The 141758-nt window shown below is 50.0% G+C and overlaps 3 protein-coding genes, 1 long non-coding RNA gene and 1 pseudogene across 10 annotated transcripts; 2 read left to right on the top strand and 3 right to left on the bottom strand.

Moving 5' to 3' along the window:
* Window positions 1-31032: 31032 nt before the first annotated feature.
* LOC113605047 (uncharacterized protein C20orf203) lies at window positions 31033-31396 on the bottom strand. The gene is given in 4 exon segments (XM_027078052.1): window positions 31033-31143; window positions 31146-31274; window positions 31276-31317; window positions 31319-31396. Coding segments are annotated over 4 exon segments (360 nt in total).
* A 10323-nt stretch (window positions 31397-41719) lies between these two features.
* LOC113605046 (ubiquitin-fold modifier 1 pseudogene) lies at window positions 41720-43119 on the top strand (annotated as a pseudogene).
* A 22803-nt stretch (window positions 43120-65922) lies between these two features.
* COMMD7 (COMM domain containing 7) lies at window positions 65923-85880 on the bottom strand. Its single transcript, XM_027078604.1, has 9 exons — window positions 85524-85880; window positions 78086-78139; window positions 77884-77986; window positions 68712-68768; window positions 68593-68630; window positions 68039-68129; window positions 67673-67722; window positions 67253-67301; window positions 65923-66684 (listed from the first exon to the last, which is right to left on the bottom strand). The coding sequence occupies exons 1-9, from the start codon at window positions 85605-85607 to the stop codon at window positions 66608-66610; spliced, it is 603 nt and encodes a 200-aa protein (XP_026934405.1). The 5' UTR covers window positions 85608-85880; the 3' UTR covers window positions 65923-66607.
* Window positions 85881-99391: 13511 nt separating this feature from the next.
* On the bottom strand, window positions 99392-103273 carry LOC113605330 (uncharacterized). The gene is made up of 3 exons (XR_003427164.1): window positions 102020-103273; window positions 101758-101941; window positions 99392-100370 (listed from the first exon to the last, which is right to left on the bottom strand). It is a non-coding gene; the product is annotated as an uncharacterized LOC113605330 (long non-coding RNA).
* Window positions 103274-103462: 189 nt separating this feature from the next.
* On the top strand, window positions 103463-141082 carry DNMT3B (DNA methyltransferase 3 beta). 7 transcript variants are annotated; one of them, XM_027078598.1, is made up of 22 exons: window positions 103464-103712; window positions 116971-117133; window positions 118062-118123; window positions 119610-119717; window positions 120851-120976; window positions 121624-121833; window positions 123170-123328; window positions 125619-125726; window positions 126626-126770; window positions 128644-128769; window positions 128905-128949; window positions 130143-130222; window positions 130523-130635; window positions 130995-131178; window positions 131719-131803; window positions 132727-132872; window positions 133202-133292; window positions 133613-133761; window positions 134598-134683; window positions 137229-137298; window positions 138039-138157; window positions 139520-141082. In XM_027078598.1, the coding sequence occupies exons 2-22, from the start codon at window positions 116977-116979 to the stop codon at window positions 139659-139661; spliced, it is 2511 nt and encodes an 836-aa protein (XP_026934399.1). In that variant the 5' UTR covers window positions 103464-103712; window positions 116971-116976; the 3' UTR covers window positions 139662-141082. The 7 variants fall into 7 exon arrangements, with proteins under 7 accessions (XP_026934400.1, XP_026934399.1, XP_026934398.1 ...); XM_027078597.1 differs by having other exon boundaries at window positions 116971-117142; XM_027078596.1 differs by having other exon boundaries at window positions 116971-117151.
* The last annotated feature ends 676 nt before the right edge of the window (window positions 141083-141758 follow it).

Here is a 141758-nt window from a genome sequence, read left to right as displayed (position 1 = left end):
ACATCGGCCTGTCTAGAGGTCCCTGAGGGTATCTGAGCCCAGTGCACAGAGGTTGATTCAAATGAAGGCTCAGAGTCACTCTGGCAATCTGGATGCTCCCATTGGCCTGAGGTGGGCAGGGCAGTGGCCCTGCCCTCAGGTTACAGAAGTTCACGGAGATTAGGGGCCCTGCCCGAGGAGACACAGCTATGCCTCAAGAGGGGCAGCCCCTGGGACCCAGGAACGTCACACCCTAGGGAGCTGTCAGGATGGGGATGGCTTTGATCTTGGAGTGCATACAGGAGAGCTACCAACTGGTCCTGGTTTGCCTTCCTCAGACCCAGGCAACCTGGACGATTGGTGACCCTCCCTCAGGACCTCCACACACCCTGGCTCAGGTGCCACAGATCCAGGCTTTAAGTCCGGCTGCCTGGTCTGGGATCCAGGCTCCTTCCCTTCCTGGGGGTGTGGTCCTGGAAAGGGGAGAGCCCCTCTGTGCTGGTTCCTCCCTGCCCTGCCCAGGAACCTGCAGCCCCGCCCCAGGCTGCCTTAACAGGTTGGAGTCACTAGTTCTGCACCAGACCTGCCCAGTTCCTGTTCCTCTGGGAACGCTGGCTGGGTAGGGAGGCCCAAGCCTGCCTTAAAGAGACAGGCGCAGGCCACAGCCACGCTCTTATTTAACAGGCAGCTCCTGTGAGCTATGAATCAGCATCCCAGGGGCCCTCTGGGCAGCACCAGACGCATTTTCCCAGCCAGGCCCGTCCTGCAGCCACGGGGGTGGATGCGCGGTGGGCCAAGCAGGTCTGCAAGGAGGGGCCTGTGGGCCCCAGAAGGCTGCTCCCCTCCCAGCTGCAGGGCCTCCTTGGGGCTTGACAGGTCCCAGGCAGGGCTTCCAGGAGACCTGCAAACAGGGTTGCAGTGGGAGGCATGGGGGCGGGAGGGACTCTGGTACCAAGAGTGACCTTCCTGCTTCCTGGCCATGTAAACTTGCATGGGGACCTGAGCTTCTCTGGGCCTCAGCGTACCTAGAACAATAGCATCTGGCCTCTGTGACCTCTCTGGCCCCTTCCAGCCTTCCTAAGGTCCTCAAACCGAAACCGGACTTCTGGGTACCCAGTGACACTGGCTGAATCCTGGGCCTTCCGGTCCCTGGGTCTCAGTACTCAGTCCGATACACAGTAGGTGCTGAGAACGGCAGAATAGAAAGATGGCTGGCTGGATGGCTGGATGATGGGAGATTGGTTGGGAAGCTGGATCTATGGATGGATGGATGGATTGAGAAGGGGACCTCTGGGCCAGGGGACCCCTAGTGCTCAGTGAGGGCACTGCCTGGCTCCGCTTGGGTAAGGGACGACTGGGGGGGCAGGTAGTGAGTCCTTAACTCCTCCCTTGCTCTTAGCCTCACATCCACTCCACCCTCAGGGCCACCTATCCTACCTCTGACTTCCTCTCCATCCCCCCTGCTACCTTCTGGCTGAGGCCACTACCCTCTTAAGCCTGGACACCATAGCACTCTTCTCACTGGGCTCCGCGCTGCCTCCCCACCCCCCTTCAGATCGTTCTCCAAGAGCAGAAGGAGTGAGCATGTAAATTAGCCCCCACTGCCTCCTGCCTCACATCGCCCCCCACCCCGCTGCCGCCCTCCTTACCCTCGTCCACAGGCCTCACATAGTCACGCCCCCAGTTACCACTGGGCCTCACCTCCTGCCCCTCACGGCCCCACCCCACCCTGATCTCTCCATGCTCCTTCACACGGACTGCTCTCCTCACGTGCACCCTTCTCCCGCCCACCTCACGGGCTGGGGATACTCTTCCTCCACCCCCCCCCCCCCCGTACCCGGTGCCCCCCCCCGTACCCACTTACCTCCGCTCTCCCTCAGATCTCAGTTCAGTGGCCGCCTCCTCAAGGAAGCCCGCCCTGATCCCCAGCCTGTACCAGGCACTCCCAGACCTCTATTTTATAGTTCTTCTTGCCGTCGCAAGCTCGTGCTTGTCTGACTAACAGCATCTGTTCTCCCAGCGACGTGGACCTGTACAGGCCAGAGCCCCACCTGTCTCATTCCCTGCTGGCTCACCTGCACCCAGGACAGGGCCTGGCACATAGTTGGGGCTCACTGAGTGTTTGTTCAATGAGTGAATGAACAGATGGAAGGATGGATGAATGGGAAGGTGATGGTTAGACAGATGGAAGCCGAGTAGAAGGTAAAGGATGAGTTGATGGCTGTTTAGACAGGGTGGTTGGGGGCCGAAAGCCTCAGTTAGGAGGTGACATTTGGGAAGAATCATGAAGGTGGTAGGGGGCAGGTTATGGGCATCCAGGTGGAGGAAAGAGCATTGCAAAGACCCGACGGGAGGCCAGCACGCATGTCCAAAGGACACGGGAGAGTGGAGCCAGAGAAGCAGGCGTGTGAACCCTGAAGCTTGTCCCAAGGGAGGTGGGAGGAGCCTTTCGAGAGCTCTGAGCAGAGGCGTGGCTTCGTCCCTTTCTCCCCCTGGAGTGGAATATTCGCTCAGTGAGGGCAAGCCCTGCTCTGCCCGGTTGGCTCACAGTAGTAAGTACGGGTTTGGGAGGCAGCCGAGTGGTCCTTGAACAGGCATCTGAGGGGCGTCTGCCATCCCTCTCCCTGGGGTGGCCCGTTTTCCATCCAGTCAGGCCACTGTCTTCCCTCTGCTTACAACCCTCCTGTGGCTTCCGGATCACTTGGAGTAAAAGCCAGAGGCTTCGTGACAGCCCTCAGCCCCTAGAGCAGGTCTTCCCCGCCACCGCACTAATGACATTCAGGGCTGTGATTCTCTGCTGCGGGGCTGTCCTGTGCCCTGCAGGGTGGCGGCAGCAGCAGCTCTGGGACCTGCCTGATGGATGCCAGCAGCACCCCATCCCCAGTTATGACAAACAAAACTCTCCAGACACTGTCTCCGGGGGGCAAAATCTTCCCTGGCAGGGGCAGGGGGACAAAAACCACTGCCCTACCAGATCTGTACTGTCTCCCCATCCCACCTCTGTCCTGGACATTCTGCTGAAAATAGCCCACCTCCATTTCCCAGCCCAGCCCCAGCTTAATCTTGCTCATAGATCTTACCAACATCTGACACTTCTTTAGTTCCTTTGTGTGTTTAGCTGGTCTGACTCCCCACTTGCAATGAATTCTATGAAGGTGGGCACCAGCTTGGATCCCCAGTGCCCAGCACAGGGCACCCTATGCATTTGATGAGAGGATGCCTGAGTTTGGATCATCACTCCCTGTTTTATGGATGAGAAAACTGGATCAGGAAGGGAAAAAACTGGATCAGAGAGGTTTGGTGAGTTACCCAAGGTCACTCAGCTATGTCTGTGGCACCAGCAAGACTAGAACTAGGGCCTCTGACTCTAAATCTGGGTTCATTTAACTCCATCTGTGCCCTCGACAGCCAAGGCCTGGGACAGGGTGGGCAATGCAGAGGGAGACCCGAGTAGCTGGATCCCAGGAAACAGGATTCCAGTGGGGCTCAAATCCATGACCACCTGGATGTGAAGCAGGTATGTCACCAGGTGTCACAGTGTGGGGCTGAGGGAGAGGGGCATTGCTGGGGGATGCGAGCAAAAATCTTCCAATGATTAATTCATCTTAATTGACAGTGTTTTACTGAATTCTCAACAAGCCCTGGGCTGGGCATTTTGGAAAACACAGTTGCAGTGTCTCCCCGGGAAATGTCCTCCAATATCAGGCAAGCAAGCAGACGCTCCTTAAGATAAAAGTTTGGTGAATTTACCCAGTAGACATTCCATCTGGGGTCGGGGGAGGCAGTGCTCAGGAGAAAGGGGTGTGATTTCCTGAAGAAGAGAATACGCTTTTCATAAATTACCGGGAGGAAAATTGTATGTGTTGCAATAAACTCTGTCAAGAAATATTGCAGGGCTGCCAGATAGTTAATAATTCAGAGCTGTTCCCCAGCACCATGTGGGATTTAAAAAACATTTCCTTGGGACTGTTGTTTAAAAATACTGTTAATGGCGGACACCCTCTCAACGCATTAGATGGCCAGAGTGGGCCAGCCGGGTGGGGCCTCTGGTGGAAGGCAAAGGGCAGTGACACAGTGACCCACTGTGGTGTGTGAGTGAAGCTCTGTTCCCAAGGAAAGCACCATGACGCCCATCCATCCTCCTTACAGTCCCCAGGATGGGAGGTGAGGCCCTTGGGGCTCAGAGAGGGCAAGAGCACAGCCCCAGACCACACAGCTAGGAAATGGAGGACCGGGTTCGGATGAGAACCCAGGTTGCAGTGGTTGAATTGCAATGACCCCACCCTGACTTTGGGCAAGGGATTCCCCTCCTCTGTGCTTCAGTTTCCTCATCTGTAAACTGGGGGTCTGTTTATTTGCTTCAACAACAAGTATTTATGGAGTACTTGTTAAAATCCAGGTATTGGAATGGAGTGTGACCAAGGCAGACCCAGTGCTCGCTTCCATGGAGCTCCGTCTGTTGGAAGAGTCATACTGTCAAGAAAAATAAAGAAGGGACTTCCCTGGTGGTCCAGTGGTTAAGACTTCACCTTCCAGTGCAGGGGGTGTGGGTTCGATCCCTGGTCGGGGAGCTAAGATCCCACATGCCTCGGGGCCAAAACAAACCCCCCAAAAAACATTAAAACGAAAAAACCCAGAAGCAATATTGTAACAAATTCAATAAAGACTTTAGAAATGGTCCACATTAAAAAAAAATCTTAAAAAAAAAAAGAGAATAAACGTGCTGGGTGGGAGGGTGGATACTTGAGTTAGGAGAATCAGGGAGATCCTCTCTGGGCAGGTGATAGTTGAGTGGAGACCTGAAAAAGAGGGAGCTGAGAGGATTTCTGGAAGAACAAGGCAGAGGGAACAGCAAGTGCAAAGGCCCTGGGGTGGGGGCTTTGCTGCTGTACTAGAGGAGCATGGAGGAGGCCATCGCAGCTGGAGTGGAGGGAGCTGGGTGGAGAGAGGTGGGAGGTGAGGTCAGAGATGCCGGCAGGGGCCAGATCATGGAGGACCCTGTAGAAGTTTGGGTTTTATTCTGGGGACCCACCAGAGGGCTGGTTTGCAAGGGAAGGACCAGCTATAGTGCATGTTTTAGAAAGACCCCCTGAAAATTCTTCAGACTAGACTGTCAAGTGAAAAAAGCACGGGCAGAACCACGTGCATGGTATGCTACCGTCTGCTTTAAAAAAAGGAGATAAAGGTATGCATTGGCTTGTATATGCATAAAATTATCTCTGGCATGATAGATGAAAATAGGAGGAAACAGTGCTTGCCTCTGGGGAGGAGTTCTGCCAGGCTGGGACTGGGTGGGAGGGATACTTTTTTCTTTATTTATTTTCTCTCGCACCTTTTGAATTTTGAGTCGTGTAAATTTGTTACCTATTCAAAAAATAGGTAAATACATTTTTGGAAGCAAAAGTAAAAGAAGGAAAAAGGCCCCTCTGGCTACTGTGTGGATAACGGATTACAGTGCACCAGGGTGGCAGTGGGGAGGGAGAGGCGGAGGACGCTGAGGCCCCTTGGTCGGTACATTTAGCACCACTTTACAGATGAGGACTGTGGGGCTCAGAGAGGGCTAGTGCTGAGCCCCAAACCACACAGCTAGGAAATGAAGGATGGACTCAGGGGGGAATCGAGGTCTGCTGGGTTCCTCGCTGTCTCCCTTCCACTCTCCGCTACGTGTCCTTGGATCACCTGCCTGGTGATGTCCTCCTCAAGGCCTGGGTGTGAGGGGTTTGGTTCCCAGGCCCTGTACCAACAGCAGATCTTGCCTACGGTAAGTGCTCGTAAATGTTTGCTGAATAATGAATTCGTTCACTCGTTCATTCATTGAACGATGGTATCGGGTGCCTTCTCTGGGCCGGGTCCCCAGCCCCAGGATTCAGCCAGGAACAAGACGAAGCCCCCTCCTTCGTGGAGCTCACGTTCTCGAGGCAGGGTGGGGGGAGGGTGTGGGGAGGCAGATGATTAGACATGACCTGAAATATGTCTACCATATGGGCCGGGAAGAAAAGTAAAGCGAAGTTGGGGCGTAACAAGTGAGAAGGGAGGTGCCTTTAGACGATCAGCAATGGCTCATCCGAGGAAGGGGGCATTAGAGCAGAGGCTTCAGGGAGGTGCAGGAGTTTGCCCCATGGGGATCTGGGGGAGAGCATCATCGGCAGAGAGAACAGTAAGTGTGTAAGATGGAGCAGAGCACTCAAGGGGGGAGTCGGCCAGGCGGGAAATCCCAGAGTGGTGAGGCCAGAAGGGACTGTCCCATCTTTTGAGGCTCCTGGGGTGTGCTGGAGAGGACTTGGCCGTGTAGACAGAAGCTGGTGTCCGTTCCCAGGCCTCAGCTGTCTGCTTTGTCATAGAGGGACAAGGTCACGGATGGAGAAGCGCTCCCAAAGGCTGGCAACACTGAACACCAAGATCAGCGGTGCACCCGCCACCGGTAGAGACTGACCCGGGCAGCTGAGGCCCACCGTGAGGAAGGGAGGGTCTGGAGGCCGATGGAGCCCCTGCCGCCGCCATCGCCTGTCCTACCACAGACTGGGCTCTGGCTCTGGAGACCTGGGTTTGGCCTCCTGTGCTTTCACCATCTGTGATCCACGTCTGGCCAGGCGTGCCCGGCTCCGGGGCGCCCATCTGGACGTCAAGCTCCTGGTACATCCGGCTCATGCAGAGCATCTTACAAGCAATCATTCACAGATTCATCAGGCTTCTCGCGATTTTATTTTGGTTTTTTGGCCCATCTCCTCTCCCAGTTGCACTGACAGGGAAAGGGAGGGGAGATAGGAGCTCACACTGCCTGTCTACTCTATGCAGGAGCCGGGCTGGCCTCGACACCCATTACCTCATTCTGTCCTATAACCTCCCCCGCAATTTGCAGGTGTGTAAACTGAGGCTCAGAGAAAATGGTGGCCAGCTGTGTTAAGAAGCAAAGCCAGGATTAAACCTGGGAATGTCAGATTCCAAACCACCACTTTCCACCAAATCCCAATTCTGCTGGCAGCTCATGCCTGGAAGGGGCTTGGCGGGGCGGGGGTGGGGGGTGGGGTGGGAGGGGCGGGAGTGCAGTCAGGGGTTGACAAAGCCACACCTTCATCCCAGGTTCAGGGAAGCCCACGGTTCCTCCGGTTCCTCCGTGGTAGTGAGGAGGTGAGCTGGCCAGCCAGTTGTGTGAACACAGCTCCCTCCTCCCCCTGGGGCAGCCATGACCTGGGCTCAGGTGACACAGCACCTGCAGCTCGAGCCACCGCCTGCCTGGCCTGCCAGCTACAATGTCCCCAGAGCAACGGGTAGGCAGACTGGGGGCCTCAGTCCACTGGCCCGGCCTTGGGAAGCCCAAGAAGGGAGGTCAGGAACACCACTGCCAGGCTTCCAGAAGCTTCTCCAATTTCTGCAGCCCCAGCAACTTCTGGAATGGATCCAGGGCAGCCTGACCCCCCAGCCCAGCCCAGGCATCCTCACAAGTGCCACCTCCTACACGCACACACACACTGCCAGCAAGAGTGATGCCTTCTGCCCTTGGCTCGTCAGGGCCTTTGAAGATTCTGGGGAAAACTCACAGAGGTGCCACCATGCCTGAAATCCACCATTTTGTCAGCTGCCGTTTTTAAAAATATGCCTATAGGGCTTCCCTGGTGGCGCAGTGGTTGAGAGTCTGCCTGCCGATGCAGGGGACACGGGTTCGTGCCCCAGTCCGGGAAGATCCCACATGCCGCGGAGCGGCTGGGCCCGTGAGCCATGGCCGCTGAGCCTGCGCGTCCGGAGCCTGTGCTCCGCAACGGGAGAGGCCACAACAGTGAGGGGCCCGCGTACCGCAAAAAAAAAAAAAAAAAAATGCCTATAATCTCATGAGGGAGAAAATGACAAGTCTTTAACATATCAGTGAAATAGGGAATTCCCTGGTGGTCCAGTGGTTAGAACTCTGAACTTCCACTGCCCAGGGCCAGGGTTTGATCCCTGTTCGGGGAACTAAGATCCCATAAGCCGCATGGCGCAGCCAAGAAAAAAATAAATTTAAAGTAATAAATAAATAAATAAAAATAACTGGCTGTGGGGGGAGCAAAGAGCATTCGCTTCCTGTCAGACTCATCAGACTTGAACTCAAATCGTGACCCGAGCTTCCACGCCAGTGGCGTCTCTCTGCTCCCCCAGCCTCACATCTGTCTTTCGGTCCCCCTCAAAGGCATTTCTTCCTCTCCTTCCCCAGGCACTGCCGTGGAGTCAAGCCCTCCTTATCCTTCACGTGGACTGTTGCAGTATCCTTGCAACTGGTCACGACCACTCCATTTACACTCCGTAGAAGCCACGGGATCTTCTCTCTCAAACATAGTCCTGACCCTTCCCCTCTCCCACTCAAAACCCTACTAGGGCTCTCCAGAAGCCCCATGAGTGGGTCCTGTCACCTTAGCTTGGACTTCAGGACCTTAGTGGCCCAACTCGAACTGTCTATCCAACTCCACCCCTGGGTGTTTGAGAGCACGGGCTCTGTGGTTGCTGTGTGACCTTGGGCAAGTGATTTAACTTATCTGAATCTCAATTCCTCATTCATGAAAGTGAAATACGCCTTTGCTGCAAAGGGAGCAGTGTTTAAATTGTGTGATTCCAATGAGCTCCTGCCTGTAGCACTGAGCTGGGCATACAGTCAGTGCTCAATACAGCTAGCTATCCTTATTTATCACTGGCCCTAAGAAACAATGAAAAAACAATCCCCCACCATACTATACTGTTTCCTATCTCTGAGCCTGTGCAAGTGCTATGTCCTCTGCCTTGACAGTCTGGTGAACTCCTATTGATGCTTCAATGACCCTCTCAGGCAGTGCCCTGACCTGTGTCAGCTCTCCTTCCTCAGAACACTCTTCTGTACTGGCCAAACAGCTGATCTGGAATTTTTCTATTTACTTGTTGATCCTCCACCATATGACTGTGGGCTCCCAGGGCAGCAGCTGACAAATGACTAAAATGAACCAGTCAGGGAGGGATGGTGTGATGGGGGAGGGGGTGGAGAGAGGAAGGAGGGAAAGGTCGGGGGAGAGGGGCTCTGTGGCTGGGCACTGCAGAATAAAACTTCCATTCATTCATTCACTCATTCATCCAACAAATGTCTTTTGACCTCCTTTTCTACCTAAAGCCACTTGCTAACTTTCCACAGCTTTTAGAATCACATCCAGAAACTCTCCTCCATGGCCCACGAAGCCCTGAGATCCAACCCCAGGCCACCTCAGTCTCCCTGTCCCTCTGTGCTCCAGAGGGAACTGGTTCCCTTTGGCTCAAGCAAGGCCACATTCTAGAACGTCCTTCTCCTGACCTTCCCAGGCTGGCCCCCTGGAGAGGCCCTCCCTGATCACTCTGTGTAACCGGGATCTCAGCCCACCCGGCACCGGCTCCATCTCAGCCCGGGTTTGTCTCCTTCCTCACAACCCACACCCCAGACACACTTGTGGGATTAGGCGATTAACACCACCTCCTTGCTGGGCTGTGAGCTCCCCATGTCCCAGCTCGCTGTCCCGACTGGCGCCTTCCAGAGAGGCCACGCCTTCAGAAAGCCACCTGGAGAGCCCAGGGAGGCTGGAGCCAACAGGGGCCTCGGTGAGCATCTAGGTCCGCCTCCTTAGGTTGTAACGACAATAATAAAAATAATCACATTTCCAACTATAACAACAGCTAATGCTGCCCACGTGCCAGACCGTGCACTTTCCACTCACTGTTTTCTTTAATCTGAACAACAGCCCCATAAGGGGATGTTCAATTATACCCCCATTTTACAGAGGAGAAAATGGAGGCTAGGAGAGGTGGACTCACATCTCACCCCAGGCCACAGAGCCTGTACTCTTAGCTAACCTCTGGGCAACACTGCCAGATGACAGGGAGACAGAGAATAGCTACAATGAACACCACAGCAATGGCAGGGCAGTTGCAAGACTGAAGTGGGTTGAGGCTCCACATTTTTAGTTGTGTGACCTTAGACAGATCACATAACCTCTCTGGCCTCAGTTTCCCCATCTATAGAATGGAAATAAACACAGTCCCTTTCATCAGATTGAACGTTCACAGGAGGGAGAACGACAGAGCCTCCACTACAGAGTGGAGGGGAACGGGTGCCATGAGGGCAGGGTTCTGGGAGTCCCCAGACAGGGCCCCAGGTTCAAGGCCTTTCCCGCAGCAAACTCCCCACAAAGCCAGTCTTGCCCAAGGCTGCTCGGGGCCTTGCTCCACCAGGACCCCAGCAGGGCAAGTGAATGGGTCACAAACCCCCTTCCCTAAGAGTGCCCAGGGATCCCACTGTGGGTGGCGAGACCCAGGGGTCCTGGGGTGTGCCGTGGGCACCCAGGTGGCAGCACCTGAGCCACGGGGACCCCGAGCACCCCCAGCCCTCCTGAGACCTGCTCCCCTCGCCCCAAGGGCCCCGGCAGCAGAATGGGCGTCTGGGGGAGCCTCCCCTGGGCCGTGCCAGCCTCCCGGTGCCCAGACAAAGCCCCCTCCCCCTGGCCTCCGGGGAGGGGGGCGGGTGGGCGAGGGAGCTGACAAAGGGAGCCAGTGGGGCTGCACCCGGGGCTCGTGCCACCCCCTCCCCGACCTGCCCAGAGCGCCAGCACCCCCTCCTGCCACTCGGCCGCTTGGCTGGGGCGCCCGGCACCGTTGCTATGGCGGCAGCTCTGGGGAAGCTGCAGCTGGGTAATTATTGCGAACATCCATCCTGCCTCCTGCCCGCCCCGGAGAGCAGGGTAGCGAGCAGCCGGGGCCAGGGCAGCCCCTCCTCACTGGCTGCCGGGTGGCCGCACCCAGGCCTGGCACGGCGCCCGCCCGAGGTGTGGAGCGGAGGAGAGCCACGCAGGGAGCGCGGGCAGCGGGCAGTCGGGCTCCCACGGGGCCGGCCAACTCCGCTTCCGCCCCGGCCCCCCACCCCAGCCCCATGCTGGAGCTGGCCAGCCAGCCCCGAACTTATTTTTTCTAGATATCAACGTACACGCCGCACACAAAACCCGCCAGAGAGGCTCTTTTGTTCAAACGGAGTCTTTCCTCGGCCTTTTTGGGGCAGTGGGAGGCCACAGTGCCTGGTCTGGGCTCGGGCCTGTCACACAGGGACTGTCGCCCTGGAGGAGGAGGTTCCCCCTGGGGCCCCACCGTGGGCCCCACCACCTCCTCAGACCCAGAAGCTCGCCCTGGCCCTGGTGTCTAAATATAGCTCAGCCTGGCTGAGCTTGAGGTCACACGCGCTCCCAACTGCCCCGGGATGGCCACGCGGGGGGCGGCGGGCGACGTCCATTTGTCTGGGCGTCTGACAAGCATCTCAGGAGCCTTTGTCCGTGCCGGGCACCATATGGGGCCCAGAGCCCCAGCCACGAAGCAGGCCTGCCTCTGCCTTGCAGGGCTCATGACCCCCTTAGAGAGACGCACAGCTGTGACACTAGGAGCTCACTCCGCGGGGGGACATGAGAAAGGGGCCCCTCACGTGGACTGAAGTGAGTGAGGAGATGGCAGGACTGAGGGAAGGGGTGGGTCCAGCCGAGGGGAGAGGGAGCGGGCGGGCCGGGCCTGGGACAGCCTCTTGCAGGGTAGGAGTGTGGGGTGCGCCCCAGGCAGGACGTGGGGCCAGGAGCAGTGGGAGGTCGCTCCTGCAGGCCAGGGGTCAGCAGGCCGCAGGGCACAGGGCCAGCCTTTTCTCTCCTCTGGCCCTCGCCGCCCCTTGGGGCTCTGCACAGCCCGCACCTTGGTGGAGGGCATCTGAAGGGCACTCAGCAGGAGGTACCTGCTAGGAACCTTGATTTCTAAAGGTCCCTGGGGGCCAAGGTGGAAATGGAGGGGGCGTGAGGGAGGTGGGGAAGCTGGCGGGGCAAGGGCCGTGGGTGAGGCAAGGCTTCCTGGGACAGCAGGTTAGAGGGGAAAGGGAAGAACAGACAGGACGTGGGGCTGAGAAGGAGGGAGGGCATGCCTCTCCCACTACCTGTGTCCCCTCCCCAGACCTCAGTCATCTAGGCGCTGACCAGGGCCCTGCATGGGACGAACATGCAAAAATAAAAGGGAAAATGCTGAAAGAGAGCCCAGCCCCAGCATGCCCCCAGACGTCAGGGCCTCGGGGAGAAGGCTGTCTTCTCTTCCATCGGTGATAGAGGGAGAGTGGCCTGGGCTTCAGCATAGCCTTCTGGGTAGGGACCATCTGGTCCTGACGGCCTTCGGACCTCACACTTACAGTCACAGCAATAAATCTTCCCAATGGGCCAAGGTTTTCCAACTGCAAAGCTCTTTCCCATCCAGCATCTTACACTATCTTCAAACAGTCCTGGTGCTTGACTCCAGGGAGAAACAGCATCGCAGACGTGAGGAGACTGAGGCTCAGAGAAGTGAGCTGACTTGCGCCGGCAGGGACTGGGGGGAGAGGGGTCATGATGTCAAGTACCCACTAAGTGGCGGGAACCTTGCACACATCACTCGGGGCTGCAGCTAGAAAGTGTCCAGGAGCAGAACTTGAACTCACAGCTGATCCCCTGGTCCAGGGGTCCCCTCGCCCGCCTCCTGAGACAGAGGCTGGCAGGAAGCAGAGGCCAGGCCAGGCCAGGCTCCACTCCCTCTAACAGCATGTTTTCTGAGACTAGAAACCAGAAGGCCGGGGGGCCAAGGCAAACAGAAATGCCCTTAGAAATCACCCAATCTGACTGTGACCATTTCTATCTTACAGATGGGGAAACTGAGGCTCTGGCCAGGCCCGGATCCAAAGAACCTGCTGTTTTCCAGATTTTGGAGTAGCTCAGACTGGGTGGGTGGGTAAGTCCCATTATCCCCAGAGTCCTATTGGGTCCAGCTGTTCACGTAGTATGTGGGGTTTTCACCTGGAATGTGGGAGAAAGAACTCCAGATGCAACTTCAGGAGAGAGGGTTCCGGGCCAGCCCTGCAGCTAATGTCAGCCCTGGGGACTCGCAGGTCACCGGGTTAAAGCGACTTGGAGCAGGAAGAATGAGGAGGGGCAAGCCCCAGCCACCTGCAGGAATCTCAATAGTGCAAGCGACAGTGACGGTGCACGTCCGGTGCCATGTGTGAGAAAATGAAGCCAAGGCCCTTGAAGGAGCGCCTGGCACGTGATGAGGCTGCAAGACACACTCACCACGATTGTTATTATTGTTCTTATCCCTCTGCACCAGGTCTCTGCCCGGCTTTTCTCACTTCATCCTCAGCGTGACTCTGTGAGTGAGGCGCTAGTATTATCTCCATTTTAGAGACTAAGAAATGGAGGCTCAAAGATATCCATCCATCCATCCATCATCCACTGTCCATCCATCCATCCATCCATTATCCATCCATCCATCCATCCAACTTCCTTCCTTCTTTCTTTCCTCCCATCCATTCCTCCTATAGCCGAGACCCAGTGCTGGGTACGGGCCTACAGGGGTGAGTCAGTGGTCCTTACCCTGCCCTCATGGGGCTTCCAGGCTAGACAGTTTCCTAATCTGTAAAACAGACATCATGGTGTCCATCTCCTGGAGCTGTTGGGAGAGTATGCTGGCGTGTTTGGAAGGCCACAGCGCCAGCAGCTGTATTAGTAACGCAGATGTCATTGGCTGCAGTGGATAATGAGGGTGGTGATGAGTTGCAAGCCAGTCCCCAGCCTGGCATCCACAGCCCACAGGGCAGTCCTGGTCTCCCATAGCTGCCAGCTCTGCACGTGGCACCATGACCCAGACCAGGCTTTTCCACCATCAACATGCCAGGTTGGGAATTCCGTGGCGGTGCAGGGGTTAGGACTCAGCGCTCTCACTGCCGGGAGCTGGGATTCGATCCCTGGTTGGGGAACTAAGATCCCGCAAGCCTCGTGGTGTGGTCAAAATAAAAATTAAAAACTTTTACAAAATAGAAAAATAAAAACAACAAACAAACAAACAAACAAAAATGCCAGGTTCACTCCCACCTGGGGCTTTTGTTCAGGTCCTTCCAGCCACCTGGAAGGCCCTTCCCTTCCTCCCCAACCCCACCCGTCTCTCCAGATGCTCCCTCCTCACACACACACACGCACACACGCACACACACCTTCTCAGTCCTTCGTCCTTCATTGATCTCAGACTCTCTGGGGAGTCAGCACCACCTCCTTACACACATTTTAGCTCCTTGTGGGTTCAGGGCCTGGGCTCTGGGGCTGTAGAGGCCTGAGTTCAAATCCTGCCTCCTCCACCCTCCAGGCCTCCGCTTCCTCGTCACTTGCAGGGTGGGGACAGTGATAGGACCGCAGGGTGTGTGCCTCAGGCTGGGGGTGGCCCCAGGCTGCAGGAGGTATTTTATGAGGAACAGGCCCTTAGGAGGGTTCTGTTTCTTTGGTGCCCCTGTGCTTTCCACCTCCCGTGCCCGCCCTTCTTTGCCCCATGCTGTCCATGTAGCGGGAAGCCTCAGGTAAAAGGACTCCCAAAGGGGGCAGGGCCTTCATCAAACCTCCGCCTTCATGGAGGAATTTCAGGAGGGGTGGACTTTAGAAGGCGGAGAAATCTGGGGATGTGGGGCTCCCCCAATTCTCCCTGTAATCATCCCAGGTAGCAGGCTACTCACCAACAGGGTAAGCCAAGATGGCTCAAGAGTTCTCTGTGGCCCAGGTTTCAACGCCAACCCAGGGGAGTGATTGGAGGCTTGGGGAGGAAGGATTATGCCAGGAGAGGTGGCCTGATGCAAAAACGTGACCCACTAGACAGCGCGGTGCCGGTGATGAGCATGGATGGACACAGGCGGTCTACACCCTTGGGTGGGAGTGGGGCTCAGCTCAGACTTCCCAGAGCACAGTTTGTGAGTAGCTGGCCCACATTCTACCCAGCCCTTCAGTGGTGCCAGGGGCTAGCCAGGTACCTATCCCCGAGAAATCGCTCGAGTGCACAACGAGGCCAGGGCTGTTTGTGGAAGCAAAACGATTTCAATGTCCATCAGCAGGGGACCGGACAAAGAAATGATGGGCCAGCTCACATCGTGGAATACTGTGTGTGCAGCTGTTAGAAAGAGGGAGGTGGCTGTACACGTATTGGCACAAACAATGTCCATAACACGTTCAGTGAAAATAAGGCAACTTGCAGAAGAAAACATACAGAATGTTACCATTTATGTGAGAAGCACACAAACACTAAGGACACATCTAAGTCAATAGTTACAGATGATACAGATATGGATATAGATATAGGTACAGGAGCTATAGGTATAGATATAAATCAGGATATAGATACAGGGCTTTCCTGGTGGTGCGGTGGTTAAGAATCCGCCTGCCAACGCAGGGCACACGGGTTCAAGCCCTGGTCCTGAAAGATCCCACTTGCCGCGGAGCAACTAAGCTGGTGCCCCACAACTACTGAGCCTGCGCTCTACAGCCCATGAGCCACAACTACTAAGCCCACGTGCCACAACTACTGAAGCCTGTGCACCTAGAGCCCGTGCTCCGCAACACGAGAAGCCACTGCAATGAGAAGCCTGCGCACCACAACGAAGAGTAGCGCCCGCTCGCCACAACTAGAGAAAGCCTGTGCACAGCAACAAAGACCCAACACAGCCAAAAAAAAAAATATATAGATCCAGTTAGAGGTATAGATATATATACAGGAGAGTAAAACTTTCGAAAGGATGCCTACCAATTGACAGTAATGTTTCAGGAAAATGGGACTTGGGAAGTGCAGGGAAATTACTTGGGTTTTATTGGCTACATTTGATTAATGTTTGAGATATTACAATGAGAATATTTTCCTAAAATATGTATGTGATGCTAAAAATTCAGAAGGAGCCTGGCCACGTGGCTGAGAGCTCGAGGCAGGGCTGGGCCGGGGGCTTGTGGGAGGCAGGTCTGTGGGGGTCAGGTCTGCTGGGTCGTCTCAGGCTGCACCTGGAGCCTCTTCCTAAACCAGCTGTGGCTCCTTCTCCCCGAGGCCAGAGGCAGAGAGAACTGGCTTTGGCAGCGGCAGCGGCACACGCAGGCCCCCTGGTCTGGAGGTAAAGGAAACTGCAACCACTTACTCTGTGAGATGGGCCCACCTCCGCCCCTCGAGGCTGGGCAGCCCCCAGAACCCGGCAGAGGGCGACCTCAGACATGAGGGCAGAGAAGTGGGCGAGGGACCCCAGGAGCCCGCAGACCTGCAGGCGGGATGCCGTGCAGAGCCTGAAGCTGTCTGCCCAGGCTGTGCTTGCACCTGAACCTGACGAACACTGCATTAGAGAAGGCAGCAGCCCACCTGTGCCCCCTGAACACCCAGCCCACGGGTTGATGAGGTCATGGGTGGGAGCGGGGAGAAGGCCATTCTTGGAGCAGCTCTGGTGCTGGCGCCTGAACTAGGCGCTTTTCTTAACTCTCTGTAACTTGGGCCGTTTACTTTTGTTCAGGGTGCGTTTTTTTGTTCTTTGGTTTTTGACACACAGAGCTGGGGAGTTGTTTTGGCCAGATAATGAAAACAAAGAGTTAAAATAATTCCAACAATGCAAAAGGATACATAGTGACAAGCGTTTCCCCATCCTTTCTCCCAGCTCCCCGGTTCCCTCCCGGGAGAATCCGCGGATGCAGGAGTAGATGCGTCTATTCAGACCGCCCACCCCCCCAACTACTAACAGAAGCGCACCGCACAAAGCATTCTGTACCTTGCCTTGTTCACCAAAAATATGTATCTTAGAGCTTCTTCATGGCAGGTCCTGCGAGCCGGCTTGTGCTTTTTCATGCCTGGATTTCCATGGCAGACAGAGCTCTTTCTATGTAACGAGTCTACAATTCTGGCCTCATGGTTTCGTGCCTTCCCCCTGTGCTTACTTCTGTTCTGCACCACAGCCCTAGGAGGCATACAGTTCCCTTTGTTACAGATGAAGAAACGAGGGTGACCACCCATCCCTGCTTGCCTGGGGACTGTCCCAGTTTTAGATCTGAGAGTCCCGCATCCCGGGAAAACCCTCATTCCCAGCCCAGCCGGGGTGGTTGGTTGCCCTAAGGGAAAGTGAGGCTGGGAAGGGCAGGGACATTCTCCATGACCTTGTGGGTGGTCAGCGTACACCTGACACTGCAACTAGAGTCCACTTAGCAATGACGACACCATAGGAGGACCATGATAGCAGCGCCTGCTTAGTAAGTGCTTCTCCGCGCCAGCACCTCACCCGGTCCTCACAGTAGCCCCGAGGGGTAGACTGCAGGGCACCATGCACAGAATCTGTGGCCGACAAACCTGGGTTTGATCCCAGCTGCAGGGCTTCCTGCACGTGTGACCGTGGTGGTCAGCTCCCTCTCAGCCTCCAGTCCTGGGCCCAGAACAGGCACTCAACAGTGTTTGTTAAGTGAAAAAAAAAAAAAAGCCAATGAATGAATGAAGTACTAACATTTATTATTCTCATTTTATAGTCGGAAAAACTGAGGCACGGAGAAGTTAAGTCACTGGCTTGAAGTCACACAGCTCATAAGCAAAAGGGTCAGGATTTGAACCCAGGTGGGCTCCAGAGCCCATGAAACTTTGCCCTCTTCTGGAATTTTCTTGCCCTCATGACCCATTGGTGCCCCCTGCTTCTGACTACTCAGAATGGTCCCCCCAGCTAGCCCCTCTCTCCCTACACTGCACTGCCCGGCCCCCTGGTCCCAGCCTCCTTTCGCAGGAGTCTTGCCTCCAGCTCCCCACTCTGGGCTCGGGGGCCCTGCTCTGCACCTCCCTCTGTCCCCCTGGACTGGATGCTCGTCCGAGCCCAGTGAGCTTCAGCCTTCCCCTGCAGACTTTGTTTCATTTGTTCATTCCTGTATCTGACTCTTCATTCCTTTGCTCAACAAACATTTAGTGAAACTGAAATGAGCCAGCTCAACCCCTGGTGCTGGAAATTCAAAGATGAAACCAGCCTGGGCCTTGTCCTCAGGGGACAAAGAAAACCAGACAAAGAAACGGCACTCGTAACCCAGTGAGATAGCAGCTCTGATGGAGGTAGCCCAGGCACAGCTGCAGAGCGGGTGGGCATGGGAGCTCCCCGCCCAGGCTCTGGAAGAGCTTCCTGGAGAAGGTTATGCCGGCGTCTGGAAAGATGAAGAGTTAGCAAGACAGGGAAGCGGGGAGAGAGAGTTGGGGGTTGGGGGGCTGTAACAGCTTGGACAAAGTGGCGGGGAGGTAGGAGAGAGCATAAGGCATTCATAAAGTGCAAGGTGTTCCTTCCAGCTGGGCCCCAGGCTGTCCTCTGGTGGGGACAAGTGGCGCTGGGAAACCCACCCCCTCTCCTGGTTACCCAGCCAGCTCTGCTCCCAGCGGGGCTTCCAAGAATCTCATGTCTAAGAATTAATCAGGAAAAAACAAAATAATCAGCGATGTGGACACGGAATTATGTACGTATGGAGGCTGTTTATCACGGTGTTCTTTCTTACAGCGAACAAGTGGAAACAGCCTCAGTACCCAGCCCTGAGAAATCGCCTCCTAGCCAGAGTCCACCACTGGCTGGAGTCCTCCGAAGGGCTTAGAAGTCAGGTTTTCAGAGATTATTTAATGGCACTGGAAAATGAGTCCGATGTAATTTAAAGCAAAAAACAGCAAGCTGGGGCTTCCCTGGTGGCTCAGTGGTTAAGAATCCGCCTGCCAATGCAGGGGACACAGGTTCAATTCCCGGTCCGGGAAGATCCCACACATGCCACAGAGCAAATAAGCCTGTGCGCCACAACTACTGAGCCTGCGCTCTAGAGCCCGCGAGCCACAACTACTGAGCCCGCGTGCCACAGCAACTGAAGCCCACACGCCTAGAGCCCATGCTCCGCAACAGGAGAAGTCACCGCAGTGAGAAGCCCGCACACCGCAACAAAGAGTAGCCCCCGCTCACCGCAACTAGAGAAAGCCCTCGCGCAACAACGAAGACCCAACGCAGCCAAAAATAAATGAATAAAATAAATTTATAAAAAAACAAAACAACCACAAAAAAACCAGCAAGCTGCAAACTATTTTATTACTCTAAGTTAGGATGTATATATATATACATATATATATACACACACACACACACACACACACACACACATATATACACACACACATACATGTGGGAAGATATTAGCAAGAAACGTATCAAATGCTTCACAGTGGTTATCTCTGGTGATGGGCTAACCTAGGGGTTGTATTTCCTTTGCAAAAATAATTTCCTGTGCTCTCTGATTTTGCAACAGAGGGCCAGACTCACTTTTATTTTCGGAGACTGATTCTAGGAGACAAGCTCTCTGAGGCCACGACTTCCCTTTCCAGCCTCCTCTGAACCGTACCTCCCGGCCCACCAAGAACCCTTCACTGAGCCGCACAGACCACTGTTCCCCAACATCCCTGTACATCAGCCTCCGTGCTTCTGCCTCTGCTGTTCCTCTGCCTGCCTTCCCTTTCCATCTCCCTCTGGTGAAACATCCCCAGCCTCCCAAGCCTGCCTCCCAGGCTCCTTCCTCTGAGGAGCTGGCAAACACGGAGCGCCCACGCCATTGAAGGCTGGGTTTGCACACCCAGATCCCTCAGTGGACCCTGAGCTGCTGGAGGTAAGGACCTGCTTCATCTCCACCCCCACAGATGCTTCATTTGGGGGCCAGATTTATTTGTATTTATTCCCCCAACACTTTATTTTGAAAGTGTCTAAACCTACAAGAAACAATAAGATGAACAGCCATATGCCCTTCACTTAGATTCTTCACTATTTGCTTCTTCCCTCCCTTGCCTGGTCTTGCTGATCCAGTGCAGACATCTCAGCTGGGGATGGGAAGTTGCTCAGTGGCCATTGGAATGAAGGAAAGAAGGAACGCGGACACGGCATTGCTCCCCTCTCTATCCTCTGCCCCAGCGCAGAACCTTGCACAGCAAAGCATCGCTCTTTCTAAAAGGCTGAAGTCGAGTTGCCCACCTGTTTGGAGGCCGGCTGCCCGCAGTCAGTGCAGCCCCTTCGCGGACACCCGAGGCCTCACCGTCCCTTCCGGCCTCATCATCACTGACGCCCGGGAGGCAGCCTTGTCGCCACGCCAGCCTGCACCCCGCACTCTGCGGTATTTGGCACTTGGAGCCTCTGCCCTCCTCGCTTACCTGGCATGGACACGTGGCCTCTCCTTCCACATCTTCAGAGAAGCAGAAGCCTTTGCTGGCCTTTCCTCAGCCTCTCGGGACGAGGGCAGCCTCTGTGAGGGCGATTGCTTGTGCTGTTTGCCCAGGACTTTCCGGTTTAGCCCTGAAAGTCCAGTGTCCTGAGGATCCCTTAGTCCCTGGCAGACCACGATGGCTCTTACAGGGCGGGTCGGACCCCACTGCTAGGAGACAACGTCTGTAAGCTGCTCGGGGTGAGCCCACGTCCCCACGCCCACCACCAAACAGGGCCAAGGCAACGTTTGCTGATGCTGGCTGACTGCCTGGAAGAACGAACGAACAAACGAATGAATGAATACGAATGAGTGGACGGATGAACAAACGATAATGTCACCTCCTTTGAATCTTTGCTCAAATGTCACCTTCTCTGTGGGGCCTTCCCTGGTTGCGCTGTCTCACATGACAACCCCCCGTGCCCCCCTCCCCCTACCTGTTGTATGAGTTTCCTCAGAGTCTATATCACCAAGTGACATTCTCCATATGGCACTGTTCATTTTCTCTGGGGTCTGTCTCTCCCACTAGAGCGTCAGCTCTACCAGGACAGGAGTTTCGTCTGTCTTGTTGGCTGCCGTATCCCCAGAGCCTAGAATAGTAGGTGTTCAGCAGGTATTAGTTGAATGAATGAATGAATGAATGAGTGAGTGAATTGGCGTTTTCCTGCAAAAGGTGGAGCCTTGTGGCCTTCTTACACATTTGCTCTTCTGTGCAACTTGTTCGACAGACATCAGCACGCACTGCGTCAGCAGGTGGGCAGGGGGTGTGCAAAGCAGGACGCCCAGGCTGATGGCCTCATGGACGAGGGGCAGAACCAAAGAACCATCACGCCTGGCTGTATGTGAGGCCAGAGACCCGGCATTTGGGGATGGGGTCTCTGGGGCAGGACCCCCTGCACTTTGCGACAGCCCTAAAAGGCCAGGATCACGGTAACCGTGGCCAACATACGTTAAACACTTGCTATGGCCCAAGCATGGTTCTGGGCTCTTCATGTGTTTTTTCTCAGTTAATTCTCAAGTCTCTGAGGGGCTGTTGTCATCCCCACTTTGCAGATAAGGAGACTGAGGCTGGGGAAGCCGAGTAACTTCCTCAGGGGACCACAGTGAGTAAGTGGGGAGTCAGAATCACACTCCAGAGCCCACCGCTGACCCCAGTGCCCTCGAGAAGGAATAAGGCTCAGAGAGGTGGAGTCCCACTTGGTGGCCGGCCTGGGGTGGTGCAGAGGGTGACCACAGGGAGGGGGACAGGAATCAGGGGAGGAGTACAGAGACCCCACACCAGGTGGGTTGGGATCCACGTTCCAGAGGTGCAGAGCAGCTCCCCAGGACTGGGGGACAAGAGGGACCAGGCCTGGCTGGGGAGGTGCGGGCAGACTTCTCGGTGGAGGTGTCCCCGCTTCCTCTCCTCTCCTGGGAAATGAATACAGAAGCAGTGGGCAACTGTCTCCCACCCTTCGTGTGGGCCTGAGAGCAGTGTGAAAAGGCTGGGCCGGGCAGCAGCCCCTCTCCCAGCCGCTCCTCCTGGGCTCCCAGCATCCATCCACCTGACCCACCTGGTGGTACCAAAGCTCGTTCCATGTCAGGAGGTGGCCGAGTGACTCAAGGTTCTCTGACATATCTAATCCTTCCACCCGCCTAATACAGACAGGGAAACAAGTTCACACAGCGAGGAAGCCGCCCAAGTCACCAGCGGAGGGGGGATTCCAACCTCAGCTGTCTGGCTCCAAAGCCTGTGCCCCAAACCCCTACCCAGACCTGGGGCCCCAGCCCACCCTGGATCCCGCCCTGCCACCCACCCTGCCAGCCTGCACAGCCCAGCAGACACTGCATTCGAGGCCCCACCGCGTCCCCACGGCCCAGCGGAGGCCTCAGCGCACAGTAGGCCCACGCCAGCACATCCTCGTGATTTACACCTTGCAGCAGTGGCTTCCCCATTTGCACGCTACCCTCCAGGTCTGGGGAGTAATAACACTCCCTCATTCAAACAACTCAGCCTTTTCAAAGACATCCCTTCATCAGAGGGCAGAGAAGCTGCAAGAACACAGGCTTCCAACCAGCCAGCCTGGAAATGACCCCCAGATCCACCCTCAGCCGTTTGGAAAGGTTAAGTGGCTGCCCCTCCCCAAGCCTTGATTTCCCCCTCCGTCATACGGGGTGGACAACAGTCATGGCGAGGGTTAAAGGAGACACCATGAGCCAGGGCCAAGCACACGGTAGGTGCTCCGAAGGGTGATTTTCTCCATTGAGGGTCACGACAACTTCCAGGGCTCTCCCAGGGTCTGACCCTGACCTGCCCCCGCTACTTTTAAAGTATGGATTTCTTTTTGTTTTCTTGTTTTTGGCTGAGTCAGATCTTAGTTGTGGCACGTGACATCTTCGTTGCGGCACTTGCGGCACGCAGACTTCTTAGTTGCAGCATGCGGACTCCTTAGTTGCAGCACGCAGACTTCTTAGTTGCAGCATGCGGACTCCTTAGTTGCGGCACGCAGACTTCTTGGTTGCGGCATGTGGGATCTAGTTCCCTGACCAGGGATTGAACCCAGGCCCCCTGCATTGGGAGCGTGGAGTCTTACCCACTGGACCACCAGGGGAGTCCCAAAGTATGGATGTTTTGAATCATGGTATGTGTGAAAAGTTACAGAACACACAGAAATGAGCTGCCCCCTGGTTGGAGCGCTCCAGGCTGGCACAAATGTAATCATGACAGGGCTTCCGCTTCCAGAGTGTCTTCCTCGGGCCGGGGGCTATACCAGGTGCCAGAGGCGTGCAGTCTCCTTCCTTCCTCCTCACAGCTTCCTCCACAGAGGGTCCTTAGTTACCCCACCTTACAGATGGAGAGACCAAGGGTCCAAGCGGTGAGGTTGCTTCCCCAAGGCGCACAGCCAGTGAGTGGTGGAAGTAGGATTTGTTTTCGTGTAGAGGTATATTTATTGACATGGAAAGATGTTTACAATATATTATTAAATGAAAAAGCAGCATATAGGACAACAGAGTATAATTTGGGAGAGTATCATTAAAACGTAACAGTGGTTGTCTCTAGGTGATAGGATTATGGACCTTAACAATATTTTTCTTTTTTCTTCTGCTTATGTGTATTTCCTAATTTTTTTATAGCAGCTTTATGGAGCTATAATTCACATAGCATACAATTCACCCATTTAGTGTCCAATTCAATGGCTTTTAGTGTATTCAGAGTCACGCAACCATCAGCACTGTTTTCTAGTATTACCATAGTCCCTTCCCAGAAAACCCCTACCCATTAGCTGTCACTCCCCACTTCCCCAAACCTCCTCTATAGATTTGCCTGTTCTGGACAACTCATACAACAGGATTCATCCACGCGGTCTTCGCGACTGGCTTCTTTCACTCAGTATGATGTCTTCAAGTTTCACCCATGTTGTAGCATCATTCATTTTTAGGGCTAAATAATAGTCCACATTATATTTATTAATTCATCAGTCAAAAGGCATTTAGATTATTTCTACCTTTTGGCTATTATGAATAATGCTTGCTATTAATATTTGTGTAATTTTAAAAAATTAATTTATTTTTGGCTGCGTTGGGGCTTACGTTGTTGTGCGTGGGCTTTCTCTAGTTGCGGTGAGCGGGGGCTACTCTTTGTTGCGATGCGTGGGCTTCTCATTGCGGTGGCTTCTCTAGTTGTGGAGCACGGGCTCTAGGTGCACAGGCTTCAGTAGTTGTGGCGCATGGGCTTAGTTGCTCTGCGGCATGTGAGATCTTCCCGGACCAGGGCTTGAACCCATGTCCCCTGCATTGGCAGACGGATTCTTAACCACTGCGCCACCAGGGAAGCCCCTTTGTGTAATTTTTTGTGTGGACATGTGTTTTTAATTCTCTTGGGTAGATACCTCAGAGTGCAATTGCTGGGTCATAGGGTAACTCCATGTTAACCTTTTGAGGAACTGCCAGACTGTTCTCCAATATAACTGCATCATTTTACATCCCCGCCAGCAGCAGATAAGGGCACGGTTTCTTTACATCCTCACCAGCACGTATTATTATCTGTCTTTCTGATTCTAGCCATCCCAGTGGGTGTAAGGTGGCGCCCCATGTGGTTTGAATTTGCATGTCTCTGATGGCTAATGGTGTTGAGGGTCTTTCGTATGCTTGTTGGCTGTTTAAATGTCTTCCCTGGAGAAATATCTATTCAGATCCTTTGCCCATTTTAAAAATTGGGTTACTTGTGTCATTATTTTAAGTTTTTGGAAGGAGGATTTGAACCCAGGTCCTGCTTGACCAATAGATCCTGCACTTGCAGGCGTGTACCCCTGCCTCCAAGGAGCTCTGGACGCACCCTGGAAGCCTGCCCATCCTCAGGGCAGGTGAGGGCCAGCACAGCCCTCGAGCCTGGCGGGGGCCCAGCACATGACAGGTGCCCAGGTAAACAGATGGACAGACAGACAAACAACTCTATCTCCAGGAACTGGTGAGCTAAAGGGGGAGAAAAAAGCACCCAGAACAAAAAGTCTGCACCCCAGAAGGAGGAAGCTACTGAGGCCCTGCTCCAAGAGGTGGAGATAAAGCCCTGAGCGCTGAGCGGCCACCATGGCAACTGCTTCTCGTGTCCTCGGTGGTGGTGACCTATCTGCCAGTTTTTATGCTACTGACTGTTGGCCCACGTGAGGCTGGGAAGAGGAGGCCCAGGGAGATTATCAGGGAATCCAAGATCATATCTGTCCAGAAGGGGGCTGTAGTGGGTGTGGAGGGGCGGCAGCTAGACAGGAGAGTGGGGCCTGATGGGGTGTGGCCCCATACCTGTGCCACTGCCCTGGCCACAGGGACCCGCTGCCTTGTCACCAAGGGCACCCTTATCTTGAACACCCAGCTCTGGAGTCCAGCTCCCTGGGTTTAAGGGCCAGTCTCACCATCTCCTTGCTGTGTGACTGGACAAGTTACTTCCCCTCTCTGAGCCTTGGTTCCCTTCTGAGGCTCTCCTGCGGAATGAAGCTAATCAGGTTGAGAATGAAATGACAGTATAACATGGCCTTAACGTGGCCTCTGGTGGGGCCAGGCTGCTAGACAGCATGGCTTACCCATGGGGCATCCCTGCCCACCCTGGACTCAGAGCCAGAAGACTGTCACCCTGGGAAACAGAAGCCACAGAGTCTCCTGAGAACACTTGAGACCAGCCACTTGCAGGAAGCTTCACCCTCAGACAGGAGCTTAAGTGCATGGCTGCAGAACAGGGCAGCTTTTGGGGGCTTCGTGGTAAAGGTGGACCGTGCAGTGGTTACGAGAGCAGCGCCTCACTCAGGCAGCCTGGGTTCAAATCCCAGCACCACCACTTGCCAGCTGTGAACCTGGACCAGGACTTGTCTCTCTGTGCCTTGGTTTACCTTTGGAAAATGAAGATGACAACAGTCCTTACTTTATAGGTTGGTTGTGAAGATTAAATGTATTAATATAGGGAAAATAGGGATAAAGTCTTAGCTTTAAAATAAAGGCTAGAGCATCTTCCAAATCCTTTTCTTTGGACCCCGTGCTCCCCAAGATTCTTCCAGAGTCCCCAAGATTCCTCCAGCTCTTAGATGTGGAGGAGGGAGAGGTTTTTTTACTATGTTGGCATTTCCCAAAGTGGGACTCATAGCCCTCTAAGCTCACCAGATGGTCCAGGACACCATCGTCAGAGGTCTGCCTGCTGCGTAGACAGAGCTGCTGCCTCTAGAATTTCACAAATGCACATGAAAGGCTCTGAGAAACACTGCAGAGAAGAAACCGCATTGGATGGTTAAGTTGGTGTTTCCCAGATTTATTTCACCATGAACACCCTTTTCTTTCTTTACTGTTTTTTTAATTTTTAAAAATTAATTAATTTATTTATTTTAGGCCGTGTTGGGTCTCCGTTGCTGTGCGCGGGCTTCCTCTATTTGCGGCGAGCGGGGGCCACTCTTCATTGCCGTGCGCGGGCTTCTCATTGCAGTGGCTTCTCTTTTTGCAGAGCACAGGCTCTAGGCTCGCAAGCTCTAGGGCGCAGGCTCAGTAGTTGTAGTGCATGGGCTTAGCTGCTCCACGGCATGTGGGATCTTCCCGGACCAGGGCTCAAACCCATGTCCCTGCATTGGCAGGTGGATCTTTAACCACTGTGCCACCAGGGAAGTCCCGAACACCCTTTTCTGCTCAATATCAATTTAACATCCTCCTGGAAAAACATTGATGGTCCAGGCCATTTCTAGCTTGTAATTTCTGCCTCACAGAAGAAACAGAAGGTTTTCTAAAGATTATCATCCCCGCATTGGAGAAGCCCCTTTCAGTTTTTCTAGCACTTTGACACTTGCCCACAGGAAAGGGCTGCACCCCTGTGGCACGCCCTCAGCCTTGCTCCCAGGGGCAGAGAGGACCGGGTAGAGAAAGCCCCCTCACGGACGCCCCCAGGACTGGCTCAGCTCCCTTCCACACCCTGCAGTCACCTCCAGCTCCAGACCAGACTGAAGGCCCAGAACATTGTCAGGACAGGAGGCGGTGTCTTCTGGGAGACTTCTAGAAAAGTAGTTGCCAAAAAGAAGCTGTTGTGGGTTGAGCCAGCCCAGCCTCAGGCAGGGGACATGTGCTGCCGGATCAGCAGTCTCCTGGCGCTTGCAGAGGAGGCCCTGTGGCCACCGGGCCCCATCAGTAGGGACAGCACCACTTTCAAATGCAGTAGTCTCCCCCATGTCTCTGTTAATGTTTCAGCAATTCTAACAATTGGAGACCAAAGTGCATCTCCCAGCCGGCTGCGTGAACACAGGACAAGCGCCAAAATTTGTCTCCAGGCCTGTAGGGTTTGGAAAATGAGCTTAATCAGCTAGTCAGTGGAGGAGAGTAACATTTATTGAGCACCTACTACGTATCGTGCTTTGTGTAAGAAGCTCTACCATTATGATGAGATCTCGATTCTGATAACAACCCCATTTTACACATGGGGAAACCGAGGCTTATGGTGGTAAGTTAACATGACCAGGGACAAAGCAGAGCTGGGATTCAAACCCAAGCCGGGTTTCACATCCCCAGTCCCGGCGCCCCCGCTCCCCAATCCCCACCCCGCCGTGGTGTTCTGGGCGGCCTGGCTGAGGTCACTGACAAATGCTTTGACACCGCGTTTCATACCTCAATCCCCAGGCCCCTCTCATTATTAACCCAGGCTCCCCAGGCCTGGGGTAAGAGGAAGGGAATCGGACGGGAGACTAATGCAGTCTGGCCCTTAATGGTGTGGTCCACGTCGTCCATGAAGAAACTGGCTTTGGGTTTTTTGGTCCATGTCCTGGAGAATTGGGCTGTCTTGACCCCAATCCTCTGATCATCTCTGGGGCACGGCAGGGGAGAGGTAGAAAAATCAGTTTTCTGAGCCTGCTAAGCTGAAGGCCAGCCCACCAGCCTGGGGCAACCCTGCTGAGGTGAGGACCACACCCCTGGGAACCCAGCCTGAGCCGGCACCTGGGCTGGGCCCCTTTTCTCTTGGTCATTCCCGTGGCTCCTGGCTGCAGCCTCCTTCCCTGCATCCTGCCCCGCCCACCTTGCAGGGTCCTGGCACACAGCCTGGGTTGGGGTGTTGGGCCCACTGCACAAACCTCTGGAAACCCCTTTTCCCTCCCCTGACTCCCCAGAATTCCTCAGTCAGCAGTGCAGCTGTGGGGTGGGTAGAGGGTGGATGCAGGGGAGAGGGCACCACCCATCCCGCTCCCGGGGGGCGGGGGGGGGGGCTCTCATCTGCTTTGTCTGCACAGTTGCAGAGAAAGGACACCCCACCTTAAGCTCCCGGCCCCCTGAAACACCTATCTGGCCACATCCTTCCTCTTGCCCTTCACAGGAAGCGCCCATCGCACGTGGGGAGAGCAACCTCCCAGGCGCCACAGAGGCCTCTCCCTCCACCTCCCTCAGCCCTGAGCCATCTGATTGGCAGGCTTCCTTTTCTCCATCCTGAGCGGGGAGCCAGATCACAGAGAAGACAGTGACTTTCCCAAGGCAAGGCAGCCAAGCAGTGGTGGGCATCACTCCTGGATGCGGCTGACTCTGGAGTTGGGGTCCTTTCTCCCAGTACAGTGCGGTGCTCAGGGGTGCAGGTTCAGGATCAAGACTGCCAGACTCGGGCTTCCCTGGTGGCGTGGTGGTTGAGAGTCTGCCTGCCGATGCAGGGGACACGGGTTCGTGCCCCGGTCCGGGAAGATCCCGCATGGCGCAGAGCGGCTGGGCCCGTGAGCCATGACCGCTGAGCCTGCGCGTCCGGAGCCTGTGCTCCGCAACGGGAGAGGCCACAACAGTGAGAGGCCGTGTACCGCAAAAAAAAAAAAAAAAAAAAAAAAGACTGCCAGACTCGAGTCCTGGTTCCTCCACCTCCTTGCTGGGTCACCTGGGGTTGGTTACTCAACCTCTCTGTGCCTCAGTTTCTTCATCTATACAATGTTGTTAGAGAGTCCCTGAGTTCAAACCCTGTGTTAGCTGTGTGGCACTGGGCAAGTGATTTAACTTCTCTGTGCCTCAGTTTACTCCAATTTTAAGTGGAGATATTGATATATATACAGCAAGGGTTGGTATGAGGATTAAAAGTGACAACTGTACGTCTAGGGCTTTCTGGCAGGTGGTGCCAGGCAGGCCCACGGGGACTGCTGGTTGTTTGTGGTCAAGGTGCTGCTGTGGAAAGATGCACAAGAAACAGGTCTCCGAGGGCATCTCTGAGGGAAGGAAACTGGGGGGGGGAACCTTAACTTGTCTCTATATGTTGTTTTGTACCTTCAGAATTCTGTATTACAAACGTGTAGAATTACTATTTCCAAAGTTGATTACAAAACTATTGTACAAAGATGCTCTCTAGTGCTTACACACAGCCTTGTGCTGGCCAGAGACCCCATCTCTCGGGTGCCCCCTTCCTGCTTGGCCTACCCCTCCATAGCCACACCCAGGCCTTGTGCAGGCCCTGCCTTTTAGCCCACTCCATGTCTCCCAGCAAGTCCCCAGCACAGCCTCAAGGGCCATGAGCACTGGCCTTCCAAGCACAGGCCTGTCACTTTTACCGAGAGGGACGTGGGCTGAGTCTCTGTTCCTCCACCGTCTCACCTGTAAGTGAAAATGCTGGTATCTCCCCCACAGGGTGACTGTAGGGACGAAGTGAGGTGCTAATTCGTGGAAAGGGCCAGATACAGTCCCAGCCCAGGGTCTCCCTCCTCCCTCCTGTCCTTTGAAAAGGGTAAAATGATGTTGAAGAAAAGCCGCCAACTTCTCGGAGCTCAGCTCTACCCGCGAAGCCCCCTCCAGCCCTGCAGGTGGACCGCAGACCTCTCAAGCCAATTCCTGCCTCCAGGCCTTTGCACCTACTGTTCCCTCCTCCTGGCCCATCTTCCCCTGATCTTCCACCACCTCAGTTTCTCCCAATGCTCCCTCCCCTAAAAGGATCACCCTCTCTAAAATGGCCCCCCTCCCTTATCTCTCCGCGCCCCCCGCCCCCGTTGATCTTCTTCCTGGTACTTACCATTACCCCAAATTGTATTTTTTGTTTCTTTTTTTTTGGCTGCATCTCCCACGCAGCTTGCAGGATCTTAGTTCCCCAACCAGGAATTGAACCAAGGCCCCCTGCAGTGAAAGCATGGAGTCCTACCCACTGGACTGCCAGGGAATTCCCCTTTTTGTTCTTTTTCTTTTTTTTCCAAATTGTATATTTTGAATAAACTATTTTTAGGGAATAATTTTAAATTCACAGAAAAGTTGCAAAGATAGTACAAAGGGTTCCTGTATATCCTTCACTCAGTCTTCCTAACCTCAGTCCATTACCTAACAGTGGTACATCTGTCAAGACTAAGAAATTAACACTGATATATTACCATTAACTAAACTGCAGGCTTAATTCATGTGAAATTGTACTTTTCCTTTATTTATTACTTGTTTTCAGCTGCTTCCCCCACTGAAAGGAAAACTGAAAGCAGGGAGGTCACCTCACTCACCACCAACTCCCTCATACCTGGCAATAAATATTGATGGATAAAAAGAAGGGAAATAATGGCAAAAACGGCCAATGATGACTGAGGACTCCCTCTGTCCTGCGTGCACTAAACATGGTAAATCATTTAATCCTCACGACAACCCATGAGGTAGCGGCTACTTGTGGGGAAACTGAGGCCAGTGCAGCTTGGTGACCACACAGATGGAGAGCACCAGGGCAGACAGGCTCTGGCCCTTCCCTCAGGAACCGGAATAAATGCCCATCCTTCCGAGTCCTTAGTCCATGTCGGAGCTGGGGGTCGGCACCCTTGTGCGGCCGGCCAGGATGCTGAGGCCCCAGTGTGGCTGATTTGCCTGAAGCCACAGATGGACCAGAGAGCAGGGCTGGGCTGGAACCTGAGCCTCCTGCCTCCAGCTGGCTGCCCCGAGGCGGCAGCTGCCCCCGCTCTGCAGGAAGGGTGTGGGGTGTCGCTCCCAGGGCTCCCAGCCCCGCCCTGCTTCTAGGAAACAGAGTGCCCGGGTTCAGCCACAGCCTGTGGGCTCACTCGTGGGCCCCCGACCCCCAGGGCCCTTGCAGACGCAGAGCGCAGCTGAGACTCCCCCACCACTGCCCTTTGCCCGTGGCCTGGGCCTCCGGGATCTGCGCCTGGGGGAGGTGGGGTTGGAGGATGGACCCTCTCCATCCCGGAAGATGCAGCCTTCTCGGGGGAGCCTGCTGGGCTCTGGGACAGGGAGAAACAGGAAGAAATGGCCGTCCCTTTCCGGATGTGGGGTGGGAGCAACACCTCCCAAAGGGAAAAGCCGGCCCCAGCAGGCGCACAGGACTGAGGCGGCCACCCCCGTCCAGCCTGGGTTCCGCCCAGCGCCAGCCTGGCGCAGGCTCGAGGCCCTAATAATGTTTGCTGGATGCCTTCAATACAAGCCTCGGTGCCCAGAATCTCCTTGAGGTTTCAGCCAGGCGTGCCCGCCCCATCCCCCATTCTGGGGAGCAGAATAAGTATGGGGGGGGGGTGACAGGGGACACCATGAGGTGGTGGCAGCCTCTGTGAGAGAGGCAGGCTGCTCAACCCAGAGCTGGGGGGTAGGGGCGCCTTGTGTGCGGCTAATTAAACAGTGACTGTGATGAATCAGAGAGAGGCTGCTGCTTGCTAATTAAATGTGCCGGCAAGGATGGAAGGCAGAAGCAGCCCTGGAACCATGTCGCAGGGCCGGGCCAGCAAGGACAGCGCTTGGCAAACCCCACGCCCCCACGCTGGCTCTGGGCATCCCTTCCGGCCTCTGGCCCTCCCAGCAGGACCCCCGTGGCCCCCTCCCCACTTCCCTATCTCTCCTACCCACCTTGCCAGAGCCAGCAGCCTCGGACTTCCCCCTCCCCACCAACCCAAATCCCTTTCCTGATAAGGGGCTGGGCCTTGGGGAGAGGGAGCCTGTTGGTGCCCGGCGTCTGGCTGGTGGGTGAGCATCATTCTGAGCCTTTGAGTACTCCCCATCACCCCCCGCCAAGACCCCAAAGTTGGGCAAACGAGTCCAACCACAAGAGGCTGGCTGTTGGGAACGAGGCCCCAGGATAATTTTTAGAATCATAGATTCTGAGACTCATGGGCTTAGGCGTCACCCAGTTTCTGCCAGGGTCCTGCTTTGCCCCCAGATGCCCTGGTGTGTGAGAGAGACTGAGGGAGGCTCTCCTTTCTGGCCTCAGTGCTCCAGTCCCGAAACAGGAAGGTCAGAACAAATGATCTCTGACCCCTGAGGATTCCTATAGAGTGGACAGAAAGACTCCAGGGCTGCCCATCCCTGCCCCGTGTCGGCTTCAGCGAACAGGCTCAGTAGCTAAGAACACGGGCTCCAGAGGCCAGACACCAGGGTCCAAGTCCCAGACCCAGCACTGGCCAAGTGTGTGACCTCAGGCAACGTAGCTAATTGCTGCCTGCCTCAGTTTCCCTGTCTGCAAAGCTGGGGATGGTCACGCTGCCTACTCGAAGGGTCACAGAGGGGATCAAGAGAGAGAATCTGGGTGAGATACTTAGCACAGTGTCTGGCCCATGGAACAGGCCCAGGAAATGTCTGCCATTGTTATTTGAAAACTGGGGCACTCGGGAGGGTGTGGCCTGGCGCCTGCCTCTCATCCATGTGACCTCCGCGTGCAGCCCTGTGCTCTGAGGACAACCGCCTGTGACATGCGGAGAGCATGTCACCCTTCACTCCAGGGCTCTCACACTCTCTCTGACCCTGGCAATCTTCTGAGGGAAGGAGAGCAGCAAAGAAGAAAACAGGGTGGAAGCTCAGAGAGGCTCAGCAAGTGGCCCAAAGCCACACAGCTAAGTGAGGGGCAGAGGCAGCCCCAGTCCTTGAGTGGGAGGACAGGATGGGATAGGGACTCCCGTGGTGACATCTGCTGAGCTCCTACTGGATGTCCAGTCCTGAACCAGCTGCCACAGAGGGAAGTGAGGAGCATGGGAGAGTCACTCTGCCTTCAAGGGGGCCCAGTCTGGAAGGGGAGAGAAAAAACATACACAAGTAATGGAATGCAAGGCAAGTTGCAGGCATCCGGGCGGGCGGGGGCTGCGGCATCCCTCCGGGGAACAGGCTGGGAGATGCTGCTTTGTCTTGGGGCTTGATTTGCAAAGCAAAGGTTCTGCTTCTGTTTGGAGGGTGAAATCAGCATTAGGGGAGTCTCAGAGGGCCTGATAGAGCCCCTCTGGTGCTCCCAGGAGAATCCTTCAGAAAGGAGGTGAGATACTCTGCTCTGGGAAGTGCAGGGTGGTCCCTGAGGTCTGTGGTGCCTATTTCTGTGGTTCTGGGGTCTGTCACGTGAGGTATCTGGGGGTCCTGGATGTTGTGGTTTCCAAGACTACGCAGTCCAGGGCCCCCATCGTGAATCCATCCATATGCAAAATGGGCTGTGACGTGTCCCTTCTAGGCAGCCAGGCACTGTCCAGGATAGGGGCTTTGTACTGCCGGGTAACGTGGTGGGGGAAGGGTGCCTCAGCCGTAAGAGGCCTAGTGACAGTGGAAACCTTTTGAGGCTGAGAAACTCAAGGCTGTTGGCCCTGACACTGGGGCGCCTGGGCCTTATGCAGCCAACCCAAAGCAGACAGGGATGAGTGCAAGGTCACTGGCCTTGGGGGTGATGTCTCCATCCTCCCTTCTCAGAGATCAGTGCTCATAGGAATGGGGAGATGGCTTGAGTAGGTCTAGCCACCAGGAAGTCTGTGTAAGCAAAGCTAGTGGCTCCTGGAAAACACGCCCTGCCTCTCAGCCTCCCTAGGGCCCCCTGCACCAGAGCTGGGCCAAATGCTGGTCTGGGGCGCCCTCTGGTGGTCCTTCCAGGCAGTGGCAGAAGCAGCTGAGGGTTTAAGGGTGAGTGGTCAGAGCTGGAGGACGTTAGAGTGGACCACCTCTCCCACTGCAAAGATGGAAACACTGAGGCCCAGGGAAGGGGGAATGGAGCAACATGCCCAGGATCATTCAGCAATTTAGTGGTCAAGCCAAGAACAGAACCCAGGCCTCCCTCTGTAGCCGTGGCTGCCCTTGGTGGGTCTCGAGGCATCCCTACTAGGGGAGGGAAGGTTGAGTGTCCAGGAGGCTGACTCCCCAGTAACTGTGGACAGCTGGATGGAAGGCGGCTGAGCAGCTGTGTCATGAGGCAGGCAACACTTCCCTTCCCTGGCCTTAGGGTCCTCACCTCTAAACCCGGGGCCATTGTGTTGGCAAGGAGACTGGGGTCCCATTCATACACACTAGGAGTGAGGCTGTAACAAGCCAACCTTCCAGAAAATCCTAAAATGAGCCTTGCTACAGTGAGTATTGCATTTAATGGTGAAAGACTGGGTGCTTTCCCCCTGAGATCAAGAACAAGAGAAGAACGTACACTCTCACCATTTCTGTCCAACATTGTACTGGAGGTTCCAGCCAGGGCACTAAGGCAAGAAAAGAAAGGCATCCAGATTGCAAAGGAAGAAGTAAAACTATTTGTAGATGACTCATGTATATACAAAATTCTGAAGAATCCACCAAAAAATATTAGAACTAATAAACGATTCCTACAAGGTTGTGGGATACAAGCTGAATATACAAAAATCAATTGCATCTCTATGCATTTGCAATGAACACTTCAAAAACGTAATTAAGGGCTTCCCTGGTGGCACAATGGTTAAGAATCCGCCTGCCAATGCAGGGGACATGGGTTCGAGCCCCGGTCCGGGAAGATCCCACATGCTGTGGAGCAACTAAACCCATGCGCCACAACTACTGAGCCTGCACTCTAGAGCCCGTGAGCCACAACTACTGAGCCTACGTGCCACAACTACTGAAGCCCGCACGCCGAGAGCCCGTACTCTGCAACAAGAGAAGCCACTGCAATGAGAAGCCACCGCAATGAGAAGCCCACGCACCACAATGAAGAGTAGCCTCCGCTCGCCGCAACTAGAGAAAAAGCACACACGCAGCAACGAAGACCCAACGCAGCCAAATAAATAAATAAATAAAGCCTCACATTTACAGTTAATTGATTTTCAACAAAAGTTCCAAGATAATTCAATGGGGAAAGGACAGTCTTTTCAACAAATGGTGCTGGGACAACTGGTTACCCACATGCAAAAGAAGGAAGCTGGACACCTTCCTCACACCCCACACAAAAATTCACTCAAAATGAATCTTAGACCCAAATGTAAAAGTTAAAACTATGAAACTGTTAGAAGAAAACACAGGCATAAATATTCACGCCCTAGGATTAGGCAACAGTTCCTTAAATATGACACCAAAAGCACAGCAACAAAAGAAAAAACCTGGACTTCCCTGGTGGCGCAGTGGTTAAGAATCCGCCTGCCAATGCAGGGGACACGGGTTCGAGCCCTGGTCCGGGAAGATCCCACATGCCGCGGAGCAACTAAGTCCATGTGCCACAACTACTAAGCCTGTGCTCTAGAGCTTGTGAGCCACAACTACTGAGTCCACGTGCCACAATTACTGAAGTCCATACACCTAGAGCCCGTGCTCCGCAACAAAAGAAGCCACCACAATGAGAAGCCCGCACACGAAAATGAAGAGTGGCCCCTGCTCGCCACAACTAGAGAAAGCCCACGCGGAACAACGTAGACCCCACGTAGCCAATAAATAAATAAATAAAAATTTACAAAAAAAAACAGATAAATTGGACATCATGAAAATCAAAAACTTTTGTGCTGCAAAGAACATCATTAAGAAAGTAAAAAAAACAACCCATAGAATGGGAGAAAATATTTGCAATTCATATATTTAATAAGGAATTGTAACCAGATTATATAAAGAACTCTCACAACTCAATAATAAAAGACAAATACACTAATTTAAAAATGGGCAAATGATCTAAGTAGACACTGATCCAAAGAAGATATACAAATGGCCCATAAGCTCATGAAAGATGCTGAATATCATTAGCCATCAGGGAAATGCCAATTAAACCCACAAGATACCACTTCGCAACCACTAGGTTTCCTATTAAAAAAACAACAACAACAGATAATAACAAGTGTTGACAAGGATGTGGAGAAATCAGAACCCTCACACACTACTGGTAGGAATTTAAAATGATGCAGCCACTTTGGAAAACCGTCTGGCAGTTCCTCAAAAGGTTAAACAGAATTAGCATATGACCCAGCAATCCCATGCCTAGGAGATATATATCAAAGAGAAATGAAAACATACATTTGCACAAAAACTTACATGAACGTTCACATTCATAAAAGCTAAAAGCAGAAACAACCCAAATGTCCACAGACTGATGAATAGATAAACAAAGTGTGGTTTAATCATGCAATGGAATATTATTCAGCGATAAAAAGGAATAAAGTACTGAGGCATGCTATGACATGGATAAATCTTGAAAACATTAAGCTAATGGAAAGTCAGTCACAAAAGTCACACACTGTTTGACTTCATTTATATGAAATGTCCAGAATAAACAAATCCATAGAGACAGAAAGAAGATAGCCCTTTTTAAAAAAAATAAATATATTTATTTATTTTTTTATGGCTGCGTTGGGTCTTCATTGCTACGCATGGGCTTTCTCTAGTTGCAGCGAGCGGGGTCTACTCTTCGTTGCGGTGTGCAGGCTTCTCATTGCGGTGGCTTCTCTTGCTGCAGGGCACAGGCTCTAGGTGCACGGGCTTCAGTAGTTGTGGCTCGCAGGCTCTAGAGCACAGGCTCAATAGTTGACGCTCACGGGCTTACTTGCTCCATGGTATGTGGGATCTTCCCGGACCAGGGCTTGAACCCATGTCCCCTGCATTGGCAGGTGGATTCTTAACCACTGCTCCACCGAGGAAGTCCCAAGATTGTCTTTTATAGGGAATTCCCTGGCAGTCCAGTGGTTAGGACTCTGTGCTTTCAGTGCTGAGGGCTCGGGTTCAATCCCTGGTCGGGGAATTAAGATCCCACAAACTGCATGGCATGACCAAAACAAACAAAGAAAAAAAAAAAAAAAGGAGAAGAAGACAGTCCTTTATAGCAGTGGTTGCCTAGGGCTGGAAGAGAGGATTGGGGAAAATGGGCTTGGGGTTCTTTATGGGATGATGAAAATATTCTAAAATTGATTGTGGTGATGGTTGCACAACTCAGAATATACGAAAAAACAATGAATTGTATGCTTTAAATGGGTGAATTATATGGTATGTGGATCATTTCTCAAAAAAGAGCCTGTTCTTTGGACCCGAGACTCCACTTCTAGAAATTCCTTCTAGGAATCATTCAAGTACATGAAAACATATGCATAAAGCTTTCCATCACAGTATTGTATGTAATGGCAAAAGTGTGAGAATAACCTAAGTGTCCATCAGTAGGGGAATGAGTCGGTTATATTCATCCCTGGGACGGAACAATGGACTCTTTAAAAATGAGAATCACATGGACAAGGTCCAAGAGACACTGCCAAGTTTTTTTGTTTTTTGGGTTTTTTTTTAAAAGCAAGTTACAAAAATAAACCTGTGGATTAGAGGGACATAAAAGAGAGGTTTTTTAAAAGACAAAATTATAGCATCTAGGGATGCACACTTGAGTGATAACGAGCCAGAAAGTGATTATCTTAAAAATCCAGGTAATGGAAACTTTTGTGGGGAGGTAGGGAGTGTGACTAAGATGGGGCACACTGACGGCTTCTGGGGGGGGCTGGCAGAGTTCTTCACCTGGGCAGTGGGTCCAAGGGTGTTTGCCTTATAATATGTCGAGCTGAGCAATCATTTTACGTGGTCTTTCTGTATGTGTCATATTTTACAATAAAAAGATTTTAAAAATAAAGTATACTCATTCCAATTTTTTAAAAAGCAAGTATCAAAGGATTCCATTCTCCAAAACAGTCTATATCTATGTGTATACACAGAAAAACACTTGGAAGTTTGAAATTTGGGGTGCTCTTAATTTATATTTTTCTAATTTTCTATTTTTTTCTGCAGTGAACAAGAATTACTTTCACAACCAGAAAAAAATAAAGCTCTTTGCTGTGTCTTGGGCATACCCTTGGAGCTCTGGCATCGTGTGAGCAGAAAGGTAGATTGTGATGGCCTTGGAGCAGCTGGGAGATGGCACAGGGATCTGTGCAGGAGAAGACCAGGGTTCATTGCCTGCTCAGTGCCCAGGCCTAGCCAAGACCCCAAGGCCCAGCCGGGAGACTCGGCCCCCTTCGGGCTGCTGGCGGCAGCTGCTGCACAGCCGTCCCGCTGGCCTCGTGCTCCAAAGATGCTGGGAACGCAGTTTGACCTGGCGAGCTCGATGGAGGTCACTCTGCTCCCATCTGTCCAAGTCTCCTATCCTGGGCCGAGAACGAGAAGCCCAGGCGGAGGGCAGGCGAGGCAGGGGTGAGGCGGGGGGCAGCTTCTCACCCTGGCTGGCTTTGCTACCACCAGCAAAAACCGCATAATAATAGCTAAATGAGCACTTTCTACATGCTGGGCACTCACGCTAGGTGGGTTTTGTGGTTCGTTTTATTGAGTCCTCTGAATGACCTGAAGGATGTGGGGGAATCATCATCTTCATATTACAGGTGGGCAAAGTGAGGTCGGGGAGGCCCCTGGAGCAGTCACTATCTCTGAGGCTGGATTCAGACAGACCCCTCGCGTGCAGGGCCTCAGTGACTCCTCGCAGGAACCCTGGGAGGGGGCTGCCCTCATTTGGCAGAGGAGGACGCTGAAGCTGAGGGAGGTGGTCAGCTCCCCACGCCCCACAGCAACTGCAGCAGGGCCAGGCGGCCTCTTCCAGCTTTGAGGGGCGGTGGGCGTGTTCCCACCCCTGCGGACTGGCTCCTAGTCAAGCTAGTGATTGTACTATAACCTCAGGAGTGTACGTGACAGCGGCCAAAGTGCTCTCAGAGACACCCTCTCATTTGCTGCTTTCAGCAGGCCTGTAAATCTTCCGTCCGACTGTATTTTCCCCCATTTTAAAGTCTGGAGGCCCAGAGAGTTGAGTGACAGGCCGAGGGGGCCCGGGGCTTCCATCCTGCCCTGCATGGGGCAGCTGGCGTGGGAGCCCGCGGAGGCAGTATGGCCAGCCCCTTTCCTGCTGCAGGGAGACAAGAGAGCAGCTCTCCAGAGGAGCTGGGCCCCCTCCTGGCCGAGCTCCCCAGCCACAGTGTGTGCCTTCCCAGCAGGAGAAAGGACACCCAATGACAGAGCCAAGGGCGAAGTGCCTGGGACAGCCGCCAGGTCTCATGGGATCCAGAACCCTCCGTGGCCTCAGCCCAAGATCGTCCCCTGCACCTCCATCAGTCAACAGTCAGCCAGCTCACGTCGGGGGGTTCACACCACCTACAGAGGCCAGGCCACCGCCAACAAGAGGGGCCGCTTCTCGAGTGCCCACCACTTGCTTGCTGGGCACCGACTGCGCTAACCACCAAAGCCTCACCACACTTTCAGGAAAGGCAATGGGGGCTCAGAGAGGTTGAGTGACTTGTCCAAAGTCACAGAGCCAGGAAGCCTCAGTTTCCACCAAGGAGGGACAGAGGAAGGGACCATTCAGGACCCTTCGGTGGGAGGGAAGAGATCCACGTGGAGGGGAGGTGGGGAGTAAGGGAGGGCCTGTATCGTGAGCTCTGACTCTCTCAGGACATAATTTGCTCATTGATCCAACCGTCTCCACATGCCAGTGTTTTTGCTGAGCATTGAGGACTCAGGTAAACCTGGCTGATCTCTGCTCTCCCAGAGCTCACGGCCTAGCAGGGCAGGATGGGAAGGAGAACTGAGGCAGTCAGAGGCCCCTACCGGCCTTGGTGGCTAGTATTTACCGAGGGTCTACTGTAGGCCAGGACCAGCGCTGGGCACTGAGGGCACCGAGTGAGTGCGAAACACAAGGCTCCTGCCCTCCTGAGGCGTACATTCTAGAGGTGTCCAGCCGTGAGCCTCCAGAAACCCTGCTTGCATGACCCCTGAGCCCTGAATGCAACAGGAAATTTCTCAGAAAGGGCTGGGGGTTGCAGCAGACCTAAGGGTTCTCCATGAGTCATATTGGGGCCTGGTTCCGGGCTGCTGAGCAGGGATCCGGGAAGGACAGGAAACCCGATGAGTGCCTTGCTAGGGACGAATCAGGGCCCTGGGAAGCCAGAGATATTCAAAGGGGTCTGGAGTTATCCAGTCTGGACAACTGGAAGGCCGAGGGCCAGCCATTCAGGGTGTAGCCACAGACTCCTGGGGCTGGGGACACGGCAGAGAATCTCAGAGCTGGGAAGGGCTCCACGGCTCTTACAGGGCAAAGGTCACTTGCTGAGGCCACCCAGGCCCTACCAGGCCTTTGTTCCTTTGCTCCCCAGTGAGGCAATACTGGGTCAGAGGCAGCGTTATGGCATTCGATTCTAGCCACTCTAGCATCAGGTCCACATTACAGCCTAGGGAGGGCGAAACGGAGCTGTGAGAGGACTTGCCCAAGATCACACGTCAATTCATCCCAAGCAGTGTGAACGGTGAACGGCCCAACCCTTTTTTCCAGCTCGCACCGCAGGACGCTGCCCAGAGGATGGGCACATCCACACACTGCACTGGTGATGTGAACGGCACTCCAGCGGGGGCACAGCATGAAAACTCTCTTCCTCAGCCTCCCCGGTGGGGTGCTGGGGTTTATTTTTTGTTTATTCCAAATGCTCGACCTTTGTCGTCACCTGGAGATGTTAAACCGAGGGGCCCCTCTCAGAATGAATAGCAGACAGGATGCCCCAAAACGGCTCCATCTCGGCAGCCGAAAAGCTGGATTTATATTTATTTATATATATATATATATATTTTTTTTTTTTTTTTTTTGCGGTACGCGGGCATCTCACCGCCGCGGCCTCTCCCGTCGCAGAGCACAGGATCCAGGCGCGCAGGCCCAGCGGCCACGGCTCACAGGCCCAGCCGCTCCGCGGCATGCGGGATCTTCCCGGACTGGGGCACGAACCCGCGTCCCCCGCATCGGCAGGCGGACTCCTAACCACTGCGCCACCAGGGAAGCCTTGGATTTATATTTTTAAGTGGAAGTTTTAAAACTGCCAAATTCCCTTGATAAAAAAAGAGTCAAAATAGGAGAATTTAAAAAATAGGAGGATGGCTAAATAAATTCTTAATAGAATATTATACAGCCATTAAATAACTTTAAAGAAAATTTGAATGCTGTGAGAAAGTGTTCACAATACGATGTAATGTGGGGGTGGGGAGAGGGAAGGCAGCTGTAGAGTATGATTACAATTAAAACACACACTTAGATACGCATGTATGATCCATGCAGAAAAACAGGACTAGAGAGAAATACAACAAAATACCGACGGCATTATCTCTGGGCACTGAGATGACAGATGACTTTCATTTTCTCCTTTCTACCTTTCTGTAGTTCCCCAATTTTACAGTGAGCATGAATTGCTTTTATAATTAGACATTAAACAAAAAAGCAGAGTCAGGGGTTGCTCTTGCCCAAGCTTACCCTCCCTACCTGCCCCTCCCTCCACACCAAGCTGGGGGCCACTGGGCTCTGTCCTTGCTGGCCAGCCCGGCCTGGCCGGAGATTATGGGGTTCACCAGCCATCCCTGCCGGTGGAGGAACCAGCGAGGGGACACTGCCCTTTTGGAGCCCAGGCCCCGCCCCAGGCCCTCTGGAAGGGTCAACTGCAGTATGTAAATTTCCTGGCTAGGGACTCTGGGAGATGATCCTCTCTAGCGCTGAGAATCAAAACATTCATTATCTACTGTATGAGAAAAGCCATCTTCTTTGTTCCTTGCACCTCTTTCGGAGCCGCTGAGCGTGCAGCGGGAGGGCTGAAGGAGAGCTGGCCTCTGTCACCTTCTCACCGCGGGCCCCCGGGCAGGCTCCCAGCTTCCCCACGTGGGACTGGAGCTCCTGGCCCACCTGGTCTCTGGGGCCCTTCCAGCCCCAGCGCTCTGGGCTGCTTCTAACCTGAGAGGCCAAGGCCCAGGGGCACCGGCCCTGTCTTAGAAAAGCTGTCTGGATCCATTCAAGAGCAGTGTTCGGAAAAGCCTGGAGAGTCAGAAGGCAGCATTCACCACCACCCGCGCCCACCCAGCCCTGCGTCTGGCTGGTACCTGCTTTTGCCCCACCCTGTTCTCACCCACTGGGGCTGGACCAGCTGACGTTTCCAGAGGGAGGGGGCTCCCTGCTCTCCAGAGCTGGCCGCAGAGTTGGGCCAGTACCAAAACGGTGCCCTCACTTCCTTTCGGCCACCCCACCCCCTCCCGGTTCTGGAAGCTTCTGCCTTCCTCCTGGACTATTTTAGCAATCAGGTCACCCGTGGGCTCACTCTGAGCTTGTGGCCAATTAGAACCCACACGCCTTCTTCACAGAAATGGTGATACCTCCGCCTCCTCCAGATCCTTCCAAAGTCAGGGTCCTCGGGGTGAAAACACAGAACGAGGTGGTGACCTGGTGGTCCTCCCATATCGGGAGGTGGGGGGGTGGGGCTTGCTCAGGAACTAAGGCCAGGCACTGCTCCTGTCCCCATCGTGGCCAGCGCCCTGCAAAGGTGGCTGCTGGCATGGAGGGAGGATTGGTCACAAGGACATCGGGGTGGCCTGCACATTGGTGTGTTCCCACACGGTGCCGCGTCGGTGCTGGAGACACACGTCCCTCACTCTGGTCCTCACCGGCCCCAGGCAGTGAGCTGATGCTCATTTGGAGGGGAGCTGAGTGACCTGTCAAGGTCACCGTGCTGGTGAGCAGCAGGGCCGAGACGGAGCCTGGGGAGCCCCAGCAAAGCTCAAGTCCACCTGGGCTGCCCTGGCGTTTCCCTAGGGCCTGGCAGACAGTGGCAGCCGGCCCAGCTGGCAAACGAGTTCTCATGAAGCCTGGGAGGCTCTGCAGCCCTGGTTCTACCCAAATAGCAGGTTCCCAGGACCCCACGAAAAGCCCAAAGCCCCTTGTGGCCCGTTTGTTCCGCTCAGAGCTGCTGATTACCTACTGCTGCTTCTGCTAAGCCCTGGCCAACAGCAGGTGGAGCCTTCTGGCCTAAGACCCGCCCTGCCCCCTCCCCGACACCTTGGCTTCAGGCGGAGGAATGTGAGCCAGTTCCCATCCTTCCCTCCCCCAGGCCTCTGACTGACCACAGGCCTTTCCCGGCCAACGCGGAACCAGGTACTGGACGAAGAGCAGATCCTCGGGAGCCTGCAGTCCATCCAGGAGGAAAAAAGATAACAAACATGCAAACAGAAGGGCTCTCCATGATTGTGTGATGGAGGTGCAGCGGGGGTGGGGGGCAGGGCAACTGAGAGGGGTTGGAGAAGAGCTGCGGGAGGAGGGATGCAGTGGCCTGCGGCCTGGGGCTGGGAAGAGCTTGGCACCGTCCAGGAACTGAAGGAAAGCCAGTGTGGCTAGGGCAGCACAGGCCAATAGGAATAGAATGCGAGCCACACATGCAATTTACAATTTTCTAGTAGCCACAATAAAAAAATAAAAAGAGGGAGTTGGCATGGGGTCTCTGTCCAGGCTGGTTCCACCACAGTTTCCTTTAAGATCACACCGACCTTGGACCCAAGGCTGCCTTACAAAGTACACAGTATTCCTGAAAGTACACCTTTCACAACAGTCTTATAGTTTGCAGCAGAAGAATGTAAAATTCCTGCATCAACAAGTGCACTTATTACCAATGATGGGATAGGAATAAATCCTGCACAGACAGCTGGAAATGCTTTTCCAAAGCATAGTTCAGAACTGTGAATTACTCCTATAGATCATGTTGGAAGTTGTTAACATCTGCTACTTGGAACATACAATTACTTTTCAGAATAAATATTGGTATTGTTGTAAAAAAAAAAGTGAAAAGAAATAGGTGAACTTCATTTTAATATTTTATTTAACCCAATATATCTCAAATATTAATATTTCAATGTAGAATCAATATAGAAATTATTATTGGCCATGCCATGTGGCTTGCGGGGGATCTAAGTTCCCTGACCAGGGATGGAACCCAGCCCCCCTGCAGTGGAAATGCTGAGTCCTAACCACTGGACCGCCAGGGAACTCCCAATATAGAAATTATTAATGAGACATTTGACATCTTTTTTGTACTACAGCTTCGAGATCAGGTGTGTATTTTACATGGATGCGCACATCTCAGTTCAGACTGGCCGTATTCCAAGGGCTCAGCAGCCCCGTATGGCTAGTGGCCACTGGTTAGGACAGCACAGGACTACGGGAGGGTGAGCAAAGGGGAGGAGGTGTGAGATAAGGTCAGAGAGGTGGGCAGGGATCACCTTGGATTTATTCCAGGAGTTTCCGGAAGCTGTGAGAGGACTTTAAGTAGGGGCGTGATGTGATTCACTGCTGTCTTTACAGGCTGACTCTGGCCACCACTTGGAATGCTTTGGAGCAAGTGAGTGAGGTCAGTTGCCAGACAGACACCCAGGTCGGGGCTGAAGGCGGCCTGGGCCTCATTGAGGGCAGCCATGATGGAGCTGCAGGGGACACTGAAGAGACCGCGGAGAGGCAGAGAGACAGGGAGACAGGACTTCCCATCTGCTTTTTTTCTTCCTCTCTGCCAAAATTCCTCCAAAGTAACCCTGTCCTAACAGTTGCCTTCCTCCCAGGAAGAGATCTGCGTGGTTGCTATTTAACAAAGCCCACAGGCGCTCAACCAGAAACAGTTTGCCAAAGGCCCAGAATTGAAAAGGCTGCCACTTTCTGTGTCTCAAAGAATCACTGCATTTCTGAGCAAGAAAAGATAAATTTTCTAGATGCTCAGTATCACCTAGTGATGAGATGATCTCTGGGGCCAGCCTGCCTGCGTTTCAATCCCTGCTGTCCCTCTAACAAACTGCGTGACCTTGGACAAGATACTTAACACTCCTGGGCTAGCGTTTCCTCATCTGTATTCCAGAGGCATTAATAATCTCTATCTCTGGGGTGACTGGGAAGAGTAAGTAGGTGTATACCTATGGAAGTGGTTAGCACAGTGCCTGACACATACGAGGCACTCATTGCATGTTATCTATCATAATTGTTGCTGTTTTTGTTAACAGATGAGATAACTAAGGCCGAGGGACAGGAAGGGACCTGCCCAGTGTCAAACAGTAAACCTGCGGCAGAGCAGGAAACAGTATCTAAATTTTCTAATTTCTGGCTCTTACACGGAGCCGCCTCCCAATTGGAAATGCTGGCCATCCCTTCGTTTAGACAGTTACCATGTTCTCCCCATGTGCCAGGTGCCACGCTGGTACAAGCCCCATCTCTACAAAATCAAGGCTTTCCAGTTCGGAAGGAAAAAGCTCTTTGTCAGCCACTCTGGACTACAGGGTGAGAAAGGGACTACAGTGCAGGCAGAGAGACACATGCTGATAACAGGGCAGTCAAAACAGCGCTGGCCCGAGAACTGGGAGACGCCAGGCTGGGTTGCCTCTGCCTGAGCTGCTCTGTGATGTGGGCAAAGGGCTTCACCTCTCTGATCTCAGCACTCCTGGCTGCGAGGCAGTGGACAGACGTTAACACGCACCTCCTCTGTGGAGCTCCGAACTCCAAAACGCTCACGGCCTGACTGGGGAGAAGGAATGAACTACCAGTCAGACTGGGATGTGGCCTCCAAGGACATGGGCCCTATGGCTCAGATTTTCTGGAACATTCCTGACTGACCCACCCTTTTCATAAGAGCCATGTGTATACTGGCCCACAAATCCTAGTTTTTAAAAAACAACCTGTCACTATAATAAAATTACGAGAGTCTGGTTCACAGGATTTCATAAACCAGCAACATTTCTAAAGAAACTTTAGGGAACTTGCAAAGGACTGAAAATTTGTTATTTTTCCAAACAAGGCCCTTTGGAAAATTTGTTATTTTTCCAAACAACAAATGGCGCTGGGAAAAGTGGATCTCCATGTGCAAAAGAATGAAACTGGACCCTTATCTTCCACCCCACACAAAAGTCAACTCAAAATGGATTGAAGACTGAAATGTAAGACCTGAAACTATAAGACTCCTAGAAGAAAACATAGGGGAAAAGTTTCATAACAATGGTCTTGGCAATGATTTCTTGGATATGACACCAAAAGCACGGGCAACAAAAGCAAAAATAGACAAGTGGGTCTATATCAAACTAAAAAGCTTCTGCACAGCAAAAGAAACAATCAACAAAAAGGCAACCTACAGAATGGGAAAAAACATTTGCAAACCATAAATTTGCAAACTATATATATGATAAGAAGTTAATATATAAGGAACTCCTACAACTCAATAGCAAAAACCCAAATAACCGAATTAAAAAATGGGCAAGGGATCTGAACAGACTTTTCTCCAAAGAAGACACAGAGATGGCCAACAAGCAAGTGAAAAGGTGCTCAACATCCTCAATCATCAGCTAAATGCAAATCAAAACTACAATATGGGGCTTCCCTGGTGGCGCAGTGGTTGAGAGTCCGCCTGCCGATGCAGGGGACACAGGTTTGTGCCCCGGTCCGGGAAGATCCCACATGCCGCAGAGCGGCTGGGCCCGTGAGCCATGGCCGCTGAGCCTGCGCATCCAGAGCCTGTTGCTCCACAACGGGAGAGGCCACAACAGTGAGAGGCCCACATACCGCAAAAAACAAACAAACAAACAAAACTACAATATGATATCACCTCACACATGTTAGAATGGCTAATATCAAAAAGACAAGAATTAACAAGTGTTGGAGGATATAAAAGAGAAACCTTGTGCATGTTGGTGGGAATGTAAAACGGTGCAGCTGTTAGGGAAAACAGTATGGAGGTTCCTCAAAATAAACTGAATACCATATGATCTAGCATCCCCACTTCTGGGTACATACCCAAAAGAACTGAAATCAGGATCTCAAAAATATATTTGCATTCCCATGTTGACTGCAGCACTGCAATGGAACTGGAAACAACCTAAATGTCCACTGACGGACGGATGAAAGTAAAGAAGATGCTGTATATACATACAATGAACTGTTTGTTATTCAGCCATGAAAAAGAAGAATACCTTGTCTTATGCTACAACACAGATGAAAACATGAGGACATGCTAAGTGAAACTGGCCAGTCACAGAAGGACAAATCCTGCATGATTCCACTTATATGAGGTATCTAGAACAGTTAAATTCATAGAAACAGAAAGTAGAAGGGTGGTTGCCAAGGGCTGGGGGGAGGAGGAGATGGGGAGTTGCTATTCAATGGGGGTAGAGTTTCAGTTATGCAAGAGGAATAAGTTCTAGGGATCTGCTGTACAGCGCTGGGCATCTAGCTCACAATACTGTGTAATACACTTAACATTTTGTTATGGGAGTGGAACTCATGTTATGTCCTCTTTAACCACAATAAAAAAACAAACAAAGTACCTTCTGGAAAGGACATCAGAACATCAAAAAACAGGAAAGCTATCATCTCAGAATAAAGAATAGTCCTTCAAATTAAATAGCTTTAGTTTTGTGGGGGAAACAGACCACAGGGTGTGTGTGTGTGTGTGTGTGTGTGTGTCTTGCTTTCTGCTCGCCCCTGCCCCCTGCCCCTGCCCACTTCTCATCACACTAGACCTTGCGTCTGGAAGTCCAGGGGAGGAAGCCATGGACGCTTCCTCCTCTGACCAGTGCCCCGCGCCGCCCCCGCCTTCTTCCTTCAAGCCCACAGCACTTTGCACACACAGTTCTAGAAGAATGCTTCTCTCACTTATTTGGGGCTGGCTCTGCATCTTCCCACCGGGCTGTGAGCTGCGGAGGGCAGGATGCGTCCCACCCCTCTGTCCCCACCCCCATCTAACTGGTACTGGCACCGGGTAGGGGCCTGGCACACACTGTTGGGTGGAAAGTGGATTCTAACTGGACCTGGGGAGGCAACGTGGGCATCAGGCCCAGGAGACCTGAAGGGCTTAGGAAGGGAAGAATGGAAACCATATGGAAGCATTGCCCCTAAGAGAAGCCCGCCCAGCCCCAAGACCCCTCTGTCTCGAGGACTGGGTACCTCTGTCCCCCCTCACAGCCTGGGGGAGGGTGGGGAGAGGCAGCGGGGGATAGGGGTGGAGGTGGGGAGAAGCCCTGGAAAGATTCATTCCCGATAAGGCCCAGGGCTGGGACGAATGGCAGGAAGAGGCTGAGCCGGGACCTCAGAACCACAGACAAGCTGGGAGTTGGGAGGCCCGGCCCCTCCTGGGCCAGCCCCGCTCCCTCCATCCGCTCCCCTCCGCGCCGGCCCGAGGTGTCTCAGCCCCAGCAGCCAACCACAGGGAGAGCAGAGGGCGGAAGTGGCCGGCTCTTCAGACCTGGCTGCCGGAGGTGGACTCAACGGCCATACGCTCCCCACGTGGCAGCCACCGCGGTCCCCCAGGCCCAGAGGCCCAGGTGGGGCGCCGAGGGACATGTGACGGTCAGATGGCAGCTTCAGAAGCACACACTGGTCCTTCTGCTTGATTTTCACCCAGTCACTCCCTCCCCTGCTTAAAACCCCTCACGGTCACTCGGTGCCCTCAGAATAAAGACAGGCTGGCCAGCTGTAGGCTCCCCTCACCCTGCTCATCCGTGCCTCCTGCCCCGGCCACTTGGCTCTGTTTGCAAGTAGGCGTTTATTTGTGAGATTCTTCAAGTGCGCAGGGACACATCTGCTTTTGCTCCTGTGGCGTCCCCTACATGGTGCGGAGAGCCTGACCCCGGTAACCACGCAAGAACTGTTTGTCGGTGGAATGAATGAAGAAGCTGGGGAGGAGGGTGAGGCTGTGGGCCAGCCAAGGGTTTGGAGATCAGACATGCTCGGGAAGACCCACTGGCTGTGTGACCTTGGGCAGGTCCCCAGCCTGGCAAGCCTCTCCCAGCTTTTGCTGGCTCAGCTCACCCACCTCTGAGCACAAAGCAGGGATCACGCTGTTCAGAGAAGATTGGTTTCCTTACTTTGGTTCTTTTTTTAATTTTTATTTATTTATTTATTGGCCACACCGTGCAGCACGCGTGATCTCAGTTCCCCAACTGAACCCAGGCACCCGGCAGTGGAAGGGCAAAGTCTTAACCACTGGACCCCCAGGGAAGTCCCTTTGTTTCTTTTTTAAAAAAAATCCAGCCCTTTCATTTTATGGACAGAATGCTGTGGGTGATGTGACCCCCCCCCCAACCCGTCTCATCTTGATGTTCATGTTTATCTGAACCAAAAAGGGAGTGCAAATTGGTGCAAACTATTTTGGAAAGAGACTTAGATGTCACCTGCCTACACGCAAAATGCTAGTAGCATCCACCAACCCAGCCCTTGTGCTTCTAGGAACTTGTCCTAAAGAAAAGTACAACACATTGTTTTAATAAGGGAGAAAAAAGCAAGTGGGAGAATTTTCAGTATTTTTAGAACTGACCACCAGGAGGCGCCTTTGGGTCAGGGGCTCGATCAGGTTAGCCCAGAGCCCCTGGACTTAAAGGACAAAAATGACAAAACCCAGTTCTTCTCAAAGGACGTGCCAGTCTTACTTCATCGCACCCTGGGAGCTTTTGTTACAGACAATATCTACGTGTTTTGTGTCCTCTCTGCCCTTCCTCATAAAAGACTCCCCTTACCAAAAAAAAAAAAAAAAAAAAAAAAAACAGGCAATTTTAACTCTTACGTTCTAATATTGTTCTGCTGGGCTTATTTCTGTCCAGATCTTCATCTCTCAAAGCTCCCCGGTCGGAATTCAGTTTGTTAGAATTCAGAACTTGACTTGTGCAATGTCTTTCATGAGCTTCATGACAAACGGGTGCTACGGATCTTGTTATTCCTGTGAACAGGTGGGGAAACCAAGGTTGGCACTGCCCAGGCCGCAAAATATACGATGGCCCGGAGGAGAGAACCTGGGGCCCAGGGTAACCCAAATAAAGCCAGTGAGCTAAGCCCTGGCCTTGGGCTCAGCCCTCTAACCTCTCCTGCTGCCTCCTCTCTCTCTCTGCATGTTCGTGATGCCATGTCCCTGGACCCAATCCCTCCTTCCGCTTCCGTCTGCTGGGAGCCTGCCATGTATCCTCCTGGTCTTTGTCTGCTGCAGGTTTGGGGCCCTCCTGGTGGGCCATGTTTCCCCACACTCCGCACACACACCCCAAGGAGTCCAGGCAAGGATTCCTCCCCTTACCCGAGGGGCTAAGATAAAGTCATGAACCCCCAGGCTCCTTCCCACCCCACATCCTCTGCTAGGGACCGCCCGCACTGCGTGGCCAGCCGGGGTGCTGGGCTCGGAGGGGGAGAGCAGGGGCTTGTCTCAGGTGAGCTAACGGAGGGGCCCACCGCTTGCCCTGGGGACCAGTCCTGCCCACCCAGCAACAGGAGGCGGGGACGCCTCCTCACAGGACCCAACCACCCACGAGCTACTCCGCCTGAGTTTCCAGGTGCCCAAGGGGCCTTCCTCCTGCCCCTCCCCCGAAGGCTCGGTGTGCCTCCTGCAGCCCCGTCCCCCCCTTCCCGTCCCTCACTTCTCAGTCACACTGTGCGTCAGGCACCCACCCTGGGGGCACAGGGCCGCTCCTGGCCCGTTTCTGGCACTGGGAGGGCCTCTCTCTGGGCCTTCTTTCCCCGTCTAGAGGCTCCCCGGGCCCCTCTCAGCTCAGTTTCTCTACCCTCAGTGCAGTAGTTTTTCATTAAGCTCGTCTTTCAAGGAGGAATTAAGAATTAAGAATCTTTTTCCTGGCCTCCAGGCTGCTTACAATGACAGTTCATGAGGAGCTGCGCTCTGAGCTGAAAAAGATCTATTTTGGAAGAGGTGAAGCCTGGAGGAGGAGGGGGCAAAGAGAAAAGAGGCAGTGACAGCCTCTAGTCTGGTCTCCCAGCTCCCTCTCTCCTCACCCCTCACGGGGTAACAGGAAGGCTCTTTAACAACACAATTGTGGTCCTGTTGTTCCTGCTTCATTTAAAATCCTTCCAGCCTTTGCCACCTTCCAGGAGGCCCCACGGGATCGAGCACATTCATTCAACAAATATTTATCTGGTGCCAAGTTCTGGGCTAGGGAGAGAAAGACAAGACAAGGGGCAGCACATAAACATACTGTTGCACCTGACGCAAGTGTTGTAAGAACAGTGGGGTGGGAGGAGGCAGAGGCTGGGTGGTCAGGGAAGGCCCCTGGGAGGAGATGACAACTTGAGCTGAGACTCGCCTAACAGGAGGAGTTGGCCCCCCAGAGGCCTCAGGAGGCCAGAGCAGCAGAGGGGGTGACGGAGAGGCTGTCAAGATATGACACAACAGGAGAAGCAGGGGCTGGATCGTGCAGGACGGCCTGACAGATGGGGAAACTGAGGCACAGGACCAGGTGACGCACGCACGGCCCTGTGGCTAGTTGGCTGTCCCCACTCAAGGTACCCAACCCTCTCTTCAAACCATTCTGAATCACCTGCGTCGGGTCCTGTGTCCACCCTGGGGTTTCCCAGGACAGGGCTGCACCAGCCACCTCAGAGGACCAGTGCCTGCTGTGTAGCAGATGCCCAGGAGCGTTGGTTGGATCGGATCTTGGCATCTCCAGGATGCCTGCAGAACAGCAGGGGCTCAGAGAGTATACAGGCTGTCCTGACACAGCCCTAGGCCACACAGGAGGCTCCCAAGTGCAGCCCAACAGGCAGAGTCAGCCATGCAGCAGCTGCATCTGTACCCACGGTCTGTCCTGGCCCTCACTGCTACCTGCTGATTAGAGCTGTCACCAAGGTGCGGGGGCTTGGAGGCACTGAGAGCATTGTGCGCCCCCAAAGAGTTCTGAACCCAGCTCCTCACCCCGATTTCACCTCTGATCTGTGTCCCTGTAAGCCCAGTACTTCACACCTCAAGGGCGGAAGCCGGCAGAGCTGCATTTCAGGATGTCTTCGGTGATGTGGGGGCTGTTACTTAACCGGCTCTCCTCTCTACCCTGTTGGTGCCTGGGGAAGAAAACCCCACCCCATGAGCAGGTATCCAGCAACCACATACCAGGCACCTCCGAGGTTTGGGGCCTTCTACAAAGCTAGGCTGGGGGAGGTGTGATGGGAGTGGCTCACAGGTTTATCAGCTCTCACAAAGGAACAGAAACCACGGCTCAGGATGTGGCAGGTGTGAAAGGAAGAGGAACTGCATGAGCTGCAGCCCCGGCCAGCCCGGCTCGGCTCCTTCCCAAGGCCAACATTCTGCTTCTCCTGGTGCTACAGAGTTTATGAAGTGGCCACACCACCTGGAAGAACCCAGGTAGCGGGGGCAGTGCAGAGGAGTCCCAGCTGGACGAGCCCTGCCTCCTGTCCTCCCCCTGCTGAGACTGTCAAAATGTCCATCCAGGGGCTTCCCTGGTGGCACAGTGGTTGAAAATCCGCTTGCCGATGCAGGGCACACGGGTTCAAGCCCTGGTCTGGGAAGATCCCACACTCCGCGGAGCAACTAGGCCCGTGAGCCACAACTACTGAGCCTGCGCGTCTGGAGCCTGTGCTCCTCAACAAGGGATGCCGCGACAGTGAGAGGCCCGCGCACCGCGATGAAGAGTGGCCCCCGCTCGCCGCAACTAGAGAAAGCCCTCCGCACAGAAACGAAGACCCAACACAGTCAAAAATAAATAAATAAATAAAATTTAAAAAAAAAATTGGATCATATATTCACCTGTCTCTTTAAAAAAAAAAAAAAGTCCACCAACAAGAATGGGTGTCGGCTGTGGAGTGCACAGCCCCAGAATTCTAGGACTGCACCATCTAGGAGACAGACGTAGAAAGAAGCACGTACAGTTCAGGTGCTCAGACAGAAGACCCGTCAGGACACTGTCGGTGGGTGGGGGGGACGAGGGAGGTGGTCGTCTCCATTCCAGAGCAGCAAGAGGGGGACTGGGCGAGGTGTCACGCCTGCCACAACAACAGCTACCCCAGCAGCGATGGCTGTCACCAACCGGCTCACCATGGGCACCAAGAACACACACTTGGCTCCATGTACTCCTCCCACAGCCCCAGAATAGCCACTGCCCCCATTTCAGAGATGAGGAAACCGAGGCAAGGAGGGGTGAGCGACTTGCCCACGGGCCCCCAGGCAGTAAGGGTAGGTCTGGAAGGAGGAAGCTGGCACGTTGGTTCCCCCAAGGTAACAGCGACAGGAACTAGAGATGTTCCCCCAAGGTAACAGCGACAGGGCATCCAGCCACCAATGTGTTTAAACCTGCCGACTGGTTCCATCTTATTTCCAGCATCACCGGCCACCCTTGCTACTCTGCCCACTCTGGGCTAGCAGGGTGGGGCCTCTTCCTGGGGTGTGACACAAAGACCAGGACCAGGGGGCAAGCCTGATTCGGCCTGCAGACAAGCCTGGGAGGAGGAGACGGTGACCCAGATGCTTCTCAGCAGCTAGATTTCCTCTGCCCTCCAGAGGCTGCCTGCTCCCCTCCGCCCCCACTGCCTGCAGTCAGTAGCCTGCAAATTGCCAAGTGTTAATGATTACAGGAGGCCCAATCTAATTAACACCTGAGAGGGAGGAAGCAGGGTGGGTGCGTGCGTGCGTGCGTGCGTGCGTGTCCCATCACCCCGAACCCTTAGGACAGAGGCAGAACGTGGGTTATGTCCAGTTCTTTGAGGCCTGGGCAGGCCAAAGTCGCCAACCCTTCCAGGCCAAGCTGGGGTTGGGGCCAGCAGCGCCTCTCCTTCCCTGAACTGAGTGAGCCTCGCAGGGAAAGCTGAAGACCCACGGGGAGGTAGGTGCCCTGGTGGCCACAGCTGGCCAAGACTCTCAGGCCAGCCAGCGTCCAGCCCCTTTCAGAACTCTGGGCCTTGGCAAGGTGGTTTCAGGAGGAAAACTCTGGCACAGAGCAGGGATCTCAAAAGCAGCTAGTTTAAACCTCTCCTGGTCCAGATGGCGTAACAGAGGAGCACAGACAGGGCACAGTTTACCCAGTACTACAAGGCAGGTTAGACTCAAGTCCCTGACTCCCGTATCCCCAACTTCTCACCAATAAGAGGGACCCTTCCTCCCAATTCACTTTCTTCACAGGCTTTCTCTCCAAGAGGCTGGAAGTAAGTCTAAGGAATGGCTTTGGGGCTGGGCAGACTGGTTTGAAGCCTCACTCCCCCACTTAATTGCTGTGTGACTTTGGGCAAATACATTTCTCTCTCTGAGCCTATTTCCTCATCTGTAAAATGGGGGAAATAATAGATGCTTCTTAACACTGTAGTAGGAATTCAGTGAAATAAGGTGTCCCTGGGATGGAAAGCTCCTCCTGGGCCCCTGACAGGCCTTCCTGATGCCCTGTAGGTGGTCAGACACTCGGTGGACTCCCTTCCTGTCTCCCTCTGTGATGGCAAATACACCCTAACTCAGAAACACACATTCTCTGCCAGCCTTTGAGACAGGCTTGAAAATCCTCCCCAACGCTGGCCACAAGCACAGGGCTTCTCTCGGGATGGTTTCCCTGATGGGGCGGCGGGGGGTGGGGGGTGCGGCGGGGAATGGTAGAGAGAGGGATGGAATTCTCGGGGCAGAATCCCTCCTCACTTCTGCTGCCCCGAGTTTTCTGAGAGCTTGGCCCCCAGCCCCACCCCCCAAGAGCCTCCTGACTGCAGGGGCCGCTGGGTGGAGGGGTGCTTGGGAAGCAGCCTTCACCCCTTCACCCCTCCTACGGGTGGGCGCACATCTGCTGCAGGCAGTGAGGCGGGCAGTGTAGATGAAAGCTGCTGACGGCAGGCCTCTGAGGAGGAGTGTGGAGGGGAGGAAATGGGGGGAAGGAAAAGGAAGAGGAGGAGGAGAGAGACCGGGTGAGGCCTGCTCCCTCCCCACGACCCACCCCGGACAAGCTAAGAAAAGCTCTGGGGGAGAAAAACCGCCAAAGATGCACAGTTGCCCTCCCCAGCCCACCGAGCTGGAGGCCCTTCCTTCCCTGGAGCCAGCTGCCCCCGGCAGATTAGCATTTGGCTCCGGAAAAGCAGGCCCCACACACCAACCCACGGGAGGCTGCCAGCTGAGTCAGACTCTCTACCTGTCAGGAAATCATTCATAAAATACGACACCTGCCCAGCGCCTGCCCTCACCCCAGCCACTGTCAGCCACCAGCTCCACAACCACAGTGCCTCCAGCCCACCCTCCCGCCCCCACCCCCCAGCCACTTCACACATTTCTCCTGGGATAGCTTGAAATAAGGCCTGCTCAGCCTCGGTAAATCAGTATTTACGGGTCGCCTGCCCTGGGGATGACAGCTGAGTCTAGAAGAGCGACAACTTCACTCAATTATGAACAAATGACAGTGACACAGATTCCAAAGCGTTTTCAGTGTCACGGCCATGCCAGTAGTCGGCACTTCTTTATCTTCAGTTTATGTACAGACAGCTGGAGGCTCCCAGGATACCTCACTAGACATAGCTAGACAAGGACCATGTGGCCAATCCTCCCACAAAGGAAAACTGGGGGCCCCAGGGGGAGGTGACTTGCCCCAGGTCACATGGGAGTTCAAACTCAAAGCCCACATTTTCAAAATGCAGATGATATTCCATGTTCTTCTCACTTTCCATCACTCAAACCCTGATGCGGCCCTCCTGCTGAAGAACTGGATTCTTTATCACAGACCCTTGTGCCTGGGCCCTGCTACCCTCGGCCCTCATCACACTCCCCCTTGCTCTCCTTCTGCAACCACTCTGGCTTCCTTGTTTCTCAAACACACCAAGCATGCCTCAGGGCCTTTGCACATGCCACCCCTTCTCCCTTCCATTCATTACATGTCAGGCTCCCTATCACCCTGCAAGATGAGGTTCCTTGTCACCTCAGAGAGACCACGAGAACCCCCCCCCAACATTCTTTCCTATCCTTGCATGAAAATTGTTCCCATCCTAACCCATATTACAAGTTAGTTGTGTACTTCTTCACCTGTCTACTGCCTGTCTCCTCAGGGAGAGTGAGCCTGAGAGGTTGGTTTTACTCACCATGATGTCCTCAAGTCCTTGCACAATGCTTGGTGCAAAACAGACCCTCGGTAAATATTTGTTACACGAAGAACTGAATGATTTCTCGTTGTGTGCAATCAGAACCCCTCAGGCTGTCACTCGAGTCCCTTTATCCTCTGACCATACCACTAAGTTGAGCAGTTAAATTATCAGAATACGTCTTCCGCGTTTATCATTCTTATTCAGTGCTCACGACAGAGAGGCTCAGAAGAGCCCTGGAGTGTGAGAGTGGTGTCCAGGCGTCGGGAGCCAAGGTAAAGGGCCACTTGGCCCCACCCAGCCAGGTAGGCGCCCTGACAGCAGGACACTGTGGGTACTGTAGGATGGCGTTCTGTAAGACACTCTGAAACTGCTCTTATTTCTATTCTCTATGCCCCCAAGAGTGGCAGAGAGTCATCAAACAATCGCTGCTTCACGAGAAGGGTTTCCAGCTGCACCTGGGTCACCCTTCTGATCAATCTCTAATCAGTACTGACCCACCAGGACTCAGACCTACTATAGAAGCCAAGGCAAATATATCCAGGTGACAGGATCAAGGGTTCTCAACATTACATGTACATTAGAATCACCCAGGAGACCTGTGAGAACACACAGATGCCTTGCCCGCTCTGTCCCACGCTGAGTTCACAGGTCTAGGCTGGGGCAAGGCAAGTGCCCAGGGAGATTCTGAGGCACAGTGAAGGCTGTCAGTGATTCCAACCCTGGCCAGACACTGCAACGATTTGAGCAGCTCTCCCCTCTGCTGCAGAGATCCTGACTCAAGGGCCAGGGGTTTTCAAACATTCCCCACGTGCAGCCAGGGTTAAGAACCACTGCCCAGATGCTTGCTTTCTAGACTGTTCTAGCTGACCCAAGTCAGGGGACCTGGCTTTTCTTGTGGGTGGTGGATGTTAGGTGAACACTGACTGAGTGCTTGCTATGGGCTGCACTGGACACACCCCTGCCCTTAAAACTTCCACTCCCACTCGAACTGGGAGACCGCTGTGACGGGGGCCAGGCTGGGAGGCAGGGCACAGAATGCTCCTGTCCCTCTCCTGCCTAACCCCTGTCCATGACTCCCTTTAGGACCAAGTCCTAAGGCTCACCTGGTAGGATCTGGTCCCTGACTATCTTCCTACCTCCTCTCCTGCTGTTCCCGTTCCCAGCACCCACCCAGGGGCTCCTTCATCTTAAACTACATCCAGTTCTTCCACAAGCGCCACGCGACTTCCCACCTCCCTGCAAAGGGGGAGCGCCGTTGCCCACAGCAGTGCCTTCAACCCCCACTCACCAGACTGCTTCACTCCTGCTGGGGCCTCACCCACAGGGCCGAAGGCTCCATCCGGGCTCTTAGGGCATGTACTGCCCACCTCCTCCAGTGGGCATCTATCACACTGCCCTGGAGTCGCTGCCCATCTCCCTGAGAACAACGCTGTGCGTCCCTAGCATCTAACACAGGCACGTAAGAGGCTGGGGGAGCAGAGGGTAAGCAAGGGCAAGTTGTGTTTTTGGCTTACCTTGGCTAGGTTCTAAAGACTTCTTAGACAATGGACAGCCTCGGGCAGAGAGGAGACTATTCAGTACCAACCCAGGAACTAGAAAGTTGCCACAAGAATAGAAACCTAGGAATTGACAGGCTAGAAATCACCAAAAGATGCCTCATCACTTGGTTAAAATCCAGACTCTACCACATACCAGCTGTGGGCATTTGGGCAAGCTATTTAACTCTCTGAGCCTCAGTTTCCTTATCTGTACAATGGAGATAATTATAGTGCTAACTCAGGGCTGCTAAAAGCAATGAAACAAGCCAAGGTATATAAAGCCCTTAATGCAGCAGTGCCTGGCATAAGGAATCACTCAGTGAAGGTTGGCAATTATCACCATTATTATTACTCACGGAACACCCGTGCTGAAAACGCCTTTAGAGATCATCTACATTAACTCCTGCATTTTATACTCAGGGAAGAGGAAGGTCTCACTGGCTCTTCTGCCCAGGCTTGCAAACCCAGAGCAGGACCCAGCCGATGGCGTCTCCTCCTGGGCCACTGAGGAGAGCCGGGAGGGGCTGCTGGGGGGTCACTCGATGTGCTGGCAGGATTCCAGCCGGACTTCCTAAGGACTTGGAGCCTGACGGTCCCAACATCTCAGCTCTGTTTCAGGCAAAATCACTGAGCGTATTTTAGGATCAGCAAAAACCCACAATGCCTTTGGCTGCGCACTTTCCCTCTTCTTGTTGAAGCCCAGGGGTATTTTCTAGGAAATTGAGTCCATCTGTTTCTGATTCATTTGTACTTAACTCATCACCAGGCTGTTTTGTAATAGCCCTTTGATGTGAAAGCAGCCTTATTCCATAAGCCTCTCTAAGCCTTTATTTAGTCAACAGTAGGTAAATGGGGCTCTCCAAAGAGGCCAGAGGCAGCTTCTTCATCTCGCTCAACACACAGGCCATGTGACGGGGAGGCGCGGCCCTGAGACCCCCCCTCTTTGGGCCTGTTAGGGCAAAGCGACCACTCCCTGACGCCGGCCCAGCCCCCAGCACCTGGGGCGTCCTCCTGCTCCTCCGCAGCTCACAGCCTGTCCGCGTCAGTTTACGACTTCCTGCGTGTTGCTGGAGCTGCTTGGTCTCAGTTCCTCAAGGGTGAGCGGCCGGTCTCCCCCTTTACGGCGCCCCCACCACCCGGCCCTGTGCACAGTCACAGGGACCAGCACTTCCAAACCAAAAACCCACGGGAGAGGTCTAACACGTGTAAGGGTCCATCCCCAAAGGGACAAAGGGGCGGAATATTTGAAGGTGGGGCTGCCTGGAACTTAGCCGGCAGCTCAGAGAACTGATTGAACTGGAAGTCCCAGAGTACAAAGGGGAGAGTCTGTCTCCCCTTCCCTCTGCCAACCAGACCAAAGTACCCGTGAAGTCTCAAACCTGCCCTGCTTCATTCAGCAGGATGAAAAATCGAGGAACCTCCCAATCTAAGGCAACGTACGTACGAAACTCTTCACTGAGTTCAAGGCTGAATCACAAAGTGCTCCTGAAGGGAAGCCAGGATGTTTTAGGGGATGTCCCTAACTTCGGGCTGGCTTTCAAGGCTCCACAACCCAATCCAGAGGCATCTCTGTTAGAGGCAGGATCTTGGAGGGGCCCAGTGGGCTGGCAAGACCCTGTGTTTATTAAAGACGTAGTAAGCAGTCTCTCAAACACAGGGGACGGTGTAGCCCAGTGGCTCTCAAATGCAAGCGTGCACCACAGTCACCGTCCAAGGGCTGGTTACCACGTAGAGCACCGGGTCACACCCTCAGAGTTCCTGACCCAGTAGGTCTAGAGCAGGGCCCAAGAACCTGAATTTCTAGTGGGTTTCTGGGTGGTGCTCATACTGTGGGTCCTGGGACTGCACTTTGAGAACCACTAGTCTAGCCACTCATTGAGTCCCGGGGTGAGAATATCATGGGTGGAGGCGGCTACCTACTGCCAATGAATGTGTTTCGTTTCCCCTTTTCTCTGAATACCGGGCTTAGTACTAAGTTAGTGAGGGGATGACAGTGCAGGCTGTGAAGCAGGCCTTGGGCTCCATGCCCCACAGAGAGCACCTCATTCAGTCCTCACAGTTACCCTGCGAGGTCGACACTATCTCCATTTTACTGATGAACTGGAGAGGAGAAGGGAAGCGACCCTCCTCAGGGCCACACACTACTTAGCCCAGGAGCTCGCGCACAGCAAGAGGTCAAAATATTCTCACCCGTGAACACAGATGGTTAAGAGACGGATTTGAAACCAAATCTGACTCCAAAGCTCAGACTCATTCTACCACATTAGCAGGAAGTATCAAAGGAGGTAATGTAAGCTCTGGGAGGGAAAGGACTAAAGCTTTTCTCTATTTCCTTCCTCCCTCCCTGCCCACCCCCCTTCCCCTCTCTCTTTCTTCCCTCTCTTTATGAAAGTAGTGATCTGACTAAAGCTTTTCTGAACCTCCTGTCAGGGATCAGGGTCTGACCTAGTGCAGCAGAAATGAAAAGCAGTGTTGAGGAGCTGGCCCCAGAGGGGCCACAGGTGAGAAGTGGGACCACCTGCCAGAGGAGTGAAGACAAGGCCCAGGTTATGGGCCCAGATCAGCCCCAGGGAGTCACCAGGGCCTCATTAGGGACAAGCATCTAGAAATAATTCAGGTAGTTGGGGTGGAGGAAGTTTAGTTGTTTTGGTTGAAAAAAATATATTTTTACCAAAAATAATCGATGTTCTTAGCAATCTGGGCAGGTAGAGAAGTTCTCTTGGAATTTTTTAACTGTGCACCTTTCATGTATTATCTCTATAAACAGAGCACACTAATGGATGCTTACATTGAAAAACTTAGAAACTACAGATAAACAAAAGAAAAAATTCAAACCCTGTAATTCCATGACCTGGAAATTACCACTGATAATGTTTTCCCTTAATTTAAAATTTTTTTGAATTAGTTTTTATTGGAGTACAGTTGCTTAATGTTTACGTTTATACCCATTTTATCTACTTACTAGTTTATTTCTATGTAGACATTTTTTACAAGAGTAGGTTCACCTTGATCTTATTGTTTTGTAGCCTGACTTTTTTTTTTTTTTTTTTTGCGGTACTCGGGCCTCTCACTGTTGTGGCCTCTCCCGTTGCGGAGCACAGGCTCCAGACGCGCAGGCTCAGCGGCCATGGCTCACGGGCCCAGACGCTCTGCGGCATGTGGGATCTTCCCGGACTGGGGCACGAACCCGTGTCCCCTGCATCGGCAGGCATACTCTCAACCACGGCGCCACCAGGGAAGCCCATAGCCTGGCTTTTTTTTTTTTTTTTTTTTTTTTTAGCCTGGCTTTTTTAAGCAACACATCATGACCATGATCCTTTCATTGTCTTCAATACCCATTTCAATGGCTACATGCTCCTCCATTACATGCACACACCATAATGTATATAACGAATCTCTTATTGCCTGATACTAGATTATTTTCAATTATTTGCTATATTAATTTTAGTTTATTTTGGACTAGTACATTGTATTCATCATTGGGTTACCCATGGTTTGAAAGAGCCTCATTTGGATCAAGAGATGATATTTTAAGATTCCTCCTGTTTTAACACAGGCTGAGAAGTAAAACATTCATGGAGATGTTTCAGTGGGGGTTTGATTTTTGTAATACTTCTTAATTTAGGTAAGTTCTGTTAAAACCTTTCTAATTGGAACTTTATGGAATATGAATTGTATCTTGGTAAAAACCAAACAAAAATCCTTTCTAGTTGGGAGTTAGAAGACCAAAATTCCAATTGTTGCCATGTGACCTCATGCAGTGTAACACTTGATGTGTCCTTTTTCTCAGATACTGGTGTAACAATACCCAACTCTCAGGGTGTCCTGAGCTTCAAACAAGATGGTGTGTGTGAAGGAATGAATGCTGTTCTCTATGCATAATCACCAAAGCAAGAAACAACCTACTCCATTGGTCACTGGTAAACAGATTTATAAACTGGGATGTATCTATACTATGGAACACAAGCCACGGATAAAAAGGAAAAAACTACTGACATGTCAATAACATAGATGAATCTGAAATACATTATGCTAAGTGGAAGAAGCTAGCCACACAAGGCTACATACTGAATTATTTCATTTATACAACATTCTGAGAAAGGTAAACTGTGGGGAAAGGGATCAGGTCAGTGGTTTCCAGGACTAGGAGTGAGGGGAGGGGACTGACTATAAAGACTCATGAGGGGATTTTCTGGGGTGATGGAAATATTTTATATGTTGATAACAGTGGTGGTTACACAACTGTATACATTTTTCAAAACTCATTGAACTGTACACTTATAAAGGGTGAATTTTACTGTATGTAAACTATGCCTTAATAAATTTAACTCTTTGGCTTCCGTGGTGGCACGGTGGTTAAGAATCCGCCTGCCAACACAGGGAACACGGGTTCGAGCCCTGGTCCGGGAAAATCCCACATGCCATGGAGCAACTAAGCCCGTGTGCCACAACTACTGAGCCTGTGCTCTAGAGCCCGCGAGCCACACTACTGAGCCCGTGTGCCACAACTACTGAAGCCCCCACGCCTAGAGCCCATGCTCCACGACGAGAGAAGCCACCACGATGAGAAGCCTGCGCACAGCAACGAAGAGTAGCGCCCGCTCATGGCAACCAGAGAAAAGCCTGAGCACAGCAACAAAGACCCAACACAGCCAACGAATAAATAATTAAATAAAATTTTAAAATGAAAAAAAATGAGTCCCCTCAAAAAAACAAAATATAGGGAATTCCTTGGCAGTCCAGGGCTTTCACTTCAGAGGGTGCGGGTTCAATCCCTGGTTGGGGAACTAAGATCCCTCAAGCCACGTGGCATGGCCAAAAAAAGAAAAAAAAAAGTATAGTACTGTCCAGGTATAAGGTATCATCCATCAGGCACTACCTATAGTACTTTTCACAGAAATTCTCAAATGCCTTTGTGAAACACGGCAAACGTAAAAAAAAAAAAAAAAATCTAGAAAAGACCAAATGTGCTGAGGAAAATATGTGTTGTTAGGCGGTCTTTTGGAACGGCCATTTCTACACTCTAGCAAATGCTCATATGTGAGGCAGCTGGTCCCACTGCGGAGCAGCTGACCACTTGTACTATTTGGGGGTTCTCCTTTCATCACCTGTTTGTTTGCTTATTTGTTTTTAACGCCACCAGAGTAAAAAGAATCAACAGTGTCAGAACTGAACAGTGAACGCCTCCCCCAACCCAACCAGGACAGCCTTTGTCCTCCAGGGAAAGAATACAGGTATTTCTGGTTGATCTCCTCTTGGCCTGACCACTGCCATCTTAATGAACACCATGCTCCAAAAGTGAATAAAATATAAAATAAGAATAACCTGCAGCCAAAGACTAGGCTAATGGACAGCAGATTTCTAAGCAGAATAGGAACAAGAGGGGATCAGTACAAAGATGAAGTGCTAACAGTGAGAAAGAATCTGCTCAAACCTGCCAGCATTGCGTCAAAATCCCTGCCCCGCAGTCCATGGCCCTGATCAATGCTGACGAAATTCCAATACAACCAAGGGACCGAAGTAGTTCCTGGAGTTCATAATGGGATCTGAACTGCAGCAAATGGAACTGAGGATATAACCTCCTCTTGCACAGAAATAAGGTCGCTGAAAAGAAAGGGTCATCTATCTGTGTGCACAGCTATCACCTGCTCCCACAGGGCCCAGCGGAGCTCCGGCCCGTAGGAGGCGCTCCGAGAATGTTTGTGAGCAAGGCATTCAACTGCTCTTGGAAGACGGGTGCCCAGCCCAGCCCCCCTCACGGTAAAGACTTATCTCTAATCCATGTTACAATTGACCAACAGTCAAACCAACTTCCCCAGATTTATTCTTCTGAAGCCACGCAGGTTTGTTAACAGTCCTGCATGGAGGGTCTACTCAGCCTCATTTCAAGTAACAACGGGGCCTATTACCCTGTTATCCGCTGGGGGTGGGGAGGAGTACAGCTGACTGATGCCAGGTGTTGGGGTTATTGAGCTGAAAAGCTTCTTACCAAGAAGCTCACATGCTAGTGGGAAAGAGAATTCTGGAAACAATTACAATAATTTGATAATGAAGAGCTCACCATTAGTTGAGCAGACATTGTGCTAAGTGATCTGTCCAATAACCTTGTGAGGTGAGAACTATACCCACTTTAAAACGAGGAAACTAAGGTTCTGAGAGGTTAGGCACTTGCCTGAGGTCACAGAGGCAGTGAGCAGAGGGGCCAGGAAAAGAACCCAAGAGGTCTGACTCCACAGCCTGCTCTCCTGGCCCCTGCCGCAGAGATATGAAGAAGACCTGAGACCTGGAGCTGTCAGAGGAGGCCCTCAGACCTGTCCTGGCCGCTACATCCTGAAGCATGGGGGAAGCACTGCAGCCCGAGGGGAGAAGAGGCAAATGGCCTCATGGTGGACCAGACACTGCGGTACAACGGGATGCCGCCAGGAGGCACAGGACGCCGCCAGGAGGCACGGGAGATGGAGCCCTGGGAGACACAGGCAGGGCCAGACCATGGGGCTTGGTGTGCAGGGAGTCTACACTTTACCCGGGCCCCCAGCAGAACCATGAGCCTTTCGATCTGTCGGCCGACATGAGTCTCGCCCGTGAGAATGCTCATGTAGGGCCAGGCCACGCTGTAGAAGCTGGGAAATTGAAGACTGGGGAGGGGCCATCACAAAGCCACTGCGCCGGTCCAGTTGGGCAGGAGAGCCTGAACTGGGCAGGGCCAGGAGCTCCTTGGTCAGAATCCGCCCAGGGGAGCCAGGTACAGCTCTCGCAGAGCATCTGACACGGACCAACCCTGGACTGCTTGCTGGGCTGATCCCCCTCAGGTCTTTCAGGACCCCGTTTCTGAACCAAGCAGACCCCATGGTTCACAAGGCAGCACAGACCACTGGCCAGCAGGCAGTTTCGATCTCTAGTCTCAGTTTCCCCATCTGTAATGCAAATGGATTTAACTAGATTGCACTTTAGGTAGCTTCCTGTCCTGACATTCTGTGAATTCTTTTTATATTAGATTCCCATGGTGTCAGGCAAATGAAACCTCATGGACACATTTGGAAGTTCTGTCCAAAGGCACTGATTTGCTCTTCTTTGGGACGTGTGGGCAGTAATCTTATATAAATTGGAACAATCTCTGAAGAGGTCAGTTTGGCACTGTCACGGTTTGGTTTGTGCGTTAACTTGGCTGAGCCACTGTGCCCAGATGTTTGACCAAACATTACTCTGGATGTTTCTATAAAGGTGTTTCTGAGATGAGATTAACATTTAAATCAGTGGACTTTAAACCAGAGAAAAGCAGTTCCCCTTTATAATGTGGGTGGGCCTCATCCAATCAGTTGAAGGTCTTATTAGACCAAAGATGGACTCCCCCACCTCCTCCAAGCAAGGAATTCTGCCAGCAGACTGCCTTTGGACTGGATCTGAAACTCCAGCCAGCCAGCCTACTCTACAGATTTTAGATTTACCAAGCCTCCACAATCCTGTGAGCCAATCCTTTAAAATAAATCAGTCCTCTCTCTCTCTGTCTCTCTCTCTCACACTCACACACACACACTGCTGGTTCTGTTCTCTGGAGAACACTAATACCCACACTATTTATCAAAATTGTAAATGCTGGTTATAACCCATCCACATATCAGAATATATTGTAGCCACAGAAAACGATGCAGTCCCTTTATGTACTGACATGGAAAGATCTCCAAGATATATTAATAATAATGTGTATAGTGTATAATCATCTGTGTAAACAACAAAAAAAGAGTAAAAACTAAAATTCGTATTGCTTACCTGTGGGGGAAAAACTCTCTGGAAGGATAACTAAGAAACTAACAGCAGGGGTTACCTGTTGGAGGAGGGCAGTGGGGGAACTGAGTAATGGGAGACAGGGCAGAGGGGCTTTTTGCTTTATTCCTTCTATATTCTTTGATAAATGCACATATTCTTTGACCCAGCAATTCCACATCCATGTTTACCTTATAAATACACTCCCCCACATGTAAAATGGTATATAAAATTCAGTTGTAGCATCGTTCATAAGAAAATAAGAATGGAGGGACTTCCCTGGTGGCGCAGTGGTTAAGAATACACCTGCCAATGCAGGGGACACAGGTTCGAGCCCTGGTCCAAGAAGATCCCACATGCCGCAGAGCTACTAAGCCCGTGTGCACCTGTGCTCTACAGCCCACGAGCCACAACTACTGAGCCCGCACGCCTAGAGCCCATGCTCTGAAAAAAGAACAGCCACTGCAATGAGAAGGCCGTGCACCGCAACAGAGTAGCCCTCGCTTGCTGCAACTAGAGAAAGTGCACACACAGGAACGAAGACCCAATGCACTCAAAAATAAATAAAATATATAAATTTATATATATAAAAAAAGAATGGAAACAACCCAAACACCCATCAGCAGGAAAGCGGTTAAATAAATCATCCATTTGTTCAAAAAATGAGGCTGCTCTCTCTGTTCTGATGTGGAATGATTTCCAAGTGGGAAAAAGTGAGGTGCAGGACACGGTGTGTATACAGTATGCTACCATTTGTGTGGGAAGAAAAGTCAAACTCAGTGCCTGTGTATTTGCAAATGCATGAACAGAGAATAAACTCATGACAGGTGTTCCCTCTGGGGAGGGGAACTAGGTAAGTGGGGAGTGGGGCGGGAGAAGGAATTACTCTACAATGTATTTTTTGAATCATGGGCATGTATAATCTACTCAAAAGTTTGGAAAATTTCTGAGGGGAAGGGGAGAGGTAGGAGGAGGAGAACTTACGTGCCAGGGTGGTACTGAACACAAAGCATTCATCCACTCCGCTTTTTATGATGTTTTTAACCTCAGTTTTCCCTGAGCTGATCTTACGAATTCCCACTTCGGACCACGGCAAATTTCACTGAAGACCCAGGGCCCTCACCAAAATCAGGAAGATAATTTTTTTTTTTTTTGCGGTACGCGGGCCTCTCACTGTTGTGGCCTCTCCCATTGCAGAGCACAGGCTCTGGACGCGCAGGCTCAGCGGCCATGGCTCACGGGCCCAGCCGCTCCGCGGCATGTGGGATCCTCCCGGACCGGGGCACGAACCCGTGTCCCCTGCATCGGCAGGCATACTCTCAACCACTGCGCCACCAGGGAAGCCCAGGAAGATAATTTTTGAAGATAAGAGCACTAGCTCTCTGAAAGGCAGGTGACTCTTTAATCCATGCATAGAGAGGACTAGATGCAGACCTGTTCTTCAGAACCTTTTTTATTCTTCTAACCACCAGAGAAGGTCAGCTTGAACCGAAACAAGCTGAAATCGCCTCAAAAGGCCCACCTCATTACACACAACAGGGCAAAACCTGAAGTGAAGCCTCAGTTTTTTTCAGAGCAGACCCAGCATGTATTCTTACACAGGTGTCCACTAAAGACTGATCAGCAAAGCACCACCACCACAAACTTACAAACTCCGCTGGGGGCTCCCCCGTGTGTCACTCATGGAGTCCACCTCTTCCTCAGCCATAAATAAGTCCTCGTTCTTTTGCGGGGGAAGGTCATCAGTGCGTATCTTGAGCGATAGACCATTTGTTTACTCTGGAACTTTGAAAGGGAGGTGACTCAACTTATTTCCTCCCCTGTATCTGAGATGCAATCGCTTCTCTGAATATCTAAACCGTGACCTGGGAGATAGGTTGTGGAGGGTCCCTCAACAAAGACTCTTCAGGACCAGCCTATCAGGCTCCTTAAGTACTTAATCCTTTGTTTTTCAGAAACCTTTGCACCTGGGCTCCCAAGAGGCAAGCAGGCCCAAAGGAGCGGCCACAGGCCTGGGAGCGAGCGGCCACAGGCCTGGGAGCGAGCGGCCTCTCTGAGCAGTCACCGGGGAGGAGGAGGGGGCAGGGAGGGGGCGAGGTGGAGATGCAGGGGGACAGAAATCAGCTGAAACACTCCATGCTGGTTCTGACTCGCTCCATCTCGTGCAGGAAGCTGTAGAACTGAGGCAAGGTTAATTCTGGGGAGAGAAAATGCAGCTTCAGGTGAGTGTTTCCAACTCCACAGAATCATCCAAGAAAATGGATTTCCACCCGGAGACTTTCTTTTTCTTTTTTGGTTTAGTACCTCTAAGCAGTTCTTGACAGGTAATTGATCATAATAAAGAACTGAAGCCTTAAAAAAAAAAAAAAAGAACTGAGGCCTTGAACATAGAAAGTTCTCAGCTCCACAAAAAAAACGAAGGGGGGGATTTAAAATGGCATTAACTCCCCAGCACAAAGGGATGAAAGGGGGACATTCAGGACAGTAGACGTGGCTCCGACAGCAAGAGCTTCTTGCTCTTCGATACTCGCCATTCCTACCTCACCCTTTCCCTTTTGCAAAAAGGTCTAAAAGTCTTCAAACTGTGGGGTCTCCAACCTGCTGATGGCTTATTATTTATGAGAGCAAAGGCAGCAGAATGGTGACTCCACAGCTTGGTTATGACTTTTTCTTCTGGAAAAATGATTGGTGGCGGGCTTCACAAGCCCAATGACTGAAGAAAACATGGAAAAAGGGAAAGAGCTCTAATGGGAATTTGGACTCACCTATGTATAAATTTTCAGTTTGATTTCCTTTCTTAACCACCAACTTTAACTGATCCAAAAAGGAAAAAGAGAAAGAAAACATTTAAATTAAAATGATGACAACTGGGCAAAGAAATTCCTGAAACCTGAACTGTCACGTAAACATCAAAGCATCCAGCATCTCACTTAAGAGTTACTAGGGAGCAGTCTGGATCGTCCACCACCAAAACTTCTAACAATTTCCGCGATTACATGAATAATCAAACTTTCAAGAATCATATCCCGATCCTATTAATCTGAAAGTAAGCGTGTTAGTGACTACATCTTTGGCTGACCACATTGCTCTGAGATACACAAGGCACTGGATGTTAAAGAAACCCAATGTAGATTTAATACCAAGTCAAAAATCTCCCAATTTTCAGAGATCAGGAGAAGACTTACTTGTAAAAAAATACTTCCCACTTTTTCCAGTTCGCTGCTCCCAGACGTCACTGTGACACAAAAGAGAAAACCAGTAAGTGACTGGTTGAGGACTCACCCTGAAGACCCCAATCTTGTAAGTTGTACAGCAGAAGCCATGTGGGGGCCAGTATGAGGACAGCAGAATGTGCTTTTCAGGAAGTGAACTTCTTGAGACCCGTGGATAGAAAGAGCTGCCGAATGTTGACAGCGACACAGAGAAGCAGGTGCTGGACCCAACAGTCTTGGGGGACCAAGGACACCTCTTCCCCAGCAAAGTCATCTGAAAGCCTCTGCCACCCAACCCTACATCACCCAAATGACCCAGGACTGGCTCTAACTAGTTACCTCCAAATGTCCACTCCATATCTATAAGCTGGTTAATCATCAGAGTCTGACCTATGGCCCATCGAGCAAGGGTGGGGGCATTCTGTTTCCACTGGAACAAAAGCAAAAAGCCAAAGTCATAACAATGGGAAAAAAATCCCCCCTCTTCATTCCGCCCCCAACACAGCATGTTTAGTCTTTACACAGACAGTGGTAAGCATGCAGAACGAAGGGCTCGGCCTATGTGCACAGATCTGGGGGCTGGGGGGAGTCAAGAGGGGCAGGAGACAATTTAAATGTTTTCTTTTATTCCAAGATTTAATCCAGGTTGGAACAAAAACTGTATGACATTTATATTCAGTCAAATCAGAAGGAAAAAATTAGAGTTGCACTGAATAGTGCTGTTTAAAAGCTACATGTCTGTCATTTGCATGAAACCAAATGAAAAACATTAAGCTGGGAGACGACACATGATGACTGACGGTTTTTCCTTAGTCAGCATTTTCCATTTGTTTCTTTTCATGAAATAAAAGCAAGCGATCTTAATTAACCTTGATTAGGAGGAATTATGATACCTTTTCAGAAAAGTAAGTGGCTTTCTCCTCACTGAGACCTATAAGAGAACAGAAGGAGACATGAACACAGTGAAGGGCTGCAGGGCCTGTCACCCTGAGCAGCCTTGGTGGTCACCTACCCAGAGTTATGAAATCAGCCCGGACCTGCTCAGCTGTGAGACTCTTCTTCAAGGCACCTAGGAGGGAGGGGAGAAATCAGTCAAAGCGGGCAAATCAATCAATCAGCTAGCAGTAAGTATTTAATGGGCACAACCTAAGTGACCAGGATGACAACAGGAATGAGCAGACTCAGCTCCATCTCAGTCCAGTCGGGGAGGAAGGAGCCCCCGAGACCCGGGAGAACGAGGCAGCACATTTTGGGTTTTTTTTTGTGCCACACACGTGTTGGCCCCTCCAGAAAGTATGGATGAGGTCAGAGCCAAAAGAAAAGACTGTATGGACTTGGGGATGGGGCACCTGATCTGAAGAAATAAGGCCACAGACTCCTGGAGCCAAGTGGGGGAGTTCAAGGTCAGACAGGGTGCAGGGGTAACAGCCCAGAGCTGCGCTGTGTGATCCATAACCACTGAACATACGTGGCTCTTCTTATTTATTTTTCTGTTTTTGGCCGCACCACGAGGCTTGCAGGGATCTTGGTTCCCCGACCAGGGATGAAACCTGGGCCCTCGGCACTGAAAGCGCTAAGTCCTAACCACTGGACCGCCAGGGAATTCCCCTCTTTAACTTTTAATGAATTAAAATGAAAGAAAATGTACGATTCTGTTCCTCAGTGCTCAATAGCCACACGGGTCCAGGGGCCACAGCACTGGTCAGGGCAGATCACACACCGTTCCCATCTACATACTGGCCAGCCTGCCGCAGAAGATCAGCCCTCAGGAAGTAAACCCAGGTGGACTAAGCGGTTTGGCCTCTACAGTTCCCAAGTCACTTGCAGAGGGGCTATCAGGACCTCTCCTCAGGAGCCCTGGGAACCCCCCACCCCGTGGGAGCCGCTTTGTTCTGCCTGCAGCCTCCCAGTTCCTGAAAACAAACTGCTGCCAGCCATCCGGGCTTCTCAACGTTTAACCTGCAGGCTACAGCCTCGAGTCACGATCTGGCAGCGGCTTTAAAATTTTCCACTTCTTAGTCTTCCAGAAGATGACTAATCAAAGAGTAAGAAGACATCCACCACCATCCAGGGAGGGCCCTGAAGTAACACCCTAAACCTGAGCCTCCGCCCCCATCGCACTCCAGAAAAACAATCCTAAAGGCTGTTGTCCCCTGCAAAATAAACCATGTCAACAAAGGGAGGAAATCTTTTATCTGCAAAATCAGACCGAGCAAGGAAACCACCGGGAAATAAAAAAGGCAAGACCCCAGGAAACCTTGGCCATAAAAGATCTCCAAGAAGGCGGCTACATTCCAGACACTCCAAAGAACTCCTGGCTACCACGGGCGCTGCTCCTTAGTTTATATCCAGTTCAAATCCCATATTCTGTTTGATGATCCCAAAATACTCTGAAGTGGAGACTATTATTGTAACTTTTAATTTACCAGGAAGTTAAAGATCAGAATGATCAAGCTTTTGGGGGAGAAGATTTGGCAAATCCATAGTCAACGACTGCACTGCCAAGAACTCAACTGCAGCTATGCCCCCAAATACACTGAGATCTACGTGGGCAGCTCTTCAGCAACGTGGGCAGGAGAGATGAAATGTCAGCAACAGTACGTTGGTTTTGGTGCATCCACATAACCGCCTGGGCGCCGAGGTGATTTTGTTAAAACTTAAGTCAGACCGTGTCTCCCCTCTGCTCAAAACCCTCTAATAGCTCCTGTTTCACTCATAGGAAAATCCAAAGCTCTCACAATGCCTGGCAGGATCTGGCCCTCTTTAGAACCCTATGCTCTCTCCCCTCGCTTAGCTCTTCTTGTAATTTGCTAGGCAGGTTCCTACCTCCAGGCATTTGCCCTTGCAGTTCCCTCTGCTGGGAACACATTTCCTCAAATACGTACATGCTCACTCCCTCACTTCATTCTGGAATCTGCTTGAATCGCACCTCCTCTGAAAGGATCCCTGACCATTCTTCAAGTATACTTTTCTGCATCGCATTTACAATTACCCAACTTTATGTTACATATTTATTGTCCATTTTCCCACTAAAATGTCAGTTTGATGAGAACAAGGACATGGTCCATTTTGCCTACTGCTGTGTCCCAAGCTCCTAAAAAAGCGCCTGGCACCGTTCATTGGTTGGCACTCAGTAAACACATACTGAATGAAAGGATCCATACAATGGAATACTATGCAACCTTTAAAAAGAATAAGGTAGCTCTTGATGTGCTATATTTGCAAAATATAATTTATATATTTTAATCTATATTTAAATTATTATAAATTATATAAATATTATAAATAAAATATAAATTATATTTTAATCTATAAATTATTATATATAATTTAAATATAGATTATATTAAAATATAATCTATATTTGCAAAATATAATTGAAAGAAGAAAAGGAAAGGTAAGAACAGTCTGCACAGTGTAATCCCTTTTGCATAAATAAAGAAGTATATATTATCTATTCTTATTTCTAGCTTTAATTATATCCTTATCTTATAGCTAAGTAGACAGATGTGAGGCATATTTTTTCTGAACATATCCACAAAAAACTTAAGAGTGGACATCTTTTGGGAAAGGGACTGGGTGGGACTTTTTCTTTGTGTCATTTAAAAATGTTCTAGCTGCACGCTGGTTTTTTTATGTGAAGACAGTGAAATTGTGAGCCATTTTTGTTTTCTTTCTTGTACTTTCTATAACTAAAAAATAAATGTCCCCCACGCCAAGAAAAAAAAAATTATATGAATTGCTCAGGGCCACAACAGCTGGCAAGTGGCAGAGAAAGTCGCTTACAGGCCAGAGGGTCCCCAAACCCAGGCTCTTTCCACTCCAGGTCATTCTGAGATGCTGTCGGGCAGGCGGTACCAGGCCACGCCTTGACAGTGACTGACAACAGAGGCTACCAAGCTGCAGGGGCCAGAGCAAGCTCTCCGTCCTGATGTCACCTCATTACCTGGGGCAGGCAGGAGCCATACTTTAGAAATATACATATGTATATATATATTTGCATTGTAGGCCTCAAGCCCTTAGCTTCTTTTTCAGCTTTTTCCTTTGGTGATTCCTTTGTCCTAAGCGCAAGACAGGCCTGCAGCCTTGACCCTATGTCAGATAGAAAACTCTGAACTCCAGGCCTGGAGTCACCAGAACATGTCACTAGGGGAAATCTGAGAATGTCCTTTAAACACAGATAACCATCTGGGATGGTTTATAAAAGTCCTTGAGCTCCATTTTTCACTGGAACAGTTGCCTTAGGCAAACCCCCACTGCCATCAAATAGGACGGGTGACAAGACAGAAGTGTATGTGAGGGTGAGGGTTTCAGGAAACAGTTGGAAAATTAGCAAACACTATTCTTCCAGCCAAAATCTATGTAAGTTTATTCAGTATAATAAGGGAAGCCCAAGCAACAGAACTAAGCCTTGGTGAAGAGCCCTGGAGGAGGAAGCAGATGGGAGAGCACAGTGAGCCCCATTCATTCAGTCATTACTGACCCTGAAGGCTGACCAGCTGAATCCACCCCTGCAAGGTTCACGGGGAAACAGAGGTCACGGTCACTGTACACAGATGTACCTGGACCCTGGAATACAGCAATGAACTGAACAGGCAACAATCTCTGTTCTCCTGAGGCTCACAATCTTTTGGGAGGAGAAAGACCAAAACAATAATGTAACAAGTAGGTAAGCCATATAGAGTGTTATTGAAAAGTGCCACAGAGAAAAGTAACAGAGCAGGGTAAGGTCAGGAACCCTGGGGAACTTAGTTCAACATCTGATTAAATACCATTTGTGACTATTGTTCAGTGCTGATTATTCCTTTTTTGGCCCAGCCAGACAGACTCCTTTAGGAGTGGGGAAAGGGAGTTATCACCTTTTCTTAAAAAACAACCAGTTACTGAGTACCCACAATGGCCAGATATCTTGCAATGTATTAAAGTAAAAACCACTTAAATTATGGCCCTACTGTGAAGTTATCTGTAATCTTTTCTAGGAGACAACTCATGATAATGACAATCAATCGTCATACCAGCGGCAGTGTAGCTACCACTCATTACTGAAGCAAGCGCTTTACATTTATCTTTCTCCATTTTTGGGGAAGAAATGTTTTTTTTTAATTTTAATTTTTAAATTATTTTATTTTAATTTTTTTGGCTGCGCCACACAGCTTGTGGGATCTTAGTTCCCCGACCAAGGACTGAACCTGGCCCCGGAAGTGAAAGCGCGAGTCCTAACCACTAGACTGCCCTCTTTCTCCATTCTTGCAACAATGTATGAGCTACTAGTATTAGCTCCATTTTATTCCTGAAGAAACTGATTGTCAGAGTGGTTAAGTGATGTGGCTCAAGGTCTCAGAGCTGTGAAGGAGCCACAGTGACAAGTGAGCACACAAGGGCCACCTAGGAACCGAATGCAAGGTGGGGCCCTATTGGGATCCTGATGAGAACGCCACTTACAAATAAGATGTACGAGACAATGGGGAAGTCTGAACACTGACTGCATATTTTAATTTTAGATACGATAATTGCACAGCGACTTGATAAGGGGGAAAACGTCCTTTATCTTTTAGAGATACATAACTAGGAACTGAATGAACTGAATGAAACGATATGATATCTGAGATTTGTTTAAAAATAGTCCAGTTTGGAGAGCAATGAGGAGAATTAGTGGGGCACAGATGAAGCAATTCATCCATGGGATGATAAAGGTTGATCTCAGGTGCTTTTAAGAATTACATACTAAAAAAAAAAAAAAAAAAAAGAATTACATACTAAGTAGTAAAAGAAAAACATTAAAAACAACAACAAAAAAACCCAAACCAAAAACCCCACAAGCTTTGAGCTAATCAAGGGAGGTTCTAGCAGCAGCTTTTCCACTGTAAGATCTTAAGTAAGTCACTTCCCCTCTCTAGGGCTCTGTTTCTTTATCTCCAAGACGAAGATCAGACTAGATCAGCACTTTACAAAGCTTTTACTTGACCCTCCCCCTGCCCCCTCCCCCCCTCCAAAAGAAGAAGAGGTCCATGGTTAACTGTTTCAAAGATACTGGTTAAGCAGGTTGCTTTACTGCAGGACTTTTTGGAGCCTGAGATATGTTAATGTGTGTGTGAATCTCCAAGATTCCAAGGCTGGGGGGTGCGGGGACAGTATTTTATGACCCTGTCTGGCCACTGAAGTCTTTTCTGGATGAAAACACCAATCTGGGGAAGACTGATCTGGAGAGTTCTCGAGGTCCTTTCAGCTCTAACAAGGCTGCACTTCTACAGTGAGGTCTTACTGCACAAGCAGGATCAGGATGAGGGAAGGGGAAGAGAATGAGGGCCTTACACTTCAGACTAGATTGGGGAAGGCCTTGAATGCCAAGTTAAGGACTACAGAATTTATTATGCAAAATAAACAGCTGAGAGGAACAGCAGGGCCCAAGGATCCAAGTTGTACTATACTCCAGGGCAAACTGGAATCTGGGATGGGGGAACAGAAGCGGAGATGTTGCTGCCGTAACAAGGCATGAAGGGCTAAGAACTTGTTCTGGGATGGCAGCCTTTGGGACTGAAAAGAAAATGGCACATTGGGAATTCCCTGGCGGTGCAGTGGTCAGGGCTCCATGCTCTCACTGCCGAGGGCCCGGGTTCAATCTGTGGTTGGGGAACTAAAATCCCACAAGCTGTGCAGTGCAGAAAAAAAAAAAAAAAGAAAAAGAAAATGGCACATCAGGCCAAGGGATGAGGAAGAGGCCAAGAGACTTACAAGCTACCTCAGGTGCTTAGGAGATGCTCTGGAAGAAATGGAGAACTCAAGCAGAAAAACTCTGCAGGAAGAGAAAAGCCAGATTGCATGAGAACAAAAAAGAAGAGTAAAAGAAATTCTTGAGAGCTACTGAGAAGTACAGTAAACCTGAGACTTCGATTCTAGAACTTGAAAAGCTTGAAAAGCTTTGGGACATTAAATAGTCAAGAGGTGAATTCAGATCCTCTCCATTAGATGAAGGAAGGAACGTTTTACCTGATGATCTGATATCGAGGCAAAGGACTGAAATTAACTGAACAATCAATAAATAATGTTGAAGTTCGGCAAGCACTGTACTAACTCATTTATTCCTAATGCCAACACCATAGACTGCTCTTATTATTCCGTTTTTCAGATGAGAAACTGAGGCGCCAAGAGGCTGATTTGTCCAAGGCCAAATAGCTACATTAGGTGATATGACCAAGACTCAAATCCAAGTGAGCTTGCAAAGCCCATCCCTGGAACTCAGCATACCTCAGTGTCCTCTGCATCTATAGAAAGCAGTCTGCTATAAACATTGATAATCAATCCTGCTTGAAGAATATACACCCAGCATCCCCTGGGAGGATCACAGGGTCTCCCAAGTTCAGCTCAACTCACCTAGCATGTACTAAAAGCTCCTGCTCTATGTCTTCACTTTACTTGTGACTGTGGCTTAGGAAAGTAGTACAGACAGGCCCCTGACTTCAAAGAACTGTCTGTTAGGGCCACGAGACAGACACACACAAAACAGCACGATCAACAGAAAACAAAATGATTATAGTCCAAAATGAGAGCTTCAGATAAAAGAACCTATCTCGGTTGTTGAGAGGAAGGGGAGCTCACCATGGACTGAAATGGTTTGGGAAGACTTTCTGAAAGAGGTAGAACAGAGGCCGGAGTGCTAGGATTAGGAGGGATTAAGGCAGTCTGGCAGGATGGAATGTGGTGGGGAGCAGAGATGAGAAGGACAGGAAAGAATGGAGGCAGGGACACCAGACAGAGATCTCCTGAAAAACCAGTATCCACAACAGCTCACAGGTTTCCCCATTCCTACAGGTGTAGGCCAGACAATGAGAATAAAGAGAATAAGTACTCCTGGTTCTGCACTCTGGGTACCTGTCCTACGAAATGCTCACATAAGTTGAGAACATAGATTTCTAAGGACGTTCACTGCGATATTGTTTCTAAGAGTGAAGAGTCAGAACTAAAATGTCCAGCAACAGGAAATGGATTAACTAAAAGAAGATACATTCAGTCCAAGGTACACTGCAGGCATCAGAAGAATGAAGTTGATGTGGAGAGATCTCCTTGATGTACTAGGTATGAAAAAATGCAAGCCGCAGAGCAATTCTATGGTTTATTACCATTTTATATATAAAAATATAAAAAGATATACACTGGACTTCCCTGGTGGCACAGTGGTTAAAATCTGCCTGCCAATGCAGGGGTCACGGATTTGAGCCCTGGTTTGGGAAGATCCTACATGGTTCAGAGCGGCTAAGCCCGTGCACCACAACTACTGAGCCTGCACTCTAGAGCCTGCGAGCCACAACTACTGAGCCTGCATGCCACAACTACTGAAGCCCACACGCCTAGAGCCCATGCTCCACAACAAGAGAAGGCACCGCAATGAGAAGCCCGCGCACTGCAACGAAAAGTAGCCCCCGCTTGCTGCAACTAGAGGAAGCCTGCGCACAGCAACAAAGACCCAACGCAGACAAAAATAAATAAATAAAATTAAAAAAAAAAAAAGGATATACACCAAAATTATAGTCTGATTATTCCTAGAGACAAGAGTGGGATGAGAGTAAAAGGGGATTTTCCCTTTGACTCTCCAGAGCTCTGCAGTTTTAAGTTTATAATGAAAATTTATTCCTGTGTTAAAAAGACTGCAAGTTCCCATCCAGCCTTGTGGTTCTCATGCTTTAACCTGCCATGAGGGCAAAGAATGCAAGAACTGCACAAACAGAGGATCATAAAATTTCACAGCTGGAAACCTCAGGGATGTTCTGATCACAAAACACGGCAAAGGAAAGGATCTGCACTAAGATATAACAGAAGGCCCAACAGGAACAAACAAATCAAGCACCCAACTTTTAATGCACCTTTGCGCTGAGATCTTGGGAAGATCAGCTTATTACTGATTTTTAAAATATGCAAACTGGGGATGCTGTTTTATCTCCTCTCAGCCCGGCTGACATTTATTCATTCCTTAAGACTGGGCTCAAAGGTCATGTCTCTCTTTAAATAAAATTAACTTTTAATTAAATTGCCAAATTAATTCTTGCAACTTTTTAGACAAGACATAGCTAAAAATAAACAATTAAAACAACCTGCAGTCCTACTACCCAGATAGAGCCACAGTTAACTTTTTTTTTTTAATGCAAAAATAGGACGGTGGCAGACAGTATTAAACAGAATACTGTGAAAGGTTTTCCATATCATCACATTTTCCTCAACAGCATCTTTTTAAATTACTACATAATTTGAAAAATAAGAACAACCTTTTGCTGAGGTACTGTGCTAAGCATTTTATTTACGTTATCTTCATTAATCTTCAAAACAACTCCATGCGCACACCAAAAACAAGCTTAGATGGAGGGGAACAACTGCTGGGGGACGGTTGTTGCTAGGGGTTGAAAGAGATCAGGTACTTAGCCAAAGTCACACTACTTATCAAGGCCCAGACTCTCACTCAGGTCCTACTAACTCAAACTGAATTCTTGACCACCATGATGCTCCCCTCTAACAATGGACCTCAACTCGTTACACCAATTTCCAGCTGCTGGGTAATTTGATTGCTTCTAATTTTTCTCTGTCATAAACAGTGCTACTACGGACAGCCCTACAGCTCAACCTTTGTGATCACCTCTCTTCTGACTAGAAACTTTCTCTGATTGCTCTAAGGCAAACCCTGCTTCTCAAACTATCTGCAGCAAAAGACCTATCTTTTAAATTTTTCAATCCATCATGGACTGATATTTTTGTAAAATACAATGAAAATTAATTCCTAGAACTATGAAATGAAAAAACACATACAAAATATACGGCCCAAATGGTTACAATGGTCAATTACATGTTTATGTATTATTTTACCACAGTTTAAAAAAAGCCCCATTTTAAAAAATTAACAGACTGAAGAGACTTCGTCAAATTGTCATAAAAGTTTCTAAATTCTTACTCTCAGTTTCTGCACCTATCACGCAGAGGACCAGATAAGTCTGGGCATGGAAGCTGGGATGCAGACCACAGTTACACTCTCCTATGGCTATCTGTTTACCTGGCTTCCCTTCCTAGACTGCAGTCCCGCCCATGTCTGGTTCACTACCAAACGCTCTGGCTCAGTGCCCAGAGCACACTTGCCAACTCGGTGGATTGAGGGAATGTTCAAGCAATGTCTCTGGCCTTGGCTGCCGGGAGAGGCTACTCACCATTTGGAACCAGGAGAAGGCTCTTCACGATGCTTCTGAGGGGCCCGAGACTGATCTGGTTGGTGGTGGCAAATTCAGAGAGCTGAGCCAGAAACCTTTCCACCTGCAGAGAGGGGACAACACAAACCAGGCCGTCACTTTCTAAGCATCTCAGGACTGTAGGCCCACACTCGGGAACGCTCCTTAACACAAGATACTTTACCTCTTTTGGCTCAGTTAGGAAGTGGAAGAGTACTTCCGTCAGGGCTGAGAACTTCTGTGAAGAGAACACAGAACATCAGTAAAATTCTACTCCTGGGTCAGTGTTCCCACATCCCATCCTACTACAGCCCCTTAAGAGAGAAGAGGAACACACAGATGTTGATACCTGTTTTGATCATCTTAAAGTTACAAACATTCATAATTTGAAAATATGTAAGCACACCAATGTTCACTGCAGCACTATTTACAATAGCCGAGATGCGCAAGCAACCTAAGCGTCCGTCAACAGATGAATGGATAAGGAAGATGTGGTACGTATATACAATAGAATATTACTCAGCCATAAAAAGAATGAAATCTTGCCATTGGTAACAACATGGATGGATGTAGAAGGTATTATGCTAAGTGAAATAAGTCAGAGAAAGACAAATACCATATGATCTCACTTATATGTGGAATCTGAAAAACAAAACAAACAAAAACAGACTCACAGATACAGAGGGGAAAGGGGTGGGGTATGAAGTGGGCTAAGGGGATTAAGAGGTACAAACTTACAGTTACAAAATAAATTAGCCACAGGGATGTAATATACAGAATAAGGAATATGGTGAATAATACTGTAATAAGTTTGTATGGTGACAGATGGTTACTAGACTTACGGTGATCATTTCATAATGTATACAAATGTCAAATCACTGTGTAGTACACCTGAAACTAACATAATATTGTATGTCAACTATATTTCAATTAAAAAAAAAGTTACAAATATTCACAATACCCACCACCAGCGTCAATCTATCTGTAACACTATATTGTCTGAAAAACTCATATATCTTATTGGGATACTTAGGAGATACATATTGAGAGATGGTGAGTGTATGCACACACGTTCACACATACATCTCAACGGTCTAAATACCACCCCTCCAACACCTCCCCCCACAGAAGACCTGAAAGGGAAAATCACTGGAACATTCACAGCAGTTACTTTTTTTTCTTTTCTCTTTTTGTTTATACTTTCACATACTTATTATTCAAACATGTCAATTCAAATATATAATTTTCACCCTCACAAATGGTAACATATTATATGAACTTTTTCTCTACCTTGCTTTTGAAAGCAGTTACTTCTGTGTGGCAAGATTTTAGATGATTTTTATTTTCTTCTGTTTTGTCTATCCATGTTTTCTGGGTTTCCTTCTCCCACAATAAACATCTTGTTGAGTATATGACAAAACAGTAAAGTTTAACGTGTTATTATACACTGTCTTAGAAGAGTCTCTTATTCTTTTGTGCATGTGAACCTCTTTATCAGTACCGTATTATTAAGAACTGAATAGATGTGTGTCCCCAAATTCATATGTTGAAGTCCTAACACCAAACACAGGGTATTACTGTATTTGGAGAGAGGGGCTGTGAGGAGGTGACAAAGGTAAATGAGGTCATAAGGGTGGGGTGCTACTCGCATAGGGCTGGTGCCCTTGTAAGCAGAGGAAGACACCCCAGAGCTCTCTGTGAGGCACAGGTCATGAAGACACGGCGTGAAGGCAAGCCAGGAAGAGAGCTCTCACCAGGAACTGAATCTGGTGGCACCCTGATCTTGGAATCACCAGCCTCCAGAACTGTGAGAAATCAATCTCTGCTGTTCAAGCTGCCCAGTCTGTGGTATTTTGTTACAGCAGCCCAAGCAGACTGAGACACATGTCATTACTTTCCCATGTTCCCTCCCAATGGACACAGTGTGTGTGGCATAGTGGGGAAAATCAACACACAAGCGTTTAAAAGACCCAGATGTGCATCATTGTTCTGCTGACCACCCAATGTGACCCTGGGCAAGTCACTCAGCCTCACTGTGATTCAGTCCTCATTGGGAAAATGAAGGTAATAGTACATAGCTTCCAGAACAGTACTAATTGGCACATGCAAACCCTCCAGTACAGCGCCAGGCTAGAGGCTAAACCAACGGCAGCAATTACCACAGCTACAATTAAAGTCACTATGCCAATAGAGCCACCTTCCTGAAGCAAGATAACATTTAAACAAACATTAGATACTTCAGCTCAGAGCCCCCAAAGCTATACGTGTAACATGACTGTCAAACGCATCTGCCCTTTTCCCCATGACACTAAACTCCACGTAAACCCCTGGCAAGGCTCTGTATTATTTTATTCTAAAATGTATTCTATTTTAAAATATAAAACTAGCGTTTGAAAATATAAAATATATGCAGAAGGTTTTAAAAAGACCCAGCTAACATAAAAGAATATAAAATAAAATGTCTTGCTCCCTCCCTGCCCCCTCCCACCTTAGTCACACTCCCCAGGGTAGTTACTGCTAACACCTCTGTGGCCTTCCCATCATTTTATTTTCATTTAATTTCTTTTAAATACAAATGGGATCATACGGAACCCAATCCCTGCACCTCACCTTTTTTTCACTCAATTACATCTTAGAGATCAATCATGTCAGCAGATATAAATCTACCCAGTTCTTTTAACAACTGCATGACATTCAACTGGTAAAGACTTAGCATAATTTATTTCCCTAGAAATGAACATTAGTGGGTGTGTTTGTTGGTGTTATGTAAACGATGCTGCAATGAATATCCTCCCAAATATTTCTTTGTGACATGTATGTCTATAAGATATATTCTTGGGGGCTTCCCTGGTGGCGCAGCGGTTGAGAATCTGCCTGCCAATGCAGGGGACACGGGTTCGAGCCCTGGTCTGGGAAGATCCCACATGCTGTGGAGCAACTGGGCCCGTGAGCCACAACTACTGAGCCTGCGCGTCTGGAGCCTATGCTCCGCAACAAGAGAGGCCGCGATAGTGAGAGGCCCGCGCACCGCAATGAAGAGTGGCCCCCGCTCGCCGCAACTAGAGAAAGCCCTCGCACAGAAACGAAGACCCAACACAGCCAAATATAAATAAATAAATTAAAAAAAAAAAAAGAATCCTTCCTTTAAAAAAAAAAAAAAAAAAAAAGATATATTCTTGGGAATTCCCAGGAGGTCCAACGGTTAGGACTCTGAGCTTTCACTACCTAGGGCTCAGCTTCAATCCCTGGTCAGGAAACTAAGATCCTACAAACCTCACGGTGCGGTAAAAAAAAAAAAGATATATTCTTAAAATGCACCCTAGGTCAAAAGGATATATGCATTTTTTATGTTGAGGTGTAGTTCAAGTACAACATTATATAAGTTCCAGGTGTACAACACAGTAATTCATAATTTTTAAAGGTTAGGTTCCATTTATAGTTTTTATAAAATATTGGCTATATTTCCTGTGTTGTACAATATATCCTTATAGCTTATTTATTTTATTTTTGGCTGTGTTGGGTCTTCATTGCTGTGCGCAGGCTTTCTCTAGTTGCGATGAGCGGAGGCTACTCTTCGTTGCGGTGCGCGGGCTTCTCATTGTCGTGGCTTCTCTTGTTGCGGAGCACGGGCTCTAGGCACGCAGGCTTCAGTAGTTGTGGCATGTGGGCTCAGTAGTTGTGGCTTGCGGGCTCTAGAGCTCAGGCTCAGTAGTTGTGGCGCACAGGCTCGAACCCGTGTCCCTTGCATTGGCAGGCAGATTCTTAACCACTGCGCCACCAGGGAAGCCCTTTATAGTTTATTAATTTTTTACATAATAGTTTGTACCTCTTAATCCCCTACCCCTATCTTGCCCCTCCCCCCTCCCCTCTCCCCACTGGGAACCACTAGTTTATTCTCTAAGATATATGCATTTTAAATTCTGAGAAAATATTGCCAAATTGCCTTGCAAAGAAGTTGCACAGATTTACACTCCCACCACCCAACAGCATAGAGGTGTCTGCTTTCTCAAAACTTCATGGATATTCCATGGGAACACTTTAACCAATGCTGGTCCAGGGGTTGTTTTTCTGCAGTATTTGTGATATTGGGTATCAGCCTTGCCCAAATGCTGATATAGTGAAAACAAGAACAGTCAAGACTGGCTTGAGAATGTGTCCTCAAACTGTGCTTTCCTCTATTTCTTTCATTTTTATTTTTATTTTATTTATTTATTTATTTTTGCTGCAGATCTGTGGAACTGTCAGATCTTTGGCAAACCGTGTTTGCTATGCCACCTGGGGCCTTTTAAAAAATGGGGTGACTGAGAAGGCCTCCAGTTGCTTTTCCATTTCCAGGCCTCAGCCTAGCACTCAGGCTCGGGCTCCTTGTGTGGTCTCATCCCAGCCTCTCAAGAGGGGCCTCAAGCTACTGTGGTCTGTAGGCTGTTACCGACCCCCATCCCTATCTCCACTCTTCCAAAACCTCCTTATCCTCAAAGCCCTGCCAAGATACCAGGACACTCCCAACAAGAAAGGGACCTACCCAAATTCTTAAGTTCTGAGGCTCCCTCTTGGAACCTCACCTGGGGGCACTTAGAATTTTCAATCTTGATAAGGAACACAAACCTGTCTTAACAGAGAAGGTTCCTCCTCCAGCTTTGTATGGTAAACTACACCTTAATTATTGTAAGTGCACAGTAAGTATTTGTTGAATAAATCTTCCCTAAACACTTTCCCCATTCTTTGCCTTTGTACCTGCATAGCTGTCTCTCCCTGGAATGCTCACCTGCTCATGAATATCCATGAAAAAAATCTTAACTACTCTTACCAGTTAAACATATGAAAAGATTCTCAAGATCATTCCAGATGAGAAATGCGAATCAGCAAAACAAGGAGATACCAATTTTTCACTTATCAGATCTTCAAACTAATAGTCTGATGACACCAGTGTTGGTGAAAGTAACAGACATGCTTGCACACTGTTGAGAAGATAAACTGGGGCAACCTTTCTGGACTGTAACTTAGCAAAATCCATATCTACTTTTTTTAAACAATCAGACCCTTTGACCTAGTAATTCCACTGCAAGAAGTATACCCTTCAGAGATGTTCTAAAAAGTAAACCCAGACACACACAAAGCAGTTTGTTGACAGCATTGTTCTTAAAAATAAAAAACTGAAAGCAACTTAAGTGTCTATTAATAGGGGACTGGTTAAATTATGTTAGATTTGTTTCAAGGAATATCACACTCCCTTTTGTGTAAAAAAAGTTTTGAAAGGATACCCATACATACGATGGCAGATTGCAGATTTTTTTTTTCTATAAAGATACATGAGAAACTATCAAAATGATTTCTGGAGACAAGAGAAATAGGTGTTTTTTAATTTTATACCTTTGAATACTGTCTGAATTTTCTAACTGTGTGTGTTGCTAGGTGAGAGACTGTAGACCATTTGTTTTCTTCTTTATATTTTTCTGAATATCCTCTCATAACCACTCTAAAAGTGATTTTTTTTTTTTTAGTGATTACGTTACCTAGGACTGTCCACAGCATCAGAGAGCACATGCAGATCCACTCAGTGCTGTACCATGTCTCCATTTTCCGACCTGCCCCAGCAGATCACAACTTCCCCAGCACAAGAGGCCTCATTCATCAAGCCTTTGTAAATCTCACTGGGTTTAGTGGCTATTTGGTGCACAGTAGGCATTCAGATAAATACCCACCGAATAAGCAATAACTGGTGATGCCAATGTTAATACAATGATTCTTTTTCTCCTTGAGGCCTGGGCCTCCGACTTCAAAGTAAGTTCAGCTAACAGAGTGGCTACTCAGAGAAGTTTGATCACCCAAGTAAAGGGGGAAAAATGGCCCAAAGGACTCCCCTGGTAAGTTGCTCATCAGGAAAAAGCTTTCTGTATTAAAAACAAAGGTAAAGGTTTAAAGTGCGTTTCAAGGTTAGAAAATGAGTCCAGCTCTGACCTTAAAGGAGGTGGATTATCTTTAGAATACCAAGTTGGAGGTAACCTTAGAGATCATACAATCCAGAAGCTTTAAAAAGAGTTTTTTAGCAGCAGAATCTTTTTTATTCTCCAAATGGAAATCTTTCAGAAAGCCCCAATACATAAACAAGTAAAAGCTAAACTACCTGATTGAGGAGATCACCTACAAAGCTCTATTCTAGTGTGGTTAATTCCCCAGGATCTGAAGTCAGGTGTCCGGTCCTGAATTCCTGGCTCCACCACTTCCTGGTTGACCGCCCTTAATCAGGTCAATTGATTTCCCTGAACCATTTTTTTTATCTGTGAAATGGCAATGGTAATAGTACCTGACTCCTAGGGTGGTTGCAAGAACTCGGTGACTTAATACACATAAAAGCACTTAGAACTGGGCTGTAAAATACAGTGGCTGCCGGCCATGTGTGGCTACTGAGCACTTGAAAAAGGCTAATTTCAGATGCGCTTTAAAATACACACTAGAATCAGAAACCTCAGTACCAAAAAGCGAAATATCTCACTGATATATTTTATGTGGGTTACACATTGAAATGATAATATTCTGATATAGTGGATTACAGAAAACACATTATATTCATTTCCTGTTTCTTTTGAATTTTTAAATGTGGCTGCTAGAAAATGTAAAAGTAGACCTGAGGCTTGCAGTTCATTTTTCTTGGACACTGAAGCCGTAGAACATGACTGGCATTACAATTAGTGTTACTTCATGAGAAAACAATAAGTTGTGAGGATGCTGAGATGAAAGACAGGGGCCCCACCTCCTGGGAAGTTACAACCCAGTGGGGGAAATAAATGCACCTTTGCTGTGGTGGTGAGAAGTGACATTTTAACTTGCTTAATTTGTCTGACTTAGTGGTATGAAAGGGACATCCCAACCAGCACAGGAGCAGGAAGACGTCAAGGTTGACTGGAGGGCACCTGCAGCCTGAATAGTGAGAAAAAGCCTTTGCCAGCTCCACTACCATCAAGGAACCGCCCTCTACTGTGTAGGGTACATGGTTTCTTTCCTTGGGGACTACCAGTATCTCCCTTAATTGGGGCGGATGGGAGTGGCGATGAGGACAGGATGTCATCGCTTGCCCAGAGCCATTCTGGCCTGGCCATTACCTACACACACATCCCACCCCCTGATGACCTGCCCCCACTCCAGGCTCCTTCAGCCTCCTCGAGATGCTAAGACCCCCCTGGCTAAGTCTCCCTAAGATCCCCGGCCTTCCTACAAAATGTCTCAGTCCCTCGCCTGGCCCACCAAATTCCACGGCTCCCCCAAACTCCATCAGCCTCCCAAGGCCCTTAGTCTGTTACTTCGGTTCTCCCAACTCCCTTCGGCCTCATCAAGACCCCCCTCAGCCCCCCTTCCAGGACCCTGCAAACTCTCCTGGTTCCCAGGACTCCCAGAAGTCCCCCAGTCCCATTTCTGGGTCCCCGAGATCCCCCTGGGATCCCTCAGCTTGGCCTTAGGCCTCCCGAGATCCTTCGGCCCTCAAAACTGGCCTGAGACCCCAATTCCCCTCAGCCCCTCCCCGAATGCCCCGCTACCGCCACAAAGCACAGCGGGCGGCTGCGGCCTAAACCGCCATTCCCTCCGGGGCCCCCGCCCGGATCCCGCGCCGCGGTCGCCCGGCCCACCTGCGCGCCCAGCTGGTTCAGCTGCTGCATGTCGCCGCCCACGGCCTCGGGCACGGGGTCCTGCGTGCAGTGCAGGCGGCCCATGGCGTCCGCTCGGCGCCGCAGACCCCCAGCTCCCGCGTCTCCCCGGACTTCCTCCTTCGCGCCGCCGGCCTCGCCGCGCTTCCGCAGCCGCACTTTCGCCACGGGCCGCCGCCGCCGCCGAGCTCCTCTCGGACCGGTTCCGGGTGCGCCCTCACGAGCCGCTGACGCGCGCGGACCCCGGGTGGGGCGGGGCAGGGGCGCCCTCGCGGAGCCCTGGATACCCGCGACCGCTATGCCCCGTCCAGGCCGCTGAGCAGCACAGCGGTGAAACGCGGGATTCCCTGCGTGATCTCCCCCTGGGCTCAGAGCTTGGCCTCTCGGAACCGGCTTCACTATCCGTAAAATGATCCCGGGGGTGGCGCCTTAAATGCGCTCACCCTCTTAAAATGTTTAGAAGATAGCCTGGCACACTGGAGGTCCTCAACCAATGGCTAGCTGCTATCATTAACATCGTTACTATGCATCAGAAGATATTTAGGGCATGCCTCCTAGATGCCAGGCACTGGGGATGGAAAAGTGAACAGGCAGGCCAAGTGTCTCTGGGAGAGCTTGGGTCAGAGCAGAGCAATGAAAGCTCAAACTTGGGCTTGCACCAGCATCATCTGGAGGGCATGCCAATTTCTGGGCCCCACCCCCAGAGTCTCTGATTAGAAAAGCCTGGGATAGAACCTGAGAATTTTGCATTTCCAACAACTTCGCAAAGACCAGAGTTGGAGAAACTCTGGAGTGAAGGAAACACTGACCCAAAGAAGTGCAAGGAGTGTGATAGTGCCAGGCAGGAAGGTGGTCAGGTTGGTGGGGGAGATTATTGAGACAGTGATAATCACTGCAGCCCCTGAAACATTTTAACCCCCATGCTCTCTTCCCAAGGACCCCTTGCAGCCCGAGATAAGTATTAATTACCCTGATCCCCACTGGACAGATGAGAAAACCAAGACATGCTCCTTGGAATCTAAGACCTGAGCCCTGCAAGCCCCAAAGCATCTTCACCTACCCCTGAGCCCAGCCTTGAGGGTAGGGAGAGGGTTCCTAGATACCTGGGGTGGGGGAGTGTGGGGAGGATTGGCTGGCTTTCTCCACCAGGCTTTTTTCTCTACGCTTTCCTAAAAATCCCTTCGGAAGGGTATGAACAAATTCCTTCATACATTCATTCAACAGATAATCCTGAGTACCACCTGTGGGGCAGTTGCCCTGACAGGTGCTGGGACACCACAGTGACAAAACCAGATGCAGTGCCTGGCCTGGGAGAAGTCAGAGTTTAGTCAGGGAGGTAGACACACACATGTGAAAAATCACGCGTGGGTGAAATTATGAAATGATGCCAAAAAGTACAAAGTGCTTTGAGAATGTATACGGGGCACCTGTCCAAGTCCAAGGTACCTGGAAGAAAGTAAACCTTCGGGTGACTGACAGACAGGGACTGAACTCAGACCCCCTGACTCACTGTCCAGGAATTTAATTTAAAAATAGTTTTAACCTATTAAAAAAGATCCCTATCAGGGACTTATATTTCTTCATATCTTTAAGTATTAAATCAACTTTGTTCAGGTATAAATTATATACAGTGAAATGCACCCATTTTAAGTGGTTTATTTTTAACTTAAAAAAAATAATAACCTTGAGGAAACCACTGGATTTCCTTCATTTCTGCTCCCACAGTGACTGGTGCTGAGACACTCAATAGATATGTGTGGAATTGAATGTGACAGAAAATAGAGGAAGGGAAAGAAATTCACTTGAAACTGCAGCCCGACACCGCAGTAGGACAGTAACTGTATTGTTTTCCAGTCTTTTTCCACATCATTGGGACTGCTGTGATTTGTTTGGTTTTTACATATTCAGGGCTCTCCCACTTTGCCAAGCTATTTATTTATTATTTATTTATTTATTTATTTTTCTGCCAAGCTATTTAATCTCTGGTACTCAAAGTGTGGTCCTTGGACCAGCAGCATGGACATTACCTAGGAGCTTGGAGGAAATGCAGACTCCCAGACTTACCGTAGACCAGCATTTTAAACAAGATCCCTGGGTGATTCATGATCACATTCAAGTCTGAGGTACAAATAATCACCGTTTTAAAATGCCTACCACATGCTGGGCTTTATTTTATGCACCCAAAGACACCCTGTGTATAATGTTAATACTTTGCATTGTCTCTCATATTATTTCTATTTTAATGTTTATCACATTGTGTTTTTGCTGTCATCTACACGTGTCTCCTCTGCTTACTAATTATGTTGTCTTGGGCAAATTACTAACCTTTCTGTGCTTCCATTTCTTTTTTCATTTGTAAAAATGGAGACAATAATACAACCTACTAGAAAAGATGAAATGAGATAATGCTTGTAAAACACTTAGCACAGCAACTGGCCCACGCTAAGTGCTCAATAAATGCTTGTTATTAATAGTATTCCAAATTTTCAATCTTATAAAAAGAAGATGGCAATAAGAACCCTGGTACACAATTCATTTTCCACATCTGATTATTTCTTTAGGAGAAATTCCTAGAAGGGTTAAGGATATCATGTTCTGACTTTCAGGGTTCAAAATAGCACTAGGATGACAAACTTTCAAGTTAGGGAGAGACTAGACCATGATTGATCTGAGAACACCCAGAAATTAGCATTTCAGCCTGAACAGGAACCCGGTGGCAGGTTCATTTCCCTGATGAGGACCCTGCTCTCCTAACCCACACATTCCTCAGCCCTGAGAAGAATTCCAAGTCCTCTAAGAGAAACTTCAAAGTCTCACACAACAGCATTCTTGGTTTCAATTATAAATGCTACAAAAACCTCATCATAAAATGCGGCATAATATTCTACTAAGCAAGAATATATTAATGCTCATAATGAATTCCCATTGGTTGCCTATCCAGATCTTTACAATTTTTCAATTTTATTATTAAGAAGTTGGCAACTTCCTCAAAAAAAAAAAAAAAAAAAAGAAGTTGGCAACTAGCAAGGACAGTAGATAAAAATTATTTTTCCAATGTTGTCCTTCACAATCCACTCTCGGATAGAAAGGAGTCGTGATTACTGTTAATGAGATAACTTTGTAGCAGGAAATGCAGACCTGGGGCCAAGCCTCCTTCTAGAGAACCCCCGCCCCCAGCAGCTCCCATTTCAGCCTTAATGAGGGACCTTGCTCCCTTCATTCACTTTAAAATGTCCCTGCAGAGGGCAAAGGAGGCCCCCTCCCCCAACCCCTGCAAGTGAAAGGAGTTCATTAAGAAGTCCTTTCTCAGGCTGGAGGATTCCCACTGGGAATTTCACCAAGGGGCTAGGTTCTCCCTGGGAGAATTGTTGACACTTCGGGCTCTGAAATGCCAAAGGGCATCTTTTAAAAAATTAAACTTTTAATTCTGAGACAATTGTAGATTTACACTTACACTTTTAAGAAATTATGCAGAGAGGCGCCTGTACCCTTTTCCCAGTTTCTTTCTATGCACAGATCCCATCTTGCAAAGCTAGAGTGCAATCTCCCAACCAGGATAATGACATTGATTCAGAGACACAGAACATCTCCATCACCACTGGGATCCTGCATTTTAGCAGGAGGGACAAACTCCAGATGCTCTTTCTACCAAAAACTAGGGGAAAAAGTACTGTGGATATTTTTATGTTTCCATTTGTGATTATCCTCATCATACCTTCAATATTATCTCCTTTATTATAAAAGATAACAAAAGCCACAAAATTACAGTTAGCCTAGACTCTTCAAAACACCTATGTCATGAAAGTCATTAACAAAGGAAGGCTAAGGAATTTTTCCAGGTTAAAAGAAACTGAAAGGATAAGGTGACTACGTAAATGTAATGTGTGATCCTAGATGGAGGCAAACAATTGCTATAAAAGATACTATTGGCACAGCAATATGAATATCCTTAACGCTACTGAACTGTACGCTGTACACTTAGGCAAAGGGAATTCCCTGGCTGTCTAGTGGTTAGGACTCCGCACTTTCACTGCCTAGGGCCCTGATTCAATCCCTGGTTGGGGAAATAAGATCCCACAAGCTGTACAGCATGGCAAAAAAAAATGAAAGGAAAGAAGGAAGGAAGGAAGGAAGAAAGAAAGAAAAAGAAAGAAAGAAAGAAAGGGCTAAGATGGTAAATTTTATGTGATATATATATATTTTTTAACCACAATTTTTAAAAAAGACATTATTGGGACAATTGATGAAATTTGAACATGACTTTAGATTGGATATAATATTGTATCAATGTTTAATTTCCTGAATTTTATCATTGTACTTGATTTATGTAAGAGAATGTCTTTTTTCTTAAGAAATATATGCTGAACGTATAAGGTAAAGAGGGATAAAATGGTTCAAGAAAAAAATGAGGAGGGGGTAGTGCAAACACGGCAAATGTTAACAATTGGTAACTCTGGGAAGAATATACAGGGATTCTTTGTATTGTTCTTGCAACTCTTTTGTCAATTTTGATTTATTTGCAGAATACATTTTAAAGGTTTTCTTTTAAAAAGTTAAATGATCTTTGTTCCCATCCTATGATGAGAGAAATGGTTTTCTATTTTAACTCATATATCTTTGAGTACTCACTCTGAGAGAGGTGCCTGACATTTATATGCATTTTCTTCCTTAATCCTCTCAGTAACCCCACCAGGAGGTCATAACTCATCCTTGTTTTTATAGAAGGGGGGATGGGCTTAGAGAGGAAAGGTGCTAATCAAGGTCACTTGCTGGTTAGGGGCAGGACTGAGGTTGGAACCTCCCAAATGTGCTCTCAGGATCACTCTGGAATGGCCTATTAGACTTCTTTCTCCATGTTATTTATTTATTTATTTTGAACTATGGACTCATATATACACTGTTTACACTATTTAGCATCTTGCCTTTTCACTTAGAAGCATGTCTTGTAGCCCTATTTCCTTTTCAATAGCTGTATAGTCTGGATGAATTCTATCTGATTTAACCAGGCCCCTATTGATGGACACTTAGGGTTTTCCCATGTTCGCACTGTTACAAACAATGTTAGAGGAAACATTCCTCCCTGCACAGACACTTGCACTCTTATGAATGGAGTTGCTGGGCCTTAGAATGGAATTGCTGGGTCAGTACCTTTTTTTTTATTTTTTCTTTTTTTTTTTTGGCCATGCCACGGGGCTTGCGGGATCTTAGATCGCTGACCAAGGATCAAACTCGGACCCTGGCAGTGAAAGCACCGAATCCTAATCCACTGGACCGCCAGGGAATTCTCCCTGGGTCAGTACCTTTCATCTGGGGGGGATTTGCTTAATGCCCAAGAAGATTTGAAGTCAGCTTTGTGGAGACATTTGTCCATTCATGGGACACGTCTTTATTGAACAATTATTATGCCCCCATCATCGTGCTAGATGCTGGTACAGAGCAGTGAACTAGAGACAAAAACTCCTCTGTTGGGAGGCTGTTAAGGGCAGAGGAAATGAGATGCTTAAAATAGGAAGATTTAAAAAAAAGAAAGATAGTAAATCAGGACCAGGTCGGAAGCAAATTCACCAACACATGGGGCAGCGGAGAGATTACTGATTAGTTTTCAAATTGGCTCTGAGCTTGTTTGCAGCCAGGGGAAAGGAGTCAATTCCACTTTTAGTTTTTAATCCTTATACATGTAAATGAATGTAAACAATCCTCTATTGTTAGACTCCTAGGACAGTTCCTATTCTCTGATTTTTGTATGGGATGTGGTGATGTACTTGCTTGTCTGTTCAAAAATATTTCTCCAAATCTCAAGATTTTTCCTTGAGACAAATTTGAGAAGTGGAATTCCTGGGGTAAAGTTTAAGCCTGTTTAAGATCCTTGGCCTAAGCTCCAATGGACATTTACACCGTCCCCTCTAGAAATTTGCTTTTTAAAGGGCCCTTTGGCAGTTCCTAGTTTTGAGGGTGGGGGTGATAATGCCTCCACCTTTGGGGAATCTCACCCCTTATTTCAAATTCAAGGCGGGATTCACTTTGCCTGAGAAAATGAGGGCTTGGATCCCTATTGTCTGCTTTGTTTTTCTCCTCAGGACTATTATAAAGTGAATGCCTGCTCTGGGCCCTGATTTAGGACTGCAATGCAAATTGCTTGTGGGTGTTGTGAACACAACCTGGGTGTAACCTTGGAGGAGTTCCCCGGGGGAACTTTCTCTTCTAGACCATTTTGATTATCTGAAGGCTGGAGGAGTCCATTGACTCCTTCAGACAGCAGATACTTATTGAGCACCTACTATGTGCCAGGCCCTGTGCTAGGTACCGGGGACACAACAGTGAACAAGACAGGCTACTGTTCCGCCCCTGTGCAGCTCCCAATCCGATGGAGGAGATACGCCGTATCTGAAGAGTCACTCAAAGACATTACAAAGGGATAATGCTAGGAAGAGAGTGGGCAGGTTCAGTTGGGGTAGGGGTAGAGGAAGCCAGGCATGAGTAGACCTGAGAGATGAATGGAGGTTAAGCCGAGTCGTCAGGCCTTGAACATAGGAACTAAACAACCCAAGGGGAAAGCCCTGGGGTCTTAAGCATGTCACCCAGCCTTCTCCCACCACTCCCCAGGTCAGCACAACTCACAGTCATTTTCCAAAGCCCAGCCTGCAGGCAGAGTTATTGGCATGCTGTGTATATGGACTTCCTGCAGCTTGGAGGGAGAGGGCCTGCCCAGAAGAGATCAGGGAAGGTCTGGACATGGGGGAATCCATCCCCTCTATGCTTATCCTGAAACAAAAGAGGAGGCGGAGTCCAGATGCAGAGCAAACTCAGGAAGTAGAATCCTTCCTTTCCAGTCCCTCAGCAGCAATAACAGTTGTTATTATTACTACATATCAGGCACTGTGTTAAACACTTTCCACATGGCTTCTTGTTTAACCCTCAATAAACTTCTGAAACAGAGATCAGCAGGGCCAGGGAACTTGAGTGGCCTGCCCGAGGTCACACAGGTGTCTGAAGCCAGTGCCCTGAGCCACAGGACCTCTCCCTCTTCAACCTGTGGGCAGCACTCTATAACAGGCATCCATGTACCATCTCACTTTCACAATGAGGAAAACATTGGGACCCCCGCCCTTTTTTAAAAAAAAAATAAATCTATTTATTTATTTATTTTTGGCTGCATTGGGCCTTCGTTGTTGCACGCGGGCTTTCTCTAGTTGCGGTGCGTGGGCTTCACGTTGCGGTGGCTTCTCTTGTTGTGGAGCTCTAGGTGAGCGGGCTTCAGTAGTTGTGGCTCACTGGCTCAGTAGTTGTGGCATGCGGGATCTGGAGGGCAGGCTCAGTAGGTGTGGCGCATGGGCTTAGTTGCTCCATGGCATGTGGGATCTTCCTGGACCAGGGCTCGAACCCGTGTCCCCTGCATAGGCAGGTTGATTCTTAACCACTGCACCACCAGGGAAGTCCCGGGACCCCTTTTAAGGGAGGAATCCAAGCCTTAGAAAAAATGTGCTAGAGGTATGTCCCAAACCCCTGTTCCTGACTTAACCAAGAAATATTTCCTGAGCACCTACTAGGAGCTAGGCCCTATTCTAGGTGCATCAGGAACAAAATATAGCAGTAGTCAAGCAGACAAATAAGCTGTCCCTCATGGAGCTTACACCCTAGTCGGGTAGACAGACAATAATAAGTAGGTGAATACACAGCAGATTCGATGATGGCAGGTGGAAGGGAGGTGCGGAGTGCTTGTGTAGGAAGGTGGAGGTTTGCTCTGCTAATGGTGGCAGTGAAGGAAGGCATCTTTAATAAAGTGACATTTGAGCAAAGACCTGAAAAAAAATGAAAAAATAAGCCACGCAACCGTATAGGGGAAGAATTCCAGGCATGGGGAGAGAAACTGCAAAGGCCCTGAGGTCAGAGTATGCTTGCTGTGTTCCAGGAAAGCCATGAGGCCAGTGTGGTGAGAGCTGCGAGGACGATGCAAGGTGAAGTCAAGGTCGGATTGGGTCAAGATCATGGGGGCCCTTGTGGGCCATCAGAAGCACTTTGGTTTTTGCCCTGAGATGGGGAGTCATGGGAGGGCTTTGAACAGAGAAGGAGGGTGGTCTGCCCTAAGTGTTGCAGAGACCCTTCTGGCTGCTTCAGAGGAGAACACAGGGGGCAAGTTGGAAGCCAGGAGTCCAGGAAGGAGCCTGGTGTAGTCTTCTAGTGAGGAGGACGGTAGCTTGCTAGCTTGTACCAAGGTGGTGGCAATGTAAGAATGGTGAGGGTCAGGTTTTGGATCTGATTTGAGGGAAGAACTGTCAGATTTCCTGCTAGATCCAGTGTGGAAGCATGAGACAAAGGAGGCAAGAATGACACTAAAGTTTTTGGCCCCATTCCACGCTCTACCATCTGCCTTCAGTGGAGGAAGCAAGTGCCCAGAGGGGGGAAGACCCTTGCACGAGGTCACTCAGTGGGTTAATGGGAGACTAAGACCAGAGCCCCAGGCTGCCGACCTTCTTACCCCATCTCAGGAGTCAAGCCTGAGCTTCCAAACATAAGGGAAGGCCCCGGGGTACTTGCTGGTCTGTCTGAGAGTGGGAGAAAGATAATAATGAGTCAGAGCACCTACTGTGGGTAAATGGGGTCCTTGCTCTCAGGTAGCTCAAGGCCTAAATATGTGTATCCCAGAGAATGAGCAGTTAATTGTTTATTGGAACTCAGAGAAGGAATGGAACTCATCTGGCCAGGAAGAAATAAATTCCTTTAGGCATTGGAGAGGAGGTAGGATATTTTTTTCTCCCACTAAAATACAGAGAAAAAAAATACGTGAGTGTACAGGGAGTATTTTTTTTTACTTCTCTTTAAAAAAATATAAAGCTCTAAAACAGGCAGTCCATGATGGAAAGTATTAGAACACTGATTGTCTCTGTAGGAGTCGGGGCAGGGATTGCCTAGGAAGGGACACCAGAGAACTTTCTAGGGTGATGGTGATGTTCTATATCTTGATAGGGGTTTGGGTTACACAGGCGTGTGTGTATATGTGTGTGTGTGTGTGAAGGTTTAACAAATGTACATCTAAGATTTGTGTGTACTTTTGTATGTAAAATTTACCTTGAAGACAAAAAAACTGTAAACAAACATTAAACTTTAGTGATATGCATGTTGAAATGTCTAAAGGGAAGTGTATTGATGTCTGCAATTTACTTTGAAATGTTTCAAAAAATAAGATGGATGGATGGATGAATAAATGGATAGATGTGTAACTTGGGTGGTGGGTATAAGAGTGTTCCTCATAATTTCTTTCAACTTTGCTGAATGCTTGAATGTTTTCATAATAAAATGTTGGAAAATTATAAAAATAATTAATTAATTGTTATATAGTCATCTGGGACAATTTAACAGTAACTCTTAAAACTGAAAATATCTGGGAGTTCCCTGGTGGCCTAGCAGTTAGGATTCTGGGCTTTCACTGCCAGGGGCCAGGTTCAGTCCCTGGTTGAAGAACTGAGATCCTGCAAGCAGTGCAGCTCAGCCAAAAAAAAAAAAATTGTAATGGATTATAATGGGGAGAAGTTGCAAACACACTCATTGTCCATTAACAGGATAAACTGTTAAATAACTTGCAGTTCATTCATACTGTGGAATTCTGTGAAACAGTTTCAAAAGAATGACAAAGAGTCATAAGTGCTGACACAGCCATTTTCCCTTGGGTTGACCAAGGAAAGGGCAAAATGTGATACACACACAACATAACATGGCCTTCACCCTACCTCCGGGACTTTGGTTTTTGCTCTGAGGGCAACCGTGTACGAGTTCTAAGCAGAGGCTTGAGGGTAGTGGGGTAGGGGGACTAACGCTTTATAATTCAGCAGGACCCCTAGGCATCTGTCTGGTGGTAGCAAACAAATGGGAACTTCAGGTGGCAACCCTGGAACCTGGACAGTGGACGGGGGAGGACAGACATCTCCTGGAGGCCCCAGAATGCAGCTGGAATGGACACTAGGGCCTGGAACTTGCAAACAGTGAACATGGCCTTGTTCCTCGGCACCTGTATTCCCTGTCCCCATCACTACTACCGTCTCAGCTGACGTTTCTTCAGGGAGGACTCGAGGCTGAAGTCTGTGCTGCTGTGTGTGAGGACATATGTGAGGCTGTGCATCATCCCCTTCAATCCTCACCAGCCCCTGTTTTATAGATGGAGGGAGTGAAGCTCAGACAGGTAAGCTCGTCAGGCCAGATAACAAGCGGCAGAAACAAGACTTTTACAAAGAGCTTCCTAACACTAGAAACCTATCAACTGTGGATGAATCAAAATCAATGTTACCTCATTTCATGATCATCACAAAACTTGGAGGGGCCGTGGGGCACTCTCTAAAGAGTAAGGCACCGGATCTGTTTTTCTTTTTTTTTAAAGATTTATTATTTATTTATTTATTTCATTTTTATTTTTGGCTGCATCAGGTCTTAGTTGAGGCTTGCAGGCTCTCTGGTCGTGGTGCGTGGGTTTAGTTGCTCCGCGGCATGTGGGATCCTAGTTCCCCAACCAGGGATCGAACCCGTGTCCTTGCATTGTAAGGCGAATTCTTTACCACTGGACCACCAGGGAAGTCCCCCTATCTGTTTTAAGGCTCAGGATGGAGAAAGCCATCAGTGGTTTAGGCCTGGGCTCCCAGTCAAAAGCCACAAAGACCAATTACGGACAATTCTGCGGGAGTTTCTTTTCACAAGGGCCACTGTGAGGGGTGTGTTTCAGGGCAGTGGACAGTAGGGCTACGTTTCCTAAATCACATCTATACCTTTAAAAAATCATCATCTTGGGTAATTCAGGGGAGGCAAGTTAGGAGTAATGTTATCATTGCTACTACTACTACTAATGAATAACTTGAACATTCATTCATTTGATGTCTGGCGAAATGGGGATAAAATGTTATCTGGATCCAAAGACTTGCAGAATGAAGGGAGGGCTTTCTTTCTTTCTTTTAAAATTTTCATTGAAGTATGGTTGATTTACAATGTTGTATTAGTTTCAGGTGTACAGCAAAGTGAGTCAGTTATACATAAACCCACTCTTTGTGTTTTTTTTAGATTCTTTTCCCATGTAGGCCATTACAGAGTATTGAGTAGAGTTCCCTGTGCTATACAGCAGGTTCTTATTAAGTTATCTATTTTACATATAGTAGTGTGTATATGTCAGTCCCAATCTCCCTATTTATCCCTCCCCTACCAAGGGAAGTCTTTCTTGCTTTCTGCTAGCTCCCACTGTGCCAGACACCATGCAAAATGCTTCATTCATATATGATCACATTACTAACCCGCCTGCTGAAAACCTTCCAATGAAACCGCATGACCTGGCCCTGCTTTCTTCACCAGATTCCAGCCTCCTCTCCACTGCTGCAGCCACGTGGGCATCCCCTCAGTTCCTTGTGTGGACCAGGTTCCCTGTGCTCTAGGACATTAGCAAGCGCTGGTCTCACTCCCCCAAACACTTTCCTCTCCTGTAGCCTCCTAACTGCTGTGTTCCCTCAGATCGCTGCTTGGCCACCACTTTCCCAGGGCGGTTTTCTCAGGCCCCATCACTGAAAATCCTTCCTCTTATTATACCCTGTGCCTGTCTTCTTAGCATTTAACACAACTGTAATCTCATAATTTCTCATGAGATAAATTTAATTAATGTCTGTTTCTCTTTCTCACTCAATTGTAAGCTCCAGGAGGGCAGGACCAGGAAGGAGTCTGTTTTTGTTCTCTGTTTTATCCCCAGTCCTACTACAATAGATTCAATAAATATCCACACCCCTCCTCCTCCAAGGCATCCCATTCAGTGAGGGTAACAAGGAAAGAATTTCTAAGCTGGCTTTGCAGGGGATGGAGAGGGTGGGCTGTCAGGACAAGGAGGCAGGGTATCCCCCACTTCTTATCCCAACCCCCATCCCCACTCCAGGGCACTTCCCTTTTTTGGAGGAGGACAAGGAGGAAGAGAAGGGAGATGTCAGCAGCAAAGCCGCAGGACAGTTTTCCTGGCTCAGAAGATGGGGCAGATTCACCTCCCCAGGCAAAGGAAAGTCCTGGAGCTGTGCATTGAGCAAAGGGCTCTAGGACCTAAGGAGACTCAGGATCCAACCTCCTGCCCACCAGTGACTTGCTGTGTAACCTTGGGCAAGTTACTGCTTCTTTCTGAGCCTCATTTTCCTAAGTAAAGGGCCTCCTGCTCAGTAATAAGAATACTAACAATAGCTAATATTTAAGGAGCACTTACCAGGCACCATGCTAAGCCTTTTATGGGGTAGCAAAGTGGTTAAGACCACAGCTTGGCATTTAATACGAGTTTGCAACACACTTCCTGGAAGTATGACTTTGGACAATCGCTCTACCTGTGAACCTCAGTTTCCCCATGTGTAAAATACAGATACCACTCCTTCCTACTTCATAAGACTGCTATGAAAGTCCATGTGTAATACGTGTAAACCCCCCAGCTCAGGGCTTCCCCGGTGGTGCAGTGATTGAGAGTCCGCCTGCCGATGCAGGGGACACAGGTTCGTGCCCCAGTCTGGGAGGATCCCACGTGCCGCGGAGCGGCTGGGTCCGTGAGCCATGGCCGCTGAGCCTGCGCATCCGGAGCCTGTGCTCCGCGGCGGGAGAGGCCACAGCAGTGAGAGGCCCGCGTACCACAAAAAACAAAACAAAACAAAACAAAAAAAACCAAAAAAAAACCCCAGCTCAGCGTCTGGTACACGGTTATTTTCTCGATACAATAGCTACTGTTAATGTGATTACTTATTTATTTATTATTTTTTTTTGCCACACCACGCTGCTTGTGGGATCTTAGTTCCCCGACCAGGGATTGAGTCCAGGCCCTTGGCAGTGAAAGCGCAGAGCCCTAACCACTGAACCGCTAGGGAACTCCCCCTAAGACACTTATTTAATAATAATTATTATAAAGAATAATACCTGGCCAGATGCTGTGTACTCATCTAAGCAGGTATATTTAAAGCAACTATTTCAATGGCCCATTGGGGGATTTAAAAAAGCAGAAAAGAATTCCTTCCATCGTCAACTGGGGCAGAAAGGAGTCTGGGTGTTCCTGTTGAAAATGAAAGGTGAGGAACCCACTTTGCAAATGAACGTGGCCTATAATGACACTGCAATTAAGACTGAGTACCTTACAATGGGGTTCTTTCACATACATGGGCTCTGCGAATCCCCGCAGTCACTCCGGGAAGTAGGCATCACTATTATTATTATTATTCCAATTAGAAGGGGAAGACGACAGAGGATCAAACTCCTTAGCATAGTATATGTGGAGTGGGGGGGGTCACAGGTAGTGGGGGTCGAGCCAGGAGTCTAGTCCCTGAGCTGCCACCAACCAGCTGTGGCTCAGACAAACCGCCTCACCGTGCAGAGCCTCAGTCTCCTCGACTGTAAAATGGAGCTCATTATGCTAGACGTGGCTTGTTGAGGTGAACTGGGCTGGCCTCAGCAGCTGGGAACCCAAGGGACAGGGTTATGTCCCTGAGAAGGCAGGGAGAATGCTCATCTCTGCACCTGCCGTGAGCTGGGACGGACAGGAGCGCGGTGAAATAAGTACTCGTTACCAATAACAATGTATTTTTTTAATTTAGCAAGCACTTTTATGGTGGTTTCCATGTGCCAGGCACTGTTCAAAATGCCTCACATGTATTTTTTCTTTTTTTAAAAAATTTTTGGCTGCATTGGGTCTTCATTGCTGCGCGCGGGCTTTCTTTAGTTGCGAGGAGGGGGGCTACTCTTATTTGCGGCGGGCTTCTCATTGCGGTGGCTTCTGTTGTTGCGGAGCATGGGCTCTAGGCGTGCGGGCTCAGTAGTTGTGACACGTGGGCTCAGTAGTTGGCCTCACATGTATTAACTCATCTAATTCTCACAACAACCCTACAACGTGGTACTATTACTACCTCCATTTTACAGGTGAAGAAATTGAGGCACAGAGAGGTGAAGTCACTTGCTCATAAAAATACTGACCATATATGGAGAAGTTAACTGCTCATCAGGCACTTTTCAAGTGTTATTAAAAACCTGTAGCTGCTCTAAAAGCTGAAAAGATGATGGTATAATTCTATACAAATATAATATTTAATCACAACACAGGCAAAAGCCCATCAATGTGTTGATTTATTAGCATGAGGGCATCAAGGATGTCTGTATGTATGTGTGTTTTTTCTTTTTAATGTTAATCTTTTTGGGGGGAGATAATCTTTTTATTTGAGATAATCTCTAATTTACAGAGGAGTTGTAAGACTAGCACAAGGAACTCATGAATGTCTTTTTAACCAGATTCTCCATTTGCTTACATTTTTGCCCCATTTGCTTTCCATTCTCCCTCTCCCATATACATGCATATTATTGTTTCTGAACCATAGAAGGGCAAATTGGTGACATTGTGCCCCTTTATGCCTCAATACTTCCGTGTTTATTTCCTAAGAGCAAGAACATGCTCTTATCTATGGTTTTTTGATGACAGAGCAAATGTCCTTTAAGCATAGAATTTTTGTCGTTTCCTTAATAAATATTGATTACCATCACATCATGATTGTGATCTGTTACAATAAATTTTTAAGTAAGCACTGTTGCACCTCTATGCAACCAGAGGAAAATCTGAAATCAGTCTAGAAAAAAAAGTTTGTGTGCATGTAGTAACATCTATATATATTTTTTAAATATCAAAAAGAAAAATCTTGGGGGTCTGGGAGAATAAAAAGCAAAATCTTTCTTAAAAATATTTCACTGGGGGCCAAAGCCTTGTCTGCCTAACTGGGTAATCCAGCATCAATGTGTTCATTTAAATGCATTCAATGGTCCCAGCAGCAATCCCCTGAAGTCTTCTCTCTCTGTGGCTGAGGAAAACTGAGGTTTGGAGAGACCAAGTGACATTTATCAGATTCACATGATCCTAGAGGCTGGATTCAAATCACAGTCTCTGATGAAAGGTCCCCCTCTTGGACATGGGGCCAGTCCCTCTGAGAATGGATGCTGGGGGTGAGGGTGTGGTGTGGGAGATGTATATGGTACACCCTACCACCCAGACAGTGTGAAGAGCACTGGACAGAGAGTTGGGGGACCTGGGTGCCAACCCAGCCCGTGCTGTGACTCCACATTCACACGGCCAAGGCAGACCCACTGTGCTCCCCTCCAAATCCACAGTCTGCAAGCCTTCCTCATTTAGGTAAATATACCACCCTTCGTGCTGGTGCTCAGGCTAAAACCCCAGGGGTCATCCTTGATGTCACTCTTCCCTTTACCCACTGGAGCCAGCAATACCACTTGGCTCATCCTCTACAATCTATCCAAAATCCAGTCACTTCTCTCCACCTCCTCTGCTCCCACCACTGTCCGTAGTCTTCCAGATCAGGCACCAGACTTCTCCCCATCCACCTCCCTACTCAGGTCTGTTTTAAACATCTGAGTCAGAACATGGCTCACATGGTGACATCCCCGCCATGGCTTGCCAGGTCTCACAGGACATGGCCACCCTGTTATTTTTTCCCTCCTTACTTCCTGTGCTCTGGCCACACTGGCTCCCTGGCTGTCCCTCCCACATGCCAGGCTGGATCCTGACCTGGGTCTTCCCCTGGCTATGTCTTTCCAGTCTCCATTTTACAATATCTTCTTCCCAGATTTATCCACACCCGACTTTCTCTTGTTTATTTGTGTTTCTTGCCTGACACTCCCTAACCAGCGTGTAAGCTCTGAACCTTCCTGTCTGAATTCCTAGCCAGGTAGCTGCCACGTAGCAGATGCTCAATCAAGGTCAGGCTGCATGGCTGACTCACTTTGCACAAGCCCTTCTCTTCTGTGGGCCTCAGTCCCCTCATCTGAAATGGGGCTCCCAATTCTCCTTGCCCTGGCTCCTCGTGGAGTGGCTGAGAGGCTCAAATGAGGTGGTAAATATGACCAAGGAACTTTGCAAACTATAAAGTCCTGTGCCATGGGGAAACATGCCATTTTTCTTTCACCTCCTTTCCAAATGACAGGACAGAGACCATTTGCTTATTCAGACCTTATATGTTTTTCTTCCTGGAGTTAGGTGGTCTGCTGTCCCTAGAAATGCCTGCCATGTCCCCCCAAACCCTACTCTTTGGCATCTTAACTACACCTTCCAGGCATTCCTGGTGGTACACAGACATCCTTTGCCATGTGGCAGGTCTTAGCTTATGGATCAGAAAACAGAGACCCAGCAGCCCTCTCCACAGGCCCACGAACTTCATATAATTTCTTTCCTCTGAAGACTTACCACAGATGGTGGGCACAAGCCACAGGCCCTCTTGAGAGATCTTCTTCCTGCACCAACTGACTGGAACCCAATTTTGGATGTTTGTGCCAGAAGGTCAAGGAGTTCCTGCCACTCATTCACATGAGGCTTTCCTGGTTGCTGAGTCCATTTCACTTTCGAATCTCCTTAGCCTGTCTCTGGGTTCCTAGGTAGAACAAGATCCAGTAAGTTTAGAAACATTTGCCGCTTCCAGAGAATTTACCATTTACTCATTTGCAAATACCTGGTGAGAGATGAAGGGAAAAAGCTGTGGTTTTCGGAGCCCAGGAGTCAGGAAACCCGTGTTCATTCATTCAACAAACTTGTATTGAACTCCTCCTTGTAGGCACTAGAAACAGCTTGGAACAGGACAGACAGATGCGGTTTCTGCCCTCATGGAGTAGAGTTCACAGTGTGTGTGTGTGTGTGTGTGTGTGTGTGTGTGTGTGTGTGTAAAACAAGAATAAGAAAGATGTAAACAAGGAAATATGCAAAGCAATTTCAAATGGCTATACGTGCTACAAAGCGAATGAAATAGGAGTGAAGGAGGGGAGACTGTTCAGGCAGGTTGGTCAGAAAAATCTTTCCAGAAGGTGACATTTTGGGAGAAAACTGAATGGTGTAGAGATCTGGGCAAAGAACATCCAGAAACATGCTTGATGTATTTGAGGAAGAGCAAGGAGGTGAGAAGGTTAGATGAAGTGAGGGAGGGGCAAGGCTAGGAGACGCCTGGGAAGGCAGGCTGGAGCCTGCTCACCTACGGCCTTTGTGGGCCATCTTGTCATCATTCATTTGTTCTTTCATTCATTCAACATTTATTCAGCATCTAACTGTGTGCTGAGACACACTGAGACCTTGCCCTCACAGTCTCATACCTGGAGACACACAATATGCAGGTAAACAAATACTGTCAGCGTAAATACCAGGTATGAGAAATATCAGGAAGTGCTGTTTTCCAATAGTTCAATGCCCCTTTAAGGGCAGAGGCCGTCGAGACCTCTAACAGACTGGGGCTTCTCCTTCGAGTGATGCCAGCTGTACCCCAGAACCCAGCCAGGGACCTGTCTTCGCTCCTCTGCTCTCCCTCCCCTCCCCTCAAGATGGCCGACAAAGGGCCAGCGGGGTAGGAGGGAGGGAGGAAGGACTAGTCCGAGGGTCCAGAGCGGGATGACTGACCCGCGGGGACACCGCAGGGCCCAGGTGGCACTGCGGCTGGAGTGGGGGTAAAGGGGAGACCCGGCTGCTGTGTGACTCCGGTGGGGGCTCTTCCTTCTCTGGGCCCCCGCATCCAGACCTGCGCGTCTGTGTCCGTGGTCGGAGTGGGGGCGGGGAAGACGGGCCCTGGGAGGAGTCTTGAGGGTTGGGGGACGTCGGCGGGGTCCCCTTGAAGGCCTGTTATCCCGGGGGTGATTTAACCTGCCGGGGGGCCGGGAGGCGGCGCCTGTGGAGGAGGAGCGGAGGGGTGGCTCCGGAGTGATTTCAAATTTCCCTCGTCCCCGCCCCCCGCCCTCCGCGCCCGAGGTCCGGCTCTGAGTGGCTGCGGCGGGGGCGCCCCCGGGCGGGGGCGGGGCGAGTGTCGGGCCGGGGTTACAAGGGGACTCGGCACCGCCCCCTCCCCACCCACTCCAGCTGCCCGGTCCTGCCCGCGCCGCTTCCTCGCAGCAGCCGCCCCTCCCACGGCCCGGCGGCCGCAGCCCGCGTGGACGCCCCGAGCGCCCCCCGACGGACGCCACCGGCCCACCGGCAGGCGGGCGAGCGGGCGGCCGCCGCGCCCGGCCGGCAGCGCGGGGGTTAAGTGGCCAAGTAAACGTAGCTCGGCGATCGGCGCCGGAGATTCGCTAGCCGAGCGCCCTGCGCGGCCGCCCGCCGGCCTCCCGCCAGCCTGTCCGGATCCGCGGCTAGACCGCGGAGCCGCGCCCGAGCCAGGCTCTCGGCAGGTGAGCGCCCCGTGGCCCCGGGGAGGCTCGCCAGCCCGAGGATTCCGTGGGCTGGTGGGGGAGGGCATAGCGGCGAGGTCCCGGGACTGCAGGGAGGGAATCCCGTTCCGGGACCTCCTGGGGAGGCGGCTCCCATCCGGCTGGAGACCAGGCATGCTTGGGGAGGAGAAGTCCCTGATCCTACTTGGGGGAAACGGACAAGGAGGATAAAATGGGCGGGGAGCATGTGTCTTACAGCGATACGAGTGGAAGGGATACTTGCTGTGTTCCCGAGACGCAGAGGAGCAAAGAGGTTCGTCCCCAGGGAGGGCGATGGGCGGCCTTCCTGGGGTCTACAGCCGAGGGGAGGAGGTCTCCCACTGGAGAGAAGTGGAGTTAATGGGGAGGGGTATTCTTACCTGGCCTCGGCTTGAGAGGGAGCCTCCTTGGGGAGGGGAACGGAATAGAAGAGAGTTCGGCCAAGGAGGTGAGCGTCCGTCCTTTATGACTTGTACCTGGGGGTTCTTCTGAGGGACTTTTTTTTTTTTTTCTTTTCCGTCCCAGGGCTAGGAGAGAGCTTGTGGATGGGTGCGGCCGAACAGGTGGGCCGGGGTGTGCGCGCTTCTCGGGGGCGTGTGCCAGAGGGGCGGGCTCGCGGGGTACTCCCTAGATGAGCTACGGAGAGCGAGGCGCTGCGGGGCTGCAGGGATGCCCTCGGGAGAGGCTGCCTTCTCCCTGTGCACACCTGGCCCGGGAGGCGCCGGTCCGGGGCGGCGCTTCCCTGCCCCGGCCACGCTGCCTGCCCTGGGGGCTCACTTTCTATTTTCCCCTCTTCCAGAGTCAGGCTGGTCCCACTTCCCAGACTTGCAAACTGAGCCTGAAAACTTCCAGCAGTACCTCCGTGCCCGTGTGATTGTTCGGCGAGGGAGGGTGGGTGTTGAGCCCCACTTCACTGGGGAGAAAGTGGAAATTGGGAAAGAGCCGGCCGATTTAGCAAGTTAGCAACAGAGAGTTGCTCTTGGGCCTGGGTTTTCCCCGTTGGAGTCACGCACCTGTGGCAGGGAAGGGCTGCAGGAGTTCTGGGCCCAGCCCCAGGCCTGGGCCTCCACTTGGCCTCCTTCCCTTATCTGGGCTGAAAGAGGCTGGCTGGGCCGTTGTGCTTCCCCATCCCCTCAAGCTGAGATGTGTATGAATTAAAGAGAATTAAGGACAAGACTATGATTTCTGACTTTCCGCCTCCTGATTTCTGGATGCTGTGAGTTTTGGTGAACTGGTGGTAACTGTTTTTGGGATCCCTGGTGGGGCCCTTGCTTCCAGGGCCCAGGACGCCGACCTGCCTCTGCCCTCCGCCACCAGGACTGCTGTGACTTCTTGCACCCCAGCCATTGGAATCCCCAGGTGCAGACTTAATTCTTCCAGCGTTGAGATGACGCTACCTGTTTTATAGGGCTGGCATACAGTAATCCCTCAATAAAGGCTTGGCATCATTATCTAGTGTGTGGTCTAAGCAGGCTGCCCTCTTTTAGGGGAATGCATAGGTCTTTGGCATGTGTTTAAATCTGTCCCTGTAAATCTGTTGCCCTGTGTTCCTTAGTTATTACATCTGTGAAATAGGAACAATCGTGCTGATAACCCCAATTTGCGTAAGAGCGAAACTAGTTTTTACATGATTTAACCTCTAACCCTCAGTGTTTCCTCAGATGTCTGACAGAGGTAATAGCCCCTATCACATTAGGCTTGGGTTAGGACTCAATGCGATAGTGCTTGGCATAGCAGGTGGTGAACGTTGACATTGTACTAATTAACCGCTAGCCCCTCTTTTTAGGGTGGCCATTAATGAGAATTGGGGATGAAAGGAGGTACCTCCACTGGCCCCTCCTTTCCTGCCTTCCTCCACCAAGGTATTCCTCTGAGCTGTGATAGCTTTTCCAAATCATTGTCTTCAATTTGGGAGTTGGCAGGAAGGAGTGCCTTTGTTCCTTTTTGAAAGGAACATGTTTTTGTTTTATGGGTTGGGGCCATTTTTACACCCCCGCCCAAGTTTGGGGCCTACCTTGAAGGTGTAGAGCTAAGTGAGATCCTTTCCCTTTCCCCATTGGGGTGGAGAAGGCTGAGACAAAGGGCCCAGGGCTGGGGCTGGCTGCCTCCTGCTCCTTAGAGCCATAAGCAATACCTCCACCCCTTGCAATGTTGGCTAGGAGGGGAGGAGGGTATCTGGGAGCTGCAGGGGGCGAAGGGGAGGAGCAAGGGAGGTGGGGCTGGGAGAAGCTGCTTCCCCTCCTTCCTCTCCTCCAGCCACGTGGGGCCTGCAACCCAGAGGGGCCTGTCGCGCTTTCTTACTGCAGCCCCAAGCTTCCTGATTGGGGGGTGGGGGGTGGTTTGGGGCAAGTTCTCCTTCCCAGAAAACTTGCCGTGGGACTGACTTCTTTGTCTCAGACCAGCACTCCTGCCAGCTGTCCCACCTCCAGGCTCAGATACTTGGAAATTTCACCCGAGATGGTCCTCACTAAATCTGAAACTCCTCTTGGTCCAACAGCATGGCAAGCGGCCCCACCTCAGCCTTTGAGAGGTACAGGATCTCAGGTTAGGCACTCTTGGTGTTGAGTGAGTTTTAAAATCATGAATTTAGGGTGATTTTTCAGTTTCATGGTGGACCAGGGCTGGAGGACTACAGAGTTCCTCGTGTTGTCAGCACCCTCTTTGTAAAGTGATGGGCTGATGTTCTCACTGGGCCGAAAATTTGCAGCTGATGGAACTCAGGGAGATCCAGGTACTTCGGCAGCTTGGTGGTTAGTGCTTTTCAGAACTTTCATATCTGCCAGTATCCCAGGACAAGAGTTTGTCCTTCCAGAAGGGAACAAGCCCAGTCCAGGTGTTCAGATGTGTCTGGCTGTGGCTGGAGGGAAGTGGCCTGGTAAATGCAGAGGGAGTCCACACGTGGGGCTGCTGTGCTGGATTACCTTTCTGTGAAGTGGGTACAAGTACACACACACCCAGTAGAGTTGGTAGGAGGATGAAATGGAATCCAGGGACCTTTTAGCTTAGCAAGCCTTAGGGTGCTCTTTCACAAAACGAGTTAGGTGGGGGCCCTAAGTATTGTAAAAAGCCCGTTATGCTCTAGGTCATGTTAGTCATTGGAGTCAGTACACTCACGGGGCCTGGGCTTTGGAATCAAATCTGGATTGGTATTCCTGTTCACTCAGTTTATAAGCCGGTGGTGAGCCCCAGTTGCTCCATCTGTAAAATAGGGATACGTTGTTGGCCAGTTCCAGGGGATGTTGAAGTCAGTTGAGACGCTATAGATTAAAAAGTGCACATACTGAGGATTCAATAAATGTCGCATTATGTGGTAAATACTGAAATATTAGCAAGTGGTCATTATTTACGTCTTGAGAGAAACAATCCTGGTTAGCATTCCTGAGATTTTCCTCAGGGAATAAGCAAAAAGTGAGGAGGACCTGTTTTGTGTAGGGAATTGGAATATTTCAAAAAATGACTTTTATTGTGTTAGATACAAATGAAAATCAAATTTACCATCTTCAGATGCCAAGAAAAAAACGGGTCACGGCCTATAATCTCACAGTCCCAACGTAATGAATGTTTTGCTTTCATTGGGGGAGAGGGTCCTCAATTTCTTCTAGAAGTGGAGAAAAGCGTAGAGAGGACCAGCAGCCCTTCCTTAGTGAAGGGATGAGAATGCAAGGAAAGTACAGAGTGGTGAGGAAAGGTGCTCAATTGGGGAAGGTGCCCACTGTGGTCACCTTTGGGGCCGGCTTCCCAAGCAGATGGAATTAGCCATTGAAAGATTATGATGAGCGGGAAGTTAGAAGTGCATTTTCAGAAACGACTGATAATTGATGGGTGTGAGGGATCCGTGGGGAAATGTTCTTGACCAACAAATTTCCTTTGGGGACAGTTTGATGCTGACCAGGTGTGTGGGAGGAGGAGATAACGGGAGAATTGGGCCCAACATTGTTGGGGACTCTTCTCCTGAAGTTGAGGGAATAAATTTCCTTGAGCCATTATATCCCTTGTTTTCTTCTACTCTTTCTATAACTCTTATTTATCAGATGTGGTTCCTCCTGGCCTGGTAGAATTTTGGCCATTTGTCCTTAAGTTCTGCTTTCTGGTGTCCTCAGCTTTTATGTTTTGAAGGGTTCTTGTCCTACAAATTCCATTTGTAATGATGTCTTCATCTTGTTTTTTGGACATATCCCTTATCTCCCTGAGAATCTTCATTTAGCTTTCAGTGCTCCCTCCAATGTTTCTGAGTATGTCTTTTTGTTTGTTTTCACTGTTTTCATTTCTCATATTTAAGTTTTGAAACTTATCTCCATATTTGAGAGAGACTGAAATTATCTGTGGGACTTAAACCGGAGGGTTTCTTTGTGGGATAGGGACTTGAACATGTCTTCCGGTCTCCCAAAATCTGAAGGAAGTTCTCTGATATATTGGTTTGTCTTATTCCCTGAGGCAGAGGAATCTTTAGTGCCCTGCCTAGAGAGATGTACAGGCCTGGCTGTGAGAAAAAGGTACCAGGGAGTTCTCAGTTTGGTGTTAATCTCTCCCCCTGATCAGGTCTCCTGTGTTGCAGCCTGGGTGGAGAAGTGGTTGCCTACCTGTTTCTCTTCCATCCCTCCCTGCAGCCCCACCTTCTGAGGTTAACTGCGTTTCCTAAGCAGCATTTATTTCCCATTGCGTTTGCTTCCTGTAGCAAATGGTGGCATGCTGGTGCCAGAGCCAGGGCCTTCCACTGCACTTCAGCTCCTGGGAAGGGATGATGCCTTCTTGGTCAGTGTTCCCATTCCTTAGCACAGTGCTGGGGCCCCTGATGTCCTGGCTCCATGAATGTATGCTGCGTAACTTGAGTAAAGCAACAAAAGCTGGCCTCAGTCAAGCCTGAATGTCCTGTAGCTGCGGCACTGAAACCCAGAGGGGACACCGCAGGTGAGCAGGAGACCTCACCTGGGACACGGTGAGAAATGCAGTGGTAGGCGAGATGCCTGAACAGGCAGGTGCTGTCCGCAGGGATTTTGTGGGTTGTTCTGGGTTATATGGGAGGCAGGATGATAGGATTTGGAAAATTCTGAGCAAATGTACATAGAGGTGTGGGTGAAATCTTGTCCTCTGTAGTGTAAGAGCAGAACAGGTTTTGGGGGTGAGCCTACCTTGTTGTTATCTCCACTGTCCCCTGGCCCTCCCTACCCCCCAATTCCTAACCTCAACCCCATGAGGGCAGGGGCTGGCTGGCCCTTGCCTGCCTTTGATACTCCTGCTGAATGAACATAGTTCCTGAAGCATAGCAGGAACTCCTATCTGAATGGATAAGAGTGGCCTTTTCCAGGGTCCTGATCTGTCCTAGGATGTTATGTGTGTTGGGCTGAAAGCACAGTACAGAGTAACTGCTCAATATTAAAATTGTCGCCCTTACCTAAGGCCACACAGCTAGCAGGGAGTGGACTCTGCATTGAAATGCTGTGAAATTTCTGAGCCCTTTGCCTCCTCCACCTGGCTTAGACCCACAGAACTGGCAGGATGCAGTTGGGTTAAGATGCTCTGGAGTTACCTGTCTGCTGACTGCTTGTCTGCAGGCCTGATTCACCACTTTGTTGAGGTGGGCGGGCCCAAACCCCTACCAGGTAATTGTGGCTGGTTTTTCCAAAAGCTGTGTATGTGAGATATCATGGGCTTTTATGAAAAAGCCAATTTAGTATGCAATTCCATTTTAACCTCATATAGTTACAACTTTTTTTCTTGTGAAAAAAGACCTTTTTTTTTTTTGGCCTCGCTGTGTGGCTTCAGGATCTTAGTTCCCCGACCAGGGATTGAACCCGGGCCCCCACAGTGAAAGCCCCGAGTCCTAACCACTGGACGGCCAGGGAGTTCCCGTGATGGGAACTTTTAAGATCTACTCTCAACAACTTTCAAAGATACAATACAATTTTGTTAACCACAGCCACCGTGCTGTATGTTACATCCCATAGTAACATACATAGGGACTTAGTTACATACATAGTAACATACATAGGGACATAACATAGGGACTTCGTTATAACTGGAAGTTCATACCTTTTCATCACTTTCCCCACTTCCCTCATACATTGTACCTAGTTTTTCTTTTTTGTCTTTTTTAAAAATAAGTAATGCTCAAGGACTAATTTTCTGATTAATCTGTAAGTCCTCTCACGGAAGCAACTAGGAATGATGTCTAATGTGCATGCTAAGCTCCCTAGAAAAGAAATCTAAGGGCCAGAAGAGGGAACTAGAAACAAGAAAACCCAAACTGGGGCTTCCCTGGTGGTGCAGCGGTTGAGAGTCCACTTGCCAATGCAGGGGACACGGGTTCGTGCCCCGGTCCGGGAGGATCCCACATGCCGCGGAGCGGCTGGGCCCGTGAGCCATGGCCGCTGAGCCTGCGCGTCCGGAGCCTGTGCTCCGCAACGGGAGAGGCCACAACAGTGAGAGGCCCGTGTACAGCAAAAAAAAAAAAAAAGAAAGAAAAGAAAACCCAAACTAAGGGATGTTCAAGACCTTTAAGGAGAAAATCAATGAAACTTCTCAATAAGGTTGGCAGGCTTGTCCTAGCAGGTATGAGCATTTATTATAAAGCTACCACGATTAAAAGAAGTTGCAAGGGGTAAATACCAAAAAAGAGAAGTGAACCCAGAGACATCCCATTTATATACAGGAACTTTATAAAAGAGGTGGAGTTGGGACATACTAGTTATTATATCTGTCTGGCTTTCCTTATAGGGAAAATTGAGATCCCTACCTCAAACCATATACAAATAACTTATGGTTAACTAAACTTGAACATTTTCAAAGGAAGAAATGTTTCTTGGACAGTGACATTTTTAAGTTGACATTCTGATTGTGAAAGTAACATGGGGATATGGTTGTCCATTCCCCCACAAGCTACCTTCCTGAGGTACCTAACTTTTTACAGTTAGAGGAAAAATGCTGGAGGAACTTTGCTTAATGCACACGGTAGTGAATTAACAAATGGGATTGTATTGTGGGGCAGACTTTCACTTTACATGGCTTCATCTAGCAACAGTTGCCCCATTCTTTGCTTCTCAGTGGTCTCCCCGGTGTGGCTGCATATAATTTAGTCAGTCTCCTATTGATCATTTGTTTGCAGCTTTTGCTACAGCAAAGAAAGGCAGTGCCAATCCTGCCCACAGGTTTTGGTGAGAGCTTTGCGCTGAGTCAATTCCTCACAGTGGAATCCTGTGTAACAGGATGCAGACACTTGGCATGTGAGATCATACTGTCAGATTGCCATTCTCAAGGCTGAATCAATATCCCCATGGCATTGGTATGTGGATGGGCTGAGATTTAAGGCATAGGCTGAAGCAACGGGTGCAGCCTGCTGTGAGGGGCAGAACTGAGGGGGTAGCTTTTCAGAATAGTGATCTCCTTTCTTCCCTTACCCCTTGGGAAGAGGGCAGAGGGCGCTTTGGCTCTGGTTTTGCCAAGGAGGACAAGGCCACAGGAGTGGGCACGGCAGCTCCTAGAATCCTCTGCGTCTCATCATGCCCCACCTGTCATTCTGGGTGACCTGTGGCTTCCTTGTCCACATCTGCACGTCCTTCCTAGGGCTTCCCAAATAACTTGTAGGGGAGGGGGCTGTTTGCTTGCATTTTGTTTACATAGGGTAAAAAGTTTGACTCCAAACTCCAGTTTAAGCTGCCATATCTTTCGGATCTTTCTGTACGTTCCTAGGTTTTCCTGTGAATTATCTAAAAGGTAATGATATATGATTTTACCACAATCCATTGGCAAACATCCAGGTATTTGTTAGTATTTTGCTATTAATGAGCAATGCTGCAAGGAGCATCCTCATAGTCAACTTTTTTACTTGTCCAATTTGACCCCTGCTGGGATCAATTCTTATGATGATTCTGATAAATATGCCAAGGACCAGCTATCACTGTACAGTGACAGTGGTGCATGTAGCCATGACCCAGAGGCACTGAGCAATTCTCCAGACTTCGGAATCGTCATGGATGAAGGGATGCTTCCCTTTGTGAGGCAGAACTGGGACGTCTGGGAAGACGGCACACGAGAAAGCGTAATCTCCAGGGTTTTTTGTTGTTGTTGTTGTTGTTGTTGTTGTTGTTGTTTTGCAGTACGCGGGCCTCTCACTGTTGTGGCCTCTCCCGTTGCGGAGCACAGGCTCCGGACGCGCAGGCTCAGCAGCCATGGCTCACGGGCCCAGCCGCTCCGCGGCATGTGGGATCCTCCCAGACCAGGGCACGAACCCGTGTCCCCTGCATCGGCCGGCGGACTCTCAACCACTGCGCCACCAGGGAAGCCCCATCTCCAGGTTTTAAGGTTTTGTCATCTACTTTGGGATCTGTAGCACCAACCACCTAGGAATTAGGTGGGGTCACTTCATTTCACAGACTATAAAACTGGGGCTTGAGGAAGACAGGACTTTTTCTTCCCGCTTTCCTGTGAATCTGATCTCTTAGGAATTTAGCGGAGATCCCTGATCAGGCAAAGGCACTGAACTGGGACCCTGTTCTCTGTGTGCAGCCAGGTGGGCAGCCTATTTCTGGCCTCCTTGACTTGGTACTGTCCCTGCTGCCTGGCTGCCTCCCTCTCCACTCACCTGGGTGAGCTGTCCCTCCTGGGCTTACCTTTTATAACTATGCTTACTGCATCGTTTTAAAATGTCTTTAAGATCTGACTTCTGGACTAAGGCCTCAATCTCCATCACTTAGTCACTCTGGAAGCCTCAGCAAGGAATCTGCTGATCTGTTTCCTCTGAGCTTGTTTACGCATCTGAAAAATGGGGATCATAAGAGTAGCTCTTTTTGTGAGGTACATATTGATTGCTCCATCTCAGCTATTTCTGGGGAACAGCTAAGAAAGGCTTAGAGTAGTTCAAGGGCAGGAGTCAGGAGTCAAGATATCCCTCCCACAGGCTGAGAAGGAGTTTGTTGTTTTTTTTTTTTTTGAGAAGGAATTTTTTAAACAGGGGAGGTGGGATTATCTTTCAGCCTCTCCCTTTTTACTTCACCAAATCTCTAAGCCCTGGGTGGACTAACCATGGGTAGGGATGCCCAAGTGGCCTCCCCGCTTCCACCACTTCACCATCGTGCCCACCTTCCCCCACTTCCTGCACCGTGAGTTTAATTAATGCAATTAACATTTACAAGGTGCCAGGGAAATAGTTCTGCTGCTGGTGCCAGCCTGGAGGAAGTGAGTGACATCACTTCTCAGCCTTATAGCTGGGTTGGGGAGTCCCTCCCTGAGTCTAGGAGGCTCAGGAGCCTCCTCCCTGAGTCTAATTAGGGGTGCCACCCACCCTTCTGTCTGCCACATTGCATTTGGATACGTCTGACCTGGTTCATTCGGGACACAAGCACCCTGCACTAATGAGGCAGGGCCTTGCAGGGGGAGCCTTGTTGGTGAGCCCACCCGGCACTGCTGCCCACCCCCAAGTCACGTGCTGGACCCCAGCCTCTGGGAAAGGGTCAGAGTTCACCTGCATCACGAGGACGGACCACTACCTCCTGTGAAGGTGAATGCTCAGCTGGTGTATCATGTCCCTCAGCCATAGGGCTCCCGTAGCCCCTGGGATAGATGGTGCATTGTTCATAACTTGTCTCGGGCACAGCAGTTACAGGCACGTGCCCAGGGCTGCCCGGACGTGAGTTTGGTGCTTCCACTTTGCTGGGTGACTTAATTCATCTGAGCCTGTTGACAGCAGGTTGATGAGAGGACTTGCCTCAGGATGGGGTAGGGGTTAGAGGTTTGTGCTGCCTTTAGCGTACAGTAGGGGCCTGGGAACTGTTAGAACAGCCAAGCGGCAAGGCTGTCCTGAAGCTGGTATGTGAGCCCCTCTGAAAAATCCCTTAGGAAGGCGCCACCTCCGTCAGGGAGGTAGTCCGGCCAGTTTATCCTCCAGCGCTGGAACCATCAATCTAGATGAGGCAGCTAACTTGTGTTGGCCATGTTATCTGGGAAATGCCAATTTTGACTCATTACAAGCCAAACAGCTTCATGAGGGAGATTTGTATCTACCATTAGAAACCAATGCCTGGCGCTAATTTCTTCCTGTTGCCAAGAGCATGTAGCTCAAATTCGTGTGTTCTTATTTAATTTCCCTGGACTCTTTGAGCACCTTTAAACAAATCTCACTGGTCAAGTATGTATTATGTTGCCTAACCTCAGTTTGCCCATCTGTTATACAGGGATAATAATATGTACCTCATGTAAGGATTGCATGAATTAATACAGGTAAAGCACAAAAAGGTGCCTGGCATATAGTAGTAAACGCTGAAAAAAATGATCAGGTGAGAGGATTCGTGTGTCTACATGGAGAGGGCCAGATTATCACTTTCTGAAGCAGAGACCTATGAGAGAACCCTTCCTGGCTTTTTAACTGTGGTTTTTGAAATCTGAGTATGTGATAGGGAGAGATGGGGAGGGCTTCCAGGCCCAGGACCAGCAGCAGCACACGCCTGGAGCTGGATCTCTTTGACCTTGTGTGTAACCTGGACGGGAGAGAAACCGAGCTGGGCATCTTTTAGTCATGCCGGTTCTGGACGCTGGTGCGTGTGGTGAAGCTCATGTCATTGCAAATCCAGGGTAATGAAAACTACAGGGAAGGAATTTTTAATGAAATCACATTGAATTATGCCACTAGAAGTAATTATTTTACACGCCCAGCTCACCCCAGGGCACCCAGGTAGCACCAACCAGCCAGGTTGGTTTCCTTTCCTGAGTCTTCCTCCAGTGCCCATGGGTTTGGTACTAGGGGCAGGATTTTTCCTGAATGTTGAGATCTGGCTTTGGGAAGGAGCTCTGCTCACTTGTCCATCCCTCTTGGCAGGCTGGTGGACAAGTTAGCACTGCTGAGGCCCTGGGGAAGCCTGAGGGTGGTTAGTCATAGTTAATCATTGTCAGCTCCAGGCTGCAGGCCCCAAATGGGTCTATCTAAGAGGGAGACTCCCATTGATCCGGTTGGGGGCTGTCTGAGGGAATCCTGGGTCCCAGATGAGAGAGAAGTCTTGTCCCTTGATTTCAGCCTCTAACCTGATACCAGCTCCTCACTAGAAGCCCTGTCTGCCCCTCCCCCGTCTACAGAGCTCCCCTTGGACCCTCCTGGTATCTTGTACCCCATGGCCCAGCCTCCCACCCCCTGCCAGGCCACCCAAGTTATTTAGTTCACTGGTTTGGCCTGAGGCGAAACGCTGGAAATTAATCATTACTTTGAACCACACTCCAGCAGTTTTCCTGGGATACTGGCCACTTGGACTCACAGGAACTGGCCATAGGTCAGACAACGTGTTCTTCCGGGTCAGGGCTTGAGAGTGAAAGGGGCCTAGAAGTAGCTGGGTCAGGTGCTCCTCCTTTTCCCTGGGGCTGGTGAGAGTCCTTAACATGTGTTGAGAGAAAACACCAGGAACTATGAACCTGCATACATACCCTGGACCACATGGCGTGGTTAAACTATATCAGTGTATACGTTTGTGACCCAGGCAGTGTTTCTTTTCTTTTCTTTCTTTTTTTGCCGCTCCGAGTGGCTTGCGGGATCTTAGTTCCCCTACCAGGGATCGAACCCAGGGTCCCGCAGTGAAAGCGCTAAGTCCTGACAACTGGACTGCCAGGGAATTCCCAAGGCAGTGTTTCTTTAACGTGCATATTGATCACCCAGGGATCCTGTGAAAATGTTGATCATGATTTAGTAGGTGCGTGATATTCTGCAGTTCTAACCAGCTCCGGGGTGATTCCCTGGTCCTTGGTCCATATGGGGACTAGCAGAGGTCTAGTTGCCCCACACTCACACCTGGGGGATGGACCGGTGCAGAGGACTGAATTGAGAACCCACGTGACATCGCAAATCCTCAGTGGGACACTGCAGGCCACATCAGTGAGCCCCACAGCGCCCCCTGGTGGGTATGGTGCCAGTGTCACCACTGCAGCTTGCAGCCTAGACGATACTTCTGGAAGGTACCCTGGAGGCTAGCTTGGTCATCAGGCACCATGTGGTGAGTCTCCAAGATGGGGAATAGGGGCTGGCAGTGATCAGGCCCCATAGGCAGCCGGTTGCTGGGGAAACTTTTCCCAAGCAGGGGTCCAGGACAGGACAGCGTGGCACCAAATACTGGAGCTGTTTGGGGGAAACAAAGGAATGGGAGCCTGGGGGCCTCACCCTTCCGATTACATGTGGTTTCTTAAAAAAATTTTATTTTATATTGGAGTATAGTTGATTAACAATGTTTCAGGTCTATTACTGTGATTTTTTTGACTTTGGAGACTAATCAGGTCTGTGTGTCAGTTTTCCTTTTCTATAAAATGGGCCCACAGTCACATTAGGAGGAATAAATGAGAGCAAGGTGCAGGTTCTTGAGGCCAACATGTCCCAGGCAGTGGGCCAGGTCGAAGGTCGCACAGCCCTCCAACGCATCACTGAAGACCTGGCCCATCCCTGAAGACCTGGCCCAAGCTGGTCTTAGCTGAACAGCCTAGTGATGTTGCGGATACCAGGGTGGGCAGCAGTGGGGAGGCAAAGGCCCAGAGGTGGGATGTGGCTGGAGCAGATGGGGAGCATGCCCCTTGTTAAATGCCCCAGTCCTTCCTGCTGTGTCTCCTCCATCCCTTCCCTTCTTGGGAACTTGGGACTCTGAGCCCCAGCTGGTAAGGGAGGAGGAGAGTGAGCGACAGGCCAGCAGACCAATGGGCCCCTGAGGTTGGGGTGGGGCGGGGCTTGTGCTGCCATGGAGAGGAGAGAAGCTGTTCTGTGGGGGAGGAGGGGGCGGGTGGGAAGAGGACCTGGAGATTGAGGGGAAGGGAGAGAGCAAACAAAGGGGTCAGGAGGGAAAATAATGCACTGGCTTCCTGAGGCCCTGCAGAGGCTGGGCAGGGAGAGAGGGCCAGGGGCAGAGGGGACCAAGGCTGGCGGCAGGCAGGCCGGGGCAGGCGGGCCCTAGATGGCATTGTTTGAAGTGGCCGGCTAATTGCACAGAGCAGCCTGAGCCTCATACCACGGCCCAGCCCCCTCCTCTGTCCTGGGTGCTGGCTTCTGAGCCTTCAGGTCGAGTGGCCACATGGAACCAAGTCCCGATCCTCCGAGTTTGGTGAGGGGGCCAGGCTATGGGGGGCAGCCTGGGCGGGGTCCTTGGGCGGGAGTATCACCCTGAGGACAAGTCATGGGGCCTCTCTTGGCCTGAGGACCTGGAGCCATTGGCGGGAGGTTTGGGGGCGTGCTGCCCCCTTGTGCCCTTGCTTCCCTGCTACCCTCCTCATTCTGGCCCTCCCGCAGGAAACAATGAAGGGAGACACCAGACAGCTCAACGGAGAGGAGGACGCCAGCAGGAGGGAAGACTCCATCCTCACCAACGGGGGCTGCAGTGACCAGTCTTCCGACTCCAAGGACGCGCCCTCGCCCCCAATCCTGGAGGCTATCAGCAGCCCGGACATCAGAGGTGGCAGAGGTGGAAGAGGTGGCCTGGCCTGTGGGGAGGACGGGTGGGCAGGCACTGGGGACCACAGCTGGCACACGAGCCTCCGAGCAGACTCAAGGCAGGTTGTGGGGCAAGAGCCTCATACCACGGCTCTGGGGAAGCTCCAGGGAAGGGAAGAGGATGGAGGCAGAGCCCCTGGCCTCCCTATTTTCCAGTCACCTCAGCTGGGACTCTGAGCAAGTGACCCCAAGGCGATGACCCTTGTTCTTTTCCTGACACGGGGGTGGTTGTGGCATAGATAGACTGAGGTTTTTAGCCCTTTTACAGGGGCACCCCTCTCCCCTAGCAGCTGGGCCTGTGATTTTTATGGGAAGAAATACACTCAGGCAGGGAGCGTCTAAGGCTTGCTGCCAATCCCACCCTCTCCTCCCTTCCCCTATGCTGCTCCCAGATCAGATCCCTTGGGATCCTCCCCACTGAGATTTTCTGGCCCAGCTGATTTGGAAACCCCTGTATTGTCCCATCCTGCTATTGAGAACTCCTCAAATTGTGCTGTCCAATAGCACTTTCCAGAGGGTGAAAGTGTTCTATTTCTGCATTGTTCACTACAACAGCCAGGAGCCACGTGTGAGCACTTAATGTGGCTGCGATGGCAGGCACTGGAATGCTCATTTAAGTGGAGTTAGTGACCACTGACTGGGGCAGCACAGTTCTGGAAGGAACGTGTCAGGAGTACCATCAGTAGTGTTTCGGGTTCTATATTTCATGCAGGCCTTGGGTCCTGTTGCCTTACTAATACATTGAGAGGACTATGGGTCCCGAGGGGTTAGGAGTTAAGCCCTGAAGATGCCAGTGGGTTTAGGGAGACCCCAGGCCACAGCCCAGAGAAGAGACAGGACAGCCTGGCGGCTGCCCCTTCCTCAACAGACTTCGGTTCTTTCCTCCACAGGCCGCCGCTCAAGCTCACGACTGTCTAAGAGGGAGGTCTCCAGCCTGCTAAGTTATACTCAGGTACCCGCTCCACGCTCGCTTTCTGGGATTCGGGGGACTTCTCTTTGCTTTGCATCAAATAGGATACCTGAGGCCCACTTAAATTGGTACCCAGTAAATACTTGTTGAGTGAGGAATGTGAACATTGCTAGGCACACAGAAGACTTCCAGCAACCTCACTTAGGATGCCATTTGCTGCCATGATTTGCCAAGTTTTTGAAATTATTTTTTTCTCCATCTGGATGATCGATTACATTGATAAATTCCTACTGTAGTAAGCTGTCCTTTTATTCCTGGAATGAGACCAACTTGCTCATGGTATGTTTTAGATTGGATGTACTTTAGCATCTATTCATGAGTAAAATGAATGTATGATTTATTTCTTGTAATAATATCTGTGTCCGGTTTGATAGCAAGGTTGTATGGCCATGTGGCCTCAAGGATTATGTTTTTCACGTTGGAAAGAATTTGCCTGGCTTGTTTTAGTGGATTTGCAACAATCACTGAAAAATCTTTTACCACTTGTTGCAATATCAGTGTTTCTGCTTGATTAGTTTTTTCCAAGTTATAGTTTTTCCATGTTTTTTCCACTCTTGACATTATTTACGCCTTCTGTTTTCCTATTAATCATATTAGTTTTGTCCATTCGGTTACTTTTTCAAAGAACCAGTGTCAGGCATTGGGACAAAGTCATGGACAAAAGTTGTGGACCAATGAAAACCTACCCTCATACAGCTTCTGTTATCCTCGTGGAGGACGACAAGTGGGCACCCATATGATGAGGAATGAGAGCTGTGTGGGGAACTGGGAAGGGCCAGTGCTGGATCAGAGGCTCAGAACAGCTGTTTTAGCCTCTGAGCACTTCCTCTGTGCCCTGCCTTGGGCAAGCATGCATTATTTGATTCTCATTATAAGCCTGTTGTTCCTTTATAAGGGAAGAACCATTGTACCCATTTTAAAGAGAGGAACGGACTCACTAGAGGCCTTAGTTGGCAAGTGAAAGTTAAGTTCTTAACACTCCGGCAAGACCTCGAGCCACTCACCACTGCTCTGGTTCTCATGCTCAGTTTTTGTTGGGTTTGGTGTGCAGCATGGGACATGCACTTGACACAGGATTGGCACCATTTCTTCTTGGTCACTGTAGCAAGAAGCATCTCCCTTGAGCTTGTGATTTCTCCCAGACACTGTTAATTGTGGAGATTACGTCTCCCTAGGTCTCCCTGCTGTGCACAGCGAGCTAGTCTAACTATGGTGTGGGCACGGAAGGCTTCACGATGCACTTTGCATTGACACCATTTCTTTGGTTTTCTAATTCCACCAAGGTTTCTCTTAAATTCATGATCATGTGGTAAGCCACTGCAAAATATCTTTTGAACAAAATGAGGTTGAAAATCTTTTTAAGTCACTCAGACCAATATTATGATTGTTTTCTATATGATTGGCTCTTCATTTTAAAACTATTTTGGTTATATGACATCCTAAAATTCATAATGTTTCATTTGTAAAGGATCTGACGGGTGATGGAGATGGCGAAGGGGAAGATGGAGACGGCTCCGACACTCCAGTGATGCCAAAACTCTTCCGTGAAACCAGGACTCGGCCAGAAAGCCCAGCTGTAAGTGCCAGCCCTAAGCCAAGGCACTTCAGCCACACGTCAGCCTGCGTTAAAAACCTGGTCCAGGGCCTCCCGGGGGGAACTTTGTTTTTGTTTTTTGCGGTACGTGGGCCTCTCACTGTGGTGGCCTCTTCCGCTGCGGAGCACAGGCTCCGGACACGCAGGCTCAGCGGCCATGGCTCACGGGCCCCGCCGCTCCGCGGCATGTGGGAGCCTCCCGGACCGGGGCACAAACCCATGTCCCCTGCATCGGCAGGCGGACTGTCAACCACTGCACCACCAGGGAAGCCCCTGCCTGGGGGAACTTGGAACAAATGTTTTGAAATTGGAAAATGATAGCGAAGCTAATGAATTATCATTGTGAAGGTTTTCACATGGCAGTTCTCTACTTCTTTGGGAAGCACTCTAAGAAGTGCCCAAGGGTGACAGTTTGCAGGTGGATGATTCAACTGCCCGTTACCTTTGGGAGTCGCTTCTGTAGGTGGATCCTGTGACTTAAAATCTGGAAATGGGAAGGCAATTACTGCTCATGGTCACCCAGCCTGTTAGAAAGCAGGCTGACACTTGGTGACCATGGCAGGTGCAGTTGATAATCTCACCCATGTGATGTGTATCATCCCGTTTTTTTACAGATGACAGAAGACGCTGGTAGTTTACTCAAGGTTAAACATTAACTCTTGTGTGCAGGATTTGAACACAGGTCTGCAACACCCGAGTTCATGCCATTTTTGAGAAGGAAGCATAAGGGCTTCTCATCCGTCTGATGATCCAGTACCTTTGGGAGGAATGCAACAATAGTAATAATGCTTTTGGAAAAGAAAAGTGTTTGATTGAAAGTAAACTTGGATTTTATTTTTCAGTTCAATTTGCAGGTGCCAGTTTCAGCTGTGCCAGGCAGAGTGGGAACTGCTGTAGATGGTCAGGCAGCCCTGCCGGCCACCCTGATCCCTTATCCCACAGAGTGGGGAGTTTCTGGGTGGGAAGTAACCAGTCCAGAATCCCTTCCTGCTAGACCACCTTGTTCACTTCTGTTGGCCTGAGGCTGCCTCCCAAGCCCAGTCCTCTGGGCCCCCTGTCTAAGACCCCAGCCTCCATTCACCAAAGGCCTCGTGCTTATCCTCTCTTGCTTCCAGGTCCGAACTCGAAATAACAACAGTACCTCCAGCCGGGAGAGGCACAGGCCCTCCCCACGTTCCACCCGAGGCCGGCAGGGCCGCAACCACGTGGAGGAGTCCCCCGTGGAATTCTCAGCTACCAGGGTTGGTTCCCCGGACACTCAGACCCCTGCCCCCAGTCTCTAACTGGAAGATCTGCCCCTCTCACCACACCACGGAAAGTGGCCGCTGTTATAACCTGCTTCCTTTCTTCACACTTACCACCCTTTCAGGGTCTTACCTTTCCTTTCTCTCCCGGGTGCTGGGTAAGCTCTTCCTAAGCCTGATGACTTCTCTCCTGGCCTGATCCCTGGATGGAACCGTGGTGGGAATGCAAGAATTCCCTGTTGACTGGGTTCTTACTCCTCCTCGGAAAAAGCTCAAACCACTGATTCCAGAACTGTCTTGTCTCCTTAGTATCTTCAGTGACTCTCTTGAGGCAACCCCACGGGTTACAGCAACTCTCGACTCCTGTTGCAAAGCTGGGCACCAGGGAGCCCTCTCTGAGCATCACTTGTTATCCTGACTTGGTCCTTGATTCTGTCCTTGTCCTTAAGGAAGTTGCTTTCTCTCGCCACTTAAGGGACACTTACTTGTTCCTGGAAAACCATCCTTGGTGGTCTCTGTTTCATTAACTTACATCTTCACTCTGCTTCACTTCTGCTTGCTTGGGAAGCCATTGGGGGTACCACTGGTCTCTGGTCACCCACCTGGTCTGCTGTGGCCCAAGCCATGTGTCCTTTTGTCCACAGTCCCTGAGACGGCGGACAGGATCATCTGCAGGTGCGCCATGGCTGTCCCCTGCCAGCCCCTACCTCACTATTGACCTCACAGATGATGAAGTGGTGCCCCAGAGCAGCAGTACGCCCTATGCCCGCCTGGCCCAGGACAGCCAGCAGGAGAGCATGGAGTCACCGCAGGTGGACGCAGAGGGCAGAGATGCAGACAGCACTGAGTATCAGGTACCACTGGGGAAGGGCTGAATATAGGGAAAAGGGAACACTTACCCACAGGTGACTTACTACGGTTCTTGTCACTTTTATCATAATATTTGAATTCGCTCGCCAAGTACATTTTTCATATGCAACATGGTCCTTGCTGTATCCTTATCTCCTAGACATAACTCAAGCACCAGATTAGTTTACCATCGGATTACTGATTTTCTGAACATGACATCTTTGTACCTAGATATATATACCTTGTATATATAATTTATAATTCTGTTCATCATGTTTACATATACAATTGTTGATCTGCTTCTTTCCCTTATTAGGAACTGGAGTTGCCTCACTTTCATGTCTATAATCCATTGTATTGTGTAATCCATCTAGGGTTGTTTATAATTAACCAGTTGAGCTTGTTGGTTTCACTCAGGCTTTGCTACATACGCATGTGTATATGTATGTACACATATCACGTAGAAATCCTTTTTTCCATGTACATGACTTCAGAGTAGATCTTTTTTTAAAAATTAATTTATGTTTGGCTGCATTGAGTCTTCACTGATGCATGGGGACTTTCTCTAGTTGCAGCGAGCGGGGGCCACGCTTTGCTGTGGTGCACAGACTTCTCACTGTTGTGGCCCCTCCCGTTGCGGAGCTTGGGCTCGAGGCACGCAGGCGTCAGTAGTTGTGACATATGGGTTCAGTAGTTGTGGCTCGCGGGCTCTAGAGTGCAGGCTCAGCAGCTGTGGCGCATGGTCCCAGTTGCTCCGCAGCATGTGGGATCATCCTGGACCAGGGCTCCAACCCGTGTCCCCTGCATTGGCAGGCGGACTCCCAACCACTGCGCCACCAGGGAAGTCCCAGAGTAGATCTTATAGATACAATTTTAATAACCTGCATGATTCCATGGGCGTCTCACCTTTTATGGCAAGTTTTTATGTGCAAGCGGCCAAATTTTTAACGGCTTTGTAATATCCCATTTGATGGCCTGTGGTGGGAATATCCAGGTTTTTTACTCTCTTACTTCCTGTGAGTTTTCAGTTAATATCTTTCCAGATACTAGGTTACATGTTACAGGTTACATATTATAGATCCAATATAAAAAACCCCACGTTCCTGTCAAACAAGCAAGCCTGCCCACGCTCTGCCCCTTATTTTCAAGCCATTCTCACTGAATTTTCAACCAGGAAGTGTTGGAGGTAGGGAATTTCCTGAGGAACTCTGCCTGCACTTGCAGGAAGCCCTGTGTTAGACTCCGAGGCAGTTGCCGTTGGGGTCAGTGGGACAGGCAGGGTTTTTCCTTGGCCCAACTGGTCTGTCTCATTGCGATTCCTTCATGTGGTTTTTCTTGCAGGATGGGAAAGAGTTTGGAATAGGGGATCTCGTGTGGGGAAAGATCAAGGGTTTCTCCTGGTGGCCTGCCATGGTGGTGTCCTGGAAGGCCACCTCCAAGCGTCAGGCAATGTCTGGCATGCGGTGGGTTCAGTGGTTTGGCGACGGCAAGTTCTCCGAGGTGAGTCCAGGGCAGGGTGAGCTTTCATGAGCTTACAGACCCACAGTGTTTTCCTTCCCTTCCTGTTACAGTTGCCTTTTAAGATAACGGCCTGCTTTCTGCAGATGGATGAGACTCTGACTCTGTGTGTCCAAAAGGAGGACAAAAACTTCCCTTGCTCATTGGCTCACACAGGCCCAGAGCTCTGGATCCATGGCCACCTGGGCTCTGTTGGTCCATTTCTCTGTGGCAGAGTCACCAGTATGAATTCTGAGGGGCAGGAGTGGCCACCTGGGAAGATACCCTCAAAGTATTCCAGTGGAGAAGCCTGGAAGAGACAGGAAGGGGTGTCTGACTCAGTCATTTAGTCCTAGGGGCAGAGTTATGGAAAAGTTCTTTGAGTGGTGATTTCAGTGTTTCTTGATTATTGATATTAGCCATTTAAAGCTCACCTTTTGTGTATATATATATATATATATATATATATATATATTTTTTAAATACTTTATTAAGATAAAAATTTGCTTTACAATGCAGTGCATAGATCTTAAATGATCTATGATTCAATGAATTTTCAAAAATGTATGCACGTATGTAAACAATATCTCAACCCAAATATAGAACATTTCGACCTCTGCAGTACGTCCCCTGTACATACCATCCCCATAGGTGACCGCTGTTCTGATTTCTATCACTATAGACTAGTTTGGATTATACACAAACTTATGTAGATAATATAATATATACTGTTTTGTGTCTGGCTTCTTTTCATGTACATATATTTTTGAAAGTTGTCCTGTTGTAAAACTCATCTTTCTTTTTTTTGTTTTTTGCGGTACATGGGCCTCTCACTGCTGTGGCCTCTCCCATTGCGGAGCGCAGGCTCCGGACGCGCAGGCTCGGCGGCCATGGCTCACGGGCCCAGCCGCTCCGCGGCATGTGGGATCCTCCCGGACCGGGGCACGAACCCGTGTCCCCTGCATCGGCAGGCGGACTCTCAACCACTGCGCCACCAGGGAAGCCCAATACTCATCTTTCTTGATGAGAGTCTATGTTGGGGATGAATCAGGCTATTTTGATTCTTACACCTTTTTGAAGACACCTTCGTAGACCTCCAGGTTTTGATTAGAATGCGGCAAACAATACTTTTCCTGTGATGTTGTCTTTAGCGCATCCCTCAATGTGTCCAGAGGTTAGGTGAGGAACAGCAGAACAAGTGGGCTGGGGTGGAGGCAGGTGTGGGAATGAAGGGCCAGCTAGTACATCTGTGGGACTTGGCCTCAAGTTGAGATTCTAGTTTTCCCATAAATTGGGCCATTTGCCATTAAGACATTTAAGTTCTCAAAGGGCAAGAATAATATGACCTGGAGTATCCCTCATGGGGAGAGTCTGCATACAGAGGTCCTCCTTGGCCAGCAGAGGGAGCTGAAGGACAAATGTCCTGGGCCTGTGCTCTCCCTGAAGCATCTAATTGCAGGGCTATGACTTGTGTGCAATGAAATGAAAAAAAACATGGAGTGTTTGTAATTGCTTTGGCCCACTGAGACATGAAATGTGCTTAGCAAGACTTAGCAAGACTGCGTCTGATGCTAATATTTAAGATGCTGTTACGTTAGCATTATGGGATGGGATTGCAATATGGGGCCTGGTGCTTGGGCCGCTTGCTCTATTGAAGCAGTTTGGCATTGGGGTAGCACCTGCATTTCCATGCACAACCGTGTTGAATCCCAGTCCCTTCTCACCAGTAGCGGCAACACTCCTATGGGTGGTTGGGCTTAGAGATTGAGAGGGGAGCATGAGTGCCAGCACTGGGGAGAATGAAATGTCACATGTCTTGTCAGCTCTGAAACCTGAACGCCCAGTTTCATCTCATAATTGGCAACCCAAGTGGTTCACGCATGGCCTGGGGACTTGGGGATGAGACTTGTAGCATATGGATCTGTAGCCCCAGTGGAATTCCTGTATCACCAATTCACGATTACTAAAAAGAGCGTCGTCTGTGCCAGGCACTGTTCTCTAAACACATCCGTTAGCTCAATTAATAAAAGGCTAAAGTAAGTAGACAGTAACTAGTAATCACAGCTATCTGTCATGCTCACGAAGGAGGAAATAACATGTGCAAAACCCCTAAAATCGGAGCATCCGTGGTGAATTTCAAGACTGAGCTGCAAGGGGGTCACACCAGGGATCATGAAAGTCATTTGCTCTGAAAATATCTGTGAACCTGATCCCCAGGAATAAGCTCATGAGAAACCCAGGGCACCCGAGACACAGGCTGTAGGTGAATGTTGACGATGGCTTTCTCTTCTAGATACCAGCAGATAAGTTGGTGGCCTTGGGGTTGTTCAGCCAGCACTTTAACCTGGCGACCTTCAATAAGCTGGTCTCTTACAGGAAGGCCATGTACCACGCTCTGGAGGTAACACGGTGGTGGGTGGCTAGGGCCTGGCCCCAAGAATGGGGTTAAAGAAAGAAACATACAGAAAGCCAACTCGGTGTGGCCAAGGATGGGTTGGAGGGGACTGGGGCAAGCAGGGAGGAAGGAGGTTGAAAGACAGTGGCCTGACAGGCCGTGCTGGGAAGGGAAGGAAGGGATTTGAATCTGCCCATGATTTCCCAGTGCTACCCCAGCTCCCCGCTGGTCTCCGTCTGAACTGCCCACTGAATGAGGAAGGAGGAGCCCTGGGAGGTAGGAGGCGATATTCGAACCAGTGAGCAAGCTTTTCCAGAGCTTGTGGTTCAAGGCCAAGAATGGGCAGCTGCTGAGGGTCAGCTGCTTCCTCCCCTTGTCCGTGGGATCCGTCAGGCTCTGTCCTTCCTCTACCTTGACTTGCAACTGAAAAGATCAGTGTCCTCTGTCCAGCATTTATGAGATAAGCTCTGTGCTTAATTAGACATGTAAGTCCTGGTGCTTCTGAAATAGGACTTAACACCTCCGCACCTTCATTAGGGAAATTAAACAAGAAACCTGGAGCTTTCTCAGAGGCCATGAGACAGTGCTGGCTGATGCTTCTCCTATAGCTAAAAGTGATGCAGCTAATTCTGACCCTCTACCCTCGAGAGAGACCTGACCACTCCAGTTCCCTACAGGGAAGAGATCATATTTGGTGCCTGTGTGGGGAGACTTAACGCTCCCCCCATGGCCTGTCCCTGCACAGGGCGTTCCTCGCTGTCACATACCACAGCTCAGGACAGCTGTCTGGCTATGAAAGGGCCCAGTGTAAAGGGGAATGCAGGCCCCAGCAAGGGGCATCCCTGGGTGGGGCCAGGCAAGCACCCGCCCCTCCTGTTCATCAGATTCTCTCTCTGTCTCGGCAGAAAGCCAGGATGCGGGCTGGCAAAACCTTCCCCAGCAGCCCTGGAGACTCGCTGGAGGATCAGCTGAAGCCCATGTTGGAGTGGGCCCACGGGGGCTTTAAACCCACTGGGGTCGAGGGCCTCAAACCCAACAACAGGCAACCAGGTGGGAATGGCTCCCTGTGGCAGCACCCCTACTTCTGCTGGTGGGAGCACCCTGGGGAGATGCAGTCACCCCCTGCTGCCTCCCATCCCACCCCGGCTTTACAGCAGCCGGTCGGCCCTGCCTGGCTCCTTAGTTTAGTGAGTTTTTTCCAACAGCCTAGCCTTTTCTAGTTTCACTGGACACTTTCCTGCCAAAAGGTCAAGTACACATAACCGGGATTGAATCTGTTCTTTGTTTTTTATTTACTTTTTAATTGTTTTACATCTTTATTGGAGTATAATTGCTTTACAATGTTGTGTTAGTTTCTGCTGTATAACAAAGTGAATCAGCTATAATGTATACGTATATCCCCATATCCCTTCCCTCTTGCACCTCCCTGAGTCTGTTCTTAAAGCTTGAGTAAACAGAGTCAAGATGGAATCTTCACTAGCATCTTTTTTTAAAGGAAAAAATAATTAAGCTCTGCATATTGGAGAAAACTTGGAATGTGTTTTTAAAAAAACCCTACAAACTCCCAAAATCTATAAGTCACCTCCATTCAGAAACGGGCATCATCTATTCTCACGTTGACCAGTATTGCATTTCCCCCATTATTAGGGATCTGTGGTTTCTTGTTGTCACTTTCCGGAAATCCAGGATTTGTCCTACAATCCTTATATTTAACGCAGTGTTTTCTATTTTGTTTTGTCCCTCCCCGCCAAAAGTGGTTAATAAGTCGAAGGTTCGTCGTGCAGGCAGTAGGAACTTAGAAGCAAAGAAACACGGTATTCCCTCCCCATCTTTTGACTATGCACTCTTCTCTCTGCACTTTCTTTCAATTTCTTTGCATACACAGTGGTCACTGGAAAAGAATCAAATCTGTTAAAAGTCAACCTGAGCTCTTACCCCTGCCCCTTCACTCCAACCTTCACAGCTGCCCTTTAGGGCCATATTTTTGGGTGTGCACGTCCTTCCAGCTCTTTCTGTACACTGGTTGGATTCCTGCTTTCCCTTTATTTCTCTATTTATCGTATAAGCACTGTCAAATGTCATTTTCTCACTAAAGGGTCCTTATGATTTTTAACGGCTGTGTAATTTTCTCTCCTAGGGTCAGAGTCAAACTTAACCATGTCCCTTATGGATTATACTGTACAGGTTGAATAAAAATACAATGGAATTTATAGACATATAAACAGTAGCCACCTAATATAATTAAATGTTTTCTAGTAGCCACATTAAGAAGCTTAAAAAAAGAGTAAAATTAATATTCATCATACACTTAATCTATTTCCAACATTGTAGCATTTCCAACAGTCAGTATAAAAAAAATTAAGATATTTTACATGACCTTTTAGTCCTATTTTCAATCTCATTTTTGACGTGTCTTAGAACATCTCAATTTGGATTCTAAATTCTCATTAGAAATACTTGATGTCTATTTTCACAAATGTCCAACTTGTTCCAAATGAAGTAGTTAATTGGATCAATTGCAGTTTTTAAATTCACATAGAAGTTAAATGTAGAATGCAGTTCCTCAGTCATACAAGTGACATTGCCAGTTCTCAGTAGCTACATGTGGCTGTCAGCTCATTGGGGATCATAGACAGTGTCAGGGTTTCATCTATAGACTGAGCTGTGTCTAATTGTCTTTGTGCTGGGTCTAGAGCATGTATTTTGCAACTACAGCTGTTGAAGACCCTGCACGTGGGTTAGCTACGTGAGGAGTTTTAAATTACGTCCTCATGCAAATTTTCCATAGAGGGGCCTGAGACATCCAGGGTAGACTCATGTCATGGCCAGATGCAGCCGGCACCCAGGCATAGCAACTAGGGTCCTGTCCTCCCAGCACCCTCCTCCCACCCAGCCATGGCTGCCTTCTCCCCACCTTTCACAGAGAACAAGACACGAAGACGCACAGCTGACGACTCCGCCACTTCTGACTACTGCCCCCCAGCCAAGCGCCTCAAGACAAATTGTTATAACAATGGCAAAGACCGAGGAGAGGAGGACCAGAGTCGAGGTGATTGTGGGGCAAGGAGGCTGGGGGACGGTCCATCCTCAAGTGGAGTGGGCAGGTAGTGACCACCCAGCAAGGGCGTAGATGATCAGTAAGAGGCTCCCCGACCTCATCTCACACCTTCTCTTTTCTAAACAGAGCAAATGGCTTCAGATGTCTCCAACAACAAGAGCAATCTCGAAGGTAAGGCCCTATCCCTGGTTGGCTTCCCTGCCTGGGTAGTGCTCCCAGCCTGTGCTCCAGGCCTGCTGGTCTGCCCGGCGGAGGTCCACCCCCAACTCTGCGTTGACCTCAGGTCGAGGCGTGGACGTCTTACTCAGATGCTACTTAGAATGAGTTGCCTGATTTTCACTGAGGCTGATTCCCAAGATCAGTGAGCAGGAAGTGTGCCTGGGGACAGAATGGAAATGAGGATGCTTGGGCCGGGAGAGCCCCAAACCTGAAACCATGATCTATGGCCTCGTGAGCCCCCTGAACAAGCACTGCAACTGGCTTTGGGGTGAAAGGCAGACACACTTCACCACTGTCGCTCTCCAGCCAACTCTGGTTCTTTGCCCTGGCTGGGAATTCCACTGGGATCGAAACTGCCCAGTACTCATCTAATGGAACTCGGAATGTGTGAGGACAGCTGTCTATTGCTTCCTCAGCCCGATGTCCTTTAGTCAACAAATAGTAAGTGGTTAGTCGGTGCTGGGTAGGAAAACAACAGAGCTGTTGACCCAGGGAGCCCCGATTGGAGCAGGCCCTTTTGATTCTGGGAACTGGACCCATGATCCTCCTATCCCCCAAGACTCCTTCATCTGTCTGCTTCCTGGCAGGGGGTGCTTGGTATTTATTTTGCAGGCCCGGTCCACCTGGTCAGGGATGTAGATCGGTAGGACCTGCTGATGTGAAGGGACAGGATAGCCTATAGTAAAAGGACCCGGGCTCTGAAATTCCAGCCATGGCTCTGTGTAGGATTGGTCACGGGCAAGTCCTATCGTGATGAGACAACAGGCAAACTGGCATCACCACAAATTCTCCAAAAGTCCCAGTCTGTAAAGAGTCTTTAAAGATTTTTCATACCAGACCCTCCAAGCTTGGTTCCTCTGCCGGCACAGCTGCTCCTTGTTCTGTTCTGTGGACACCACCCTGCCCCCCCACTTCTGGGTCAGACCTTTGCCTGTCTTGTGGGACCTTGTGCTTGGAGCTGTTGATTTAGCCTCTCCATCTGTGGAACAGAGATGGCAACTTTGAAGCACAGTCAAAGGAACAAATGGTGGAGAATCTCTGGCATATTCCTAACGTGGAGTCAATGAGAACAAAGAGACACAAGGCTTCAGCAGCTGATCTTGGGGCTGTCATTGCCACAAGCTGCATCCCTGTCTTTCTTACAGATAGCTGTTTGTCCTGTGGTAGGAAAAACCCCGTGTCCTTCCACCCTCTCTTTGAGGGTGGACTCTGCCAGACATGCCGGGTAAGACCAATCCCCGCCCTGGACTTTCCTGCCCCTTCCCTTCTTCTCAACTTCCCCGCACTTCCCTAGGATGAAGCACCTGCTGTAGGCGGTCGGGAAGGCTCTAGTGGGGCCGACCGCCCCACCCTTCACTCCGAGGGGCGGTGCCCGCAGACCCCAGCCAGCTGTCCCTGTAAAGAGCACCAGGCCGCCCATGACCTGTTCTGTGGCTGCGTTCTAGGGCCTCCGCCAGTGTGCAAGCGAGCGGGGCCTGGAGGTCCCTGGTCTCCGATTTCACAGGCATTTCTCTCTGGCTGCCAGGACCGGTTCCTTGAGCTGTTCTACATGTACGACGACGACGGCTACCAGTCCTACTGCACCGTGTGCTGCGAGGGCCGCGAGCTGCTCCTTTGCAGCAACACGAGCTGCTGCCGGTGAGCACGGGGACTGGAGCCTCGCTGACCTGGGGACGGGGCCCAGAGTCAGTATTATATCTGTGGGGCCTGTCCTTGAAGTCTCTATGTCCCTGAAGTAGAACTGGGATGTAGGGATGGGTTTAAGAAAGGCAGGGAGCGGGCTAGAGAAGGATCGCCAGAGCTGCCTGTGGACTGAGGGTGCCCAGGTTTCCAGGGAGAGGTTGCTGTTCCTCACACACAGGGCCTTCCCGCCCATGGGGAAGGGCAACTGGGGGCCCGAGAGGGTTTCAGCCAGCACACGCCAGCTCCATGGGGAGGGTGGGGCTCGCAGGAGAGCCGCCTGATGACGGGCACCCCTTCCCCGCTACCCGGCGTAGGTGCTTCTGCGTGGAGTGCCTGGAGGTGCTGGTGGGCCCGGGCACGGCAGCGGACGCCAAGCTGCAGGAGCCCTGGAGCTGCTACATGTGCCTGCCCCAGCGCTGCCATGGCATCCTGCGGCGCCGCAAGGACTGGAGTGTGCGCCTGCAGGCCTTCTTCACCAGCGACCCGGGGCTCGACTACGTAAGCCTGGCACCCGCCCCAGTCCGTGGAGTTCACAGGAACAAAGCTCCGCTGTACAGAGGCGCGTCTGAGAGCCTCAGACTGGAGCCCCGGCTAATTGTCCCGTGTGCGCTTCCCAGGCAGCTCCAGTGCTCTTCCCTCCCCGCCTTCTTGGCTTGGCCTTTTCAAGGGCCTGCTGAAGAAATAGGAATGGAACTGACCCAGCCTTAGTCTTAGTGGAACTGCAGAGGGGAGGGAAGCCTGTGACCTACTCCCAAGTCTTAGTGGGCATATATGGCTTTTCCTGGGCTGCAAGTTCATGGAGGAGCACGTGTCTTTTTGTGGGTGACTTTGCACCCGTGTCAGAGCCTCATCTGTTCCGTGTCTAAGGGTAGAAGGGCCATCTGTGCCAAAGCTCCCCAGGACATCCCAGCGAAGAAAGGGCAGAGCTCAGGGCTTGTGTCCCTCAGAGGAAGGCCAGCCCTTCCTCCTCCCAGAACTTGAGTCCCCCTCCCCATACCCACACCTTGACCTCCATGACCTCTTTATTTAACCTGGCAGGAAGCCCCCAAGTTATACCCTGCGATTCCCGCAAACCGAAGGCGACCCATTCGAGTCTTGTCCCTGTTTGACGGAATTGCGACAGGTGAGTTAGGAGTTCACCTGGGGATGCTCACCTGATCCAGGTGTCCGTTGTCAGTGTCAAGAAAGACCCCTGGGAAGTACCTGTTGGTCACCTGTTCTGAGAAATCCACTGGCTCCTTGTTTCTCTCCTCAAACCTCTCCACCATTTCACCCACCTGGTCTGCTTTTGGTCCTTTTTAAAGGCATGGATATTTTAGCCTCTGCATTTTATTTTTTATTATGTACAGGAATTATGGAAAATTATTTTCCGTTCCATAAGCATAGATATATTGGGGATTATTAATTGGGCAACTCTTCTCCTAACATCTCTAACCTTGTACCCTCCCGTTTCCTCTAGGTTTCCCGTGTATAGAATAAGCATAGCCAACATGCATGTTTGCCCCTGGACACTTTGCCTGATTTAACTCATTTCATTGTCAGAACTGCCCTGTGATGCATTGTCAGGAACGTTTCCCTTTTCCTAGAGCAGGAAGCAGTGAGAATGAGTTGCTGTGCACTTAGCATCACTTGTACTTCTATTTGTTCACCAGTGTCCGCCTGCCTAAAACACTGACAGCTTTTAAAGCTTTTTTTTTCTCAGCATGGTTTTGGAGAAGATACCCATTCATGTATCTGACTTTGCTGGGGCGGTAGATGGGGGGCCTTGGCTATGTGCCTGTCAGTTTTAATAAATGCTGCCAGTGGGCTATACCAGTTATATATACATATTTTCTTCATGAAACTCCGCAGAGGGCCTGGGGGGCCCAGTGTGCAGTTAGGTAGGGTTAGACCCTGCCATCTGCAGGGGTCCACTTGAGGACAGCCATGGCCTTGCTGTGTCTGGTCTGAGTTCTGGAGATGGCTTAGCGTCACTGAAAGGAGGGACCCTCGGCCGGACAACCCTGATGTCTTTTCTCTCCCCCTCGACCCCCCTCCCCCAAACAGGGTACTTGGTCCTCAAAGAATTGGGCATCAAAGTGGAGAAATATGTCGCCTCCGAAGTATGTGAAGAGTCCATCGCCGTTGGAACTGTTAAGCATGAGGGCAATATCAAATATGTGAACGACGTCAGGAATATCACAAAGAAAAATGTGAGGGCAGCCCCCCTCTTCCTCCACTCCCTGAGTCCCCCACGTCCTCAGAGCCACGTTGCCACCTTCTCCATGCCCGGGGTTGTGGCAGAAGAGAAGGTTTGGTTCCATCAAGCTGCACTGTTAGACCCGCAACTTGGAAATCATTCAGAATGATTTAGATCTTAGCATATCCTGAGCATTTGGGTTTCTTGGGTCAAAAGTAGAGTTGGGAGACTGAAATCACCAAGCAAGACCTAGAAGTGGGTTTTCTTCTAGCTGGTTACCTGGAACCCAGGCTGTTCATCTCTCCATCCTCACCCCCATCCCGGACTCTTTTTCTCTTGCAGATTGAAGAATGGGGCCCCTTTGACTTGGTGATTGGTGGAAGCCCATGCAATGATCTCTCAAATGTGAACCCTGCCAGGAAAGGCCTGTATGGTGAGCATCCCTTCTTTCCCGTGGTCCCAAGAGGCCCTGTGTCCCCTGAGTGCTGGTCCAGGAGGAGTGGGCTGAGAAGGAGCTGTTAGCTTCTGGTCAAACTTACCTGTTGTCTCTGTTCATGCCTCATAGTGACTCCCCAGTCCCCAGAGATACAAATGAGTACCGCAGTGCTGATGCCTGTCATTGCAGAGGGTGGTAGGGAGAAGGGACAGTAAGGCATCAGCCTTAGCTAGTCATCGGGAACCCATCGGTCTCAGTATGGAGGGGTGAGCTGAATGGTTTGAACCTGGCTCTGCCGTTTTCTTTTGCGGGCTCAGAGGGCACAGGCCGGCTCTTCTTTGAGTTCTACCACCTGCTGAATTACACACGCCCCAAGGAGGGTGAAGACCGGCCTTTCTTCTGGATGTTTGAGAATGTGGTGGCCATGAAGGTTGGCGACAAGCGGGACATCTCTCGGTTCCTGGAGGTGAGGGGACCCGGGGTCTTGATTGTCAAGATACCATGAGCATGAAGGCCCTGCTGGCAATGGGGGTGTAGGGTATTTCCAGTGTTGGGAATGATTTCCGGGTTCCCCATGGAGGGCATGGCTAGGTCTGAGTAATGGAATGGAGTCGGTTGGTTCTCTTCAGTACTTGGAAAACATTTGATCTCTCACCTCACCCCAAACCCACTGAAGTCAGATGATGAAACCATCACCTACTTTTGGAGGCATCATGAAGGAGATTTTTTACTCTAGAGAGTTTTTTTTTTTTCTTCTCACCCTTGTTCCCAGAAACTCTGCATTAGGGACCATGGGCAAGTTAATTATTTACCGTTTAATATGCATCAAGCATTGTAGTAAATACTTGATGTACATACTTATTTCCCCCCCAACGTTAGAGCTAAAGTTCTGCTAGTGAGGTTATAGAACTGGCTGGTCAGTTCCCTCATGCCCTGTGAACCTGACCAACCAGTGGCAGAAGTCAGCTTTTGCCGACACTGCACTTCCATAACAAGGACCTCAACCTGCTGGATTTCAGTTTTGAGTTGCTTTTACCACTGTACACAGTACACTCTGTAATAACATGGTGTGCCCCAGGGGATACTTTCTCCTATAACCTGCCGGTCTGATCTGGTCTCCTTCCCCACCATTCATATGGGGGCACTAGCTATGTCCTTCAGTCAGATTCTTGAGGGGAATTAGTCTGTCCCTCGCCTGACAGGAGCCATGCCTCCTCCACAGCCAGGGGACTGCCATGTCACCTGTCTGCCGCCTGCATTCTGCCATGGGCTCCCAGCAGCTGCCCTTCTCTCTCCCTGCAGTGTAATCCAGTGATGATTGATGCCATCAAAGTGTCTGCTGCTCACAGAGCCCGATACTTCTGGGGCAACCTGCCCGGGATGAACAGGTAACAAGGGGCTCCGAGTGGGGCAGGTAACAGCCAAGTTAAATATAACTAACGGTATGAGCCAATAACCATCGACTCTTATGAGAGAGACACATTGGAACCTTGTAGAAAGAGCTGGCTCTGCTGAGAAAAGGCCTCACCCTCTGCTTCAGACCAACCCCTTCAACCATAGGGTTATGGTTGAAGCCTGTTAGGCTGTACACCAAGTACCTGAGAATCTCAGGCCAGGATTCCTCAGTACATTTATTTCTGCTCTGCCTAGGGAACCTGGTGCTTAAAAGTGCCATGTGTTGGAGCAGCTTCTTCCCAGCGAGGGATGCTGATGTTTCTACACCCCACCTCTCCTCCCAGTTACGGTCCATTGGGAAATGAACTTAATCTCCCCGCCCCTGAGAGGAAGTGATCCCTGGACCAGGCCTGTGGTGACCAATCAGGTGGCAGAGCTGAGATAACAGTTGGTAGCCCAAAGCCTGTCTCCCTTGGATTTTCTTGACTGAGATCTTTCCCCAACTTTTCATTAGTCCTTTCATGCTGAGAGCCACAAGGCAAGTGGCTTGGCTGTGGGTTAACTGTCTCCTTTATGTGGCTTCACGGAGGCCAACCTTCTAATTAAGATACCAAATGTGATGGTAATATAACTTGCAAATGAGCTAGCTTCAAAAAAATTCTTCTTTAAAAGGGAGTGTTGGAAACATAACTTTCAGACATTTAGCAAAGTGTGGACAGAGGTCAGAAGGTACTGGAATAGCTTGGGATTTCTGTTGGGTGTCTTATATTTTCATTATCAGCCCATCAGATGGTGCAATGTTCATGTGTGGAATGAACTCCGCTCATTCACTCCGTTCCTGAGCTGTCACCCTGCCAGACACTTCTGTCCCTGCTGCCAGTTCTGTGGTGACTAGATGTCAGTCTTGGCTCTCACAGAGCCAGTGAGGGAGGCGTAGAGAAGACAAATGATTTCAGGGTCAGGGTTGGAGGGGGCACTGGAAGAGTTGATGGGGAGGCTTCTCATCGAGCAGGACCCAAAGTGATGGAGTGGAGACATGCAGTTGAGAGCAGAAGGGAGAGGATCAGGGAGGCCAGTGACGGGCATTCGCAGAGCAGCTCGGAGAACAGTGTTCCAGGGGTGGGGAGTGGGTTGTGGAGTGGGTGTGAGAGGAGGGCTGAGAACTCCGAAGTATGGGCCAAATTATGTGAGGCTTGTAGTCATGGCAACACATATTTACTTTGAACCAGGAGTTCACGTGAGATTTTAAGCGGATGAGATGAGTTGTGTCTCTGGTTCTCAGGGTTTCTGGTGGAAGACTAGACTATCACGTGGTGAATGCAGAAGTGGGGAGGCAGCTGAGGTGTTGTTCAGAGGAGGAGGGCTCTGACTTTGATTACTGTGTTGTGCTCAAGAGGTACCATCCACTTGCACTGAACACAATGAGAGCAGTGGCTCCAGGAGGGTGTCCTGTGGGATTACAGGGAGGGATCAGATTCTAGATAATGGGATTTGCTGAGCACTATCTGAGTTGGGATAAGAAGTGAACTGCTACAGGTGGGCTGTGCAGGATCCATGACTCAGCCAGCATCAACCTCGGGTCACAGACCCAAATCCAGCCTTTAGACCAAACATCTTGGTTGTTAAGATTTCAGTCCTAGAATCAACAGAAGGTAGAGCAGGGCTGTGAGCCCTTAGCTCCCCTGGGTCCATGGAACAGTTGGGAATGGAGCGAGGGTGAGGTCAGCGAGGCATTATTCTGTGTTCGATGGCCCCTCTTGTGGGCACCATATCCAATCTTACGTCTGATTTCTTTTTGGCCTTGGAGTTCCTCACACAGGGATGCTGTGGCATTCATCAACTCTGTGCATTCAGACCTTTTGCTGGTTTTCTGGTCTGGACCTGCTTAACCACTTCATTTTCTGAAGTTCTATCCATTCTCCTTCTCAAGCATCTGTTTTCCTCTCTCTGCTTTTGCAGGTTTCAGTGGTGACAGTTACAAGGGGGAATTAATTTTAGTCCTTTTGTGAACCACCTTTTGTCTTCACTTGGACCCATTATTAAAGCCTCCTGAGGCTGCACTCCAGCAATAAGCAAGCAATCATGGGTTTGATGTGCTAGTTGGAGTGAGCAGACCCACAAAGACCTAATCCAAGCTCCTGAGGCCCAGAGAGGTGGCAGAACTTGTTCAAGGTCATTCACTCAGCCAGTGAGCAGTGGGGCTGAGACTGAGGCATCTCCTGCCTCCTCCAGCAATGTGCTTCCCCATCCTGCTCCCCTCAGTGAAGGAGCTTTGACTACTGTTAACATTTGGGAAGGAGGAGCATTCACTCCTGGACATTGGGCTCCCCGCCCCCCGGCCGCCATGAAGGGGCTAGTCTGTCCCTGGCTCAGCACACAGGCTCGTGCTCATGCCAGGGCCATTTTTATCATGTATTTGTAGCAAAGTTCACTGCCAGAGCACATTTTGCAGCTTGGGCTCTCACTCCCACCTTGGGAGGCACCTAGCCAAGGCCCCTTTCCAGGGGGTAGGAAGTAATGGGTTTTGGATGTTCTCAGGCCTGTGATAGCATCAAAGAATGATAAACTCGAGCTGCAGGACTGCCTGGAGTTCAATAGGACAGCAAAGGTAAGATGTGCTCTGTGCCTGGCCCACTGGGAAATGCACTTGGTGATCTCTAATCGGGACTTGACCTTGGTGTCCAATTTGTTCCTGCCCCTCCCCCCACGTGACTCCCTGGTGCTGGGCTTCTTTCCCCACATAATTGTTCTATCCTGTCTAAAAGTACAGTGTAGGAGAGGTTCTTGATAAACAAATCACTATGAGAAAAGGCAAGTAGACTTTCCGATTGTGAAGGCACACTCCACAGAGACTCAGCTCATCCTCCCAGTGAGAAATGAGTACACTTTTGCAGAAAAAAAAAAAAAAGTCCACGGTTAAGTCATGGATAATTCTATTAAGATCTCCATAAACTTACTTTTCAATGTTTCCATTAAGCTAAGCTCCATTCATTCAAACCCTGGTTGACCATCCTCTACAGTCTGGGTGGACTTTTAATTTTGCCTAATCTTGCTTGATCAATAACTCTGTTTTCTTGGCCCCCATGTGATCTCATTTGTGGTCATTTGTTGTTTATCTCTTGTTCTCTCTGAGGCTGGTCCTTCCTGTTCATTAACTTCTTGGTGTTTGTGGGAAGCACAGAGTGTTCTTGTCCTTCCAACTTTCCTTTTCTCATTCCCTCTCAGAGCCCGGCCCTGACACTCTCTCTCTGCCACCCACCCTCCCTCCTCCTTCCCTTACCTGCTTCTGAGCCTTGACCCAGAACCCTTCATTCTGTGCTCACTCCATGATGTCGTTTTGTTCTCCAGTTAAAGAAAGTACAGACAATAACCACCAAGTCGAACTCGATCAGACAGGGGAAAAACCAACTTTTCCCTGTTGTCATGAATGGCAAAGAAGATGTTTTGTGGTGCACTGAGCTAGAAAGGTGAGCAAGGCTGTACATGCAAAGGGGAATCAAGCAGATAGAGAGAAAGGGGAAGAAAACATGGTTAAGGCCAGCAGTGCGAATGGGCAAGTGCTTGCCTTAATTCCACATGGTCTCAGTGACCTTCTATGTTAGCAGGGCTGGGAGTAACCTTTTCAGTTAGTGCTTATTTCCTAGCAGAAATGGCAAAAGGGTTGTGGTGGTGAGGAATCCAGAACATGAGGTCGTGAGACGGCACATCTGTCTATGTTGGCTGTGTTGCCCTGGCATTTGCCCGCCCCACCATGCTGGGACACTAGGATGCATGAGGCTCCAGCTACAGGACACCCCGCCGACATGCCATTGCTCTTTCTCAGGATTCCTCCTGCCAAGTCGCTTGTTCTAAAGCTGATTCCTCCTTAGCCACAGTCTGTCTTCTCCCTTATCCATTTATTTGACTAAGTTGGTAGTGTGTCTATTTTGATTCAGGGAACCAGCTCTGAGATTTCATTTCTCCTGTTCTGTATTTAATTTTTTTTCTCTCACTCCTTTTGTTTTATTTTGTTATTGTGATTAGAATGCAGTAAGGGCTACGAGTATTCCTCTTTACATTTTTGGCTGTGTTTTGTGGTTATTTGATAAGAGTATTTACATTCCAGATATGTTAGTTCTACAACTGGATTTATTTCTTGGTTTAATTTGTGGTATTAGATTGGAAACCTGGGAAAGAATGAGGTCCCGTGTATCTGTAGCCTCTTCCCAGGCCTGTGGTAGAGTTCCATGCAGGAGGCTGTTGGTATATTGGGTTGCCATCTACCGTTAAGTCCAGCTTGGCCCTTGATCCAGCAGTTTGCTTTGAAGAAGGAAAGAAAGTGCAGGATGCCTCAGTTTACTCACAGTAAATTATCTGAGCATCTGATGATTGGAAATAGGTCCATTATGTGAGTGTCCTTATTCCTTACTAAGGCAGTTTGCCTAACTTCTGTCCTTGTGTGGTTTGAAGAGAGGTATGTTTCTGTCTGCTGGCTGGCCGGCCATCTTGGCATTCATTCATTTGAGAAAGGTCCACTGAGCACCATCTATGTGCCAGGAGCATCGTGCCAGTCAGTGTAGGGGCGTGCACAAGACAGGTGCCCTCAGAGAGGGACCATGCCCTCATGACAGTCATTTGTGCTGAAGAACTGGTGGGCCTGGCCTCTGGGGCTCAAGAGAGGGCTCATGTGAAGGCCTGGTGGGCCTGGTGGAAGGGACGGGTCAAAGGGCAGGAAGAGCAGCGCCACGTTGGCTGCCGAGGCGAGGATCTCCCAGAGGCGTTAAGCACGCTGGAGGGGGCACATCTGACTCCCTGTGTTTTCACTGTGGTGCCCCCCTCCCCACCCCCAGGATCTTCGGCTTTCCCGTACACTACACAGATGTGTCCAACATGGGCCGTGTTGCCCGCCAGAAGCTGCTCGGGAGGTCCTGGAGTGTACCTGTCATCCGACACCTCTTCGCCCCCTTGAAGGACTACTTTGCCTGTGAATAGTACCCCAGGCACCAGGGCGTGTGGGCAGAGCCACGACCCAGGAGGTGCACCCAGGCTCTGCCCTTCCCAGCTCAGCTGTGTGGGGTCGGGCCGAGTACCTCGTCGGGAGCAGAGCTGCCTTGTCCCCTCCTGGCAGGGGGACCCCGAGGTGCCATCTCCTTGTGCACAATTCAGACCTGGCCGCTCGGAGCGGCCAGACACGGTGCTCATTTTGTCTTCTAAAATTTTAAAACTTGAAATAGGTAGTAAGATGGCTTTTTTTTCCCTCCTGGGTTTACCGCTCAGAGAAACGATGGCTAAGATACCAAAACCACAGTGCCGACAGCTCTCCGATACTCAGGTTAATGCTGAAAAATCACCCAAGACAGTTACTGCAAGACTTTAATTTTTTAAATGTCTGCAGCTCCTTGTTTCCAGGAGTGTGTGGCAGTAGACATGTAGCTAAGGGACCTTTTAAGGGCCTAGGATGGTTTCTTCTAGGGCTAGCAGAAGAGGACATGATGTCCATGTCTGTCTTGAATTTTCCCCGGCACGTTCCCCTGGCCTCAGTATAAAGGGCTGGGATCCGGGGCCCATTTAGAGTATTTTCCACAAGGATGGTGATTTCAGCCGGGATGACATCATCATCACTTTCAGGGCAATTTTTTTTCCCCATAAACCCAAGGGCAGGGCTACCCTTAGCTAAATCCCTCCCAGTGACTGCAATACAACCCTCTGGAAGCTCAGGAAGGGGTGGGCTGGGTTATAAGCTGCCATGTATTGTGTAGACAGGTATGGCTTCTCACTGTCTTCCCCCCTTCCCCGTGTGAGGGGGGAGAAGGAGAAGGCTTAGGTAAGACGCCCCCCACCCATCCCCCCACCCTCCAGACTACTACGCAGGCACAGGTCCCCAGATTAGAAGTATGACACCCCAATTCCTTAGGCTTCTCTAAACTCAGCAGTGACAGCCAGGGGCAGAAGCACATTCCTCGCACTTTCCCCTCATCTAAGAGACTGCAGGGGGAAAACTGCAATAAAAGCTCGACCCTCCCTCCAGAGATTTTAAAGTCCTTTTTTATTCCATGATAAATCGATAAATCGTTTTTAGGGGGAGTGGGAGGTTGGACAAGCTGCATTTCAGAAATGCTGTCGTAATGGTTTTTAACACCTTTTACTCTTCTTACTGGTGCTATTTTGTAGACTAAGGAACAATGTTGACAGGTTTTGTGGGAGGTTTTTTATACACTTTTTTTTTAAATCTCAGACATCTATTTTTGTTTTAACATTTTCATAATTTTTTTTTTTTTTGTAACTGGAGCCATGTAACAAAGTATGGGGAAAAATTGTGCCTTGTTTCAACAGTTTTGCTAATTTTTAGGCTGAAAGATGACAGATGCCTAGAGTTTACCTTATGTTGAATTAAAATCAGTATTTCTCTAACAGTCTGGTGTCCCTTTTGTTCTTTTGCAGGTCAGATGGGTGGGGCATGTGAGGGCCTGGTTAAAGTGGAAAGGTGGGTGGTCGCAGTAGGGTCATTCATCAACAAGCCCAGTACATAAGTACCACGGTGACCCCCAAATCTAGTGCCATGGTCCCCAAACTCCAATGTATCAGCGTTCCCTGGAAGGCTTGTTCAGTGGAGATTTCTGGGCCCCATCCCCAGAGTCTGATTCATTAAGTCTGGAGTGGAGCCTGAGAATTCCATGCTTCTGGTCCAAGAACCAATCTCGGCTAGTGAATGGGTTTCTAAATCTTGGTTCCCCAAACAAATAACTGGAGTGCTTGAGTTCATTTAAAGCCTTGATGTCTGGAACAGCCATCTCCAGATTATTACAGCTCTTGGGTAGCTGGTCCAGATGACTCAAGAATCCCAGGGCTGATCCTCCAGTTCCTTGTCCCTCTGTAGGCTTTCCCTGCACCCTGTTCCACTGCTCCCAAGTTGCCATATCACAGTTCAGCCACAGTCAGTGAGGGGACTTGTTGGGAGTGGCCCATGGTCCGAGATTTTAGCATAGCTGCCAGTGGCCCCAGCTCTTTGGGTGGAATGTGTATCTTGCTTAAGCTTAACATTGCAACTCCCTTCAGTAGTTCCATCTTAAAGTTTACCTGGGTCCACCC

This window comes from Aethalodelphis obliquidens, unplaced genomic scaffold (genome assembly GCF_003676395.1).
Source record: "Aethalodelphis obliquidens isolate GAN/ISIS:26980383/991018 unplaced genomic scaffold, ASM367639v1 scaffold42, whole genome shotgun sequence".
Lineage (NCBI taxonomy): Eukaryota > Metazoa > Chordata > Mammalia > Artiodactyla > Delphinidae > Aethalodelphis > Aethalodelphis obliquidens.
The sequence above is the reverse complement of the archived record's forward strand: the minus strand, read 5'-3'. Positions and strand labels throughout refer to the sequence as shown.

What these genes read in the sequence shown, in the direction of transcription:
- COMMD7 (XM_027078604.1), bottom strand. Translation starts at nt 85,607, where the DNA reads ATGGGCCGCCTGCACTGCACGCAGGACCCCGTGCCCGAGGCCGTGGGC. An exon ending in CCACTTACTTTTCTGAAAAG is followed by an intron (nt 68,130 to 68,592) that starts GTATCATAATTC and finishes CTTTTGTTCCAG; the next exon opens with TGGAAACAGAATGCCCCCAC. An exon ending in TGGGAAGTATTTTTTTACAA is followed by an intron (nt 67,302 to 67,672) that starts GTAAGTCTTCTC and finishes TTTTTGGATCAG; the next exon opens with TTAAAGTTGGTGGTTAAGAA.
- DNMT3B (XM_027078596.1), top strand. Translation starts at nt 116,977, where the DNA reads ATGAAGGGAGACACCAGACAGCTCAACGGAGAGGAGGACGCCAGCAGG. An exon ending in GACTCTGCCAGACATGCCGG is followed by an intron (nt 130,223 to 130,522) that starts GTAAGACCAATC and finishes TCTGGCTGCCAG; the next exon opens with GACCGGTTCCTTGAGCTGTT. An exon ending in TGGTGCACTGAGCTAGAAAG is followed by an intron (nt 138,158 to 139,519) that starts GTGAGCAAGGCT and finishes CCCCACCCCCAG; the next exon opens with GATCTTCGGCTTTCCCGTAC.